At 43.7% G+C, this 144,179-nt stretch overlaps 1 protein-coding gene and 1 long non-coding RNA gene across 15 annotated transcripts; both read right to left on the reverse strand.

Annotated features, from left to right (window-relative positions):
• Nucleotides 1–8,421: 8,421 nt before the first annotated feature.
• On the reverse strand, nt 8,422–88,475 carry BCAS1 (brain enriched myelin associated protein 1). 14 transcript variants are annotated; one of them, XM_083146513.1, is made up of 20 exons: nt 88,319–88,473; nt 87,894–88,037; nt 81,657–81,719; nt 67,190–67,339; nt 65,499–65,534; nt 61,532–61,603; nt 55,805–55,846; nt 53,558–53,725; nt 52,422–52,463; nt 49,179–49,346; nt 47,600–47,641; nt 44,770–44,937; nt 43,685–43,726; nt 38,302–38,469; nt 37,378–37,419; nt 35,421–35,462; nt 31,819–31,968; nt 30,067–30,132; nt 15,295–15,582; nt 8,422–10,253 (listed from the first exon to the last, which is right to left on the reverse strand). In XM_083146513.1, the coding sequence occupies exons 1-20, from the start codon at nt 88,367–88,369 to the stop codon at nt 10,179–10,181; spliced, it is 2,019 nt and encodes a 672-aa protein (XP_083002639.1). In that variant the 5' UTR covers nt 88,370–88,473; the 3' UTR covers nt 8,422–10,178. The 14 variants fall into 14 exon arrangements, with proteins under 14 accessions (XP_083002639.1, XP_083002635.1, XP_083002643.1 ...); XM_083146509.1 differs by having other exon boundaries at nt 61,532–61,702; XM_083146517.1 differs by lacking the exon at nt 88,319–88,473 and adding an exon at nt 88,134–88,312 and having other exon boundaries at nt 61,532–61,702.
• LOC146007835 (uncharacterized) lies at nt 20,653–23,339 on the reverse strand. The gene is made up of 2 exons (XR_014444412.1): nt 21,367–23,339; nt 20,653–20,787 (listed from the first exon to the last, which is right to left on the reverse strand). It is a non-coding gene; the product is annotated as an uncharacterized LOC146007835 (long non-coding RNA).
• Nucleotides 88,476–144,179: the final 55,704 nt, after the last annotated feature.

Genomic DNA, 144,179 nt, shown 5'->3' on the forward strand with positions numbered 1-144,179 from the left:
TACTTACCTGGAACCCCCTCCGGTATTAGTGAATATTAATTATGTTTCTTTTGTAACAATAAAAAAACCACGTTCAATATGGGTACTAAAAATGTTCTGCTCAAGGGGGCGGGGTAATGCGCCCCCAAGACACATCAGCCCCGAGATTTCTGTTGCCAGCCCTGCATCTAACAGGAGGTTAGACAACCAAAGCACTGACAAAGGAGGAGTGCTTTTCGCAGCATTCTTATTAGAGATGTGCGGGCTCGGATTCCACAGATCCGAGCCCGCACGGACGTCATCAATCCGGGCCCGGATACGAGCAGCGCTCGGCGCTTCCCGCCTTACTCGAATCCGGGCGCACGGGCAAAACGTCATCGCCCGGCGTCGGATTCTCACGAGATCACGGAACCCTTAAATTCCGCAACCTCGCGCCGCCATCTTCACTCCAATCTCGGAGAAGGGTAGGGAAGGGTGTGCTGCTGCTGTGTGTGGTCTCTGCTGGGGCCCGTGCTGCTGTGTACTGTGTCTTTGCTCAGTGATCAAGACATCACCATTGCAAGGATGTCTGGTGCTGTGTTCTGTCTCTCCTTTGTGCTGGGGCCTGCCTCTGCTGAGTCTGCTCCTGTATAGTCAGTCACAGTGTGATAGTCCACTGGTGCTGCTAGTGCCACTGCCTGCCCTGCACTGCCTAGTGTCTGCTGCAGTCTGATCTCTGCTGTTGCCACTGGCTAGTGCCTACCAGTACCTATTGCAGTATATAATTCCAGTGTGCTGTTGCCCCTGGCTACCAGTACCTATCACAGTATATAATTCCAGTTTGCTGTTGCCACTGGCAGTGGCTACCAGTATTTTATTTATTGCAGTATATAATTCTAGTCTGCTGTTGCCACTGGCTACCAGTATTTATCGCAGTATATAATTCCAGTCTGCTGTTGCCGCTGGCTACCAGTATTATTTATCACAGTATATAAATCCAGTCTGCTGTTTCCACTGGCTACCAGTATTTATCGCAGTATATAATTCCAGTCTGCTGTTGCCGCTGGCTACCAGTATTATTTATCACAGTATATAAAAATCCAGTCTGCTGTTTCCACTGGCTACCAGTATTTATCGCAGTATATAATTCCAGTCTGCTGTTGCCGCTGGCTACCAGTATTATTTATCACAGTATATAAAAATCCAGTCTGCTGTTTCCACTGGCTACCAGTATTTATCGCAGTATATAATTCCAGTCTGTTGCCACTGGCTACCAGTATTTATTGCAGTATATAATTCCAATCTGCTGTTTCCACTGGCTACCAGTACTATCAGTCCAGGGGTGCCCACATGTGTGCTGTATCCATCCAAGGGTGCCCACATGTGTGCTGTATTTGTCCAGGGGTGCCCCCATGTGTCCTGTATCAGTCCTGGGGTGCCCGCATGTGTGCCGTATAATTCCAGGGGTGCCCCATGTGTCCCATATCAGACCAGGGGAGCTGCCCTTTTTTTGAATGAAAATAAAATGAAGGTGTTTTTTTTTTTTTTTACTGCAAGAGCTGTTAAATGCGCTGTAGTCCAGGGGTGAGCCAAGAGTGCTGTATAATTCATGGGGTGTTGCTAAGTAAGGTGTGCTGCTCTTTTTTATAATTAAAAGAATATACATTTTTATTTTTACTGCAGGAATTTGTCTGCCGTATAATTCCATGCCTGCCGCCATGTGTGCCGTAACAGTCCAGGGGTTCCGCCATCTGTGCCATATAATTCCATGTGTGCTGTATCAGGTCAGGAGTGCCACCATCTGTGCCGTATAATTCCTGGGGTAAGCCAAGTCTGCCGTATAATTCATGGGGTGCTGCCAAGTGTGCTGTATTAGTCCAGGGGTGATGCTAAGCATGCCATATCAGTCCAGGGGTGATGCTAGGTGTGCCGTATCAGACATGGGGGGATGCTAAGTGTGCCATATCAGTTCAGGGGTGATGCTAAATGTGCCGTATCAGTCCAGGGGTGATGCTACCTGTGCCATATCAGTCCAGGGGAAATTCTAGGTGTGCAGTATCAGCCTAGAGGGTAAGTGTGCCATATCAGTCTAGTGTTTGTGCCGCACACTTGTGTGGCTTATCATAGTTATCCAGCTACCTCGGTGCAACCTTTTGCCCTAAAAACAATATTGTAAGGTGTGAGCTGTTCAGAATAGACTGTAAATGAGTGGAAATGAATGTTATTGATGTTAATATAGCGTAGGAGCAAAAAAAATAAAAAATTCTGCGATTTTAGCAGTTTTTATGCTTTTTTAACAAAAAAATCAGAACCCAAAACCCAAGAAATCCAAACACAAAACACTTAGGAGGTGTTTTGGCAAAACCCATTAGAACCCAAAACCTTAAGGTAATCAGAACCCAAAACCCAAAACCCAAAATGTGGCCGGTGCACATCTCTAATTCTTATACCTGCAGAGTTGTGTGGAATGGCTGGCTTATTACCCAGGAAGCAGGCTGCAATGGATTGCCTGGAAAAGGCCCATGTGATACTGGCAAACTTGGCTGCGCACAAACTTGGCTGTAGAGGGAAAATTTTGTTTGTATGCAGCATGGCTGTGGCCTGCTGCAATGGAGGCGGTGCAGGGAACTGGGAAGGACATCCAGCAGGACAGGAGGAATGGGCTGAGCAGATGCCATGACAGTGGCGGTGGGATCACAGGAGGTAGTCTAAGGAGATGGCATGCAGCGCAGATGGAAGCCAGGTCTAGAACGCTGACACAATCTGTGAAGACACTTCAAAGGTAAATAAGTGTGTTATTTACCTTTGAAGTGTGCCCCCCCGCCGCACCCCCCTCCCGCAGCCTTACCTGTCTTGCTGGTCCCATCCCGGCACCCTTGCTGGCTTCATTCTTCTGCTAGTGAGACGGACCAACACAAAATGTCCGCCCCATACAGCAGACAGTTTCAGAGAACTGTCTGCTATATGGGGCGGACATTTTATTGTGGTCCGTCTCACTAGCAGAAGAATGTCGGGCGGCAGATGGGCGGACGGGAGGGGGCTAACTATAGCACCATAGCCCCCACGGCGCCCACACATGCACAGCGCCCCCTTGCGGCTGCGGGAGCTGCGGTGCTATAGTTACGCCTCTGGCTGTCCGTAGTAGTAAAAGCCACATTTCTACAAACATTTGTATATCTCCAAACAGTGGTGGACCTTTTACTGCTGCAGAGGGTGTGGCTACAATGGGGCCCAAAGGAGAGAGGGTCAGTCAATGAAAGGCCAAGGTCTTCCTAAAGGCCCCAGTTCGGTTCTGTGAACAGCAGAGGAGTACAAAGTAAAAAATGTGTGTGTGTGTGTGTGTGTGTGTGTGTGTGTGTGTGTGTATCAAACCTTCAATAGAGCGATAAAGTAGAGAAGTTGCTATACTTCATCTATCACAGTCTATAAAAAATGAGACCACAATGTAGTGTATAGCAGCCTTCTCATCCACAGCTGTGGATGAGAAAGCTGCTATACACTTCATTGTGGTCTCATTTTTTTTTATAGACTGTGATAGATGAAGTATAGCAACTTCTCTGCTTTATCACTCTCTTGAAGGTTTCATTGGGATAATTGTCCCACCATAAGAGAATTCTTTCTTTGTGTGCAATCGAATATATCGGCTGGACACATGAAGAATGATTTACAGATTTTAAATCAAATTATATTTATCATTGTCAGTGTTGGGTGGTGCTGCTGTCCTTTACTAACAGGAGGGATATATTGTAGGTGCTGCACATTAATTCAATAGCGCAATACAGGGTCTACACCTTTTGTTTTTTAATATATATATATATATATATATATATATATATATATATATATATATATATATATATATATATAGAGAGAGAGAGAGAGAGAGAGAGAGAGAGAGAGAGAGAGAGGTAGACGGCCTGGCACTCCCTCAGCTGGGATTCAGTACCTGGGTGCCTTCTGGAACAAACAGGTAGTCTCGTAGGAAGGAACAGACAGCGGCACTCCAAGGGTTTTCAACAGCGTGTATTAAAGCAAACCAACGTTTCGGGGTATCATTCACCCCTTTGTCAAGGTTTGCACTTAAACCTTGACAAAGGGGTGAATGATACCCCGAAACGTTGGTTTGCTTTAATACACGCTATTGAAAACCCTTGGAGTGCCGCTGTCTGTTCCTTCCTACGAGACTATATATATATATATATATATATATATATATATATATATATATATATATATATATATATACAGAGGCGTAACTACTACCTTCTGGGCCCCATTGCAAAATTTTGAAAGGGCCCCCCATCACAGGAGGAGAGGGTGACAGGTGTGTGTGTATGGGGGGGGATAGAGAGAGATTATATGGAAGGGGCCGAGGTGTAAAGAGGAGGTTGTAGCAGAAGAGAGGGAGAAAAAGAGGAAAGTAAATGAGAGGAGATGGAGAGAGAGAGAGAGAGACAGACAGACAGAGAGAGACATACAGACAGACAGAGACATACAGACAGACACAGACAGACAGACAGACAGAGAGAGACAGACAGAGAGAGAGACAGACAGAGAGAGAGACATACAGAGAGAGAGACATACAGAGAGAGAGAGACATACAGAGAGAGAGAGAGAGAGACAGAGAGATAGAGACAGAGAGACCTACAGAGAGAGACATACATACAGAGAGAGACATACAGTGAGAGAGAGACACACACACAGAGAGAGAGAGAGAGAGAGACATACAGACAGAGAGAGAGAGAGACATACAGAGAGAGAGATACCGACCGAGAGACATACAAACAGAGAGAGAGAGAGAGACATACAGAGAGAGACATACAGAGAGAGAGAGACATACAGAGAGAGAGAGACAGAGAGACCTACAGAGAGAGAGACAGACCGAGAGAGACAGAGAGACCTACAGAGAGAGACATACAGAGAGAGAGATACATACAGAGAGAGAGACACAGAGAGAGAAAGAGAGACAGAGAGAGAGAGAGAGACACAGACAGACATACAGAGAGAGAGACAGACAGACAGACCGAGAGAGACATACAGAGAGAGAGACAGACAGAGAGACACAGAGAGCGACATCTGACATACAGAGAGAGAGACATACAGAGAGAGAGACAGACATAGAGAGAGAGAGAGACATACAGACAAAGAAACAGACAGACAGATAGAAGAGACATACAGAGAGAGACATACATACAGAGAGAGACAGACAGAGAGAGACATACAGAGAGACAGACAGAGAGAGAGACATACAGATAGAGACATACAGAGAGAGAGACACACACACACAGACAGAGAGAGACATACAGACAGTTAACTCCCCTCCGACCCACAGTTAACCCTGTCCCCCCCTTACCAGTATAATTCATGCTGCCAGTGCTGAGTCTTCCTGCACTGACAGCTCCGTGTCTCCTGTTTCCCAGGGCCTGCGTCTCCCACACAGAGCAGGCAAGAAGCACAGACAGCGTGTTTCACGCCGGGGCTGGTCACTAGATAGTGACGTCAGTCCCCGGCAGCATCAAAGAAGGGAGAGGGGGGAAGGCTGCAACAGCCGGACCACCACATCCCCCTTCATATGTAGCGCATCGTCGCTAGCGGGGGAGGGGGCAGAGGCACCTCCAACACTGCCAAGCGAGCGGCACTAATAAGGAAAAAGGGTGCAGGGGATGCCTGCTGTGCTATGGGGCCCCCCAAGGGCCCGGGCCCCATAGCAGCTGCATCCCCTGCACCCTCCATAGTTACGCCACTGTATATATATATATATACATTTTCAGATCGCTCCAGAGATGTTCATTTTGATTAAAAGCTCTGGCTGGGCCACTCAAGGACATTGACAGTGTTATCCTGAAGCCACGCCTTTGATATCTTAACTGTGTGCTTAGGGTCTTATCCTCTTGAAAGATGAACCGTCGCCCCAGTCTAAAGGCCCCCATACACTAGCCGATTTTGGTCAGTCGGATCTGGCCGAAATCGGACCAAAATCGGCTAGTTTTGATGTCCCCTCAGATCCGATGCGCGGTCCCGTGCGCATCGGATCTGCGTCGGGTTTTCGGACCTGCTGCACGTCCGACCACCCGACTTGCCACCTAGTTGGGCGGCGCGGCGGTGGAGGGAGCAGGGGGGGCTGGGGACGCTGCGGGGGACACAGGCGGCATAGAGCCGGGCAGGGGGAGCCGGGAGCTGTCAGTACTGAAAAAAAAAAAAAAAGCCCATACAATGAATGGGCGGCCTGTGATTGGCTGAGCGCTCTCTCAGCCAGTCAGCAATTGGCTGAGAGAGCGCTCAGCCAACCACAGGCTGCCCATTCATTGTATAGGCTTTTTTTTCTAGCACTGACAGCTCCCGGCTCCCTCTGCCCGGCTCTATGCCGCCTGTGTCCCCCGCAGCGTCCCCAGCCCCCCCTGCTCCCACCAGCAGCCCTGCTCTGTAGCCCCCCCCTGCTCCCCGGGTTTTGTACATGTGATAAATCGAGACGATTTATCACATGTAAAAAATGGCACATCAAGTGCCAATCTAATCAAGCAGCCGGGGAAGCTCAGGGGGAAGTCGGGGGCGACTTGTCCTAAGGACAAGTCGCCCTAGTGTATGGGGGCCTTAATCTCAAGAGCGCTCTGGAGCAGGTTTTCATCCAGGATGTCTCTGTACATTGCTGCATTAATCTTTTCCTCAATCCCGATTAGTCTCCCAGTTCCTTCTGCTGAAAAATATCCCCACAGCATGATGCTGCCACCACCACGCTTCACTGTAGGGTTGGTATTGGCCTGGTGATGAGCGGTGCCTGGTTTCCCCCAAACTTTACGCATGGCATTCACGCTAAAGAGTTCAATCTTGGTCTCATCAGACCGGAGCATTTTATTTTCAGGTGCATTTAGGCAAACTCCATGTGGGCTGCCATGTGCTTTTTACTAAGGGGTGCTTTCCGTATGGCCACACCTCCATACAGGCCTGATTGGGGGATTGCTGCAGAAATGGCTGTCCTTCTGGAAGGTTCCCCTCTCTCCACAGAGGAATGCCGTAGCTCTGACAGAGTGACCATCGGGTTATCGGTCACCTCTCTGACTGGGGCCCTTCTCCACCGATCGCTCAGTTTAGATGGCCAGACAGCTCTAGGAAGAGTACTGGTGGTTCCGAACTTCTTCCATTTATGGATGATGTTCATTGGGACCTTCAAAGCAGCAGATATATTTCTGTACCCTTCCCCAGATTTGTGCCTCGAGACAATCCTGTCTTGGAGGCCTACAGACAATTCCTTTGACTTCATGCTTGGTTTATGCTCTGACATGCACTGCCAAGTGTGGGACCTTATATAGACCGGTGTGTGCCTTTCCAAATCATGTCCAATCAAGTGAATTTACCACAGGTGGACTTCAATTAAACTCAAAGATGATCAGTGAAAACAGGATGCACCTGAATTTGGAACCTAAATACACCACAAATGTCTGGCAGTATATTTGGAGATATGAGGTAAAAGGAATACATTTAAAGTACGTAATACATGTATGTGGTTGGTAACGATGTAATTAGTTGCATTATTCTACCGTATCTTAGGATAGAGATGGAGCATATATTAATTATGTATATAGTTCTGGTTATTGTGAAAATATCTAGGAGAAAAACATTTTGTATCCCAATTGCACACTGAGTGACAAAATAACTACATATCTGTATTATCTGATTAATATGTAGTTATTTTCTCACTCAGTGTGCAATTGGGATACAAAATGTTTTTTTCCTAGACAGAATTACCCCTCCTTTTTGGCACCTGAATGACACACCTCTGATTGAGCAGCTTACTAACAAAAGTATTGTGAAAATATGTAGCTAGTGCCTTGCAGTATTCTGTGATACTTTAGGATGGATAAGGGGGAAAAGTATTATACTGTATTGCTCAGGAGCCTATTTCAGATTGGTGAAAATGGGTGTAATTTTAAAGAATAAGCAGAGCTGTCTCACAGATTCAATGTACCTCTTTAGGTTTCTATTAAAATGGTGATGGTCGCAGATGCAGGCAACAACTAGAAGTAGTCACTGTTTTTTTATCACGGGTAAAAAATGTGTGAGGTAATTTAACATTTGATTCATATGTTTCAGCACAAATATTTTATTGATATTTTGTGGTCATACCATAAGGTGCAGACACACTATGCAATATTTTTTTAACGATATGCAGGATAGCGATATTCTCGTGCATATCGTCTAATGTGTACACTCTTATCGTTAACGATGCACGCTCCTGCGGGTCTTTAACAACTCCGCTGTCTTCTGAACACGCAGTCAATTTCAACTAGATCGTCAATGATCGCATGTTCAGCGTGGGGGGAGGAGCACCTCCGATACAATTAACAATATTGGAGGTGCCACGAATCAAATAGTGTGCACACAGCTATAGATTAAAATATTATTGCTCAATGTAATAAATGCTGCATACAGGTTTCATGGAACACACTTAAGAAACTGACAGCAATGTTAGGAATACAATAACTTTATTTAACCGCTGTACACCAATAAAACATTATTGAAATTCTGTAATAAACCGAGGTTTGAACATCATTTGGATTACATCAAGGAAAATACAGCCATTTAATAAACAAAAAGGTAAAATGTGTGGTTACGTCAAAAGCAGGCAATTATCCAATATAAGGTTGTTAGTGTTCATTATGTATGTAAACAACTGCAACTTATATTAGAATAAGTAATGAATTTACTTATAAAAATGGCGTTTGATATTTTGTACAGTAATATAGCATGTACTAATGCCAGCCTATACTGCTATTTTATAGAACTGTTTCTAGAAATCATATAAAGCTTTAAGATAAAAATGATGTTGTATATATTGCATATAAGCTTCTGCATAATTTTAACCCTCAACATTCTGTTTCATTCAACGACCATTGTAACATGCTGACACTTCCTTTAAAATGTAAGGCAACTTTTTCATTGGACAGTTTGATCAATTTAGATTAAAGCGCTTTGCTCAAAACTGAACTTATGCAGGTCAGTCAAGACTTGCTGTCCTCATCTAGGAGCAATGTCAGTAGTGCACACAGGGGGGGTTTCTGAGCACCCACAAACCCCCATGACAAAAGAGAGAAAGCCAGCTTTGCGTAAGAACCCCAGACTAGCCTCTATTTGTTCAGTTTCGCACACAGAATGACATTTTACAATTTCAGCATAATACATTTATTAAACTGTTATATGAATGTTTGCCCCTGTAATTGCATAGCAAATATACTTGTAGCTGCTTTCATTTGTCAAACAACAACTGCATTAATCATTCAATCATGTAGATGCTGATAGACAGATAGGTCAGCCAAGCACAGGATGGAAAGCACAGCACTAGCCAACCTCTTCATGCCTTATCTCCGTGCCACTGTGTGCTGCAGGAAGATGATGAATGGGTTGCAGAACGCCAACAATGCCATTTATTAACTGGGGCACAATTTTATAAACTTTAATGGAAAAAATGACAGAAAGGGGGTAAAGCAGAGGTGGAACAAACATTGGTGCAGCAGGTGCAGTGCATAGGGGCCCCTGAGGACTAAGGGGCCCACTGTTCCTGTCACTCATTGTGTTTCCATGTCACACTCTGCCTCCCCTACCTCTCTCTGTCACCCTCTGCCTCTCCCTGTCACATATTGTGAACTTGGCTTGGGGTTGAGGAGGGGGGCCCAAATTATATTTTTGCACCTGGGCTCACCACCTACAAGTTCCGCCACTGGGGTAAAGATACTAAAGCTTTTAAAAATGAAAGTGGGGCCCATAGCAACCACTCAGATTCTGTCTATTATTTCTCTATTGTATCATAGAAAATGATAAACAATCTAATTGGTTGTTATGGGCGACATCCCCACTTTTCATTTTTAGAACCTTTAGTAAATGAACTGTTTTTTTGTGATGGACAGTAGGGGAGGTCTACAAATATCGGTTGGTATCTACCATTCTGTTGCATTCATTAATCATAACATGCTTTACATCATTCTCACACCTGCTGTAAGTTCTTAATTTATATGCTGCTAAAAAGACCATTGGAAGATAAGACTTGTCCTGTAGATCTCACTAGAACAAAAAGTAATGGGAGTCTTCCACGATGTGGGCTTGGAGATTTGTGGCTCACCCCCATTGTGTTGCAGAGGAATGGATTGAAATATCTCTGTACAAATTACACCTGAAATATACATTTGTGGTATCCGCCCATAAACGCTCATGTCCTGGAGTTTCCTCATTTACTTGGCTTTCTCAGCAGGATAGACGGAGACCGGGTCAGTCTGGACTTCAGCATCACACATGCGCTTTGGCCCCTGAAATGAATGAATGAGAGGGCACAATGATATCACTAGGGAGGACAGGGACTCACTGATCATCACCAGGTCAATAACATAAATTAACACTTCATTAGAAGTCCAGCACCAAAGTCTGGGGATTAACTTTCTACCATTTTCCTGATGAAGAGTCCATAATAATATTTAGGCTCCACACTTGACCCAAGAAGCATAACCAATGGTGAGATCAGAGAAGAATACTACATGCAGGGGCTAATAGTCATGGTTGCCAGCTCAAAGAAACAGGAGGTTGGCGGACAGGCGTTAAGTGATAGGGGGTGGGGCTCACTGAAAGGCAGCTGTGCTGGGGGCATGGTCATTGCAATCACGTCATAGTGGCCATGCCACCTGTTGCAAATGCTGGTATTACAGTCACTGAACAATGCGGGGTGGGGCCATGATAACATTATTCAGCATGAATTGCGTCATCTGGTCCCCACTGACCCCTTCAGCGAGTAAGGGGAGGGTTTGTGGCATAGGGCAGTATTCAATGAGAAAAATTCTCCGTGTTTTATGGCGAGTTTGTGCTTTTCTCACGTTGGACGGAGACTTTTGCTCTCAAAAAGCGAGCAACCCTATTCAACGCGCACTTCTCGCCGTCTTTCTAAGTGATTTTCGCCGTGTCTCTCCGTGTAGCAATTCTCCATCTTTTCATGGAGAAGTGGAATATGAACTTTTACAATAAAAGGTTTTTTGTTTTAATTTTGGTGTAAAAAAATCAGGAATTTTAATCTGTGAAAGGGCATGCTATTTTTATTCATGTGCTTATAGCACATGAATATATATTTAATAAAAAAAAAATATATATATATTTTTTTTATTACACAGAGCAGCCAGCAGGGGGCCGGGAGCTGAGCCGCTCATTAGATATTCATATATTCACTGCACCCGATCATTACATATGCACGATCGGGTGCAGTGAATACCCGGCCCCCTGTTGGCTCTCCCGGGGGGCAGCCTGTGCTGCCTGGCTCCCGGGGAGCCCACCTCCCCCCCACATACGTTCTGGGGCAGGCAGGGAGACTTCCATCTCCCTTCCTGCCACCGTCCTCGGGCTCCCTGCGGCGTCATCATACGCCGGATTGGCTGATACTCGCCGCGAGGGGCGGCGAGTATCAGTCACATTGAATAGTGTATAAAGTGCCGTGACGGAGAATCTCCAAACATGGAGAATCTCAGCAAAAACACGGCGAGTGCATGGCGAGCGAAAAAAAACGCTTGCCATGCACGGAGAATAATCACATTGAATACTGCCCATACTGTGGGAATTGTGAGGAACTTGTCCATCTTTAGAGGGGGCCAGGAGGGGGACCGATTTTTGGGAGCATCCTAGCCATTCCAGGAGGGTAGGCAAGTATAGTAAAAGTGTTTATTTTATTTAATTATAGCAAATGATTCTAAGGGGGACAGATCATCCAGAATCTAACTTTAATTTTCCGTGATTTTTACTTTACAGTTAAGGCCCCCACACACTACTTCGAGGTATCGCATGCATACCTCGCATTGCGATACCCCGCTAACAACTTGCTGGGGAGCCGCCAGCAAAATCGCATACGATGCACCGTATACACACCCTTTGCATATGATGTATTATATACAATACCATTGACTGCCACAGGATACGTCATATACTTGTGGCAGCCATGGCAATCTTTGGATCTGATCCACATGGGACTACGCATCGGATCCGGAGGTGAGACGCATACGATATGGCACTTCTCACATGATTTATCGGCCCAGTGGGTCGAAATCATGTGAAAAAGAGCCATGTCATATAAGTGTATGGGGATCTTTACAACTACAGGGCTAGTAAAATGTTATTATTGTACCCTGAGCTGCTGCCAGAGGCCTGATTTCCTCTCATGATCTTTGGCCAAAAAGGGCACATTGCATGCCACAGTCAAGTGGCCAGGGAAGTATATAGTATTTAGGCAGAAATGCAATATTAATATTAGTAAATCACATGCTAGTAATGTCAGTATATAGAAGAGTTAAGGGGGAATTAGAAACTCAGGAGGTCACGGATAGGTAAGTGACAAACAACATACAGTAATAAGTGAACAGGTATAATACCTATAATACTTACAAATAAAGCTAATTACATACAGTAGTTGCTAAAGGTTTCCGATTTTGAGGACTTTCCTGTGTTGCCCTTGGAAACTTGTGTCCCTGACCAAATGTACATAACAATTTTTATTTTGTTTTATATATTGAATGGACATTTTTTGTTCCTAATTATTAATTGCTAACTTCCCCTGCTGTATTTCCAAAAACATAGGGTTGTCGGCTTATGACAGTGGTTCCCAACCTTTTTTCTCTCCCGTACCCCTTGATTGGACTTTTCATTGATAAGTACCCCCTCCTCTAAATTTGAAATATGGACAGTACTTAGCGGTATGCAGATCCTTATGCATATCCTTATATTAAGGAGGAGCGGAGGAGTAGTATACAGCCAGGAATCATGCCCTTCTGTGTCTAGACACTGGTTGTGTATTATCTCCAGGATTCCTGCTAACACCGGTAGGATTAATGCCGCTGCTTCCTCCACCTTTGTCAGTGCTGGGCAGATAACTGCTGATGTCTGAGGGCAGCATGGAAGCTCCCAGTGGATTGCTGGTCAGGCATATGACACAACATGGTGTGTCTCCATGGCAATGGGTCTTCTTCAGCCATCAAAAGACGTTTTCATCGTCCGCCATTACCAATATTATTTTCAAGTACCCCCAACTGGTCTGCAGAGTACCCCCAGGGGTACTAGTACCCCAGTTTGGGAACCACTGGCTTATGACATGAAAAATTAGCTTTTCAAGGGAACCTTCTGGCTTTTACTTCATATTGATATGCTGGGTGTGTGGCTCTTGCATATGATGTCAAGTCACACGTAGAGAGGGTGTTACCCATACAGCCTGCCAGCTAAGGCAAGCAGTGGAAAGAGGGCGCAACACAAGAGAAGCCATATTTGATGGGGGGGGGGGGGGCAACGGGTGTGTTACCCTCAGGCATTGTCTACGCTATGCTCCCAGAAAATAATTTTAAAATGTTGCTAATATTTTTGTCTTATGCTACTTTCAGCACTCCATAAATAGGCCCCTCCCACATTCTGGGTTTGGGAAGTCATACTGCACAGGAATACTCTGCAGTGGAAATGCTCTCGTCAGCTGGATGACATTTTGTTTGGCTGGATCTTGATCGGTTTCACTTGAGTAAGCATTGTTCTATTGCGATAATTCCTGTATATGAAATTGTTTCACTGTACAGTTTTGGTGAATCTGTGTTTTTGGGTCTCAGCCGAATATTTTTTTCTCATTAAAAGTTCACCAAATGTTGTTCTGAGAAAATAAGAAGGCACAACTGTGGTGCTTATGTTTTATTGTCCCATAGTGGACAGATGACAATGTGTCCAAAAATAATCACCTGTCCCAGGCCAAGTGTATTCATCCAGGTAAAAATGCCATCATGGTCATACTGACTATGTCGACATCCATGTGCTTTCTGATAGAATGTCAACATATTTTCCCTGGTAGCCCAGCAATGACTTCAGTGTTGGACTTAGGGATTAAGGGCCCAGTGCAGAAAATATAGGGGCCCTTGTTTAGTTGTGTGGCCAGTCTCCAAAGGGGTTGTGTCCAGCTGCCACAAAGGTTGGGCTACTGTAACTATTAGTAAGTGCATGAATACTTCTAGTGCATGCATGATAATGTACCAGATTCATAATGGCAATGCACTGTAGAAAATAGACCATAGTCCCAAGAGAAGTTGAGCCCACAAGCAGTGGAGCTCACCGGGGGTTTCCCCCTGTGCCCTGTGGGCCATCCAACTCTGAATTGCTTAACTTTTCCTGATGGCTACATCAGGTTCAACATGGCCTGCAGACTAACTTTAATAACTGTTGACACTGTTGTGTTGACATTATGAATGTTAATGTTGTTAACGACCACCTAATGACTAAATCCCCTTGTATAACACTGATAAATTGTATATTTATGTTTCAAGGGTGATCCTATAAAGGAACTACTGCCATAGAGTTGGTATTGTATGATGGGCCAGGGATGGGTTACCATTTTCGGTCTGCATTGTGCTCATGAATTGTCTTCATTGACAAATCCTCTCTATCAGTCCCCTCATTGTTCTTTATTCCATTTTCAAGGTTGTCTTTCTTGAAGTTGTAACCAAGAAAAAATGAGCAGCTGTGGATTTTGTTACTGTGACAAAGAATGTTGTTCTTAATCCAATGTTTGTATATTCACTTAATCTTAAAACTGCCTATTATGTGGATTTATTGGAGGTGGACATGCCAGAGGCAAACTCAGTCACTCCTTGGTGCCCAGATTTAATACTATCAGAGACTATCTCTCTGATGTCTGGCTTTGCTCATTAATTGTATTGGAAGTAACGGATCTTCATCATATCACTACAGATAGTTGTACTACTGTACTATTAGTGATATGGTAGAGATACTCTACCACCACTAATACTAATGAGCCAAGTAGATATAAGGCTGACATTATTGAACTGTGCACCAAGTAGAGTGAGATTTGGTGGGCAACCCTGCAACAAACAACCTGCCAGCCATTTTGTTTTTCAAACAGCATTTATGAATTTAAGAATTCCCTTCTTAAGAACAAAGTACATCTAATAATAGCAGTTGTCTTTAATTTAAAAAAGAAGATGGGTCTCCATTGTCCTGGATCTCTTAGTGGCTATTGCACACTGAGCGCTTTTGTTTCACCATTCAGGCGCATGTGCCAGGGTGACGATATCATTTCTGTCAATCCGCAGAAACAGTCTTATGAATCCGCAGGGCTCCCAAGATGCAGCCCACGATAGATAGTAGGATTTTGATGACAAGTTAGTTGCACTAACAGTCTCAGTTTGCATCTGATCTGATTATGATCATGTGACTGAAGTCTTAAAATTATTTTCTCCACCCCGATTTAAAGCAGAATTGCTATCCCTCCCTCTCACTTCAAGGCAAGTTAACTCTACTTGATCTTCTTTATAAAACTTGGAGTCAACTTACAATGGCTTTGAAAAAGCTTCCCAAAGACTGTCTCTTCTCAACTTTCTTCAGCTGGGCGTCTTTTGATGACTCCCCTCCATTCTGCACCAGAAGTGCATCTGGAGCCTGGAACTGTATAGAAGCAGTTGCCTCCGGACTATCTCGACTTTCTTGTTTGGTTAGCTTTTCCGCTGATACTTTCTTCTCCTTCAGGTTCTCCTTTCCTTTCTGTGGTGGAGGTTCTACCACAGCTGTGACCACTGTTTTCTCACCTTTACTGACTTCCACTCCATCTGTAATGTCCAGTGTCTACAAAGACAAAAAGATGATGCAAGTAACTTGCAGTTCAGAAAGTAAGACACCATCTGTTTCATAGGGAACATACATTGTTCTCCTTGGTGGGCAGATAATGAACCCACAGAACCATAATATAATTGTCTGTATTTCTTTACAGTGCAATCTTATACTGTAGAGTCTTACAGGAAATGACCAGTTAATTTGATCTGAATAGTAGTACGGCAGAGTTTCCATGCCCAGAATCCATGCAGTTCATGAGGTACTCACCCCATCTTGTCACTATGAACTCATATTTACCAAGCTCACAGTCTTAAATCTTAAAATGGCATGTCATGGGTGTGCTTGTGCATGCGGCTAAGATCTCTTTGGCGGTACCCCTGCCACACTGGCCATATTTACAGTTCAATCTGCTCTATCCAGGACTTACTTGAGCAGTCAATGTTGGACCGATTGTAGAGTGAACACAGCATCCGGCGGATCTGTACAGTGCTCAGATAAGTAAAGCGGGTGTTTCACATTTTGCATCGGTCATCTCACACTAGCATTTACATACTTCGGCACCTTATATACGTATAGGATTGCAGACTCCCTTCCCAACCAGAATATTACAGTACTGTATGTATGGCTATATAACTTACATGAACAAAAATGTTGTTTTTAACTCAAATAAAAATGTAAATGAATTATTTTTTTACAGTTAGTACTTTAGTTGTTAATTACAAGGACTCCAGGGAAGTTTGCCTTTGCTTTAGTGTTACTACATAATAAAGAGTTGGTTTTAAACCATCCAATGGGTGGCTGCTGTTTCACCTTATTCAGTGACATATAATGAACAAGTGGCTGTCAGACATAGCAATTACTGAACATCTATAGTGTCACTGACATTTCCTTTATATAAGATATAAGTATCCCTGAGGAAGTTTGGCCATGAATGAAATGCGTTGGTTGGTCCTGTTTGTTTAGCAAGACAGACTCTACACCAGACTTTCAGTGGGCTATTCCATAAAGACTTGGGTAAACCACAATTCCATACTAAAATGCTTTATGAGAAGTTTTTGTATTCTACGTGTTTTAATATAAATATTGAAATATTACTTTAAGATTATCTTTGGTATCTTTGGTGCTGGGCTATATTCCAGATGGTGTTACATTTTGTGATGGTAGACTGGACTCCTGTTAGGGGACTACACCACCAACAGTATTATTTCACACTAGTTAAAAGCCTGTCAAAATGACGGCTTCTGTAATGTACTTTCACTTTGAGCAGTGAAAGTCTTTGCTTTTACTTTGAGCTGTGACAGTTTTTAGCCCACAAACTACCCACCCCACCCCTTGTCCCTATCTCCTCCTATTTCCAATCTCTTCTTCACAGCTCCCTCTCTTCATATACAGCAAGTTTGAAACATATCAGTGTTCTTGCATACATTGCTTTACTTAGCCTTTTGTATACAGGGTCTGTCCGGAAAGTAATGAGACAGATTTCTTTCATGAACGGGGAACAGGTGCATGATGGCACTGTAGGGCGGGATGGATGGAGGGGTGTCTCAGCTACATATTCACGTCAGCTGCAGATGCCTGTGATCCTTTGAAGTATATGGATTGAGGTGTAAACAAAGTGTTCTTTTTTACCTCGGCGATAATTAGGCAACAAAATGGCGTTATCGCATTTTTTGACAAAATCGCCAATTTAATAGGGTGCACTAAGTCCTGTAAATCACACATTTTAAGCGATAACTCACACTTGCTGGTAAAAATTTGCATTTTTATCGCATCCAGATGTTTTCACATAGAAAAGTATACAAATCGCTTATTTAATGGCATGCACAAACGGAAATCGCATTTTTGAGGTGTCTAAAAATCTCACTTTTTTCAGACCAGGTTCTGATGGGCGAATTTGTCAAAGACATGCACAGATCATTGCGATCTGTGCATGGTTCTGGTGTAAAAAAAAAAAGTGTTAATACTAAAATTTATAAAATTTATAAAAAAACTACGTGGGGTCCTGGTTTCATAAAATCATGGGGCAAAACAAATAGGGGTCCCCAGGATTTCCTAAAACCAGCACCGGGCTCAAGGACCGGTCCTGGTTCCCAACATACGGAGGACAAAATGAGTAGGGGTCCCCCGTATTTCAAGAACCAGCACCGGGCCCAACCAGCCAGCAGGCTAATGCCACAGCCGGGGGGGAGACTTTTTATACAAGTCCCCCCGGCCAAAGGATTTATCCCTCTGACCAGTCAGCATGGGCAGGAGTCCTGGGGAAGTGGGGACCCCCCAAAGAAGGGGTCCCCCCCTCCAGAACTTATATGCCCATGCTGAAGCCCGGGGCTGTCCTCGATGCCCCTGGGCGATGGGCATCAAGCTGATAATTGTGTAACAAAATAGAAAAACTATTGTGTATTGCTGTGGAACTATGAGTCCCAGCACGCCTGCACCACATGCAGGGACTTGAAGAACCACAAGTCCCAGCATGCGGGGCAATAAAGGGCCTGCTGGGACTTGTAGTTCCACAGTAGAACAAATAGTTAAATAAATACACACACTTACAGTAAAACTTTATTACACACAGAGCCCATTCATGCAATACTCACCTATGTTGCCACGAAGCATCGGTCCCCTTGTCCAGTAATATCCATGTGGGTACCTGTGGAGAGAAAACATAATCACCGGACGGCTTCTCCGGGACCCCTGCACTGCTGAAACCAAGTTCCGGTCTTCTGTTTACTTCTTGGGCTCCGCCCCCTGACCGGGACTTAGGCCCGCCCACCAGCCAATTATGGTCTGGGATTTCCCGATGCCGGAGCATGATTGGCAGGTGGGCGGCCCTAAGTCCCGGTTGGGGGGGGCGGAGCCCCAGAAGTAAACAGAAGACTGGAGCTTGGTTTCAGCAGTGCAGGGGTCCCAGAGAAGCCCTGAAGACATCCGGTGAGTATGTTTTCTCTCCAAAGGTACCCACATGGATACCATGCCATGCATCAAGAAGCCTTTGGGGATGAACGCTTGTCCAAGCCACAAGTTTACCCCCAGTTTAAATTTTCTAGGAGGGCAGAGAAGACGTTAAGGACAAACCACGCTATGGACGACCTTCGACTAGCCGATATGAGTAAAATGTGGACAAATTGTGCAATGTTTTGAACAGTGACCATCGTTTGAGTGTTAGAATGGTAGCAAAAAGGTTGGAACTTCCAAAAACTACTGTGCAAAAGATTGTGATAACAGAATTAGTGATGCGAAAGGTGTGTGCCCGATTGGTTCCCAAGGTTTTGACTTTTGGAGCGTGTGCAAAGTGAGCACATTTTTTTGACAGAGTGAAACCAGGTAACAAAACTTGGATCTTTGAGTATGATCCGGAGACCAAAAGGCAAATTGCAGAGAAGTACACACACAAACCATCTTCACCTTGCCACAAAAAGCACAGAATGAGCAAATCACAGATCAAGGAATTTATACCTACTGGCCAAACTGTCAACGGTACATTTTACATGGGAGAGCACAAATGCTTGAGAAACAGGGTCCTCCGTCTCCACAAGGAGATTGTCACTACCTGGGTCCTCCATCATGCCAATGCGCCAAGTCACACATCGCAGAAAGTTAGCGTCTTTGGCCAAGCACAACATGACATTGCTACCTCAACTACCCTACAATCCAGATCTGTCCCCAGCTGACTTAATTTTGTTCTCTTCATAAACACGGACTGGAAGGATACAGTTTTCAGACTATAGACAAATCGGAAGCATCCGCGACAAGGGCACTTAAGGTTTCCGGTTAATGCCTTTCAGGAGGCGTACCAGACTAACTCTATGTACTGTTTCTGAAAGTTCAATGAATTGTTTTTCTTGGATTTAGGGCCTGATTCTGACCTGTTTGCTAGGCTGTGTGTAATTGCATGCACAAACCCCGACCATCAGGGGCGGGGACGAATTTGGCTAATAACATACTGGTCTGAGCCTTAGCCTCATTACTAGTTTCTGGACAGACCCTATATATAGATATAAGCTCCAAAAGTATGCATAATGCTCACTGTTAATCATATCAGTCTAGATTTTAATTGATATACTGGGCCAGATGTACTAAGCTTGAAAAGTGATAAAATGGAGGGTGAAAAATCACCAGCCAATCGGCTTGTAACTGTTATGTCACAGGCTGGGTTTGAAAAATGTCAGACAGGAGCTGATTGGTTGGTGGTTTATCACTCTCTATTTTATCGCTTAGTACATCTCACCCACTATGAGCACATTCATATCTTGTTCTATGTTTACTACATAGATATTTTTCTGGATCCCACAGGAGTAGCTGCTTATAGATTTTAACTTTTATATAGTTAATAGTGCACTGAGGGTCTTTGTGTTATGTACATTATATATTTAGAGATTTAAATTTTATTTTTTCATAAAAGAGGAACAAAGAAGGTTAACTGTGGTGGGTGTGCACACAGTGCTCTCCAGCAGCCTATTTCAATTCAAGGTGTTATTCTCAAACCACCTTACATAAACAATAGGACAGTACACAGTGAATGAATTGATACCGGCGCTTTAGAGAGGTAGTCCTTTAGAGATTTTGTTTCCAATAATAGTCCAGTACCCATCTTGTCTCCGGGTAAAGGCGGAAGCGCCACTCGGACAGATAATCTGCAGCGTTATTTAAACGTGAAATGGCAAGGCAAGAGCACGCTACTGATGAAGGATCAATGAGGATCTGAAACGCGTTTAGCGTGCCTTGCCATTCTACTGTTGTGACTGTGACCCGTGCTGGACTTTGGGAATCGTGTGGGTGGACGAGTTCAGGCTGTTTCAGTGTCCGGAGCTGATCAGCCTTTGTGACTGACCCCATCCCTCCTGCTGTGCCCCGGGACTTTTGACGTGTGCTTTTAAACTTCTACCAATTGTAAGTGCAAAACCCCCATTAAATTTGTTGTCCAAAACGTTATGCACTATATTTTGTTTCTGTTCTATTTTATATCTGGAGGATTATTACATCCGTAATCACCATATCCATTGAAGTTTCTGGGTACTGGACTATTATTGGAAACAAAATCTCTAAAGGACTACAGCTCTAAAGCGCCGGTATCAATTCATTCACTGTATAAAAGAGGAACAGCAATTATTCAAATGAAATCACACTGAATCCTCCCTTATTCACATACCACCACAATGTATCACCCCTTATTTATTCACATTAGACCACCCCTGTATTGCCCCTTATTCACATTACACCACACTATGGCCCTTATTCTGGTCGGTGCGGATATATCCGCGTGCGTTCGGGCCGCCGATGTTTTGTGTCTGCGCATGTGCAGAGGCGTCTCTGCGCATGTGCGAGCGGGGCGTACGGCCAAATCCCGCATGATATGTGAACACTCCGAACAGGGGGTGGAGAGGGGCGTGAAGGGCTATTTGGGCTCATTACCATATGCATACGCCCCGCGTTTCATGGGCGTTCCCATGCAAACGCTGGGCGTACGTATGGTAATGCGGCCGTGACGCACGTGTAGGGGGCGGACATATGACATCGCCGGATGTCAGCTGCCCGCCCAGATCCCTGCTTTTGCACGGAGAAATGTCCGTGTGGTCTGAGGTTGCGGGAGCTGGTGGACCACTCGACCACTGCGACCATCGAATGATGGGGGAGGTTCCCTGAGATGGAGGAGGCGTATTCCGTGAAAAATACATGTGCGGTCCGTTCGGCCAGCTTCTTACCGCGTACGGACGGAGTTGGCGATCCGTATGGAAGGCGGGGTTTCGCACGCACGGTCCTGGCCGCATAATCGGATCCGGCCGCACCGATCAGAATAAGGGCCTATATCACCTTGTATTCACATTCCTTAAACCATATCCCCCTTATTCACAATTCACTGCACTGTATCACTCCTTATTCAAATTACACCACACTGTATCACCAATTATTCACATAAAAATGGCATTGTATCATTCCTTATTCATTTTATGCCCAGGGATGGATTGGGAATGCATTGTATGACTCCTTATTCACATTGCCTGCCACCATATCCCTCTATTCTCATTAGGGGCCTTATTCTAGTTCATTCTTTCTGACAAAATCCTTCTTAGATGGACAAAACCATGTGCACTGCAGGTGGGGCAGATGTTACTTGTGCAGAGAGAATTAAATTTGGGTAGGGTTTTACTTCAAAGTGAGATCTATATTGCAGTGTAAAAATAAAGCAGCCAGTATTTTCCCTGCACAGAAACAAAATAACAAAATCTAATTCTCTCTGCACATTTTACATCTGCCCCCCCCTGCAGTGCACATGGTTTTGTCCATCTAAGAAGGATTGTTTTAGAAAGAGCGAACTAGAATAAGGCCCAAGGTCACACAGTATATCTTCTTAATCACATTATGCAGCACCGTATTGCTCCTTATTTACATTACTCCACACTGTATTGCTCCTTATTCCTATTATGCCACACCACATCTCTCCTAATTCACAATATACCACACTATGGCCCTTATTCTGGTTGGTGCGGTAATATCCGCGTGCGTTCGTGCCGCCGATGTTTTGTGTCTGCACATGTGCAGAGGCGTCTCTGCGCATATGCGAGCCGGACGCACGGCAACATTCCGCATGAAATGTGTACACTACGAACAGGGGGTGGAGAGGGGTGTGAAGGGCTGTTTGGGCACATTACCATATGTTTACACCCCGCGTTTCATGGGCGTTCCCATGAAAATGCTGGGCGTACGTATGGTAATGCGGCCGTGACGCACGTGTAGGGGGCGGACATATGACATTGACGGATGTCAGCTGCCCGCCCAGATCCCTGCTTTTGCACAGAGAAATGCCCGTGTGGTCTGAGGTTGCGGGAGCTGGCGGACCACTCGGCCCTGCATTCGATGTTCTGCGACCATCGAATGATGGGGGAGGTTCCCTGAGATGGAGGGGGTGTATTCATGAGAAATACACGTGCGGTCCGTTCGGACAGCTTCTTACCGCGTACGGACGGAGTTGGCGATCCGTATGGAAGGCGGGGTTTAGGACGCATGGTGCTGGCCGCATATTCGGATCCGGCCGCACCGATCAGAATAAGGGCCAATATGTCTCCTGCTATTGGAACTACATGGGATTTGAACTACACCAGATTTTGAGTACATTACAACAGTATGTAGTACAGAAGCATGCGATGTAGTACAATAATACCTGCATGCACATACTATTTTGTCTTGTGATATTGACTACATGGGAGCGTGCATTGCAGGGGTAAATAAGCACAGTGGTTTGGAACTAGACCCAATGCCATTTGAACTAAAAGATTGAATAGCATGCTACAATTTCACTGTTTGTGGGCACCATTAAGATAGCAAATCTTATTGAGAGATACAGTTCCACAGCAGCTTTTTTAGTTGCTTCATTGAACATCGGTATTTGTAAGAAAACACATTTTACCTGATTATTGGCACAGCAGAGTACGCAGGTGTATAGTAATCTGACCACACACAACATCCTGCAGTATTTTTAACATTGATAATTTACCACATCCTTGCCAGTAAAAATGTAATGTAACACATTAAAAAGAACAAAAAATAACACACCTACTTTAATAAAAAGGGATTTTTTTGTTGATCAATAACCTAAGTACTTAAAGGGTTGGGTATTACAATTGTATTAATGTGAAATCGGTACTTATGTAGTAACTAGGCTGCCGATTTTTTAATTGTATGCCTTAACTTAAGGCATACAATCAGATGCGATGCGATATCGCATCGCATCGCAACGCATACGACCATATCGCATGCGATGCGATGCGATGACCCGATTTTTCCATAGGATTCAATGTTAAAATGGACTGAGTCCATTTTAACATGGAATTCAATGGGAAAAAGGGATCCTTTTCATACCCCTACTATCCAAGTGGGCATGGAGTTGGATATAAACCTGTGGTGAGGGTAGTGAGCCACCGAGCCCGAAGCGTGGCGAGCGAACGGTATTCTGTGTCCCCTCGCAGGGCTCGCTACGCTTCGGGCTCGGTGGCTCGCTACGCTCGCCACAGGTTTATATCCAACTCCATGCCCACTTGGATAGTAGGGGTATGAAAAGGACCCCTTTTCCCATTGAATTCCATGTTAAAATGGACTCAGTCCATTTTAACATTGAATCCTATGGAAAAATCGGGTCCATCGCATCGCATCGCATGCGATATGGTCGGCTGCGATGCGATGCGATGGACCCGATTTCAAAATCGGCAACCCAGTTACTACATAAGTACCGTGAAATCTTTAGGCTATTGATACGTGACCACAGTGTGATATAATTACAAAATTAACTAAATTAGTGTCTAATATCAGTGATGCATATTATCTGTTTGGGGAAATGTTACACAACTAAATAATATTTGAATAATTGAACCTAATATAGGTGAATCGTTTTACTTATTTCCTTTAGCTCGGCGATTTTCAACCTTTTTACCTTGCGGCACACTAAATAAGATTTTAAAATTGCCAAGGCACACCATGAGATCCCCACAGGGCAAAACACATTGGCTCCCACAGGAAAAAAAAAACCTATTGGCTCCCATACAACAAACAATCACACTGGTCCCCACAGGTATCACAAATAAAATACATTGGCCCTTTACATGAAAAGAAGAGACCAGGAAATAACAGTTGAACTGGTGGTGGCTGTAAACTGGGTTAGGCATCTCTAGATCTGGGGGCACACTTGAGAACAGCTCAAGGCACACTAGTGTGCCACGGCACAGTGGTTGAAAAACACTGCTTTAGCTGATCAGAAATGAGCGTCAGTTAGTGACCCTAGTGGCAATCTTATGCAGATACAGATGGGTTTGGCCATTGATTTAGTAGAATAAAGATTTTTTCTCTTTCAGCATGCAATAACAGGTCTACTGTTACAGGAATAAGACGTTTAAGGGCTAATTCAGGATTATTTGTAGTTTTATTAAAATACCAAACTGCAATTGCAGTCCTTCGCATGCTGGGGGCAGCCAAGCACAAGGGAAGGCCGTCCATCATTCTGGTGTATTCAGAGATCTCTGTGATATTTCATTACGTGCTGTGTAAGATACCAGTTTGTATTCTCTACTGAAAGTTGTTGTTGTAGAATTTGTACGCAAACCTAATGGATTCTTAAAAATCTGATGATTGTTGGTGGGTGCAGGGGCAAGAACTGTCCTGCGCATTTGTACAACAGGTCATTTGATGTCTCTTACAGCTCCCTCTCCTTGTTATTTGGGGGGTGACAACTGGCATTGTTCTTCAAAATAGGGACGTTTCACCTGCATTTTGTATGTGTGTCTGCCTGGCCCATTGTATGTGTTGCTGGACGCAGGCTTCTTGTATTCAGCTGTCCGGATCCTATGGCCAGTCTGAGATGCGGTCTGCTATTATTGGGAGTTGCAAGACTTGTGATGGTGATTCATACTTGCCTACCTGACCCTCTCCATGAGGGAGAAAATGCTCTGTTCCTGGACTTCCCTGGTAATGTATGATTGCCATCACCTGTGGTGAGCTAGGTAATTTTATAAGAAAGGTGTTTCACCACAATCATACATTACCAGAGAAGTCCAGGAACAGAACATTTTTTCCCTGAAGGAGAGGGTCAGGTAGGCAAGTATGTGTTGATCCAATACTGCCAGATGCAGCACCCGGATCTCGAGATGCATGCAGGAAACGTCTATCTCCTAATGCACTTGCTGCTGCTTTTGCATTTTACTTGCATGGAATTTCACTGCCACTTCCATGTGGCTGCGGAATTAGATACAAATCTGAATCATGCTCTTAGCTGGAAAACTGTTTTGACGATCACATTTGAAATGGAGGTCTAGTTGAATAACATAAATTTCTCTTTATCTACATATAGTAGAGCATATGAAATCAATTGAAATTTCATGCAATTATTTTTTAATTTAGCTTAGGCTTTCCCAACCTCGGTTCTCAACCAGTTATGCTGGGTACACACTGGCAGATATATTTGCAGAACAACTGATCGACCAGTGATGTGTCTGTGAATGGCATTGTTCACAGACATATTGGGGGACATTTACCAAAATGGATTCGTAGAAAAAAGGTGTATTCGTAGGCAGAAATACACCTTTTTTTTACGAATTTGTATTTTCGGGATTTACAATCCCAAAAATACAACAATTCGTAGTCCTAAAGATGGAACATTCGTATTTGTAGTTACAAATACGAATGCCCTACACCATCGATAGGATACGACAGAAATCACCATTCAAAAGAATGGTGGTTTCTGATTTACTAAGCAGCCATACTGACAATACGGCTGCTTAGTGGTGTGAAACACCCACGCAAATACGACAGGAAAATAGAACACCATTTTCCTGTTCTATTTGCGTTTTAGCCTGCACGGATCAGTCAGATCCGTGCAGGCTACAGTGTAAAAAAATAGAAAAATAAATAAATTAAAAAAAAAAAGGCGTGGGGTCCCCCCCACAGCCGAAACCAGCACCAGGCTGAAGGAGCCGGGGCCGGTAATTAAAAATCAGGGAACCCGACAAATAGGGGTTCCCCGATTTTTAACAACCAGCCCCAGGCTCCAGGTCCGGGGCTGGTTCCCAAAATACGGGGGACAAAATGAGTAGGGGTCCCCCGTATTTTAAGAACCAGCCCCAGGCACAACCAGCCGGCAGGGTAATGTCACAGCCGGGGGACACTTATAATATAAGGTCCCGCGGCCAAAACATTCTCCCTACCGACCAGTCAGCCTGACCAGGGACCCTGGGGGAGTGGGGACCCCCCCAATGAAGGGGTCCCCCCCCTCCAGGACTTACCTGACCAGGCTGAAGCCTGGTGCTGTCCTCGATGCCCCTGGGCGGTGGGCATCGAGCTGATAAATGTTGTAAAAAAAAGATGAACCTATTGTTTTTTACTGTGGCACTACAAGTGCCAGCAAGCCTCCCCAGCAAGCTGGGACTTGGAGAACCACAAGTCCCAGCCTGCTGGGCATTAAAGGGCCCGCTGGCACTTGTAGTTCTACAGTTAAAAAAATAGTGCACAAAACACACTGACACACTTTTAAAATAAAACTTTATTACACACAAAGCCCACACATACTAATACTTACCTATCTTCTTCCCATAGGTCGCCTTGGTCCTGTGTCGGCGTCTTCTGGTCCTGTGTCGTCTTCTTCCTCCATGTCGACCATCGCTGTCGCCGTCCGGATCCGACGAAATCCATTTGGGAAGCTGTGGAAGGAAACCATACTCACCTGTCCCAGCGCGACGTAGTCCAGGTAAGGGTCTTTGCAAAAAAACAAACCGACACCCCGAAACCAGACCGGACTGACGGAGACGCACGTGTGTTTGTTTACATCGTGCGGCTCCGCCTCCCGAATGCCGCTATTGGCCGCCTTGCGGCTCCTGATTGGCCACTAGGCCGCAAGGCGGCCAATAGCGGCATTCGGGAGGCGGAGCCGCACGATGTAAACACTGTGCGTCTCCGTCAGTCCGGTCTGGTTTCGGGGTGTCGGTTTGTTTTTTTGCAAAGACCCTTACCTGGACTACGTCGCGCTGGGACAGGTGAGTATGGTTTCCTTCCACAGCTTACCAAATGGATTTCGTCGGATCCGGACGGCGACAGCGACGGTCGACATGGAGGAAGAAGACGACACAGGACCAGAAGACGCCGACACAGGACCAAGGCGACCTATGGGAAGAAGATAGGTAAGTATTAGTATGTGTGGGCTTTGTGTGTAATAAAGTTTTATTTTAAAAGTGTGTCAGTGTGTTTTGTGCACTATTTTTTTAACTGTAGAACTACAAGTGCCAGCGGGCCCTTTAATGCCCAGCAGGCTGGGACTTGTGGTTCTCCAAGTCCCAGCTTGCTGGGGAGGCTTGCTGGCACTTGTAGTGCCACAGTAAAAAACAATAGGTTCATCTTTTTTTTACAACATTTATCAGCTCGATGCCCACCGCCCAGGGGCATCGAGGACAGCACCAGGCTTCAGCCTGGTCAGGTAAGTCCTGGAGGGGGGGGACCCCTTCATTGGGGGGGTCCCCACTCCCCCAGGGCCCCTGGCCAGGCTGACTGGTCGGTAGGGAGAATGTTTTGGCCGCGGGACCTTATATTATAAGTGTCCCCCGGCTGTGACATTACCCCAGGGTTGCCGACTTTTAGATTCTCCTCTCCGGGAGAAGCCCGGAGAGGAGAGTTTCAGCAGCCGCTCAGGGGGCGGGGCTTATGAGTGACATCACTAGGCCCCGCCCCCATGCTGTTTAAGGAGCAAATTCACGGATCTCCGTGCAGGGGGCGGGGCTAAAATGACGCGATTTTGTCGTTTTAGCTCCGCCCCCTCCTCTGAGACCCGAGGATTGCGGCATTTTAATGCCACGATCCGGGGGTCAGCGGGGGTCCCCCCTGAATCCGGGAGGGTTGCCCACCCTTCCGGGGGCCGGGAGGGGGTACCCGATTTTCGGGAGACTCCCGGAAATTCCGGGAGGGTCGGCAACCCTGCATTACCCTGCCGGCTGGTTGTGCCTGGGGCTGGTTCTTAAAATACGGGGGACCCCTACTCATTTTGTCCCCCGTATTTTGGGAACCAGCCCCGGACCTGGAGCCTGGGGCTGGTTGTTAAAAATCGGGGAACCCCTATTTGTCGGGTTCCCTGATTTTTAATTACCGGCCCCAGCTCCTTCAGCCTGGTGCTGGTTTCGGCTGTGGGGGGGACCCCACGCCGTTTTTTTTTTTATTTATTTATTTTTTCTATTTTTTTTTACACCTTGCAGCCTGCACGGATCTGACTGATCCGTGCAGACTGCTAGAAATAATTCGTATTAGCGGCCGTATATACGGCCGCTAATACGAATCATTACACCATCGGAGGGTTATAAAGCAGTCGTATATGACTGCTTTGTAACTGATCCTCCGGAACACGACTTTGCATACGACTTAAACAGTCGTATGCAGTCGTAGGGAAAATACCAATACGAAAAACTAGGTTTTTCATATTGGTAAATTTCCCCCATTGTGTCAGCTTTTTGGAACAATGTAACTAAGGTATAACAGCACACTAAAAAAATCATCAGCTTAGTGCAAACTCAGGGAGCACCACTCCTAAAACATTCCAGTATACAAAAAACAAAGTGAGTGATAACCAAGAAAGGATTATTTATTGGAACCACGAGATTAATCTCGGATGGTTTCTACCAGATGATATCCACTTCTGGGTAAATTCCTGCCATCGACCACACTGACCTGAGTGTTGGTCCCTATAGTCACTCAGAGGTTTCTTTGTATAACAAATACTCCTTTGTTGACAATGAAAAGAAACCATTATGTGCCTATAGGAAAGTTATCCCAGGTCAGTACCCTACATATAAGCGTGTGTGGTGTGGTGTCTGTTGGAGATAGACGATGGAGCAAAGAAACCTTTATGGGCCTATAGGGACCATTACCCAGGTCAGTACTTCTTACCAGGGATCTTTTCTCCTCCTTCATCTGAAATTCTGTCCATGACTGATGTGATACAAAGAAACCTCTAAGTGAATATAGGGACCAACACTCAGGTCAGTATGGTCCTTTACGGGAATTCACCCAGAAGTGGATATCATCTGGTAGAAACCATCCGAGATTAATCTTGTGGTTCCAATAAATAATCCTCGCTGGGTTATCACTCACTTTGTTTTTTGTATACCATATTGTGTCAGCTGTGCAAAGCTGTCGATTGCCAATATATCGATGACCAATATATATAAAGATATATCGGCACATTGCGCTGGTTACTGACAGCTCAACTGGTCAGGCACATGTACTGTAAATGCTCCCGCCCAGTTGTGACATCAGTCACAATCGATCGGGCAGTGTGTATTGAGAACATGCTGCCTTATCCGTCCAGATATGTACATGCAGACAAATTGATGTGCAGATATATCTGCCAGTGTCTACCCAACTTATCAGTGCAGGCTTGGTGATATATAGGTTTGAGCACAGGTGACTTAAACATCTGTGCTGAAGCCTGAATATCACTAAAACATGCACTGTTAATGTGCCTTGAGGACAGGGGCGTAACTCCCAGAGGCAATGGAGGCTCCAGCCTCCGGGCTCTAGACTTGAAGGGGCACCTCTATGTAAAGCAGCACCTGTGTGGTTCACAGCGGGATCCAAGTGTGACCGCTACTCTTGCAATGGAGCTATGCGGCACACCTGTAGTTAATTGGCTCTATACCAGGAGCCCTGCTAACATCTGCAATATGGCACAAGATGTCTCCTGTCTGGTACCACTCTGCTTGCGCTGCGTCAAGCAATGCCGCTGGACTCTGAGATGATACACACAGGTGTGAGACACACAATATTTTGGAGGGCACCAAACTCCAACTCGCCTCCGGGCAACTGAGATTAATTTACGCCCCTGCTTGAAGACCAAGGTTGGGAATGTCTGATTTAGATTGTATTCTTGATGTGCACAGTAATAGTGAGTTTTATACCTTTATAACAATTTATGTTTGTGTTGCAGGAGACAGAGAAAACCCATCACCAGAGCGAATGGTTTGAGAGAATCTCCACACTTACTGGTGAGTTAGTGCTTTTCTCGTTAACCGTCTCTGACCTGGGATTACTTCCATCACCAATCACTGACTATAATAACAAACAAGTGTTTTTTCAGCTGTAACACTTCAGTGGAATAAAAATGGTTAAAACAAGTGAAAAACAAGGACATTAAAATACAAATTCGAAAGAGCAGACAGTACAGTCAGGTTTTTCACATTAAATGGTATAATAAATGTATTTATAATCTAGAAATTAATAAACATTCCTATCTTGCAAACAACATGCCTCCTCCTGCCCAGCAACATGCACCCTACTGTGCAACATCTCCCCTGCCTGCATACCAACATGCACCCTTCTGTACACCTTCATGCCCCCTCCTGTGGTACATGTCCACTGCCTGCATACTAACATGCACATGCACCCTTCTGTACACCTTCATGCCCCCTCCTGTGACACATATCCACTGCCTGCATACTAACATGCACATGCACCCTACTGTACACCTTCATGCCCCCTCCTGTGACACATGTCCACTGCCTGCATACTAACATGAACATGCACCCTTCTGTACACCTTCATGCCCCCTCCTGTGGCACATGTCCACTGCCTGCATACTAACATGAACATGCACCCTTCTGTACGCCTTAATGCCCCCTCCTGTGGTACATGTCCACTGCCTGCATACTAACATGAACATGCACCCTTCTGTACGCCTTAATGCCCCCTCCTGTGGTACATGTCCACTGCCTGCATACTAACATGAACATGCACCCTTCTGTACGCCTTAATGCCCCCTCCTGTGCAACATGTCCCCTGCCTGCATACCAACATGCCCCCTCCTGTGCAACATGTCCTCTTCCTCACATGAACACTCCTGCAAAACATAATTCCCCTCCTGCAAAGCAACATACCCCTCATAGACACTAAACCCTGATCAAGAAATACTAAGGCTAGTTTCTTTCTCATGCTGCTTTCCCACTGCCTACCCAGGTAAAGACCCGTTTTTTTTAAACGGGTCTTTACCCGGGTAAGAGCCACAAAGACCCTTTCCCACTGCAGCTTTTAAACAGTAAATTACCATTTAAAAGCAGTAAATGTCCCATTCACACTTACCCGTGTAAACCACAAAGCAACACGTTTAAACTCTCTAGTAAACCTTGCCTGTCATTAAAAACATCACATGCACCAATCATGTTCTTAACCTTTATTATTATTTCTAAATACCGTTTAAAACCCTTTCCCATTGCCAAAAAAACGGCTCTTACACGGTAAAAACACTGCTTTTTACCCGGTTAACAAATACCGGTATTTGTTACCCGGGTAAAGCTACCTGGAGCTTTCCCACTGCAGCTCTAGCCGTTTAAAAAGGCTAAGAAAACGGCATTTTACCGTGTAAAGCCTGCAGTGGGAAAGGGGCATAAGCCAGTCTAATAACAACTGTAATGGGCAAAACTGCATCCACCTGGTCCATCCACGCTATGCCATTGGTAGTTACATAGCAAAACAAAATGAAACATACTTTTCTTTATCGATTCAAAGATATTTTTTACTTGTTCTCTGCTGCCTGCATATATAGACGGTTCACTGGCATTCAGTCTAGAGCCTTATACACACAAACACAACTGGGGTTGTGTGTATAACTACAATTTGTTCAAAGAAGGCCAATACCTACATTAGAACAGTACTGGTATAGCATATTTCTATAATAATCAATAACCATCAGCAAAGAGCCACTCTGAGCAGAGAATTCGGACAACGGGAAGTGGTTCTTACCAGCTGTTTGAAAAACATCATTAATTTGGGTTTGGAATTTTTTTCATCTTCTGTTTTCTTGCCTGATGATTCCTGAGATTTGTTCCCAGTGGCCGCGCTTTTATCGCCACTATCACCTTTGCTGGACTGCGGACCGGGGTCAGCCGAAGCCTAAATGATAAGTGATATAATATGATGAATGTGAAAATGTTACTTAAGGTCTTAATCAGACTCGACCAATTTATACTTAACAAGGCTTCTCCTCTGTTCAGGAGATGGATTTCAGTCCTAAAGTATAACATTATAGTAGTGGACACATTCGCTACAGGAATGTCCTGTTTAATAACATAACTTAAATGATAAAAGTAAGTTTGATAGACACAATCCAGAATACCAAGCAGCTTTATTAATGAATCATAGCATCTACCTGCCATTTGCATACATATATTGTGATATGAAAAAAATGAATTTACCAGGAACAAGGATGAGGTACAAAGTACTCACTCAGAGCCTGATTCAAACCTGCTCGCTATGATGCATATATTCGGAGCCAGTCAGGAGAACGCATGCTCCCCCACCACCCCAATCCCCTCGCTAAACTTCGAGCTGAAGTGTACGCTTACACACTCACTTGCATGCGCCCACACAGAGGAGAAATCTTTCGATGTTTGCTCACCATCGAATGACCTTTCTTCTGTTTACAACCATAAAAGTTGAACGAGGTCTTACTTTTCTGCTGCACGTTTTCTCCAAAATGGGGTCGGGCACAGACATCATGGGTGATATTTAATAGGATGAGAGATTCAGAAAGTGAGGGATTTGGTAAGAAATCTCCAGGTTTTTTAAAGTGGCAATCATTTACACTGCTAATCCAGTTTGATTTTGAAGTTTACATGATTGCCACTTTAGAAATTTCTCACCAAATCTCTCACTTTCTGAATCTCTCATCCTATTAAATCTCACGCCATGTGAGGTCATCCTCCTGCCCCGAGCAGGCAGCATTCCCACCGTTTTTGTGGGCACACCCATGAAATGCTGGGTACCCACCCCAAAGGCGCTCGCTATAGGGATCTGCACATGTGCATTAGCACCTATGATCAAGCGCAGTCCCCCATCATTGGGAATTTGGACCGGTGCTAGCAGATGTTAATCAGCCGCTCAGTCCCAAGAGTTTCATTTTGGATGGATAGATGTAGCCAAGTTATACAACAGAGCTGCAGTTTCTGACTTCATCTATATAGGCATACAATTAATCCAATGTTCTTTAATAATTCAGAAATACATTGTTTAATCCTTTTGTACCAAGTTTAAGCATCTAAACTACTAAATCATCCCTGATTTTAATGTTAATATTCCATTTCTTCAAATCGCCAAAGATTTGGAATCGATTCTTGACTCATAATTGAGGGCTAGACTTATATTTCCAGGGAGGCAACAAAAATATTATAAGACTAACAAAAACAGGTAAACAATTGATATCAATTCATATTGGTTTTTAATTGTTTTGTATCAGCTTCAGAGTTCTAATACACTGGTAATGGTGTATTTTGATTACTGATTTACAAAGTACCAATTTAAAATTTGTACTAAGGGTTCCTCATGAGCTTACATATATCACCAATAATAACAGGTTGACATAAATGACAGACACGGGTAATAGACAATAATTCATTATTTAATAAAAAATATACAATTTAAATATAAAACAAGAGCTTATTAATTATTATTAATAAGCCGCTTACAGCCTGTGTTGCTTTACACTAAAGACGGCAACAGCAGCATGCCATCGATTCCATGCAGTGCAGGAGAGGTAAAGTACGGACCAACTATATTGAACTTTATCTCCTGTTTCAGAGAATCGAGCTGACCATTACGGCAACCGCTGTGATATGCTGCATATATGAACTGGCATTTCATTAGGTGTGCCAATCTTGTGGTGTCAAATTCCAAAAGACTTTGTAATTGCTACCAAAGGTGCATCCACAAAGTAACGAGTAAAGGCTGTGAATAATTATGTACATGTGATTGCTTCATTTTTTATTTTTACTAAATTTGCTAAAATCTCCCCCAATTTTTTTCCCTCATGGTTATTGACCATTACGGCAATAGGATTTTGAGGGAAAATTAGTAGGATTTGGGGTAGGATTTTGAGGGAAAATTTATTTATTCCCTTTTGGAATAAGGCTGTAACATAAGAAAATATGGAAAAAGTGAAGCGCTGTGAACACTTTCCGGATGCACTGTAAATCTGCTATCATTGAAGGGAAGATTCAAAAACAACAAACCATTTCCCATTAATGACTTTGCCCCATTGGATGCCAGCGGAGTGTGTCAATTCCTGAAATTTGCCTTCATATACAATCTGGGACTCTAGCTGTCGGAACATCTCAATAGTCGGAATGCCAGACGTTTTTCAATTGATCCGACACTAACTCGACAGTCGGAATTCAATTTTCGGTACTTATGTAGTATCTGGGCGCCCGATTTTGTATGCCTTAAGTTAAGGCATACAATCAGATGCGATGCGATATCGCATCGCATACGACCATATCGCATGCGATGCGATGCGATGACCCGATTTTTCCATAGGATTCAATGTTAAAATGGACTGAGTCCATTTTAACATGGAATTCAATGGGAAAAAGGGGTCCTTTTCATACCCCTACTACCGAGCCCGAAGCGTGGCGAGCGGACACAGAATACCGTCCCCTCGCGGGGCTCGCTTCGCTCGCCACGCTTCGGGCTCGGTGGCTCGCTACGCTCGCCACAGGTTTATATCCAACTCCATGCCCACTTGGATAGTAGGGGTATGAAAAGGACCCCTTTTTCCCATTGAATTCTATGTTAAAATGGACTCAGACCATTTTAACATTGAATCCTATGGAAAAATCGGGTCCATCGCATCGCATCGCATCCGATTTGGTCGCATGCGATGCGATGCGATGTGCCCTATCCGACCTGATTTCTAAATCGGGCACCCAGATACTACATAAGTACCCAATTTTCCGATTGTCGATTGTCTGAAAGTCTGTAGATTGTTGGAAACGGCCACGGATTGTTGAAAAAAAGGCTGTGAATATCGGTGAATAGCGGTGAGTCGGATCTCACCCTTCAATGCTTTCGTTAATGGCAGTATTAAATAGGTGAGTTCCGATATTTTCCCTGTCAGGAAATATTGGCACAGATTGAAGCCACTGTTTGCATTACAAATGTTAATAGGTAACAGTCTCATGTGTTTTTACAACAAAGTACACACAAATTATAATAATATATATATATATATGTGTTAATTGATGTAAAATGCTATATAGACATTGCCAGCAAATGGAGATAAAGAGGTTTTTATTTCTTTTCATAAAATTAAAATGTAAAACATATAAACAGAACAATAACAATATATGTCCCCATATAAATAGTGCAATAGCTGAGATTTTAACAAAAAGTAACAGACAATGGAAAATGTGTTAAATGTGTGTGTGCTAGAATTGTGTATATGTACTTTTAATAACATCAAAGCATCCTTTTTCTGAACAAAACCAGTGCACACACACACACACATGAAGAAGCACCTGTGTTCCTAAACTATCAGTAATTATTTGTTAGATGTTAAGAAGGTCACTTACAGTAAGTGTTAGTTGGATGGGCTGCGGTTCTTCCGGAATGGACTAATAGAAGAAAGATACCGTCAGTAACAAAAATGACACCTCTATAATTTGATAGCTATTCTAAATGTAGTGGTGCTAATCAAGTGTTACATGCAAGACAGGTGCATTGTGGGTCTGATTCATATGAGGTGGGAGGGTGCATCGCTGCTGCTTACTTGGAAGCAGCAGCTATGCACAGATATGGTAAAACAGCAGGAGGCATCTTGTGTAAGTAGATGCCTCCTAAATGCATTTGAGGTCCAGTTTTGCATCCATCAACCACCTGCGTGACTTATGGGGACACCTAAGCTGACTGCGCAGGCTCCTAGCAAGAGGACAGGTACTGTAATCTCTTTCTTCCAACTTAGATACTGGCCTACACACTCCACCCAAACAGTAATGACATGCCTCTATTTTGAGAAAAGGAGGCCATTGCTGCACTCTCCCTGATCCCAAATGGCGCTTTACATCTGCAGCTCTAGTGCGACCAATGGCACAGCACCCGTACTGCATATGCGCAAAGTACTGACCTTCTGTACATTGTGTCTCATGTCATAGATCCATTGGGATCTAAATCAGGCTCAGTTTGCAGAGCAAAAAATGTGTATCTCCATCTGTATTCAGAGTAGGCCGCATCACCCGTGTGTGGATTATTACATGGACAGTGTCTAGATAGACAGTCAATAGGTCTACCCCAAAAGGTCTACATGCAATAGGTGAACAGGGTCATAAGGTCCATATGGGTCAACAGGGTCAAAATATAGACAATAAAACCGGAACCAGCATCAACCCATTCGGTCTGTGTGTGGAAAGCGGTACACATGTCAGACTGTGATGCCGGTGCTCTAAGGTGACTTCAGGGAAGACAGAAACTTCCCATGGAGCAGAAGGGGAAATGCTCGTTTGCTATTGATTTTAAGTATAAATATAGACTGGTGCCTGATAATTTAGCTATAAGTGCAGATTTATGTGAGCTGTGAACTTGGTGAAAGAAATCTGCCCAAAATCAGAGGGATCTCTACGTACGCTCACTGATCCCACCACACACCCTAGGAAAGCGTAACCTGTGTGTGACTGCTCCGTACACAGCTAGGTGGGGCTGGGATACATGCAACTTTGCACATAGCTTAAAATTTTACAGATCATGCGCCGTAAGACAAAATGCATGATCCATCTGCAAAACACATGTCTGAGCAACCCCGACTCGTCCTCTCTGTGTGGTAGATATCTAATACTTTAAGAGAACTAATGCAAATACAAAGCTACTGTTCACTTGTAGTAGTATAGAGTCACAAGACTATAGACATACCAATAACAATCCATTGTAGACAGAACCAGGAGCTGACCACTATGTTGTTACACACAAGTGTACAGATAACATTATATTCTCCATTGACTAAAACATTCTCCAAATGCAACATGTTCTGCAGCTTGGTGGAGATGTAACAAAGAGTGATAAAGTGAGGAAGTTGGCTATAAGAGCCAATCAGCTTCCTACAGTCATTTATCTATCACATGCTATAAAAGGAGTTAGAAGCGTATTGCATGCTATGGACAACTTCTCTGCTTTCTCTCTTAGGGCCAGATGTACTGAGCCTTGAAAAGTGATAACATGGAGAGTGATAAACCACCAACCAATCAGCTCCAACTTTTCAAACACAGCCTGTGACATGGCAGTAAGCAGATTCAATTATATATAGATTAGCGCTCTGCCACTTCTTTTTTCTTGTTACATGGCAGTAAGAAGCTGATTGGCTTGTGGTTTGTCCCTCTCCATTTTATCACTTTTCAAGCTTAGTACATCTGTCCCTATGTGAGGCTTGATACATCTCCACCTCTGTTCCTAAGCAATTTAAAATTTATCTTTGTTTAGATATTTTAACTGGATTTTTGGTTTGTTAATCGTGCTGTAGAGCATAGAGTTTAGCCAACTTACATTCTCCTGGTTCTTATTAGGTTGTTGCTCTGCTTTAAAAGACTAGAGAGAAGAACAATTGTGTTAGTATGGTATGAAAGATGACTGGTACTGGGAGAAGAGAGCCTTAGAAGTGAGGGTTATTAGCTCAAGTGAGAATTAAGTAATGAGTAATTGTAGAGCTAATATGATCAAATAAATACAAATAAAGTCATATTGCATCAGTTCCACTAATATTATATGTATGAAAATCATCCACATGGGAATATGGGTACTTACAGTAAAGGAGCCCATACACTTGTCCTATTTGGGCTGATTTCGCCCGATTTGGATGGATCGGGCAGAGAAATCTACCCAAATTGGATGTGTTTGACATCACCTCCGACCCGATACTCCAACCCGGGTGCGACCCAGCTTTTGACCTTTTTTACACCCATGTCCCCACCCTGCATAATGCCGGGTGGATGACATCACTGTAGGTGGGGCCCGAGCCGGTGCTGGAGCATTTCCCAGCACTGGCTTTTCCATTGCAATGAACAGGTCCTGTGTTGCATCGACCCGGGTTTACCCGTTTACACTGCACCGCCATCCGGGTTAAACCTGTGTTAAACCTGGAAAAGTTTCTCGGTTGAAATTCCGCGTTGTCAGAGCATTTACACCACCTGCAAACCCAGGTTTTTGTGCGCTCCTGTGCAAAAACCCTTGTTATTAGGGCTGGTGTGAAAGTGGTATTGTACAAGGGAGCTGCGATGAAGGAAGTAAAATATTAGCTTGCTCTAAGATTCTGTATAAAACTCACACAAAATATCATAATCTGAGATGTAATAGTCTCTCTTTATAGGGCTACCTTGTTTATTGCATTTCCCAAAAGTGGATTGTATAGAAAATGAATAAAATAGAAGAGAATGACATAAAAAAATCATATTTCAGTGGATTTTTGCCAACCTTTTTCCAGAAAGGCACAGGCCGCGATGTAACCTCGATCACAGGCTTTCCATTATCCTGCAGTGGTAGTTCGACGTTTGATGGTGTTGTGTCCTGTATTAATACAGGTTCTGGGGCTGATTGTTCTGAGTTTAGAGACAAAGACACAACAGGCTGCTCTACCACAACCTACAACACAGATTAGTGATGGAATGAAATGTTACGTGATACAGACAGATGAACAAGGCCATTAATAAAATATCTGGGGAACATGTAAGAAATTATTTACATGTACTTCTCACAAGGGCCCTTATTCTGGTCGGTGCGGATATATCCGCGTGCGTTCGGCCCGCCGATGTTTTGTGTCTGCGCATGTGCAGAGGCGTCTCTGCGCATGTGCGAGCGGGGCGTACGGCCAAATCCCGCATGATATGTGAACACTCCGAACAGGGGGTGGAGAGGGGCGTGAAGGGCTATTTGGGCTCATTACCATATGCATACGCCCCGCGTTTCATGGGCGTTCCCATGCAAACGCTGGGCGTACGTATGGTAATGCGGCCGTGACGCACGTGTAGGGGGCGGACATATGACATCGCCGGATGTCAGCTGCCCGCCCAGATCCCGGCTTTTGCACGGAAAAATGTCCGTGTGGTCTGAGGTTGCGGGAGCTGGTGGAGCACTCAGTCCTGCATTCGATGATCTGCGACCATCGAATGATGGGGGAGGTTCCCTTAGATGGAGGAGGCGTATTCCGTGAAAAATACACGTGCGGTCCGTTCGGCCAGCTTCTTACCGCGTACGGACGGAGTTGGCGATCCGTATGGAAGGCGGGGTTTCGCACGCACGGTCCTGGCCGCATAATCGGATCCGGCCGCACCGATTAGAATAAGAGCCAAGGTATCCCACCAGCTATGCACACAGTCACAATAGCAAAACAATACTTGGTATGTTAATAATAGAAACACACAGTGATAAAATATATAATAATCACTTAGATTTTTCTAGAAAGGATTTTGGTTTATCTATATCTATTTTATTAATACAATCTTAGAAATATGATAAGATGAAGAATACAGTGTTAGGACAATGCTATATCTGGGATTCAATTACTACTGGATATGAATGCGGGTGATCAAGGGAGGTAGCCTGGGGATTTAACACTCAGGGCTATACAACTGCACTCCCTTTTAAGGGAGCATAGTTAACACTCAGTAAAGTAGATGCTAACAGAGATTAACAGGTATTAATGCTAAAATGTATGAAAAGTTCACGGATTCACGTGTTCATAGGGTCACGGCACCTGATAACCCATCAGATATCTGACCAGCAGCAGCAGGTGAAAAAAAAATAATCCTCCACTGGTTTCAGGACTAATTGGATAGCCCCGGGAGATCAATTAACCCTTGGAAATCTACTGAGGCTAATTGAATTCCGGCCCATGTGTATTAAAGGAACACTGCAATTTCCCCCCCAAAAAAACATGTAAAAATTCTTGTAAAGACTTTTCTATGAATTACTGTCAGGACCCGTGGTCGCGGCTCTCCTTTTCCTGCTGCTGGTCCCGGAGAGCTGCTCCCGGTTGTTGCTAGGTGGCTAAGGCGTCATAGCGCTTCCAGGTCCGCACTTTGGGTGGGGGACGGCGTTGCTGCGGCAGTTGCCGGGCAACCTGGACGCCTCCCTCCGCATGCTGACCCTCTTCCACAGCGGTTGCCTAGGCGACAGGTACGCCAGGCAGCCACTGCCTCCACAGATTAGGCGGGCTTCTAATGCAGCGCGCAGCTGCACTCATTAATTACTTCCAACGGGGCACTTTCTGTTATTGGTCAGGGAAGCCTTTTTAAGACACTCTATGGGGGCAGTCCAATGCCGGTTATAGAGTTTGGTGTGGAAAACAATACATTCTCTTGTTGTAAATGAGTTACTCTAAGAAAAAATTCTGTGGTTAAGGTTAAGTTGCACTGTGTATCAGTGGGGAATGCCTCAATGTTGCTCTTTTTAAGGAAATAAGGGTTATGACTGCAAATTAAATAGAAGTCTGGTATGATGTGTCCCTCTGACTTTTTACAGTGTATAATATTAATTACACCACGCGTCTTTACCATACTTTATAAATATACATAATTCTATAGCCATGATTCAGGATACATACATGATACAGTACGATTACACTGGATATGATACGAATTAAGAATTTAAGGGTAACGGTAAAACTACTGTATTACAATAGGCTAAAGTTAATTCTAATAAAATTAATCAGCTGCTATTCAAGTTGAGCTTTCAATATTTCCACACGAGGGGCAAGATGTAATGAAGTCCGAATTCAAAAGCTGTGTGGGATGCCGGGCCGAACTCAGACTTTCTTCTTAAGGGGGCAATCATTTTGCCTTGTAAATGATTGCCGCTTTAAAAAAAAGTCAGAGTTTAGCCAGCAACCCACACAAACAATGAAATCAGACTTAGGGGGTCATTCACAACCATGTGATGGGAAATGTTGGGAAGACACATCCCCTTGCATGTGCCCGAAGCAGGAGAAATTATTTGATGGTCGGCGACCATCGAATGACTTCCACTGTCTTCGCAAATGTAAGTCAGTTGAGACTGACTTATATTTGCGGCCACCGGGACGAAGAGAGAGAGAGAGGTCGACTTATGTCATGTGATGTCAGTCGCCCGCCCCCGGCAAGCATCAGCTTACCTGCAAACCCATGGGAATACCCAACATTTTTATTGGGACGCCCATGAAACGCTGGGTGTTCCCATGGCCCAGCGCAACCACCACTTCTGTCTGCCCCCATTCCTCCCTCCTGTCTGCAAATTGCTTGGCGAGTGAGCAACTCACCTCGGCTGTTCGCAGTCGGAGTTTGCACATGTGCAGAAATGTGTATGTGCATGCGCAAACCAGACCATCGAGGCAGGGACGAATTTGGTTCACTACATGTGAATCAGAATCAGCCCCTTAATTGCATCCTAACCTTGTGATTATACTGTATAGTAACTAATGTGGAATCTAAGTCACAAAATCAAACAGTTTTTGGCTTGTGCTTCGATAGTGTTATTTCTAAAGTTATGCCAAAATAACTATCTGTTTAGCTTACATGATTGAGTTTTTAAGTACAGTAACAAAAAATAGGGATAAATTAGGCCCATTGTCTTAAGAATTGTGATGAAAAATGGCATATGACAAAAAGTTACTCTGTGTAATAATAAATCTGAGAAATGGAGAATGGAACATTTGTGACAGAACAATGGGATATGTTGTTTTCAATAACTATGCTTAATTGATGGGTTTGTAGAATATGTGAGCTTCTATGCACATAATTATATGCAAAGGAACTGGGCTTGGGGACAGCGGAGGATAATTTGGAGACTGTGTGGGCAGAGATAACTGAAAATAACAAAAAATCAAACAAACTTCTAATAGGGGTATGTTAAAGACCACCTAACTTTAATGAAAGGGATGAGGCACTACTTTTACACCAAATGAACAAAAAAAAAAAAAATCAGGTCATCGACTGCCTAAATGAGACTAGTACGTCAGCTAAAAATGGGGGGGAGGGGGGATTCCTAAACTTATATACACAATTGGTAGACACACTGACCTGTAATGGGGCACTCATAATATTAATGTTATTCATTAATATTAATTTAAATAGCTTTATTGAGGATAAGGACAAAGCAGAACTGTCAAATACATGGTTCTCATCAGTCTTTACTAGCAAGTAGCAGACAGTGAAAACCACAAGCAACACATATGGGCAAAAATCACTAGAGCTTAATATTGAATTCACTATAGAAAAGATCAATAAGAGGCTCTGCATAATCAAAACAAACAAATCACCAGGTCCAGATAAGATTCACCCTAGGGTTCTAATGGAATTGAGGGAGAAATTAGCAAACCCTCTTTATTACATTTTCGCTAAATCATTTTCATCTGGTGTGGTGCCAAAGAACTGGAAAATAGCAGAAGTAGTACCAATATTCAAAAAAGGAAAAAGGGACGACCCAACAAATTTTAGACATTTGAGCTTAACACCAATAGTGGGGATATTATTTGAGGGAATTTTGAGGGATGGGATCCAAAAAAATTTAGAGATGCATAGTATAATCAGTAATAACCTACATGGGTTTGTAAAAAAAAATAAAAAATTGCTCGTGCCAAACAAACATAATAAGTTTTTACGAGGAAGTCAGTAAGAACTTAGATAATGGAAATGCTGTAGATTTGTTCTTCCTGGATTTTGCTAAGACTTTTTATACAAAATGGAGGAATTGGTAAGAAACTGTCTAAAACATAGGGAACAGAGAGTGGTTGTAAATGGTGCAATTTCAGGTTGGATACCAGTACTAAGTGGAGTATCACATGGTTCAGTGCTATAGCCTCTTTTATTTAACATATAATTATTAAAAATATAGGGGTGGGATTACTTAGCGAAGTTTCCATCTTTGTGGATGACACAAAACTGTGCAGGGTGAGTAGAACAGTCAAGGATGTTTCTGCGCTTCAGAGCGACCTAAATAAACTAAACGAATGGGTGAAAAACTGGAAAATGAGGTTCAATATTGATAAATGCAAGGCTATGCATCTTGGGAGACATAAGCAGTGTTCTAGTTATAATCTAAGTGGGGTGTTATTGGGCAAATCAGAACTGGAAAAGGATCCAAATTGACAACAAAGTGGGTTATAGTGCTCAGTGTCATGTAGCAGCAAATAAAGCTAACAAGGTACTAGCCTGTAAAAAAGGAGCATGGAGGCTAGGTACTCAAATGTAATTATACCACTCTACAAGGCATTGGTTAGACCACATCTAGATAGTAGAATTTGGAGTATAATTCTGGGCTCTGCAGTTCAAAAAGGACATCATAGAACTGGAAAAAGTCCAGAGAAGAGCAACCAAGCTAATAAAAGTGTTGGTCAATTTAAGCTATGAAGACTGGACAAATTGGAATTGTTTACACTGGAAAAGAGATGTTTAACGGGAGACATGCATAACATGTACAAATATATCAGGGGCCAAGGTAACGAATTGTCAGGCACCCTTTTTGCTTTGAGGAAGGACTCTAGGACACAGGGGTATGCGTTTAGACTAGAGAAGAAAAGATTTCGTATTAGAAGGAATTTTTTTTTTACTTTCAGGGCAATTAAATTATGGAACTCTCTTCCTGGAGAGGTGGTGTTGGCAGACACAATAATAATATGATTTCCCCCTTATTTTAAGCTTCATGAAAGACTTAACATATGAAATCGATCGATGTAAAAAATATAACTCATAAAACATAAAACAAAGCATAAAAACATAAACAAGATATTTCTAAAAAACAATAACTTGTGAGTATAAAAAAAAAATCTCTTTTTTGAAGTAAAAAATGGTATGACTATGAAAAATTCCTGACTAGATGAACTTACATTCTCTTGGGATTTTTGGAGCTGGGGTTCTCCTTTAAAAGACTGAAGAGAAAAACAGTTTTGAGTAAAATGAATCAATTGTTTTAAAACTAGAAAGTTTCAAGGCTGGAAGCAGAGAGCACCGCTGTGCTATTACAGTCCGTGTCAGAGTAATACCCCTCACCAGTGATGAGGACAGATAGAATGTTGTACACTGTACACTGTATTACCCCCACCATAGCATGCTGTACATTGTATCACCCCCACCAATTGGAGGACAGATCGCACACTGTACACTGTATTACCCCCACCATAGCATGCTGTACATTGTATTACCCCCACCAATTGGAGGACAGATCGCACACTGTACACTGTATTACCCCCACCATAGCATGCTGTACATTGTATTACCCCCACCAATTGGAAGGTCAGATCGCACACTCAAAGGCATTCACTTGGTAATACGCCTTTGACGTGGGTGCTGGGGTCGGGCAGCTGACATCACCGGATGTCAGCTACCTGCTCTCTTACCATACCAAGGTGCGGCATATGAAAGTCACCAGAGAGTGACGTAGATTTGCGAACGCCTTAGAAATCATTCCATGTTCGGTGACCATTTAGTGATTTCGTCCACGCTCGCAAGCTGCAAATGGATGTTTATGCATGCGTGCAGTCAAAATCAGAGTGTGTGCAGCAGGTGTTTGTGTGGGCAGCGTTTAGTTTACTCGCAAAGCTGCGAATTTCACAGCTTTCTGAGTCAATCAGAATGACCTCCTTAGTGTGTTGCCTATTAGAAGGCTATAGGATTATTTTTAGATTCTTCCCTGAGAAGAATCCAGTACTATTCCCCCCCCCCCCCCCCCCCCCCCCGTGGGCAGATGTTATAAACCTGGAATTCCTGTCATCAAAAAGTACAGCTGTTTTGGAAGAGCTGTCCTTTGCAATTCTAGGTGCATACTGGCGTTAACAGTTTAAGTTAACAACAAAAAACAAATAAATATTAGACAGTACTACTAAATCCTGTACTATAGATAAAATACTGTAAAGTAGAAATAATACAAGGATATTTTAAAATAGATAATATCTTAAAAGATATATCTGCCAACCTTTTTCCAGAAAGGCACAGGCCGTGTGGTAACTTCTACCAGTGGTTTTCCATTACTCTGCGGTGGTAGTTCGGCGTTTGATGGTGTTGTGTCCTGTATTAGTACAGGTTCTGGGGCGGACTGCTCTGAGTTTAGAGACAAAGACACAACAGGCTGCTCTACCACAACCTACAACACAGATTAGTGATGGAATAGATGTTATGTGGCACAGACAGGGGAGTTAGTTTCATCTATGTACAGTTGAAATGATCCCACAAACTGCTCAGTAGTCACACTGATAGTACATATAAATTGATAAAAAATAGTATAATAATAAATGAAAATTTAAAACAAAATTATCTGATTATTGGTTTATCTAAACCAATTTCATGAGTATGATGGTATAATTATAAGATTCAAAGTATTTTAGTGGTCTATTTATTAATCTGAGCAGTGGCGTAAAGTTGTACACCTTATATATGTAATATGTATGCATGTGTGTATGTATGTATGTATGTATGTATGTATGTATATTTGGCTATTTTGTCAAATTGACCTGCATGTTTGGAAGACATTCATCAGTCATCAGTCATCATTAACCACGTGCGGGAGCGCACATCGTTAACAAAATTGAGTGTACACACTAGATTGTGATACTTTGAACAATATCGCTCAGAAGACCCTTTCTAAACGATATTGTTTACAATATCGCCTACTATGTGTGGGGCTTAAGGTCCTGTTTAGGAGGGGGAGTCAGCCACAGAAGCGATATTGATGGCTTTCAATTAACTGATTCAAACTTGCAGGGGAGGAGAGAGGTGCCCACTTGCGAGCAGGAGCCCGGCGCAGATTACTCCACTGCCTCCCAGAGTTATGCCTCTGAATCTGAGATAAGAGCTTTCCCTGGTGTATTTTCCAGACGAAAGGCTTCTCTCTGCTTTTCACCACTAACCAAGGTGTAAACTACGAAGAAAACTCTGATATCTCCTGCAGTCGCTATCTTTCCATAGCTTACCACTTTCCAGATAGACAGAATCGGAATGGTGACCTGTCATTTTAATAAGCATTAATAAGCTTTGCCACTAGCTAATACCAGGGCCGTTTCTAGAGGCGGACAAGCCGTGCAGCAGCCCGGGGCGCCGCACGGTTTGTCCGCCTCTGATAAATAGCTGGGTGCCCGGCAGCTTCTCCAGCGCCGCCGCCGCCTCCCCCCTTCCTATCCCTTGCCGCCCGACTCCGAGATCATCACGATCACGGGCCCGGCGGCCGCGGCGGGACATTGCGACTGCGCACTTGCGTCCTGGCTCAAGCAACAAGCTGGCCGCTGGGACTCTGCAGTCTGCACAGGAATCCCCCACCGATGTGTGCGGCGTGACATAATGACGTCACGCCGGGATCGATAAACGAGGAGCAGCGCAGCAAGACTTGCTGCATGACATGCTGCTTATCTGGAGAGAAGAGCTGCCTGACAGCCACCCTGACCCCGGGATTAAGGTAATTAATTAAAAGTGCCCAGAGGGGAGGGAATTGAGGGGGGGGGGGGTGCGAAGTGTGCCCACTGCCCACCAATGTGTATACATTTATACATCCACTGCCCACCAATGTATATATTTATACATCCACTGCCCAACAATGTATAGATTTTAATATGCCCACTGCCCACCAATGTATATATTTTAATATGCCCACTGCCCACCAATGTATATATTTTTATATGCCCACTATTGTGTATATTTTTATATATCCACTGCCCACCAATGTGTATATTTTTATATGCCCACTGATGTACATATTTTTATATGCCCACTGCTACCAATGTATATTTAAACACCATTGCCCACCAATGCTTATTAACAATAGGTGGTAACGTATAAATTAATGGCGCAGGCCAGCAATATATATGTTACTGCCTATTATTAATAAACATTCGTGTGCAGTGGCAGTGGGCATAAAAATATATACATCAGTGGGCATATAAAAATATACATTGCTGGGCAGTGGGCATATACAAATATATACATTGCTGGGCAGTGGGCATATAAAAATATATACATTGGTGGGCATCGAACATTTGTGGGCTCATCACATTGTGCAGCGTAATGTGTAATGGTCATCACAGTGCGCAGTGTAATGTGTAATTGGCATCACAGTGTGCGGCGTAATGTGTAATTGGCATCACAGTGTGTGGCGTAATGTGTAATTGTCATCACAGTGCGCGGCGTAATGTGTAATTGTCATCACAGTGTGCGGCGTAATGTGTAATTGTCATCACAGTGTGCGGCATAATGTGTAATTGTCATCACAGTGTGCGGCGTAATGTGTAATTGTCATCACGGTGTGCGACATAATGTGTAATTGTCATCACGGTGTGAAGCGTCATGTGTAATTGGCATCACTGATAAATAGTGTATAATGATTCAAGTAGCCTGTCATTGTTTGGCCTTGATCTGTGAGGCGTACTAGATCACTGTGTGGGCCTTTATATTTTTATGTCAATGTGTGGCCTTCAGCCCGCCAACTAAAGTGCGGGAGTACAATGACAATTCCTGCGGTAACCAATGTCTGGACATGCAGGTTGCAAAGGTGAGATGTAAGGTAATTGTTTTCCTGCTAGACCACGCCCTTATATTAAACCACACCCCATTTTAAAAATAAACCACGCCCCCTATTTCGGCACGCGCGCAAACTTTTTTTTTTTTGGGGGGGCGCATTTTTATTCCTTTGCCCTGGGAGCTAAATTGTCTAGAAACGGCCCTGGCTAATGCTACAGTATCGCAGGGTGACCTTAGCTCTGTCTAAAAATTGGGACTAGATAATGCTAATTACAATATACCTGACTAGATAAACTTACATTCTCTTGTGGTTTTCGGAGCTGTTGTTCTCCTTTAAAAGACTGAAGAGAAAAACAGTATTTAGTAAATACTCTGTTTTTTTAGATCTAGAAAGAGAGGACAAGTCACCTGGTGAGTGCATCATATAGCTTACTCCGTTTGGTCACAGACAACCAATCAGCACTCATTCCAGCCTGCCACCCCCATGATTCACTCTACTACAGGTCTGTGTCATGAAGAGGTTTGAGCTGAGTAGGTGTACTCAGTAATGCACAGCTAGCATGGGCGGTGATCGCAAACCCAGGAAGATTGAGTTCAATGTACAGTACTTTGTGCCTAAATCTGCCTGAAACAAACTAAGTGGGTGTCACCACTGCAACGTTTATACTCATTGTTAGGGCGGTTATTCATAATTACTGAAGAAAAAAAGGAATTACCAATCTTGGGGAGGTAAGTAAGTAAATAACAGAAACTAGTTCGCTATAACAGACAGTCCAAATAGACCCTGTAATATACAGTAATTGATCAGATAGGATACATGCAACAGTATTTACTATGTTACTTGTGTAATATCTGGTCGATCGTATCGCGACCAAATTGCATGCGATGCGATGCGATCAACGCGATTTTTCATAGGATTCAATGTTAAAATGGTCCTGTTCATTTCCCCACTATCCAAGTGGGCATAGAATTGATGTTATATAGCGTGGCGAGCGCAGCGAGCCACCGAGCCCCTAGCGTGGCGAGGGGACGCGGAATACATTTTAAGTAATCCGCGTCCGCTCGCCGAGCTTCGGGCTCGGTGGCTCGCTCCACTCGCCACGCTATATAAAATCAACTCTATGCCCACTTGGATAGTGGGGAAATGAACAGGACCATTTTAACATTGAATCCTATGGAAAATCGCGTGCATTGCATGCGATTTGATCGACGCGATTTTACCGGTAAAATCGCGTCCATCGCATCTGATTGTATTGCTTAAGTTAAGGCATAAAATCAATCGCATTGGGTGCCCAGATATTACACAAGTACCTTTACTGTCCCTACACAGTGATAGAACTGTATAGTAATGCAGCATGGTGCATCTATTACAAGCAGGCACCTCCTGCTGCAGTAGTGATCCGACCTGCATCCTAGGGCGTAACATCGAATCTATCTCCCACCAATAGGGTGGCTTACAGCACCTGTGGTGCAAAGTAAGCTGCCCGTTGCAGATATTAGGAAATCTCCATCCTACGACGAGATCCCTGATCTCTTCCCACCCCCTAAATGGCAGCAAAACGTCTTAATTTCACAAGCAAAGTCTGTTGCCTCAATCACTGACAGCCAGCTATCTTCCTGCTTCCGACATTGCAGGACCCACTCGTGCATGCATAGAACAGGTCCTGCACATGCGCAAACTAATGAACATCAGTACTTTGCCCATGATGTCACAGGTGCAACCACACCTGAATAACCTTAAAGACCTCTAGACAAAGACAAAGTCTGTGGATCATACTGTAAAAAGCCAATAAGACATGACTGCAGAGATAGAAATAACACAAGATGGTAAAATAGAGGCTAATAAAGAATTAAATAAATAATGTAACTTATTTGAACCTTTTTCCAGAAAGGCACAGGCCGCGTGGTAACCTCTATCACGGGTTTTCCATTATCCTGCTGTGGTAGTTCGGCGTTTGATGGTGTTGTGTCCTGTATTAGTACAGGTTCTGGGGCGGACTGCTCTGAGTTTAGAGACAAAGACACAACAGGCTGCTCTACCACAACCTACAACACAGATTAGTGAGGGAATGAGATGTTATGTGCAAAGACAGATAAACAAGGAAGTTAGTAACAGTTTTTGGTATCTGGTACGGGACACACAACGTCAGGGCCATCAAGGGGGGGGGGGGGGGGCGGCATTTTTTAGGGGGCAAACCTGGGTGGTGTGACCATGCCCCCTAAAAAAGTAAAAGATATTTGGCTATCTTTTGTGATGTTTGGATTAGATGCCAGCCCCTGAATGCCGCTGATTTTATATACTGTACACCTTTGTCACAATAATATGAAGTGCTGTAGCCACAGGTGCCGGACGGCTCCCCGACAGTCGGGATTCCGACAGTCATTACTCCGACGTCGGAATCCCGACTGCTCCCTCGTGGGGGTCCACGACCCCCATAGAGGGAGAATAAAATAGGTGGCGAGCCCCCCCGCAAGGGGCTTCATTGCGCTCCCCCCGCTGTGCAGTCGGGATTCCGACATCGGAAAAATGACTGTCAGAATCCCGACTGTCGGTGTGTCATACCACACCCATAGCCACATATAGGTGAATGGAGGAAAAAACAGGAAGCCAGCACATCCCATTTGAAGAAAAGTGTTTTATATTCAAAATAGAGTGAAGTCATGTACAGCTCCATGTTGCAGTAGACAAATATAAAAAATATACCAATATCTAGCAATGCAAGACATCGCGCACAATATACAGTAGCAAAGGATCCGGGATGTCTACTGCAAGTCTCCCATGCTCAACAACCGTTTTAGTGTATCCTGCTCTTGAGGACTGTTAGGATACACTGAAAAGGCTGTTGATATATACATAAAAACATTTTTTTTTTTTTTTTTAAGAAAATGATTTGAGTTATTAGTATATCTGAACCAAATTCATCAGCTTAATGTTAGAAATATAATACCTAGCAAAATATTCTAGAGGTCCATTTAATAATCTGCGATCAGACCTTTCTTGGACATATTCACCAGAAATTGCTTTTCTTAGCTTCTTACGATTTAAGCACATGTAAGACCACAGAAAGATCATTGATAGACATATATGGGAATGGAAGCCTGAGTCACTTTAGCAAACAACAGAAAGCAAAGCTTTCCATCAGTAGCAAACACCAAGTCAGGATGACATGAGCTGTACTTGGCAGTTGGGATCAGCCAGGCTGGGGATAATTAGCTGGATTACATGACTATGTGCATGTATGGATATCCCCGTGCATATGTCTTTCACTTTAACCTTTCTCTGATATTATCAGACTGCTGGCGAATGTGAGCTAAGCCTTGCAGAAGAGCAGAGAGTTCAACATTTTGGGAACCCTGGGATGTTAAACTGCAGCAGTACTAGATACATGGCAGTTATGGTTACTGCGGTGTCTTTTTAAATAGACCACAAAGTCAATGAGAAATTCAATATGAAAATATCTTACGGGGTGTACACACAGGGCGATTCTTCTAAGCGATTTTGACTACATCGACAATATCGCTAAGTAGGTTTACCTGCATAGCTCCATGTGTACACAGCGGGCGATAGTGATGCGTGGCCCCACAGCGTTTCTGTTGCCTGACCAAATAGACAGTGCAGGTAGGAATATATTTTCTACACTGTGTATTTGGCTGGGCTACCGGGGCTGGCAGGATGTAGTTAGCGTCTTTGTAATGCATACCTTCCAACTGTCCCGCTTACCGCGGGTATGTCCCGGCATTTGGGGATGTTCCCGCATCCCGCCCGGGGTCACCCTTGTCATGCCCTCTTTCCGGGTGCACACGGGTTCCAGATCCAGCGATATGCAAAGTTGGAGGTACTGTATGCTAATGGCTTAACTGCATCTTGATACACACGGGGCTCAGTCTAAATCGTCGGTACTGAGGGGTAGATTTATCAAGCTCGGTGAAGTGATAAATTGTTTGGTATTTTTCACCGGCCAATCAGCTCCTACCTGTCATTTTTCAAACCAAGCCTGTAACTTCACAGGTAGGAGCTGATTGGCCGGTGATAAAAACCAGACACTTTATCACTTCACCGAGCTTAATAAATCTGTCCCACAGTTCTGTGTATACACTGCTTTAGATTTTGGAATAAAGAATTTTCTGTGCAACAATTGTTTTTCAGATTTTGTCTTGAAAGCCCTCATCAGCAACTTTTCTAATATGCTATCTGTGTGATAGAAAACAAAAGGTTGCCTTGTTGTTAATGAGTGAATAACAAATGATGGCTTTTGGGAAGTGCTGACTTTTACTTTATATCAAGAAATGTTTACATTTTAAATATATTTTTCAGACACAGACAAAGGGATTTTGGGAGAGCTTTCCCAGTTTTTTAAAAGTGGCAATAAATTAGATTGCAAAATCAACCTGTTTTTTTCAGTGTAAATGATTACCGCTTTAAAAAAATTACAAAACTCTCCCAAAATCTCTCACTTTATGATTCTCACACCCTATTACATTTGGACCACTATGTGACCATTTTGCAAATGGAGATACTGTGACATAACAGAGTGGGCAACTCTGTTTAAGTTAGATTTTGTGTAATTACTATAGTAGTGTGACAAGTTGGCATCTATGCACCTTTACATTGTAATGGGGAGCACAGTATGTAAGCAATTTTATATATATATATATATATATATATATATATATATACACAGCTGGTTACACACTGAGTAATATGTTATCTGATTGGTCTGATTGGAGGGCATATTAATAATTTCAGTGCATACCGGGCAGTGTGTATGCCCAATATGCGTGTGCCTGTGTTTGCAAGTGATGTGCTGCACATCAAACCTGACGATATCGCTAGCAACACCATCATGTATAAAGGACAGAACAGCGATCATTCAGTCCTTCATTAACATAATTGAATGTGTACCCAGGTTCCAATATATGTCACCTTAACACTAATAAATTCTATAGTTTTAAACTATTGTCCCTTGTATATAGTCCACTGAGGAAAAATACAAAAAAAAAATACAAATAAAATAAACCTTGAAAAAAATCTACAGATATTTCTTTAAAAAAATAAAATATATATTTTTTGTAGTATAAAAAACATATGCCTATAACATAATCCTGACTAGAATGACTTACATTTTCTTGGGGTTTTCTGAGCTGTTGTTCTCCTTTAAAAGACTGAACAGAAAAACAGTTTTATGTAAAATGAATGAGTTAATTTAGAAGTAGAAAGTATGAAAGCCAGAATTAGAGAGGACCTCTGTGCTGTTATAGCCCGTAATGTGGAGGTTCCCAATCTGTAATTGGGAATGATGACTATTCCAGCCTAAACTATTAAAGCAAGTGCCAACCATGGGGAGCTGTGAGCATGGTCAGTTTAGCAATCCTCTACCCACAATATAAGATGCCAACATTGACTGATATTACTCTTGTTATTGCAGTCTGACCTCACTCATTTGCTGTATGTCGCCTCTGTTTAGTTATTTTACCATGTGCTTCTTCTGCTTTACACTAACTGCTTTAGATGTCTGTCCATACCGCTCATTCTTCCCATTTCTGTTATCCAAAAGTCCATTTCACCCTACTGTACCTTTCATTTGACTTTCCCCACTGCATGTTGCACCACTATGTATTGCTTATCCTGCTCTCCGTAGCCTATGTCATGCACCATTGGTGACTGTCTCATTTGGTCCTCTCATGGTTAAGATGTGCCACCAACGGCACAGAATAAACAGACTTTTTTTCAAGGTGCTGAAAACATGGAGAATAGCTCCACCTCTGACTCCTGTGAAGCCCTGCCCCCCAGGCTGTGTTTGCCCCAAGGCCAATCATTGAAAGAACAGGGATGACCATCGATGGTTAAGCCAGAGATGGTTTTCCATGACATAGTTGGGGACAATCGATGGCCACTCACTGTTTTGCCATCAATGGCAACCATAGATAGTGAGCACACGATCCCTAGCGCTCGCCAGAACTGGCAGCCACCATAGCCAGGAATAGCGCTGTCCTTGCTGTGAAGGTAGGGCAATGACACCTTCAGCTATCAAAATCGATAGCTGCAGGTGTCAAAACGGTCAGCAATGTTGACCATTTATACAGAGAGGATTCCAGCAACACTTAAAGTCACCAGTACTAATTACCGCCTAGATTAGAATATGTTCGTGGATCGTGTTGTAAAGAAGCACAGAAAACAAGAATTGTTGACATAGAAATAATGAAAGATGAGAAAACTAGACAAGGATTTAATAATATCTGATCTGATATTTGCCAACCTTTTTCCAGAAAGGCACAGGACGCGTGGTAACCTCAATCACAGGATTTCCATTACCCTGCAGTGGTAGATCGGAGGCTGCTGGTGGTGTGTCCTGTGTTAGTACAGGTTCTGGGGCTGACTGTTCTGAGTTTAGAGACATAGACACAGCAGGCTGCTCTACCACAACCTACAACACAGATTAGATGTTATCTGACACACACAGAAAATGTTAATTTCCCAGTTTCCTGCTATAAATATGAAACTACATTTTTCCTTTTGTTTTAAGGTTATCTGAAGCCCGGGTGACTGGATTAGTATCTCCATCATTTCAATTGAAACATCTGTACCAAGGGCAGATCAAGAGAGAGCGAAGTAACGTGTTCAGCATCACTACGGGCCTGTTGCTCTCCTGCCGACAGATTCCTCAGTAGACTCTGGCACTGTACTTGCATCTATGAGAAAATGGTGCAGGATTGCTTTCCTGGTCATTTCTGTTGGGCACATGTGCAGATCTCTAGAGACATGGCAGTTTATTTACTAAGATGGGAGTTAAACTGAAGATGGGATGCTGATATGGGTAACCAATCAGATTCTATTATCTTCTAGAAGGTGCTAAATAATTAGGAATTACAGACTGATTGGTTGCCCATAGCAACATCCCATCTTCAATAGAACTCCCATCTTAGTAAATAAACCCCGTGGTGTCAAAAAGGTAGGTATTGGGAATGGGTGCAGTATGTGAGGTGCGGACCCACTTGTCTACCGTATCAACTATAGATAAGATGTGGACTGATAGGCGTGAGTGTGAGGACCAAGTTTGAGAAACACTTGGTTAGATGCGAGTAAAAGCAATGTGCAGCATCAAGTATATCCCTTTTTTTATAACAAAAATCTAATTTATTCATCAATCAAGGCCTCACAAGTATCCTTCAGAGCCTGGACTTAACTAGAGTCGTGTATCACAACCTCGGTCATCAAAGCACATTAATAGGGAGAATTACTTTTGGGATTCGAATGGGCATTTTTCTCCAATTTTCATCCAGAAATTTACTAAACTGAAAAATCAGACGATTTTACTCATTTATGAATGAAAATCATGGTAGAAAATGAAGTACTAATCAATAGACCACTGGCAGGATTTCCACAGGCACCAGGACAACTCAGACATTTTCCATCATTCGTATGAACAAAGTCGGTAAACTCGGCAGCCAAATACAATTGAATTCACCTTTAGAAAATATGAATCCTGAGAACTTGGCAGCTTAGTAAAAAAGCTGCATCCTCAGACCAAAAAAAATGAGTTGCTGATCATCCACAAAAGGTCGATCTTAGTAAATTTCCCTGTAACTGTCCAGGATATAGTGATATCTATTGCATGAGCACAGATGATACTCCTAAAGTCACCTGTGCTCAAGTATGGATATCCTTAAAACCTATACTGCTAGTTTGCCTTAAGGAGCATGGTTGGGGAACCCCAGAACTACAGGCTTTAAACAGCTACTGTGTATATTGTCCAGGCTGCTGTCAATAAAGGCTTTATAAGGCTTTTTGGATGTGGGTTACAAGCCAGCAATGGTCTAGATATTACCCACTTAATCTGGAAGGTGAGTACATTTTAATTACATAATAGTATTTGAAGCAAGTAAGAATATGCATAAAATGAAGAATGCTTGATGCTGGAGCTGGATGGCATGCTTACATTTTTTTAATCATTATTTGAATAAATTCCTCAAGCTATCATTTGCTAGACATAGACAGTTGTGCATCAGTGATGACAAGGGCCAACAGTAATTTATTTTCAGTTCTTCCCTTAATTTCTGACATATACCTTACATAGTTAATCTCAAATTGTCCTATGGCACATTTCTTCAAATTGTCTGCACAGTTGGTTGCAAGAAGGCACCTAGGCACACAGACAATTTTGTTCAACCTGTCATCACACAATACAATATGGACGGAGTGCTTAATTTCCTCATGAAAGAGGGCACTATTACCATGAGAATCCAAACAACATTGATTCATTGAATGATTGGAGCAACCCCCAAAACCAAAGCAAATGTAGATTTGTCACCAAATCAAGGCAAATCAATTTTTGTGACCTTTTCAGTCTTCGAGACCCAAGATGGTAAATGTGATTATTCACACAGGACATGGATAAGCATCACTTTCCAAAGTGCAATTAAATGTATATAGATTAAAGGGGGAGTTTAAAATAGATCCTATTCATTTTGGAAGTTTCATTGGAAACTTTACAACTTAAACTTACATTCTCCTGGATTTGAATGGGTTGTGGATCTACCTTAAAAGACTGAAGAAAAAATGATACATTAGATGTGTTTGGGTGATTCTTAGGTATCATGCCTTTAGATAAATAGAGAATGAAAGAGGATCTTCCGGTGCTCTAAGTTGACCGTTCGATACATTTCAAAGCATATTTCAGTACAAATACTGTAGTCTATTCTTTAAGTAGTGAAATCAGTGGAGAAGTTGCCCATGGCAACCAATCAGCTTTGGAGCAACATTAATCAAGTGCATTCTAGAACATTATACTTAGCAGCTAACAGGTTGCTTTGGGCAACTTCTACATTATTCTAACTGCTACATGAATAGGCCCCAATATACCATATTTACATTTTATAAGAGTAGCTGGAACTTATCCACATTTCAAAAACAACAGGTATCACTGAAGGGTGAAGATTTGTATACTTTTTTTCTACAATACAAGAAGCTATTTGCTATACATGATTTGGAGAAGGGTAATCAACAAAATTCTGACACTTGCAAAACTAGTGCTGGCCACACATCTCACCAACATTCCTCCAACTATCCAACTAGTTGGTGGGATGGAATAAAAACCTGGTACTGGATAGGAGCATATGTAATTTGTAATTAAGTCATTTGTTTCCCAAATCTGAAAATGGACAACAACTGTCACTCAGACAATAAGTATGTAAATGTAAATATAGGACTGACCCACAAGGGGCAGAACTGGGGGGCGATCACCAGGAGTGGAAATTTCCTGCAGCTGCTCAATAAACAGTATAGTTGGTACCGTGAAATAACAATAAAGAAAAAGAGACTAGAGCAGCGCACAAGTTTTGAAAAAACAATGTATAAAAAATAGTTTACGATTGGATGATCTTGAACATTATTTAATAAAACATATCACTCTATCTGGTAGACTGTTTGTGATTTGTTCCTTATTTTACCGACCACATGGAAGATTTGGTGAAGGACACTCAGACCCTACTGAGGGTGGTAACTATCTGCACTTGCATTGCATAGATCCAACAGGCGTATTATAGGAACGGACTCTCCAGCATGATTCAAATTCATTGGGTTGCCCATTATTCTTCTTAAAATTGTTTGTATTGTGTTTTACCATTTTATTATGTTTTATTACATAATGTTCAAGATCATCCAATTGTAAACTTGTTTTTTCAAAATTTGTGCGCTGCTCTAGTCTCTTTTTCTTCATTGTCATTCAGACAATATACTGTAGTTGGACCTCTTTTAAACAATTTCACTAAATGTTTTTGTCCATTCTCCTGAGTTTGGAATTTGCCCCATACACTACCAGATTTTCAGTCCAACCACACAATTAGTAGGATGGTTGGAGGAAAGTTGGTCTGATGTGTGGCCAACATTATGACTAGATAGTCAACTATTCTACTGATTATTTTGGTATTGTGAAAAAAGAAAATGTAAAGGAAATCTCCCAGGACTGACTACATGCACATCAAACCATATATTTTCTCCAACAAAAAATAAAAAAGAGAGGTAAAAAAATAAAATAAAAATCATTGCTTTGATTTTGGAAGGCGATGCAGAATTATTTCTGAGTGAACTATGTACTGGTACAGACAGATCACAAAACATGCTTAAAGCGGTATATATAAACATTATAGGAGGATATTGACCTTACTCAAATATGTTATTCATTTTGTAATGCTACACATCAATGAGATACATAAAAACCTCTTTCTTTGATTACATTGTGCCTAGCACAGTGCAGTTATTGCCATACAGTATGTTTATGGTATGTTTCTGCAAGGCATGAACCATGTTGGGTGGTGCTGGCTGTTTTTATCGCTGTTATATTTTTAGTTCTGGCCACACACCCAATGATGTCAAACACAGTCCTTGAAACTAATCAAAATCCTGTTTTGTGATTCTCATTAATCAATAAGAGTGACAGGCGAGCACTGCAAGGAAAGCAAGGGATTATGGGGAGGAAAACAAACAAACCATTAGATTTACTAGGATCATCATACCTTGCCCTGAGTGACAAACATCCTAGTTTTGGCCCTATCATAGCATGGAGGTAAAGCTCTATAACCAGAATATTTTTTTGTATTTATCCCTTAACCCTTTGAGTGCCAAGTGAATTTATCAAAATAGGTGTAGAAATTGGCAAGCAAACCTTTCTATTCATCATAATGACCTGTAATGTTTACCTTATATAGGAAATATAATCTTATTTTGCACATTTTTTATTTGAATTGATATAACAAATGTAAGCGACGCTGCCATTTTTTTTGCAGATAGTTTTAGATGTTGGCAGTCAAAGGGTTAATATTGAAATGAGACACAATGGATTATGCTGATGTTTACAGTGGTTACTGTCATTTTTACATTATTGGTGGTGTGAGGTAATTCTATCAAATCCCCTTCTGCAATGCATTACAATGTTTGGAATTCATTAGAATCTCTGGTTTAAGATTCAACTGTATGGAACAATGACATGTAGATGACATATTTGGCCAACTAGTCAAATGATAAACTGTAGGTAGGGACCTCCTTGGAGTTGTGGTTTCAGACCAACAGCTTATGGTAAGAGTTGCTATAAAGAAATTTACCTAAGGTATGTGCAAATTGGAGGTCATTCTGATTGACTCACACCGCTGCAAAATTCACAGCTTTGCAAGTCAAGTAAATGCCATCCACACAAACGAACGCCTGCCCGCCGCATGGACGCACGTTTCACCTGCATGCATGCGTATGGATGTTTTCCATTCGCAGCTTGCATGCAGATATGAAATCATTCAATGGTCGCTGACCATCTAATGATTTCTAAGGTGCTCGCAAGTCTAAGAAACTCTCTGGTGTCTTAGATTTGCAGCTACCATCTGCAGGAAGAGGGCGGGCAGCTGACATCCGGTGATGTCAGCTGCCTGTCCCCAGCACCCACGTCACGGGCGAATTGCCATGTAAATGGTCAGCATTCTCATGGGAACACCCATGAAATGCTGGGTGTTCCCATGGGCACAACCCATGTCCGCTGCCCCCCCCTCACTGATCCATACGAACGGGCCGGCGACTATACAAGTCCCACAGATGGGCTGCACATGACCAGAATGACCTCTATACTGTAATCACTAGTAGTAATAATCATTATTAGAATAAAAACAATCAGGGCATCTGAGAGGACCCTGGTGGTGCTGCTGCTCCGTATGGGCCCTTTTATCCTATATGCACAGACTTTGCAAAATGCACGCAGCCTCTGGGGCAAAACCAGACACACCCTTACCCAGGCTGAAGATGCATCTAGAAGGGGTGTTATTGCATGGACCAATAAAAAGCTCATAACCAGTCTACAATAAACCCCTGAGTCTTATCCTCCCCAACCTAATCACCATAGGTGCTCAACAGGGTTAACACATTAACTTTTTCAAAATATATACTAATGAACAATAGCTATATACAGTATCACACAACCATTTTTTATCATTACATTTTTGTTTTACAAAACATTTGTCATATTTGTAATGGACAATGAGTAATGTTCAACATTTGTAAGTAAAACAAAAAACAAGCAACTGGGCAAAACCATGTTGCACTGTAGGTGGGGCACATGTAACATTTGAAGAGAGAGTTAGATTTGGTGCTATTTTACCTGAAATCTTAGGGTGCCCACACACGGTGCTATTTTATCTTGCAATGCGATGCATGCTCACATGCACATCACATTGCAAGGTACAAAAAATATGTGCAGCACATACTTTTTGGCCTAGACAGCATCGCATCTAGTTCAAAACGCACGCTGCTTTAGAATATCTTGACCTCAGACTGGGGCAAAGGTTGATCTTTCAGCAGGACAACTACCCTAAGCACACAGCCAAGATATCAAAGGAGTGGCTTCAGGACAACTCTGTGAATGTCCTTGAGTGGCCCAGCCAGAGCCCAGACTCGAATCCAATTAAACATCTCTGGAGAGATCTGAAAATGGCTGTGCATGGAAACCTGATGGAGCTTGAGAGTTGCTGCAAAGTGGAATGGGTGAAACTGCCCAAAGATATGTGTGCCGAGCTTGTGGCATCATATTCAAAAATACTTTTTAGGGTATTGTGCATAGAATTATGAGGGACATATTGTGGAATAAGGCTGCAACATAAAATGTGGAAAAAGTGACGTGCTGTGAATACTTTCTGCATGCACTGAGTATATATATATATTATATATATATTTTTTTTCAGACACAAAGTCATTTGCTTTTTTTTTTTTTACAAACTGTTCCAACTTGTTAAAGTAAAAAAAAAAAAAATCAGGAATATACAATTTTATCCATTATGCTTGAAACTTTCCAGATTAGACAGATATAATTTAGTTCTTGATATCAGCCACCATCCACTGCCAACATTTATTTAAAAATAAAATAATTAGCTGAAAATTCTTAGGAAATTCTTAGGAAATTCCATATTTATGAATGTGGGCCTAAATGATACATTTAGAATTAACAAATGTTGGGAGATATGATTGCAAGAAATCCTATTAAAGAAATGCTCAATGAGATGTCACTAAAACCAGTGGCGTAACTCTAGCACCGCAGCCCCCGCCACCGCGGGGGGGCGCTGTGCATGTGGGGGCACCGGGGGCTGCGGTGCTATAGATACACCCCCCCCCCCAATCCCCCGCAGACTTACCTATCCCGCTGGTCCCGGCGGCTCCGTTCTTCTGCTGAGGACCACCACAAAATGGCCGCCCCCATATAGCACACAGTTCTCTGAATCTGAGTCTGCTGTATGAGGGCGGCCATTTTGTGGTGGTCCTCAGCAGAAGAAGAATGGAGCCGCCGGGACCAGTGCGATAGGTAAGGCTGCAGGGGATTGGGGGGGGGGGGGTTGTTGCATGGGCGGCAGGGCGGCTGGGGATTGGGGGTGCTTGGCGGGCGGCGGCGGGGGGGCGCCCAAAACTTAGGTACGCCACTGACTAAAACTCCTTTCACACTGAAGTACTGGCACCAACCCGGGTCTGGCCCAAGATACTGAACACTATAACCCGTGTAAAGCTCTTCATACTGCACATTGGACTCGGGATATTCCTGTGGTTACCCCTTTCACACTGAACCCATGTCTGCCTTTCAAAATGTGTAAGTCCGAAGTACACTTTTTTTTCCCCACACAAATATGATGTCATGAAAAGTGGGTGGTGACTGCCATTTGCGAGTGTCCCTGATCAGCCAACCAGCTCCTTTTAGCATGACTCAGGTCAATTAACCTGTATTGTACTTGTACCTATCGCACAGGGGTTAAAGGTTCAGTGTGAATGGGGTATTAGTAGTGACAGGATGTGGCATGTGGCAGTAGGCGTGATAACATCTGTTACATCAATGTGCAATATTACATTCAAGGATGATGAGGGCCATATTCCAAAGCCAATTGCATGCAAATATGACAGTCACTGAGTTGCATGCTACTTGACTGCAAAACCACTTGCAGGTGAACATATACTAAGTTTACCGAGGGCACAGTGATGCAGCGGAAAGCTGTGCAGAGTAATAAATACTGTAATAGATACTGTGCGTGTAATAAGTCTGTTTTCAGACAGATTTTCAGTGCAATCTGACAATGCTGACAGTGACGGATATTAAATTAATCATACAGACAGAGGCAGATAGAAGGTAATAATAATAATAATAATATGTGCTATGGAACAGGACACCTGCCATAGAATGTCATGTTAACCAGATACCGTAAATCGAAACAAATGTTACCTTTCTCCAAAATGGCTTGGGTCTTGTTGCGGGTTCTTTAGCTGCTTTCCTAGCATCCTCTGAGGCTGTGATCTGTGATGGGACATCAGGGGATTTAGGGTCCTGAATTAGTACCTGCTCTGGGTCCAAGCTCTCTGAGTTTACAGACACAACAGACTGCAATACCACAACCTACAACACAGATTAGTTATTAGTGAAGGAGTTAGATGTTAGGTGGTAATCAGTCACGTTTACTGCTATGGTATTATTCTACAGTTACATAGAAATTAGAAAATGTATTATACAGTATAATATATATATATATATATATATATATATATATATATATATATATATATATATATATATATATAGTATTATAATATATATAGCAAGCCTAAAAATCAGGAAGATTAGTAGGGGCAGTGATGCTATACAAGTAACTCAGTTCTAAGTCCTCTGTATTCACATGCCTATTAGTAGCCCAAATCCTTATACCAATAGTATGAAGATAAAATAAGTGAAGTATAATAGGAATTTAATCTCCAACTCCTCAGCATAAGGGAATGGTCACCTGCTGGGCCCCAATGCATGTCAGATCTCAGTCTTTGTGTTAAGATGAAATAAAAGGTGACCTATGGAGAATTATTTAATGCTCAGTGCAACCACTAATCACAATGAGTGCACATGCCAGAGATAAGATTAATAATGTCCTATAACGAGTATGCATATCATAGATGATGAAGGTGTATGATATACATCCACGCCTAGTATTCATGGATGGGAGTCTTCTTTGCCAACCACTGCTCCAGTCTCAATTAAATGTAGGGAAAACTCAAGACTGGAGTAGTGGAAAGTGACCGTGGATCCCACACAGATTAGCCATTTGTAACAATATATGGTACTTGTGTATTATCACGGCGCCCATCGCATCGCATCACATTGCACTAATTAAGGTATGCGATGGCATGCGAATCGGGTCCCATTTGAGCCTTTCCCCGGGCGTGAGTATACAATTTTAATATCGCGTCGATAATATTATAATGGCATGCGATGCGTCGCGATCATGCCCGATTTGGGCTTATTCCCATGTTAAATGCCCCCCCAGACCCGATTTTTAATTGTATACCCACCCTGATGGGTAATGACTATGTTAAATGCCCCCCATTGTTAACGGCAACCCAATATTAACGCCACCCCGAAGCGTGGTGAGCGCAGTGAGCCCGCGAGGGGCGGCGGTACGCATCCTCCGACCTTTTCATACCCCCACTATCTACGTCGGCGTGGAGTTAATTTTATACAGTGTGGCGAGCGCAGCGAGCCACCGAGCCCGAAGCGTGGCGAGCACTCGTGGAATATATGTGAAGTCATCCGCGTCCCCTCGCGGGGCTCGCTGGGCACGCCACGATTCGGGCTCGGGGGCTCGCTGCGCTCGCCACACTATATAAAATTAACTCAACGCCGACGTAGATAGTGGGGGTATGAAAAGGTCGGAGGACGCGTACCGCCACCCCTCGCGGGCTCACTGCGCTCACCATGCTCAGGTTGGCGTTGATAGTGGGGTGGCGTTAACAATGGGGGGGCATTTAACATAGTCATTACCCATCAGGGTGGGTATACAATTAAAAATCGGGTCTGGGGGGGTACAATTAAAAATCGGGTCCAATCGCGTTGCATCGCATCGCATGCGATGACATCGCATGCGATGCGACACAATTTTTTGGTTGTACAATGCCCTACAATTGAAAAGGTGGGCGCCGTGATAATACACAAGTACCCAATATATTGCATTGTAAAATCTAAATTTTCTTATAAAACTTTTGAAACATTATTATGTTTTGATTATTCATATTTGTATATTTTCAAGGTTTAATAAACTTCCTTCCGTCTGTGCCAACGAAAGAGACTGAGGAACACGTCTAATGTCTGCGACTCGGATAAGAAATTATCAGGCTGTATTTACACTATGTATGTACACTGGTTTAATTAACAGACACACTATCTGTTAGCTGTTTAACCATTCTACGCATCTGTTTTTATCTCTAGACACTATTTCAGATCTGAGTTATGAGAAATCAATCCTATTACACTACACATATCTTACAATCTAAACTTAATTTGTTTCAATGATCGGTAGTGAACTAATTAATTAAAATGGTTTCCAGTGAAAATGATCCTCACTGATTACTACTGCTCAAGGGAACACAGTTTTTTTTAAACAGAAAGCCACACTGACATAACAACCCCTGTATGATATGGATTATGCTCCGTACAATTTGTGATTCCTAGTACAAGCCCTACATGATAACCCATAAACAGCAGTAGCCATTATTACTGTAGGTCACTGCAGTGGTAAATTCTAGGATCAAACTCAACATTCATTAATAGCTGTTAAAATATGCAATTGATGGTAGGGCAAGGCCATCCCTGAGGCAACTTTGGCAGCTACTTGTAGCACATCATGATACCCAGTGCCACAAATGCTCCTCCTTACCAGCAGAGGCGCCCAGTTGGGGAGCTTCTAAGTCAGGGATGGCTAAATCAGCAATTGTGATTGGCTGGTTGACTGCGGAAACTTTACCAGTGGACATCCAGCAGCAGCTAATAAGAATCTTATTGCCACAGTCTGGCCAAAATAAAACCCTGGGTCAAGACTGGTGGGCATGGTAGCAACTGCAGCTGCCTGTCGGCCCCGTAGCCGGTTTGAGTGGCCCACCCACCCGGCTTTGCCAGGAGTCAAGTACAGGGGAATTCTCGCGAGAGGTCGGTAGTTCTCACGAGATTCCTCTTGATCAACAGCAGCCGGACTGAGGGGCAGCTGCAGCAGGACAATTTGTAAGATAAATTTTTACATATGGCCCCTGAATGATTATTTCCCCATACAAACGGCCCTTGGCACAAAAAAGGTTCCCCACCCTGCTCTATAGCATTAAAAAAAACCACACAAAATACACTCAAACATAAAAAACACACACAAGACTTAAAAACAACAGCCTATAATAAAGACAAACATCAAATAGATAATATACAGTATACAGTAGATCACAAAATAAGACAACTTTAAAAAAAACTCACCACAATCAGTAATAACTTTCTATCTTTCTCCTACTACTTTGATAAAACTTTCTCCTCTTCCCCTATATTACTCACAAACTCAAAAAGTTAAAGAGGACATAGCCCTCTGTCTGTTTCTATGATGTGAACTGAATGGAGTTTTCAAAAACAAATAGAAAAGCACCTTTAATGAATATGAATAAAAACATTTTTAATCCACAATGGCTCTGCCAGATACTGCCACCACATAGAACTACACGGAGCGGTATTTTACTTCAAATCTGACGGGCATCAATGGCGGATTATGGTTAGAAATGTAAAAAATGCTATAAATTACACTTGAAAACTACTATCTATCTGTGGTGGGTTCTAAAGATCTCTAATTAGTGTATTTAGGCCCTTATTCTAGTTGATTCGGAGAGATGCTTATTTCGGACAGGAACCGAGTGTTCTTTTCCCCGCCTACCATACGGATCGCTCACACCGTCCGAATGCGGTAAGATGCTGAGTGAACGGGCTGCAAGTGCATGTTTCATGTGAACACCTCCCCCATTTGTGGGAACCTCCCCCATCCTCCGATGGTCGCCAACCATCGAATGATGGACCGAGGGGTCAGGCAACACCGAGTGCTCCAGACCACGTGGACATTTTTCCATATGAAAGCAGGGATATGGGCAGGCAGCTGACATCCGGCTATGTCAGCTGTCCGCCCCCCACACGTGCGTCACGGCCGCATTACCATACGTACGCCCAGCAGTTTCATGGGAACGCCCATGAAACGTGGGGCGTACGCATATGGTAATGAGCTCAAACAGCCCTTCACGCCCCTCTCCACCCCCTGCTTGGATGGTTCCGTACGATCATTTTCTGCACGGACCTCAGTAAAGGGACATAAGAGATGCTTTATGTAGTACAGACCCTAATTCATACTTACGTTGCTACCACTCGGCTGTTGCTCATCCTTTTTTGTCTGTAACATAAAAATAAATAAATAAATTATTGCAGTCATAATGCTACAAGGTATGGTAAAATAACAGTCATTTACACAGTTTAGTAAGTTTTAAACAACATAATGGAATGGAAATAAACACGATTGTTAGAACTTTGGGTTAAACCTATGGAACAGTAGTTATTTATTTTTACTATTTAAGTCCAGAAATACCTTCTCAAACGGACTATTATTAAATTGTTGCTGCCAGTTCCAGACATACAGTGCACCTACAATGGTAAAGAGTTAAGTGTAACATAGGAGTCTCTCTTTCTGATGTAAGCGTTTACATACAATGGGAAACATTAAAGGACCACACAATTATTCAGCAAATCACTCCTTAAGGAACTAGTGACATCACTAAACCATGCTGTTAAATGTAAAGATATTTGTGAAATTTTAAATTTACCAAAAATGCCAAGAGAAACCTGGGACTCAAAATTGACACCACATATATTGTATTAATTAAAGTCTGATTTGTGTTACTAACTGTCTAAAATTACCCACATTATGTTTATATCATTACTTCAGAACCAATTGCAAACAAAAATATAATTTTAAATATCAAATGAATATTGAATATGCAATGATGTTAATAATAATAATAATGTATTTTAAAACATCATAGACTTTTAACTTCTGGTTCTGATTTGGGACCAAAACAGAAAACAGTAAGTAACGATATGGAACAAGCCATGTTGCGATGCATTTACATTTTCGTTGTTTTTTTTGTTTTTTTTGCATGCAGGGTAAATACTGACTGATTTTGCATGCAGCATACATATTGGCTTCTTTTGCAGGTAGCATACACATGCTGGACAGCTTAATTTTTACAGTCCAGTTTGGATTTCAGTTTAGGCACTTCCCTTACACATCTAACCTTCTCAGCACGTTACAGTTAATCCCACCTGTAGTCAAGGTGCTCTTTATTTGTGTTTTGCACCCAACTCAAAATCAGACCCTAAGTAACGAACCTTCTAATATGTTTAAATGTAATTATGTTTTCAATAGCCATTAAAACAATAAATGTAATGGTGCACAATTTACCACAAACATAAGATATATGAAATCTCGCTTTCAAATTATACATCAATTAAGCAATAATTGAAGTGTAGTTATGGTATTAATACACCTTGGTCTAAATGATGGATTGTCAGTTTATCAATAGCAGTCACAGGAACACCTTTCATCACACATGTAATTACGTCTTCTACAGTTGTTTTCCCATTGCCTTTTTTGTAATTGCACAATAAGTTAATTATAAATGTTGACAAGTAGACTCACGACACCATGAAATGGTGTCCTGAGGAAAAATTATTTTATTGACCATTGAAGTCTTTTAGAAGCAATTAGATACAAATTCCATTGAACGGTGAATAATCGGGAAAAGTTGGGTATAAATAAAGATTATACAAAACAAGGTAATTATTAGTTTGTGGTTATTACAAATCTGATGGTGTGATACTTGTTAGTATAATGAATACTAATAAGATCAATTAAAACACAAATAGGAGATGGAGAGATGACCTTACACGGATTAGTGGGTCAGCATAGAAACACTGTGCCACAGATAGTGTGGTATGTTACAACTTGCTCTCTGTTGCAGAAGTGTTTCCAGTCTTGCCAGAAATACCAACCTTCTGCCTAAACAATCTGCTAAGTGTCCCAGATTTGGGGCTCTCAGACTTTCTCAGTCCCTTATCTGCTGTCTCTGCAGTTTGTTGCACTGCGCTCTTGGTTTTCTCCTTTTTGGAAGATGATTTCCTGAGACCTCCATTTTCTTTTTTCTTTTAGTCAGAATTGGAGAAGATACAATGGTTACATATTATTCCCTCAGACACCTATTTTTCAGATTTTAAAACAGAGTAAAATTATAGTAATGGCTCATTGTTCAAAAATCCTGGTTCGTATGTGGATTAAGTCTACCTCTTGTGGCATGCCGTATTACCACCCCCTCATAGAATATACAGACATCCTCACTGTGGGCTGATGCAGGGCTAGATGTACTAAGCACTGAAGAGTTATAAAATGAAGAGTGATAAACCGCCAATCAGCTCTTACCTGTCATCTTTTAAACACAGCATGTGACATGGAAGTTGGAGCTGATTGGCTGGTGGTTTATCACTCCCATTTTATCACTTTTTAAGCTAAGTACATCTGTCCCGCAGAGAGAAATACACCCATTTGTGTACAGTGAATTATGTAATAATGCCCTGTGCTGTCTGGAAAGGTGGGGGCACTCGGCGGGGAGCTTCATTGGAATGGGATGCGCGAGTGGGAAGAAGGGCAGGGAGACAGTGGGGTGAGCTCCTTTGAAAGGGGACTTCCAGCAGGGGCTGGTGGTTGTCGATCCGACCACCAGACCCCCGGTAGATGGCCGGCGCTCCATCTGTATACATATTATCTGTTGGTGATCACGGTTACGTGCAGATACATAAGTGATCAGGACTCGCCAGCACTGACAAAGTGGTCATGCTGAATGAATAAAGATCACACTCACATTTTCCATACTGCCACTGTTTATACACATACTGTATACAAAGGGTTGGAATAAGAGCCTCATGGGCCTGGAGCTGGAAATGTCCAAGGGCCTATTATGAAAAGTGGAGGGGGTGACACCAATTCCATGTAGCTTGTAGAACCCATACACTATAAGCCCCAGTGTCTCCAAACAATTGAATAAGTTTGTGTGGAAAATAAAACAATACATTGTAATACTTATAATTTATGGCCAACCATGTGGCCAGCTAGTGATCATCATGCTGTCATGCTGATGGACCTATTTTTATGTGGAGGCCTTGAGCTGCACCTCCATCCACCCCATTGTTTATCTGGCCTTGTGTATACACAGTAAGTGGTGCAGTTCTGGTGATCCATGTCAGTAGTAATATAGGAAATTGAATGTCACAGTAAGCTGGCTGCAGTATATTACATGGTTATTACTCCACTCCACCAAGCTCCTTTCTTTCCTTTGTTCTGCTGCCAGCTCAGCTGATCTGTGAGGGCGTGCGGATGAAAACACTGTGGCAGTGTTCATGAGTGAGATGCACTGAGCATGTATCAGTGCTGGCAGGAGAACAGGGGACAGGAGAACGTGGATTTGCCCTCACAGCATAAAAGTGACATTGTGTACATAGCTACATTGTAATATGACAAAGAAATATTATTCTGCAGTTGGCCACTGTGTCTGGAACTTAGGATGACAGCTGTATGGAATGTAAGATAGGCCAATAGTATGTCCCAGGTTGATACATTCTAGAGATGAGAAAGAGGAAGACAACATTCTGCATTATCTTCTCATTTAGCCATTCTGAGGATTTGTAGCGTATGCATATTTCTAGGACAGTTACAATAGGTATGCCCCCGGGACATGTATCTTTTAAACGCTGGCAGTCAATATTGAGAACATTGACAAAGTACTATTAATCCCCATGGATGTCTTGTATAGGGCCCCTACAGTTACACTAGCCGAGGCAGGTAGGCTGGTGAATAAACGTTCATTTGTGACTGAACACATTAGGACTAGAAATCAACATCAGTGTATCGTTTCTGTGTGTTACATAACACATGCTAACATATAACACAAGTTCATGATACAACAATTGACATACGAGGCTGGATTAATAAGTACCCGTGTTTAAGGATAGGTGGCGTTGCTGAGGAAAGTTGGTATTACTATCGTGTACTGCCATCTTCTAAACAGCGCCATACCAAATTAAAATTGATTCATAAGTTATTTTTTTTTCCACCAGGACAATGCACCAGCTCCCTCATCCAGAATTGTTGTAGCCAAATTGCATGAATTGCGCTATAAATTGTTATTTTTTTTCCTGCGAGACACGTTTTCAGGTTAAGGAACCAGAGGCGTAGGGAGGGCGGAGCCACCGGAGCTCCTGCTCCGGGCGCCGATTGGTGGACTGGCGCCGCTGGCCCGCCACCCCTCCGCAAATGATCCCTGCAATTATAGCATCTTCTTCCAATACTTATGACTGAAGCTGCTGCTGCTGCTCGGGCAGGCTCAGTCATCTGTGATGACTAGCAAGCCCCCGCCCCCCCCCCCCCCCCCCATCACACCCTGTATGTACCCACCACCCTGATAATAAATGCCTGTCACCCGCAGTGCATTACTGGGAGGGGGAGGCTGCTGATCAATGACCTCCAGCAGAAGGCTGCTTCCGTTCTCTGTAGTCTGCGCAGAGACTGGAACACGAGCAGCAGTGTCAGAGACTGAGGAGGGAGACAGAGGAGGGGGACTGACTGCCTGGCAGGGAGATTTGTCACACAGAGGACGAGACTGCATCACAGCCAATGCGCCTCCTTCCTCCGCCAGGGCAGTCCGTCTGATACTGCCGACTGCAAGTTGATCTCTATGCACTTGAAGTGCTTCGTGCCCTGAAAGGGTTAAGGTACTGCCTCCCTCCCTCCTCTCTCCTTATCTGTACACCTCTCCAGCCCTAGTTTTATGCTTTATTGGGCTCTGCATTTAGAGGTCGGGGGTTATGTGCCCAGGAGAGCTGCTGCTGTATACGGCAAGTTATTTATGAATACCTCTGTGCCTGTAGCCATCTCCCAGACAACTGCACATACGTAGCTCCTGCACAAGCCTGGCACAGAGGGAGTGGGGTCTGAAAGTTTAGATAACATATGCTAAACTGCAGCCAGAATTTAGCAGAGTTAAGAACATTTACTAGCAGCCAGCAGCACTTAGGTATGATGTCCTCTCCAGGGCCATCTTAACAGCATTATGGGCCCCCGGGCAAAGAGGTGCAGTGGGGCCCCTACCTAAACAACTAGCGCCCCGGTGCCGGGGGGGGGGGGGGGGGGTGGGTGGGTGGGTGGGTGGGTACCTGTCGTTCACTGGCAGCACGCTGATTGGCTGAGATCAGCGTGCGCCGTGCTGCCAGAGTTTTCACACTAGAAGCGCTTCCGCATAGCCCGGCGGATAGCGCTCGTGATTTTTTAATGGACTGCAGGGACCCCCGCTGCCTCCGCCGCCAGATTTAAATAGGCAGCGACGTATTACAGGTACCCGGGCGGCACAAAATGCCGCCCTCCAGTGGCCGGCGCCCTAGGCAAATGCCTAGATTTGCCTAGTGGTGGCGCCGGCCCTGCTTATATAGCACAGCATATTCACTTGCGCTTTACAATAGGAGACAGTGATACAACAAACTGGGTATTTACAGTCAGACAAAGGTATGAGGGCCCTGCTCACAAGCTTACAATCTATCAATTGATTTATTATTATGCAGCAAGCATATCACAGCACCTTACAAAGGGCCTGATTCAGTTGTGGATGCAGACATTTGCACAGTTTATTTCTGTGCAGTGATTTATTAGTAACAGCGGACGCAGATACTGAGTGACAGGTACAGTAGTTTCTATTTGAGGGAGGGGATGGGGGCTGGTTTGTCAAACGCAGATGTGTTTCAAACATTAATTTGCAGTTGCACTGGCTCCAGCATCTTTGTTCTGATGGTTATTCTAAGCAACAATAGGGTTGCTCATATGTTTGATGTTGGCAATGTTGCATCTTTTATACTTAAGTGGTGGATTTGAGAGTGCAACTGCACCCAGCCCAACAAGATAAACTTAATAGAGGGAATATTTATCATTTCAGAAGCTTATTAGTGTATTCTATGCTTTGGTAACCAGTTTATTTAAAAAAAAATATCGAAACATCGGTTGATATCGGTTAACATCGGGTTCACAGTACCAATGTTTAAAAACATCATTTGACCGATGTTTTCGTTCGATGTCCCATCCCTAGCAGAAGCCACACTCTCACTTACTCACATGAGGAAGGGTCAGGGTGCCGGGAGCCGCGTCGCGTGGTGCTGCAGTGGTGGAGCCTAGAGGTGACCGTGCACAGCGTGAGCGCACATGAGGTGCCACAGGGCTGAGGGCAGGGCAGGGCACTGGGCAGGGGCCAGGGCAGTAGAACGAAGAAGCAGCCTGCAGCAGCCCGTCTTCTGACACCACCTTGGTCACGTTGCCGACAGGACTGCGCCCGCCCTGCACAGGATTAGTGGGAGAGTGGGAGGGGTCGCGGTCACGCGGCGGCCGCGCTATCCAATTGCGGGGAGGCGGCCACTGCGTAACAAACAGCATCTCCTCCCATACTCCAAGTCCCAGTAATGCTGTGCGGTGCGGTAGCTGTTGGGTATCGGCGGCACCCGGGCACCGCACACCACACATACTGTGACACTGTCTTGTTGTTGCGGCCGGACTCCGGAGGGGGGGGGGGTGTTGGAAGGCTTTGGGCCCTTAACGCTGTGGGGCCCTAGGGCAACTGCCCATAAAGGCCATGCGTTAAGACGGCCCTGGTCCTCTCTCTTCCCCTTGCAACACTATACCCTCAGTCTCTCTGCAAGTAACTTGCTACACTCCCTCCTCCCTGGCTGCAGCAGCGTCACTCCATCTCAAGCGCTGGCTACTCCGTCCCAAGCGCTGGCTGTAGCCTGGGGAGGAGGCTGACTGCTGCTGGCTGCCGCCCTGCTGTGCCTCCTGCCCTCCTCAGTTTGTCACACATCACATCAAGGTGGATTTTAGTTTTTAAGTAAAGTCTTATGGAGCACTTTTTTTCTTAATTTGGGTGATGAAGCTGGCACCTCCGGAGGAGAAGGGGAGAATGTGTGTTCCTGCCCTATGTTCCCTCCTTCTAAGGGGAGTTGTTATGTTACTGCCCTCTACATCACCCCCTTCCCCCCGGTGTAGACTGTCTAGAAGAGGGTGTGGTATGATTCACAGACAGTCAGGATCCCGACAGTCATTATCCCGACGTCGGGATCCCAACTGCCTGGTCTCAGACAGCATGGCCAGCGCAACAAAGCCCCTTGCGGGCTCGCTGCGCTCCCCACCTATTCTATTCTCCCTCTATGTGGGTCGTGGACCCCCACGAGGGAAAATAGCCGACGGCCGTCGGGAACCCGGCCGTCAGTGTTTTAACAGTCGGGATCCCGATGTCGGGTTAATGACTGTCGGGATCCCGACTGTCGGGACCCCGTCCGGCAGCCCTAGAAGATCCCTGCAGCTGTATACATGGCAGTAGTACAGCTGTTGGAGCCGGCTGCATCAGGATTTTGCTCTCCCCTTGGCAATGAGCAATTTCATTCCCCCCTGGCAATGAGCAATTTCAGTCCCCCTTGGCATCGAGCATGAAGCCCCCCATGACATCAAGCATGGAGACCCTTGGCATTGAGCACGTAGCTAAATGGCACTTATGTGTCAAATGTGTAATGGGCATTACGGTTTGTTATATAATATGTAATGGGCATCAGGTGTGGCCTTATGTGTAATTGGCATTACGGCGTGTGGCTTTATGTGTAATGGGCATTACAAAGTTCCCAAAAATATGCAATGGCAATTACGGTGTGTGGTATAATGATAGGCCGTGCCCCCTTTTCACCACGCAAGAGCCCCGCCTACTATAAATTGGGGCGGCGCAAAACATGCCCTTGCTCCGGGCACCATAGCACCTAGCTACACCACTGTAAGGAACAGAAAGAAGTCGCAGGGAGCCAAGTCGGGCGAGTACAGCAGATGCGGCAACAATTCGTAGCACAATTCATGCAATTTGGGCGCAACAATTCCGGATGAGGGAGCTGGTGCATCGTCATGGTGGGAAAAAAACTAACCTATGAATCAATCTGACATTTGGTATGGTGTTGTTTGAAAGATGGCAGTACATGATAGTAATACCAACTTTCCTCAGCAACACCACCTGTCTTCAAACACAGGTACAATTTGTTCCACCCTTGTACAATGGCACAAAACAGAAGGTGTATATGGCCCTGCCAAAACACTCTTCTCTTACTTATGTAAAAGGTATGCGTTACACTTCATACATAGGGTTTTTAGACCTGATCGCTGTAAAAGGCTTGCAGAAATATTGTATCCCTGCAATTAGCAGCAAATCCATTCACGATCGCTCACCATTGAATGATTTTTTCTAGTTTGTGCGTAGCCCAGGACCTACTCGTCCAGTAGTTACAAACTGGCTGATCGGGGCAGGAGCTGAAAACACACCCTCCCTGAAAACACTTGGACATGCCTGCATTTTTCCTGACACTCCCAGTAAAGTGCCGGGTGACAGCTACAAATGCCGGCTTAGGGGGTATTCAATCTGGGGTCACGGCTGTCAAGCTTGCTCGACAACCGTGACCCTGTCCCCTTCTCGGTCAGCTCGTCCGAGAATTTGCAGGTGGGATTCAATGTCCCGCCTGCAGCAGGGCGAGAAGGGGGCATGGGCGCGGGCTGCGGCCGGGGAAAGGCGAGCTGCAGCCGAAAGCTTGTCACTTCCCGGCCTTTCTCGGCAGAACGAGCCCGGCTGCTTGTGAAGTCGGGCTCACTCTGCCGAGCTCCCCTGTTCAATGCTGTCGAGGAAGACAGCATTGAATAGGGCTGGTGGCCATCTACCCCATCAGGAGATGGTCGCCGGTGATTGAATACCCCCCTTAGTGTCAATCAACTTGCATATCGGCCAGCGATTTAAAAAAATGCTTGATTTTATCACAGCACACTACCAACTGTGAGTAAAGGGTTAGCAGCTGCAGAGATTGGTAAGGATAAATGTTCACAGTTCTGGGAACCAGGTACAGGTAGGTGGCATTTACAAGTACAGCACCTGTTTCTGCTCCAGGCACAGAACTATTTCCTTACGCTTGGCAGTAGATGATTACAGGACCGTTCTATTTCCTGGCACTTACCACTACATATGGGGTACATTTAGTAAAGGTTGGTAAAAGGTGATGTTGCCCATAGCAACCAATCACATTATGTCTATAATTTCTCTATTGCATCCTCTATTCTCTATTGCATCCTAGAAAATGATTGACAGAATCTGATTGGTTTCTATAAGCATCAATACCTCTTTTCATTGTTAGAACCTTTACTAAATTCACCCTTTAGTGCCTGGTGCTGGGATCTAGTTAATATAGAATACTTCAATATTCAAGTGGAGTACCATTGAATTGTTGATATGTCCTATTGGTGCAGAACACCTGGCACCAAAGTTGTACATTACACATATACAGAGACTAATAAGGTGCAGGGGCATGGTGTAAGTGTTACAAGTGGCCATTTTGGCAAAAACATAAGCAAGAATTAGTGCTTGAGTGCACTCCTCTCTGACAATTACCCCTTTTGTCGACTGCATCCCTTTTGAAGATATGGGGCCCCATTCTAGTTGACCCGCAAAGCTTTGCAGATCATCTAAACGCCGCCCGCACAATCGCCCGCACAATCGCCCATCCCCCCCTCGGACACAGATTTCCCTGCACGCATGCAAATGGATGTTTAGCATAAACATCCATTCGCAGCCTTGTGTGCAGGGGCAAAATCATTCGATGGTCACCAACCATCAAATCATTTCCGCCGAGGTCATCTGCAAATTTCCATGGGAATGCCCAGCATCTTTATGGGAACGCCCAAGAAACACTGGGCGTTCCCATGAGTGCGACCATGGTCCACTCCCCCCCCCTCTCACACTGCTGTGTGCGAGCGGCCGGTGAAGAATCAAAATGTTTATGCGCATGCCCGGGCGCTAAATATCGCTCCCATGTGCGTCTTAACAGAGAAGGAGGCTAGAGTTCAGTGTCCATTTTGGCCCTCTTCTCTCTAGTGTGCAGCACAGTGGAACTCTGAACACTAGGGTCACTAGGAGACCCTAACACTGAGCCAGAGTATAGGTCTCTGTAGAAATGTTGCAGCGGCCATATTTCCACCGATTTTCCTACTGCGCATCTGCAAAACAGAGAAAATGGCAGCCACACAAGTTGCGCAGTGTTGCTGCCACTGACTGAGAATTAAGTAAAATAAGTAAGTGCAGGATGTGTGTTGTTTGCCCCCTTGACCCAAAGGGCCATATGCACAGAACACCTTGCACCCATTATAAATACTGTACGTCATTGGCTGAATAGACTATATATTAACAACAATCAGTAAACAAGGCATGTTCATTGAAGCAGACTCCTACACATGCTGACCACAATTAAATGTACATACTTTAAATGAGCTATTCTGGGTTATGCTTGAATGCAGTCAAACCGTTGACATGGGGGTTTTCACAGTTTTTTTAACCCAAATGTCGACACAGTCGACATGGACACAGGATTAAATGCATCGCATACCCTTGCATGGCTTTATGCTCTCGCAATGCTGCGCTTGGTACACTACTCTCCCATTCTCCCACCACGCCCTAGTGGATGGTAGGGCATGATATACCGCCCGTCGGCACATGTCAGCTGAAAAACCCCATGTCGACCTTTTGACTGTCGACCTGGACCATGTTCACCTAATGCTTGTGTTGACCTAATGACCTGTCGACCTTGACCCATGTCGACCTAGACCCCTGTCGACCTTGCAGTATGTCGGCCCAGTGGTGTCGACCATCTTTAAGTCGACCATCCGACCGTATCCCATCCCAATAATGTGCTCTGTGTGGCAGGAGGTGACATGGAGTTGGTACGCCAGTAACTAAAAAAAGTGAAAGTGAGTGGAAGCTATAGGGAAACACATAAGAAGGTGGGGTGGGGGTATCCAATTACCCCAGATTAAAACATCAGGAGCAAAAAACTTCCGGGGAGACATGCAAAACAAAATCCCAGATAAGACGTGGCACACGCCAAGCCTATTTCAGCGATCAGCAATCGTGGGTAATAGGATACCACCCTTAGCCTAACCTGACCTCAAAACTAGTGTCAAGTAAAGTGATTAAAAAGCTTAGCCGTATGTTTTATATTTATGCATCAGTGGGATAGCTGCAATAGTGAGAGCCTACATAATTATTCTGCAGGTTACTATATTAGATAATTAACATTCACATGTCTCTCACCAAATGATTCTTCCTGCCTGGAACGTTCCCCAGCATAAAATCCTACAGCATTGTCTGCAGACTAATGCACTTGCTGGGTTCGGCTTGCTTGCTTGCTTAGGCTCATGGGAAAATAAACAATATTTCTTCAGCAGGATATGCAAATGCAGATGCGGCTATATTAAAGGTTATGGCTGAATTGGGAGTCTGTGCCAGTACAACTCCCCTTTGTTGCCAGTTGTGAATACCAGGTTCAGTACCTGGACCTAAGCACATTATACTGTATTCACAGTTAAATGATCTGTATTACAAAAACAAACTGCTAAAACTCTTTAATAAGCCAAAGTGAGGAACAGTTATTGTTTACTCTGAGCGCCACTAGAGAGGACACAACTGTTGTGTATCTAACTATCTATACACATTGCCTCCTATAAAGTGAGGAACTGTCTGCACACAACGGCCATTTTATGGGGTAGATCAACTTTAGAAACAAAATGTAAAACTATGTAGTGAAAAACACTTCAAGAGATTCCATGATACATTCATGCATACTACTAGCTACTCGTCTTTATTAAGCCTTGGGAGCATATTCATTTGGCGCGCTAGAGGTTATTGGAAGAGATTGTGGGCCTTATTCAATCCTGGAAGACATTTTTGCCAGGTGAAAAAAATCTGCAGTTTTTACCCATTTTTGGGGTGAATTCGATTTGCCCTATTCAATCCCAGTGCTGATTTATTTGACTGGATGAAAAATCCAGCATTGGCGAAAACCACATGTATTTGCGAAATTGACGCAAATTTACGTGATTTTTTTCGAATTTGCGTTTTTTTTTCGCCTGTTTTTGTGGGCATTTTTCCCATGCCAGTTCCTCCCCTGAAAAAAGTTAAATGGCATAGTTGAAAATGTATTCAAAAACAGGCAAAAATGCTCGTAATTGAATACTGCAAGGTGAATCTTTGCCATTTTTTCACCTGGTGAAAGCCAAGACTGAATACGCCCCTTACACACCTATCACACCCAATTTCTGTGCTATCCCTTTGATACTCATACTGTCCATTTAAAAAAAAAAAAAAGGTACAATCATTTATTTCAGTGGTGTCAAACTCATGGCCCTCCAGCTATTGTGGAACTACAAGTCGCAGCATACCCTGCCACAGTTTTATCAATCCATTATATAAAATCTGTGGCTTGATGGGATGTGTAGTTCCACAAAAGCTGGAGGGCCATGAGTTTGACACCACTGATTTACTTAAAAAAAAATCAACTGGATTTTTTGGGGGGGGAAATTAGCCTGTATAGAAAAAAAAAGGCAAATTATTTTGGATAACATTATTTATTACTATCTACTAACGTCCTAAAGAAAATTAATTGGACTTCTTCACTGCTTTTAACTGGATGATTTGCTGGTTTAAACATGATAGAATGATGTATTTAAGCTATTAAATCCTCTTCTTAAAAAATACCTGTAAGGTAATTTTTTTTAAGTCAGTTTAAGACAATTTAAAATATTTTTAACAAAACACCTGTAACTCCCACCTGCAAAGTTTAAGACACCTATCCAATCCATATACACATCCATATGCCTGTCCCACATCTTTTTACCCATAATTCTGCTCTTTGTAGAGTATCACCCCAAAAATGACATAATTATAATAATAATAATTATTGGCCCAATAAAGCTAATTGAAAATGAACAAGGGATCATTAGTGTTCAAGGGAGTTCTGAACAAAGTCACATTCATTCCTGGGGACATCACTTTTGCACATATGCGAATCACCAGATAATGGCCATGACAGCCATTTTCCTAGAGTTATTTACAGCTTTGCAGCAAGCACTGGGTCGTCGGAGCCTGAATATAATTAAATAGGTGCATGGTGTGTGGTGTGGGAGGATCCCTAGACCCAGGGGCCCATGTGCATGGCATTGACACTTGTAGTAGTTCATATAATTTTTAAGTCTAACAAAACCGCCTCCTAGTACAGTAGACAACTAGGGACAATTCTGATAAATGGATAAAGCAAGACCAATAATTTAATGGTAGATTTGGGTATACATCTGTCACTAGTCCAGTATATAAACTGAACCTAAAAATATCTGCATTGGGTATTGCATTAAATAACATTCCTGATTATTATAGAGCAACTGTCATGAACCTGACTTGGTTCACATTTATTTTCTATTTCCCTATGTCTCCAGGCTTGTTTGTGTCCATGCTGCTGCAGCAGCTTTGCATTTCAGGCTAATTTAACACCTTTAAAGATTCCTGATTCCAGCACAGGTCATATGATCCAAGTATATCCAGGAAGTGGAGCTGACCCAATTTCTGCTGCGACCAGTAGCCAATCACCAGCTACCTTTGGGGTTATAGGTCAGGCCTCTGACACTTCCTCCTTGCCTTGAACAACTAGTCTTATCCCTGAGTGACTCCCCAGAAGTTAGCATTCTAGGCTCCCTGTTCCCTGTTCCAGAGTTATCTGTATAGTGTACCTGTGATCTGTGGTTCTTGCCAAACAGCTCCCTGGTTTACCTTTCATTTGCCAGACTATCTTCATTACCATCTACAGCGTCCACTAGAAGTAGCCTGTGCCTTCCAGTTATCACTAGCAGAGATCTCTACAGGCTCCCAAGCCATCCACCTCGTCATCGACTCCTTTGTCATCACAGGCGTCGACTCCCAAGTCAATGCAATCCACGACTGCCAGGCTGATACCATCCATGGTTCCCAGGCCAATACTGTCCATGGCTCCCAGGCCAATACCGTCCACGGCTCCTAGGCTGACACAGTCACTGACTCCCAGGTCAACACCGTCACCGACTCCCAGGTCAACACCGTCACCGACTCCCAGGTCCACTGCATCACAGTCTCCCAGGTCCACTGCATCACCGTCTCCCAAGTCCACTGCATCACCGTCTCCCAGGTCCACTCCTTCACTGACTCCCAGGTCCACACCTTCACTGACAACCAGGTTGATGGCTCTCAGTCCGACACAGTCTGCAGCTCTCAGGCCGACACAGTCAACAGCTTTAGAGCTTCTATAACCATCGGCTTCCAGGGCGGTTCGGATCCTTAGCTCCCAGACAGTCCCAGTCCATTACAGCACACCATCAGTTTCCAGTCCTATACTGCACTACACCGGTTCCCGAACCATCACTGATCTCTCAGTACACATTCCTCAGTAGTGGCACAGTGGGTGAGGTACTCTGACAGAGGGCAGCAACCTGCACACTGGTGCAGCGAAATCCATACTCCCTTGCGGGGATCCCTGGTGAAAACCATTGGTGGGTTAGACTCCGCACCTCTGATCAGAGTCACGTCAACCCCTCACCTAGCTGTGTTCTGTGTCATCGGAACTGCCAATAACTCAAGTCCCCAGTGTTTCAGTGCCCAGACTGAATCTACCACCAGCTCCCAGGCTGCCCCCCCCCCAGTTTCCAGAGCGACAGTGATACCCAAGACTGTCTATAACCAGTATTACCCACCCGCTATACTCATTCCCAGTGACTAAAGACTCTCAGTCACACAGTTGGGATCAGGGAACCAGGACAGAGGGTCACGACCTGCTCGCCGGGTGCAGCAAAGACCAAAGCCTCCAGCGCCCTCCACTGGAACACTACGGTCACAGCCGAGAACACGCGCGACCACGGATCCTGACAGCTACTTTGCTAGGAATAAGAAATACTGTCGATTCTTGAATTCAGCCCTCATAACCCCAAACTGTTCATATTTTCCACCTGTGGATCTTTTAAAATGTGTCAGTGAGTAATTATAACACCTGTGCAACTGCTGAGTGACCTGAAAACATGAGATTTGAGAACCATTGGTTTAAGACAGAGGATGTCAATTTGTTTCATAATTGCATAGAATGCAGATGATATTGTGAATAAGCTACACACATATATGGTGAGATTTAATGGGATGAGTGATTCCGAAAATGAGAGATTTGGTGAGAAATCTCCAGGTTTTTTTAAAGCAGCAATCATTTACACTGCAAAATCAAACTGGATTTGCAGTGTAAATGATTGCCGCTTTAAAAAACCTGTAGATTTCTTACCACATCTCTCACTTTCTGAATCTCTCATCCTATTAAATCTCACCCATACTCTATATCATGGCTTATTATTATAAACAAAAATTCACTGTAATTAAAGCATTAACCCCTTGAGTGATGGGTTTTCCTGATTCAAGACTAACCTACCAGGGCAGGTTTGTCCTACCCCAGAAATACTCACCACAGACGGTGCAGCCACTGCCTTCTGCAGCTGCTCCAGCTCCCCTGGGACTGCTGCTTCTGGCTTTGGCTTTTTGCGACAGCTTGGGGAAGTTCGGAGATGCTCGCAAGGTGTGTCTAGGTAGCGCTTGGATGCTTGGGAACTCGGGCATTCGTGTGTTCGGTTGCCTGAACATATGAACGCCCAAGAACTTCTGAGCTGCCTAGAACTTCCCCGAGGGGCAACAGGGAGTATATGATCACCAGGATGAGCGACAGGTGAGGGGAAGTGAGCGACAAGGAAGAGGGGAGCACTGGTGCTGCCAAATGGTGGTGAACCCCAGGAGGTACCACTGATGCACACCTGCCCGTGATTTTTTCTGGAGAGCCCGCTCATGCAGCCTTCTGTTTACTGTGTATTAAAAGCTATATGTAATCCTTAAATCAAACTACAACATTCTTTACAAGTGGTTGCACAGCTAATCCACGTTCTTAGGACCAAATTCAGACCTGATCGCAGGACAAATTTGTTCTCAAAATGGGCAAAACCATGTGCACTGCAGGTGGGACAGATGTCAGATGTCGCATGTGCAGAGAGAATTCGATTTGGGTGAGTTATTTTGATTCTGTGCAGGGTAAATACTGGCTGCTTTATTTTTATACTGCAATTTAGATTTCAGTTTGAACACACCCCTCCCAAATCTAACTCTGCACATTTAATATCTGTCCCACCTGTAGTGCACATGGCTTAGCCCATTTTGAGAACCAATTTGTCCTGCAATCAGGTCTGAATTAGGCCCTTAGTCTTGTAATGAACTACAGCAATACAGTAACACACACACACACACACACACACACACACACACACACACACACACACACACACACACACACACATGCATGCAGAAAACAATACAGTTTTAATATGAACATAAGCATATTCAGAGCCCACAAACCATATGTGACGAAGGTCAACTGAGTGACATTGTAGATAAACAGTAAATTAAGCCCTTTGTTTTTGTTCTATGAAACCACACTCATAGGCCAACTAAGAGTACAGTACATGAACAGTACTAGCTCCTACCTTGTCACCAGCCTCGCCTCTCAGCTCCTCTTCAGATTTTGAAATGGATTTGTTAGGAGTCACCTTAAAAATTCATCAGAAACAAAATATTGATTAAACTTCAGTGCTGAATTATTCTCCCAATGTCACAAGAATAAAACAATAATATTTAAAATTATGCTCTGACTTTAACCTTAATAAACATTAAAGAAAGTTTTTTTCCCTTCAGAAACATTATATGTATTATAAACATTGAAATAGTTCATATATTGCATTTTTTTTTACTGTATTTTATACAAAAGGATATCAACTACTGTATATATACAGTGGTGACCAGGGGCGGACTGGGACCAAAAATCGGCCCTGGCATTTTGAGCACACAGGCCCACCATTAGTAGGCGGAACCCTTGCGCGGCGAAGCCGCGCAGTGAAAAGGGGGTGTGGCCTCATGGAAATGAGGCGTGGCATCACAAAAAGGAGGCATTACACATTATGGAACAAACCGTTATGCCCATTACACATTATGGAACACACTATTATGCCATTACACATTGCTGCACACTATATTGCCCATTACATATTATGACACACACCTTAATGCCCATTACACATTATGCCACAGCTTGACAAATTTTTGTTAAATAGGGACAATGACAGTACGCGCCAAAACTTTACACCGCAATGCCTTTTACATGTCACACAGCCATAGTATACCACATGCCCTAATGGCCATTACACATTATACCACACACTGTAATGCCTCAAATCCTAATAAAAGGACACCATATAAAGTATACTTAAACTAGGACCTGAAACTTTAAATGGAGAAATAGAATGCTTACTCTGAGAGCACAGCATCAGGCACTCTTGTTTTTGTCACCTTCCTCTGTTTCCAGGGCAGCGGGAGCAGTACTGAGTGTGTACTGTGCAAAGGCTGCTGTCTCTGCACCAACAGGCCAGCCAGACACAGACAGTGATCACAACAAACTGACAGCTCTTCCTCCCTCCATGGTCTGTTATGGTCTGCTCCCTCACAGAGCAGTCCACTGTGTCCAGCAGCAGCCCTACTGCGGTAGAGTGACTGACATTGACAGCCGGGAAGCAGGCAGAGGATCCTTCCCACAGTACAGCTGAGGCCCCGGTGCTGCATAACAGCAATGACCTGCGGGCACTTGGCACTCTGCCCAGCCTGCCACTGTATGGAGGTGATGGACGGCGGAGGGAAGGAGCTCCTCGTGCGGCTGGGCAGAGGAGGAACAATGTATTAGCTGCCGTGCAGAGGGGCGGAAGGAGGCGCCGGGCAGTATCCAGGCAGCATCCGGCCAGCGTAGGGCAGGGGGCGGCGGCGCGTCATCAGTAGGTGCCTGTGCACCCCCGTGCGCACGCCTATGATGCCGTCAATATGCTAATGATGCGTGCGGGGGGGACGCCATGCAGCGCAGCGCACAGTGAAGCCCAGGAGGCTTCAGCAGCGCTATGGCTACTGCAGTGCAGCTAAAATCAGCCCACAAGGCCATCGGCCCTTCTGGCATTTGCCAGAAGTGCCAGATGGCCAGTCCGGCCCTGGTGGTGACTAATGTAGACTTCAAAATTCAAACAGGGGTGCAACACCAACTGCCAGGTTCCCCAGGCATTGTAAAGTAAATATTTATTATATTGCCACTGACCACCTGTACTTAAAATGTACAGTATTCAAGAAACATCAGAGAATGCCATACAAGACATTGTCAATACTAATGCCCACATTATAATACAGAAAGGACCCTGTTGACAAAATATGCATTTCCTAAAGATTGTTGTAACTGCCATATAGTACAGAAAGAATTTTGGTGATCCCCATGAAATGAAGACATCATGCCAATAACTGAAATTCAAACACAAACAGGAAGTGGGGAATCAATGACATTAGTGGCCACCAGTGGACTCAGTTATGCCACTGGACAGTTTTTCAGCAAGGAATAAGCACAAGTTGACCCTGTGAAAGTTTTACTTATCCACATTGGTCCCTGTTTCACAAATATTTGGTAAACAGAATTCCTTTGACTATTTACTATATCATTTCTAGATAAGGAGAAGATAAGTAGACAAAGTATTTAGTAAAAAATCAGTTAAGTTCCTGAGCTTATAGATTAGAGTAGAGTGAGGGCAGGCTCCAATTAACCCCATTCAGGTTTAAGTACTTACACCTATAGAGGCTCAATACCTAGGGAATGAGGCAGCAGCACTGTTGAGAGATACCATGATTACTGGCTGTAAGTATTGTGTATATTCTTATGTTTTGTAGTAGTGACATATGGTAAAGAAAGGGAACCATTCTGGTTTTACATAGAAGGCTAAATGGGCTAGGATTTATCTGAATGTTTCCTGTTTTCTGTTTTCTGTACTGCAACATAAAACTAACTATGGCAAGATTGCACAAAAGCTCTGGACTGGCATGCTATTTCCTGGCTACTGTGTGGTTGGAAGTTTGGAAGTTCCCACTTACCATAGTTCTCTACATGTACTTGGACAACATTGGTTCAATGGCTTGATGTCAAATGGTTTTAATTAACTTTATACTAGCATTGCTTTAATTTTCTGTAACAGAATTATATGTTAGCCCGTTTCACTGATTATAACAATGTAAGATCATGTGTTGGGTATATGGTACTTTTTTTTGCGAATGAATCTTCCAGTTTCATGCCATTTATTTAACCAAATAAGCAGAAAAATGGGTACTTGTTTCCTAGCACGGCCACAACGATCATAATCGCGGTCATCGGGGGTAAAATCGGGGCCATCGCATGCGCAAAAAAATGCGATGGGCCAGACACGATGCCCGCGATTTCCCCATAGAGAACAATGTTAAATGCCTCAATTTACCCGCGATGACCACGATTTCCCATAGGAAACAATGTGAAATGGCTCAATTTACCCAAATTATCATAGGAACAATGGTAAATGGGCCAAAAACACCCCTGAACATTGAAATGTCCCCCCAAAAGTAGTTTACGCCACCACGTGATCAACGTGAACCCGAAGCGTGGCGAGCGCAGCGAGCCCGCAAGGGGCGTCGGTACGCGTCCTCCGACCTTTTCATACCCCTACTATCCACTAGGGCGTGGAGTGAGAATAGAATAGTGTGGCGAGCGCAGCGAGCCACCGAGCCCGAAGCGTGGCGAGCGCACGCGGATACCTGTGAATCCCGCGAAGGGACGCGTTTACCTGTGAAGGTATCCGCATCCCCTCGCGGGGCTCGCTGCGCTCGCCACGCTTCGGGCTCGGTGGCTCGCTGCGCTCGCCACACTATTCTATTCTCACTCCATGCCCTAGTGAATAGTGGGGGTATGAAAAGGTCGGAGGACGCGTACCGCCGCCCCTCGCGGACTCGCTGCGCTCGCCACGCTTCGGGTTCACGTTCATCGCGGGGTAGTGTGAACTACTTTTGGGGGGACATTTCACTGGTCAGGGGGGTTTTTTGGGCTTTCTGGCCCATTTACCATTGTTCCCTATGATGATTTGGGTAAATTGACCCATTTAACACTGTTTCCTATGGGAAATCGGGGTCATCGCGGGTAAATTGAGGCATTTAACATTGTTCCCTATGGGGAAATCGCGGCCATCGCGGGTGGACCATTTAAGCATTTTTAGGCGCACACGACGCGACCGACCCGATTTTTCACTGTTTTCAATGCATTTCAATGGAAAAATCGGGGGCATCGCGTCGGTCGCGTCGCAGGCCACTAAAAATTACCCCCGATGGCCAAGATTTGTGGCCGTGCTGGGAAACAAGTACCGAAAAATGTATATATTAAATCAAAGTATATATTTATTCGTTTTAGGGACAGAGCAGTGATATAACCTCTTGTGATCCTGTATATATCATATGTGGGATATGTAAAAAACTTGACATTGACCTTTGTTGTTTGGTGTATTTTGGTATGTTAGTTTTGTGACTGAAAAACTGGTTTTGTTTAACTGCCGCTAATCTGCACCTCAATGCGGCTTACACACCTTAATGCTGGGCTGCCTCATCTATGCCATGGCTGGTTCCTGCTGAGAAGAGGCAGCTACAGCCTATGGCGAAGCCGCTACAGCCTATGGCGAAGCCACCACTGATGTGGAGGGGTAGTCACATAGATGTGGCCAATACAGACAAAGAACTGCATATATTTACGATATGCAATGTGGACACACTTGAGGCGGACATGCCTTCAACTCTGAATCAGGCCCAATATCTGCTCCCTGTAGTCAAGTTTGATTAGAATATTTTGTGTTTCAAAACATATAGCAGCCCGGACATCCTTAAAGGCCCATAGACACTGGGTGATTTTGAGCTGAAAGCCACTTAAAACACTAAGTTTGAGCGGCTTTCAGCTCAAAGCCGCCCAGTGTGTATGGCCCGGTGATGAACGGTGATCGGTGATGCATGCTCCCCCATCGTCTATTGGAAAGCCACTCATCTGCTGATATTACCAGCAGATGAGCGGCTTTGAGGATGGCTTTGCATAGCACTGTGACCAGATGGTTTCTCTCCATCAATGGAGCAGCAAAACGATGTTTAGCGGGGTTTTTTTTTCAAAGTGCCGGGGGACACAGAGCATAGCTCCGCCCCCAACACCCACGAAGCCCCACCCCCGTGTTTTGATTGGCCCACAGGCCAATCAATCAAACACAATAGATGACCATCTATATGTAAAAATATTGCTGTCATACATTGCATAGTTTAGCACTATCGATGGCCAGTTGCAGAATTGCCATCGATGGCAATGGCAACGATGGCCATCCCTAGATTCTAGTCATGGTTAGGTCTAGATGTCACAGGGGGAGGAAAAAGTTCAGAACATGGGAGCCCAAATGGAAACTTGCTTCAGGATGGTGACTCTCTCTGCTCCACTCACCACCAGGTTACTAAAGGCAATAGGTGGTGTCATGGACAATGACAGAGGTCCACCCCCTGGCCGTGATAGGTCCTTTCTCTAACTTGGATCTAGCAACTACCATTGTATCTGACCAAGTAAAAAGAAATAACAAACATAGAATCAACAGTGCCCCTTATGGTCAAATGCAGTACTACTCTTGCTAAGCTTTATATTGCAATGCTGCTTGAACAAAAAATCTCTGACGTACTGTAGGGTACTAGTAGTTTAGTGAGGAATTTTCAGTATTCATTGTTTTTTGTTTTTTACATTAATGTGACTGATTAACAATGAAACAACATATTTCTGCTTAGCATTTACATGTTTTTATAGGTTTTGCATGGGTATACTGATGTTAACTTTACACTTATTATATAACAAGATAATCTCTGTTGTTTTAAATAGAAACCATAGGTTGTCTAAGCAAATGTTGTGCCCCCCAAAACACGTGTTAACCCTAAACACTTGTAAGACTGTAATTTCATCATAATTAATTGTTTAATAAACAATGTGCTTGGTTCAACTCTGAACATATAATTAAAAAGATAATCATTGCCAGTGTGCAACATGCATAATAATATATCTAAAACAATAACCTATGTATACAAAAAATGCCACATAAAATAAAATATCATTCCATTAACATAATAAACCAAATTGTATTTCCATTTACACCCAGTCGGAGAAACAAGAGAGGGTGATTTCTCCAGTCTGCCAACACCAAAAATATTTATTGCCCGGTTTTCTTTCCCTGGGCATAAAACTTGCATGCATACAGAAACACCGGTGTACCAGTTCAGTAATAAACAATATCCTGTAGTACAATATGTAAATAAAACATGCCAAAAAAATATTTATGTCATCTCAATGCTCTACAAAGCTGTCATTCCATTTAGTAAAGTATGCTAATTCATATCAAGATTTAAAACAAGAATATTTTTTTTTTATAACTTTACTGGTTTTAAAAATGCGTAAATTGTGGGTTCCAGATGACTTTTATTGTATCCGTTAGGATTGATGCAAAGTCTCAGAAAGTGCTAAGTATAGTCTTTATTGGGTGCAATAAGAGGTGACTATATTCACATATTGCATCACTTTCAATTAAGATATTTAGTGGTCTTGCAAAGCTGCACCAGTAGTTCCTCTGGTGTGTTTTCTCGTTGGAGTTCGATTGCAAGCCTTCAAGACCAGTTACGTCTCTTTGTTGGGAATTATGCAAATAGTACTTGGAAAGTTTGTTCAACTAAATGTAGGGAAATCTACAGCATGCACTGCAGACTTCCAGAGAAAGGAATGGGAATTATACACATACTGTATATCTCTGCATCATTAAGATAAATAATAACAGGTGGGAACTTACCAGTGTTTTAAAGAAACTCATGACTGGGTGAATCTCTGGAGCAGGGGTCTGTGTATCTGCTGAGATGGTCTCCGGGGTGGCTGACACACTTGCAGACTCCGAGCTTTGCTCCTGTACAGCCGCTTGCTTGTTATCATCTATGTTCTGCAAGGATAGAGAGAGAGAGATCCTGTTTATTTAACTCACTGAAGTCCAAGTGCACCATTCCTTATTTGCCTCATTCCTCTCTCTCTCACAAACCTAATTCCAGTCATTCTTCATCCCACATAACTGGAACAATTGGCCATTGACAGAACATTGTTATCACCCCTTTCTTTCCCCTCTGTAATATATTCACAGTTTGCAAGTGGTTAGAGTAACATTTTGTCCTCCTCAACAGAGCTCAGCACAGATATTAAGCATTGCATGCTGCCTCCAAAACAAACCTCCTTTCTTTTTGCGTCGTTCACCAGTTGTGAAAAGGGACACGTGTCCATGTTATTGGGTCAGTCTTTGTCAATGCCTGATTATCCGCCTACACAGCGAGCTTCTTCTTCCAAACTTTGCACACTCATCACTAACAAGTGCCTAAAATATTCTGGTGCAAAGTACGCACAGATGCCAGTTACAAAGACTGCTGTACATATTACACTGTCCCTACCCATCTGTAAACTGACAGGTTAACCCTTATGGAAACTGGATGCTGTTGAAGAAAGAAATTAATTTTTATGCTAAACGTTATTACTTTGTCACATAAACACAAATATTGGTTGTTATAGAAGCAGATAACGGGGATAAGAGAGAATGGAATGCGAGGTTCTTTGGAACCATATGCAAGTGTTCTTTGGAACCATATGCAAGTGTACCCTGGGGTGTGAGAAGGCTCATTGGGTGGCACCGTCATTGCCATTGCTGCCCAAGGTCTTGCCTGTGGCTATTAGAGCAAATGGAACAGCACTCCACAGCCAGTATCTCTGCTGCAGTGTTGCCCAATGCATCCTTTGGATACCTCAGATATGCAGCACACTTTCTTGGCAATCAAGCAAATATAAGTGTGTTTTTCTGCAGGATAACCAGGGTTGCATTAATGTGGGTGGCTCAAAAAGAAACGTAATTGTAGAGTGCAAGTGTGCTTTATACATAATACATACCTGTTAATAAATAATCTTTTTTTATAGATTGAAGAAGGTGGATCTCGCCAGGACTGAGCCCCCCACAGTGTCAGTTAAGGCAGATGCAGTGTCTGTGGCAGCTATTTCCTAATGGAAGTCCTACCTGTCAGTCACCTGCAGTACCGGCAGTCCCATTGGGAGGCGTTTTCTCCCTCTGGGACTGCCATTTCAGGCTGCAATAAGTAGAGAGCTGGCTTCCTGGCTGATCATCAGCAGTGGTGCCAAGAGAGGGAGGGATACTTTTTACCCAGGCCCGGGTCAGGTGGAGGGGCCCAGGTTCTGCTTCCCCCTTTCCCCCATTGCAGAGAGCAGAGCAATTGAGAGAGTCGGAGATGACAGGTTGCCGCCACAGCACAGCCTCTCTTCCCAGCCCAACACACGCTGCTCAGAGCTGAGCTGGGAGACAGAGGCAGTGTCAGCCTGTTCTTTCTCTCCCTGTGTGGGTGTGCGTTCACACCCGCACCCCCTCCAGCGCCTGTCCACACCCATTCCCGTAGCCCAGTCCATACCGCTAGCCGTGCCCACAACATGGCCTGGCCAACCAGTCGCGCCCTTGATCATTAGCCCTAGCTGTCTTCTATAGACTGCTAGTACTGCGCATGTGCTGGGCCTGACATCTGGCAACTACATTGTGCAGGTGCCCGGACTCAGCCGACAGTGAGGATGTGGTAGCAGGGACTAGCATTCCAGCCAGCGGCAGCCCCCCTTCTCCATCCAAGAAGAAGCAACCACTTGAAACATCTGTTCAGAATCTAAACTTTTTCATGGTACCAATTCTAGTCTTCTACAATGAATGGTAGCAGTATTATCACTGACAGAAATCCTTTTGGAGATGTAAAAAGTAACCATATCTATATAACACATGTATTCTATCTATCTATCTATCTATCTATCTATCTATCTACAGCAGGGGTGTCAAACTCAAATTCATCGGGGGCCGCATCAGCAGCTTGGTCACCCTCAAAGGGCCGGTTGTATCTGTAGGTCCTCCTGTATAATTATAATGCCATGACACCACAGGCTGCTCCCCCTGTATAATATAAAATGAATGCCATGACACCACAGGCTGCTCCCACTGTATAATAATAATGCCATGACACCACAGACTGCTCCCCCTGTATAATATAATAAAAGTAATGCCATGACACATAAATGATTATACAGGAGGAGCAGCCCGTGGTGTCATGGCATTATTATTATTATACACGGGGACACCTCAGGAAACAGCAGATATATATATTTTTTTTATTGTGAGTGTGATCCTCATCCTCACTTGCTGTTTCTCCGTCTGTCCTGCAGCTGCTGCGGCTTCCAGCTTTTCTTCACTGCTTGCTGCGGCCATACTGTCCCCGACTCCCGGTCCAGCTTCCCTGCCTGCTCCTACTTCTCTACAGACGCATGGGTGGGCGGCGTCATCGTCATGACGTCCCCACCCAGTGTCTGTCACTGCCGGCATCAGAGGGAACAGGCGGCCGGGCCCTCCTCCACGTAGCCGTGGAGGCCGGCTGCCATGTTTCTGTAGCCGCATACATATGTGCCTACAGGAACATGGCCGCCGACAGTGGAGGAACAGGTAAGGCAGCCGCGGTGGGGTGGGTGAGAGGAGGTGGCCTAGGCAGGAGCTGGGACACACTGCCCTGCGTGCTATCTCCTCGCGCGGGCCACATGACGAGGTCTGGCGGGCCGGATTTGGCCCGCGGGCCTTGTGTTTGACACCCGTGATCTACAGTATCTATGTATGTATGTATGTATGTATGTATGTATATATATATATATATATATATATATGAGAGATCTCTCTCTATAAATTTATATATATATCTGTATATCTATATACACACATGTACATGTTTTTCTTCAAGGAGACATGTATTTCCTTCTACTCTTCACATTTGCGGCAGCGTTTACACATTTAATAGCCTGCCAGCTGTTAGGCTTACTTTGAACAGCCATAAAATGTCATTATGCATAGAAACTGTTCAAACAATCTAGCTTCCATAATCTAGCCTTATTCCGAGCCTTTATTTCCCTGCAGACTGTATACCGATGGATTAGTAGTTTGTATGTTCTCAAAATACGTCTATCACACCCTTTCCTGTGCACAGAATATCATGACCCTTCCTTTAAGATGACTGAGGGAAATTAGTAGGCTATGAAAGTTGGTAATTTAACATTTTCTTCAGAATTTAGGTGTGCAGGGTCTATTCATGTGTAACTATGACAAAAACACACCTCAATAAACCCTCATAAAACTACCATGAATAATCTGAAGACTTGTGGGCCAGATCAAGCATTGAAAATAGTGGATGATTAGACCAATGGAAAAGTTGCCCATAGCAACCATTCAGCTTCTACCAATAATTTTATAGAATGTTCTTGATAAATTCTACCTCAAAGTTGCTATGAGCAACTTATCTATTTCTCTCTTTTCACTGCTTGATACATCTCCTTAGAAGTTACTGACTGACCGTTATACTGTATATGCCAGAGCCTAAGTGGACCCTGTGGCATGATTGTCAAAAATAAAAAGTGACCAGTTTCCCATTGGTAAAAAAAAGTGGGCCTATGTGGATGAACATGTGACCTATTGTGTCCCAACATTTTTTTTTACTGTGTTGGTAACTAAGCTCCAACCTCCATTTTCTTTCTATCATGTAAGGGTTGCCATGTCATCTGATGTTGTGCAGACCCAGTCAAAGGCCAGTAAGCAACTTTTGGTGGACATGTATCAAACTACTGAGAGGAAGATCAAGTGATTTTGCCCATAGTAACCAATCAGCTTCAAATAGTCATTTTATAGGTTGTGCTAGATAAATCCATGGTAACATAGTTGGCCGGGTTGTAAAAAGACAATAGTCCATCAAGTTCAACCTACAGTATATTAGATCTCCTGTGGTGCACCGCTATGTTTATACACGACCCGGATAAACTTACCTATCAGTGTAAAACCAGAATTCTTGATGGCCTTCCTATTTAGGGTACACTATTACACCTTATAACTAATCGCTATAACCTGGATACTTTTTGTGCTAAAAATATGTCCAACTCTTTTTTAAATGTATCATTTAAATCTGCCATCACAACCTTCCCTGGCAGAGTATTCCATATCTTAATTTCCCTTTCTGTAAAAAAAACAAAAAAACCTTCCTACGCTGGGTGCGAAACTTCCTCCCTTCTAACCTTAGGGGCAGGGCTATTTTTCAGCAGGCTCCAGCAGGAACTGAGGCCCTTATTCTAGTTCACTCTTTCTGACAAAATATTTCTTAGATGGACAAAACCATGTGCACTGCAGGTGAGGCAGGTGTAAAACCCAAGCCAAATCTAATTATCTCTGCACAAGTAACACCTGCCTCACCTGCAGTGCACATGGTTTTGTCCATCTAAGAAATATTTTGTCAGAAAGAGTGAACTAGAATAATGGCCTCAGTTCGTGCTGGAGCCTACTGAAAAATAGCCCTGCTTAGGGGGTTACCGTGTATCCTATGTACAGACCTCTGGAAAACCGTTCACCTAATAGTTCTCTGTATTGACCCTTAAAATTAATTCTATTTTCTCTTAGATGCTTTTTTTCTAACATAAACATACCTAACCTGGCTAGTCTTTCCTCACAACCCAATGACTCTAAAACCTTAATAATTTTTGTGGCTCTTCTCTGAGCCTTTTCAAATTCCAAGATGTCTTTTTTATGAAGTGGTGCCCAGAACTGTATACTGTATTCCAGATGAGGCTGTACTAATGATTTAAGTAATGGAAATATTATGCTGTTTTCCCTTGCCTCTATGCCTCTTTTTATGCATGCTAATACCTTTTTTTGCCTTTGCTGCTGCTCCTTGAAATTGAGCACTGTAGCTACGTCTGCTGTTAATGAGTACCCTCAATCCTTTCTTTCATTAAAAATGCCCCTATTTTTACCCCATTTTATTTAGAGATTGCATGCTTGTTTCTAGTACCAAAATGCATAACCTTACATGTACCGATCTATATTAAACATCTTCCATTTTGCTACCCAACCCTCAAGTTTGTTTATTGTAATTTCCCCACTATTAATGTCAGACTTACAGGTCTGTAATTTTCTGGATCTATTTTAATTCCCTTTTTAAATAACGGCACTACATTTGCTGTTCGCCAGTCCCTTGGTACCGTCCCGAATGAAATTGAATCTACTAAGATTGAGAATAATAGCATAGCTATTTTTGTGCTCAGTTCCATTAGAACCCTTGGGTGTCAGTCACTGGCTATTTATCTTAATGTTGCATGGTCGCTTACAATACGTACTTCTTCCTAGTTCAAACAAGTATTCAGTAAGACATTATAATTTCTATTGTTTTGTGATAATACTCTGTTTGGGACAAGTAACAGTCTTTTTAGTATACCCAGAAACATAACTGTCATTGTAACTTATAACATGACTTTTAGGAGCTGACTGGTTGTTACTTTGAGGTTGATGCAGCAAAAAGAGTGGAGAGATGGACCACTGTGATGGACAACGTCTTCACTAATTTCACTGCTTGAAACATATGCCCCTTTATTTCTGTCCAAGCTATAATATATGCACCTTGGTCCTGAAGGATCCCTAACAGTCCAGATTTAGGGCCTGATTCTGGTTCACTTGCAAAAGCAAATTCATGTGCACTGCTGGGGGGCTGATGTAACATGTGCAGAGAGAGTTAGATTTGGGTGGGGTTTGTACTTCAAACTGATATCAATACTGCAGTGTAAAAATAAAGACGCCAGTATTTACCCTGCACAGAAACAAAATAAAACCCAAATCTAACTCTCTGCATATGTTACATCGGGTGCCGGATGATGCTTCCACAGTGGGGATCCCGACAGTCAGTATCCCGACGTTGGGTTCCCGACTGCTGGTGCTCCGACAAGGGGAATCCCGTCTCATAGGGGCTATTCTACCTTGTGGGGGTCCACGACCCCCATAGAGGGAGAATAGAACCTGTGTCGAGCATAGTGGTACACGGGGCCCGCAGCGTGGCGAGTGCAGCGAGCCTGCAAGGGGCTTCTTTGTGGTCACCCCGCTGTCGGAGCACCGGCAGTCGGGATACTGACTGTTGAGATCCCCACTGTCAGTGCCCCATACCACACCCTTACATCTGCTCCACCTGCAGTGCACATTGTTTGGTCCATTAGAGAGAGAATTTGCTTTTGCAAGTGAACCAGGAACAAGCCCTTAAAGTATTCCATTCTTAAGTACAGGTGACCTTATTATTGCCTCAGTCAGTTTGATTTAACCATCTGTGCTCAAGCATGGATAGCCTTAAAACCTGTACTGTTAGGGGCATTGTGGACTGCCTATGTGAGAGGCTGTCAGAGCTCTTAGCTCTCAACCTGTGGACCAACTTCTAATAAAACCTTGTCCAAATGAAACTTCTTGCCTGTCTGTGTGTACTTTATCATAGTATTTTATAGACACTTTAATATCTATCAGATCAGTTTAGGATTTCTGCAGCATTGTTCTCTCTTCTAGAAATATTGTACAATGGTCACAGTCACTGCTGCTTTATGTGACATTTCTGCATTTATTTTTTACACAGAATACTTCATTACGGACAACTACAATAGACAAAACATGTCATCCAATGAAAGACACATATGTGGCATTTCTGCATGTTAATGAAGAGTGACTGCTGTAGAGTAGGACTGATTGTAAAGTCAGGCTATTAATGCTGCTCTTCTATCACTGGGACCATTGTTACTGGTACTTGAAATGTTGTTTCAATGGCTTCTCCTCAGTGAGAGGTGGATTTTGTTACATGACAGCATAGTTCTGTTTGGGTGTATGGACACTTTGAGGGCACATTGTGGAATTCATGGAGGTTACAGAAACAAGCTGTATGCACAGTGTAACAACATTCTCTTTAATTAGTGACACATTTATTCCAAGGAATGTCCAGCTTAGCAATATTTTATTACAGTTTATCCTCTCCAAATCATCAGTGGGGGGTGAAATGGCAATGAGTGTTTGCTTCTCTGACCTAACCTGTCAGGGAAGTGTAGATGGTGTGTCCATGCCCACCTCAGTGTCTGCCACCGTGCCCAACTTAAGCAGAGGGTACACAATTGGGTGTGGCCAAGTTTCCGTACCAGGCCATGTTTTCCCTAGTATCATGTGATTTACTGTCAGCCGGAAAACCCCACAGCTATACAAGTTGTGACATGTGACCAGGCGTAGCAGCACACTGTATGGGTGCTTTGAGTAGCCACATTTCTAAGTCAAGGCAGCACCATATTTCCAGCCCATAGATCTAAGTTTTCAGCATACTGTGAATGATTTGTCCAGCTCTACAATACCACAACAAAGAGGTATAGTGTACAGATGTGTACTGCAACATCTTATAGGAGTGAGATTAGTGACTTAAGGGCCCATTTACCATGAGGTGCTAAGGCTTCTCCGTACTAATCAAGTTCTAAATGTTCTCTGCCACTCAAGCATTTTACACAAACTAGGGTTCAGGGTTGGACTTTCCCACAAGGGTACAAAGGAAAACCCAGTGAGCCCCACAGCCTGGGCACTTGACTTTAACATTATGCATATGTTACATTTTACTACACAGGACTATAGTGCATTTTCTACAGTGAATCACTGTTTTTCCATACTTGCCTACTCTCCCATATCAGCTGGAGGCTCTTGAAAATCTGGTGACCCCCTGCCCCCGTGGGAAGGTAAGTCCCCCCTATCTGTGCACAACCCGACCTGACCACCCATTTTGTGAGTAAGGTGGGCGGTCCGTGTGGCAGATGTTGCTGAATTGCGACATCCTAGCCCAACCGCTGATTGTATAATGGTGGTAACCTCTGCATTATGTAGTGGGAATGTGTGGCTATGATGACATGTCATAGCCACCATGACCATGTATTGCTCCTTTGCCTCTTTGCCACTAGCTGTATTAAATATATATTTATCAAAGGGCCTAGACCATGCACTAATTATTATTATTATTATTATTATTATTATTATTCTAATAGTTAGTCATGCCTTTACACATGGACACCCACCTCTGCAATTCCCCTGTTGGCCCTTCATGAGCAAGTCTGACACTGGTTGCATCTTCATTCATGTTCTTCATGCTTGTACTGAAACATTCCTCTTCTTGGGATTTCATGACTCAGTGAGTTATCTATACAGGGAGTGTGATGAACATGGGCCCCTACTGTAATATGTCAAGGCGAACCCATGTCACAAACCTTGCATTTACTTATCTGACTGCCATCTGTGTCATTATTCCAGTAATTATGTTGGGGAAATATATCTGAAAAAAATCACCAGAAATATGGCACCAGCACCATATATTCAAATGGGATTGATACGAAATCCAGATGGTCGGAATCCCGGCGTTCAAAATCCCAACGCTGGAATCCTGACAAGGGGGGGACGTGGTTCGCCCCCCCTTGCAGACTTGCTGTGCTTGCCACGCAGCGGGCCCAGTGCCTCGCTACGCTCGGCACACTAATTTATTCTCCCTCTATGGGTGTCGTGGACACCCACAGAGGGAGAAAGTGTTGGGATTTCAGCAGTTGGGATTCCGGCATCGGGAGTTTGAACGCCGGGATTCCGACCGCCGGGATTATAACTGCATCCCATTCAAATATAGTGCTCAAAATATTGTACATGGGAAGTAGTTGTTGGGTTGAGAAACCACAGAAATCTGCACAAGGCCCTACTTAAAACTTAGCATTGTTGTGAGGCATGCATGGTTTGGGAAATGTTTTTCCTCATGCGTGTTTGTTTACATTCACATCATCACCTGACCAGTTGGTACGTGCTCAGCTCAGGAGACTTTCTGTAATTCTCTGTACTCTCCTACTTTATGTGAGATCTGAGGCTGACATCTTTGGGAACTCAGAGAGAGACAAAAGACAGAAGGAATTAAGTTGCTATAACTTACTGCTTACTGCTCTATAACAGTCTGATTTATCAAAGGAGGAGAGGCAAAATTAGTTGCCAAAATGGGGGCATTGATAGTAATGTTAAAGAGTTTGGCAAACAGAAAAGTTCATAAAATAGATAACCCTTTTTGTATTGCTATCAAACGCACACATATTATGCTTGGGCTTCCCTTAGCTCACTTACCAGCTTATATTAGAAATCAAGCTTGTACTCATATCCTTCAAGTGAATGCAGAAAGGGTGGGGCAGCAATGGCACATACTCCACTAGCCCATCCTGGGAATGGCCAAGATGCTCCCAAAAATTAAGTGGCACTCAATGCCGCCTGGGAAAATGGTCAAGTATTCCACTTCTCATGCCAGTCCCCGAATCCCCCCCCCCCTCACCTTGGACTGCCTTGCCTTCACTATACTTTTCAGCACTGTATAGCAGGGGGTGGAGCCACAATGATGCAATTGCAAAGCCTGCCCCTGACAGCGCATCTTCCAGTGGGCAATCCCCACCTATGTGCCTAACATGTTGCCCCCCTCCTGGAATATGGTTCAGCAAACCAGGTAAGTATGAATTGTAGTTGTGTTTTGTGGCTTGCCATAGTGTTTTGTTCAGCATACTGTAACTGTTTTGAAATACCCTCTCTAGTAGAGCGGCATCTTTGTGTAAATAAAAAGTGCAAGTGATCTGAAATTCTCACTGCCTGTGCAACAAATGAATCACTGGGTCTAGCTGGCTGAATAGCTGCACACGCCCCCGATTTCATTGTCTGCAACAGATGCCACCTTTTTTCTCCTATTCTACGTTCCACATTCTCAGTAAACCGCTGATGACTGAGTCACATGGAATTCACAGCTCAGTCAACTCGTATAAAGCAACTGGGGTTTAAAAAATCTGAATGCAACAAAGGGGCTGGGTTGACTGCAAATGTAAATATAAGTGGTGGGAACCGTCACTGAGGCTATTCTGATGTCTGGGTTATTTTTTATCATCACTTGCATTTCTTGGTTACAAGACATTTCAGCTTACAGACACCAGAGATGACAAGTTAAAGGTTTATACTGCGCTGGCAGTCAGTTATTTTCCCCCATCATTTGCCCTACATCCACTACCCACTACCATTAAGGCAACAGCTTAATTGCTTAGTCTATGTGGCTGATCCTGTTATGTTTTCACTAGGTAAATCAACATTTCCTAAATATCAACTAAAACTTTCTTTGTACGACTTGGCTGTGGCTCATGTTTGCTCACGTTATATTTACCATTGTGCAGGATATGTGACTGACTTGTACTACTGGAAAATCCACAGAGCCTTTAATGGTATCAGTGTGTTAAATTAAATCCAGCGTCAACAGCTTGCTGTGTGCAGTGTTTCCCATTGTAATTATTTATAAATAAATGAATATAAACCATTCAGAATGCACTAAATTTAAAGTATCTTAAAAGTGAACAAAACATAAATAATCTAATAAAATCTATAGTATGATAAGAATTACTGTAGCATGTTGGTAGTGTTCATTAACACCCTGCACCCAGGGGCAGATTAAGCCATTGGGGGGCCCAGGTCACTTTAGACAAGGAGGGCCCTCTCCCTCTTGTTATTACTGGCCGCAAACTGCACGGGAGAATATTACACTGTCATACACAGAGTGAAGGCAGTATAAACTAAAACACCATAGAGTCCCTAAAATAACAGATAAAAGCATGTAGGCAATATTAGCAGCAAAGTCTATACATATGTATAATGTCACTGACTAGTTCAAATAAACTTGGAGGCATGTTCAAATGTAAGGACATGTTATAAAGCAAAGGTAGGAACATTGTGCTAAGAGAGTACATGTAAACTCCAAAGTTGCTGGGAGAGTATATGTAAACTCCATGGGTAAGCGTGCTAGTCAGGGCATCTGGATTATCAGAGAGACCCATAATATATGTGGTCCACAACTGGAGGTGGTGAGAAAGAATAGGAAAAAATAATATAGGAGAGTACATACAAACCTGCTGTTAGATGTCTTGCAGGATCTAGAATGTGGTGGTAAGGGATGTGGTTTTGTGGAATTCGCACTGGGTTGTAAACACTCCGGGTGAGGAAGGTCAAGTGGGACCTTGACTCCTTGTAGTGGGATTCGGCTTAAGTAGCCTGGAACCAACTAATGTCTATGTCTATAATCTGGTCTGGTTGAGACACTTTATGGTTGGTGGTGCTCCCGTGAGTCCGAATGAAAGCTAGTTAAAAGTTAAGTTTTAATAATTCTTCATATTTCAAGAGTGCCCCAAATTCTCTCCCAATTTCGTAGGATCTAGAATGTACAACAGGGCAGGCTGATAAGCTGTGAGCTCTAATGGAGCAGTGCCCATAAGGGACTCAGGTTAAAGGATCTATGGTCAACATGCAACTAAAGGGGTGGGAATATATATATATATATATAAATATACATATATAGGAGAAAATGTAGAAAAATGCGCTTCATGGTGCATTAAACGGGTAGCATTTAATAATAGAGAAAAGGTATAAAAGAGTCAGAGACTCGTACCATAAAACATAGCACTGTGGACTGGGTACCACACGATTTTACACATATAAAACCAAGGCAACACTGCTCATGCTCATCCAGGAACGGATATCCAGACGCCCTGTGACAAAGTCTTATGACGAAACGCGTCAGGGCGTGGCCTACGACGTGCCCCTCCAGCTGATCCTGCTCCTGCCTCCGGCGGTCTGTGACGTCCCCGATAGCCGTACAGCAAGCCAGCGGTGCAGCTTTCTGTAGGTCGTTTCTGAATATCCGTTCCTGGATGAGCGTGAGCAGTGTTGCCTTGGTTTTATATGTGTAAAATCGTGTAGTACCCAGTCCACAGTGCTATGTTTTATGGCTATGTTTTATGACTCTTTTATACCTTGGAGAACTTTTCTCTATTATTAAATGCTACCCATTTAATGCACCATGAAGTGCATTTTTCTACATTTTCTCCTAGATCCTTCACCTTTGTGGGTTCCAGAGGTTTGTTATTGAGAAAAAGTGCTGCATTCCCACCCGGTGTTTGGTGCCTGGATCCCTAATCAAAGGGCCCCGTGGCGACTCAGGACTATATTTTAGCGCATGGTCTTATATCCCTTGTCCATATATATATATATATATATATATAGCAACTCCAGATGCGAGCACCCACGGACTTGAAAATAACGGCAACCACAGACAAGGTATCTGCAAGCTTTCGGGCCTTTATTAGCCCTTCGTCAGGCAACACAATATAAAACATACAAGACAGTGCTCACCTTAAATACATGTGTAGCTTACACCTGGCGTCTCGTCGCCCGGCCCCCGGCGCGTGTGTCAGGAGGAAGTTCCGGGTGCTACCTCACTGAACCTTCCCTCCACACAGCAACCCGGCGGTAACCATGGAGACAGAGACGCTCACAGTTCTGTGAACCAGTCTCACCTCCATTACAATGCACGGAGGAGTTCGTGTCGACAGATCTGTGTTGATTACATACAAAAAACAAATATATACAAAATATATACAAAGTGTCGCATAATTGTAGTAATAATATCTACACACAAGAGCATACATAAAGTGCAATCAGATTTACTTTAAAGTCATAAAGGTATAGCGAGCTAAACCTCGGGATTTTATAATTGGGTAATTATAGCATATTCAGTCTATAATGCCACTGTTAATTAGAAAAGATATTCATATTTAATTGGTCATTTAGCCCTTTTGGTTTAACGGTCTCAAGTAAAAAAATCCACTTGGACTCCAGACGCAGGAGGCTTTTATGTCTATCACCACGTCTTTTGTCCTCAGGGACATGATCAATAATTACATGTTTGAAACTCGCCAGATTATGTTTCAATTCGAAGAAATGTCTGGCGAGGGGCTGGTCAGAAGTTTTACCACCCAATGCTGCCCTAATTGTAGTGCGGTGCATTGCCATCCGCTCCTTAAAGGGGCGGATGGTTTTGCCTATGTAACATAAGCCACACGGGCATTTCACCATATACACAACATAGGCTGTACTACAGGTCACAGCGTGTCTAATCATGTAACGTTTCCCTGAGTGGGGATGGTAAAAGTATTTGGTTGCTATCATGTGCTGACAGGTCGTGCAGCCAACACATTTATAGCAACCTGGTTCGCGTCTGCGAATCCTCTTGTCAGTCTGTAGATGTTCACTGATGTCACTATGTACTAACCAATCTCTAATACTTTTACCTTTCTTATAACAGGGCATAATTTTAGAATGTTTAAGTTGTTTAAGCTCAGTATCATTCTGCACGACTGGCCACAATTTCTTACTCCAATAATTGATATCACTACTGGCTGTTGTAAAGCCTTGTACCCAGTGTATCCGCTCACTACCGCCTTGGGCAGCAGTATGACTGGGGTTGTTAAGGGCTTGTTCCCTAGTTACACCCTCAACCTTTTTACGGGCTCCCTCTAAAATGTTATCAGGGTACCCACGATCTTTAAATTTATTTGTCATTATTTCAAAGGTTGTGTCTACTGCTGCAGTCTCGCTGGTGATCCGCTTTGCTCTCAGGTACTGCGAGTATGGGAGACTACGTATGGTGGCAGGAGGATGGTAGCTGTCTGCCCTCAGTATCATATTTCTATCAGTTTTTTTGGAAAACAAAGACGTAGAAATCTTGCCTTCAGATACAGTAATCATGACATCAAGAAATGCTATCTGTTCAAGGCTCATCTGATAAGTAAATTTAATTGAACAATCCCTCTGATTGATGTCAAAAACCATTTTTTCAAAGTCTTCAGGACGCCCCCTCCAGAAGAGGAGCACGTCATCAATATAACGTTTGTAAAAAATTACACTGTCTCTAACTTCACGCGAAAAGAAAAAATCCTTTTCTAAATCAACCATGTACGTATTGGCGTAAGCGGGGGCCACGGGAGATCCCATGGCACACCCGCTTACCTGCAAGTAGTACCGGTTGTTGAACAAAAAATAGTTCTTGGTTAGTACCACTTTAAGAAGAGACAGAAAAAAATCCAAATTCGGACCTTCATAGAGAGGATTGTTCAATAGCAGTTTTTCAACAGCCAACAAACCCCCATCATGGGGGATGTTGGTGTAGAGGCTGGTGATGTCCAGGGTGCATAACCATGTGCCCTCCGGAACATCACCAATCTCCCTCAATTTGAGCAGCAAATCTGTAGTGTCCTTTAGATAGGTATCCCCACTCTGCACACACGGCTGGAGGAACGCATCCAAATATTGGGCAATGTTGTTAAATAATCCACCCCGGGCAGATATAATAGGACGCCCCGGGGGGTTCTCCAGGCGTTTATGAATTTTTGGCAGTGTGTACAGAATGGGGACCCTAGGTTGAGACACTTTAAGGAAATTACCAACTTGTTCTGAAATAAACATTGTAAACATTGCACCATCAATAATTTTAAATACTTCAGCTTTATATTGATCAGTTGGGTCATTCCTCAATTCACAGTAAACATTTTTATCAGCCAACTGCTGATAGATCTCATTACAATACTGATTGACATTCTGTACGACAACCCCACCCCCCTTGTCCGCGGACCTAATGACCACATCTCTGTAGCCATTAAGGTCCTTGAGAGCCTGCCACTCATCTTTTGTAAGATTATTTTTACGCTTAACTGAATGAGATTGTGACTCCATCACTTGAGCGTCCAGTGCTTTGATGTAGCCCTGTATAGACACATTGTGTGTGACAGGGTCAAAACTAGATTTATTACAAAAACGTTTAGAAATGGTTGAACCAGTGTCCAAATCTCTGGCAGGTAAAGACTCAGTTCTTTTGGAGAAAAAGTCTTTCAATTTCAATTGACGATTAAGATGGTGTAAATCAATTTTCCAATTGAGACTGTTGAAAGGGTTGGTTGGCACGAAACTCAAACCCTTATTCAACACCCTCAACTCTGGCTCTGTAAGAATCCTGTCAGAAAGATTGAACACTTGGTTTATTTGCTGCGAGTTTTGCTTTTCTTTGATTTGGCGGTATCGTTTGCCCCCTCGCCTTGTACGCTGCGGGCACGACCTCTGCCACGTCTTGTTGTTACTCCTAAAGGGAGTTTAACACCAGCTTGATTATAACGGGCTGTGTCGTCGCCTGATGATGAGGGTGCATCGCTGGAATAATTATTAGGATAATGACGGCCCCTCCGTTGGTTATAGGGCCTATAATTGGTTCTGGAATCAGGCTTACCAGATAGCCACCTGTACACTTGATGTTCAGAGTAATCTCTGTTAACAGTGTCCAATTTCCTTTTCTTAAAGGCTACCAATTCAGTTTTATAATCAGTCACCTGAGTTTGAATTTTATCCAGCCAATCTTGACTTTTATCTTGTGTCAGGATGCTTTTATTTTTGCCCTCATATTCTTTAATTTTCTCACGTACCAGTTTTAATTCTCGTCCTGCTTCTTCAACAACAATGGTCATTAGGTCGAGGGAACACTTATTTAACACCGCAATCCATTTACGGCAAAATTCACCGTTATGTCTGCCAATAGTCGGTGCATTATTGACCCGGAATCCCCGGGGAATTTTCCTCTCTCTCACATAGTCAGACAAAGTAATGCCATGCAGCAAATAGTCCACCTCTTTTTTCTTTAAACGCAATAGTTGAAAATATACATCATCTGGAGTAACATCTCCAAGTGAGTCCACAAATTTCTCAGTGAATAATATAGCGTCTGTATCACTCTCAGACAGACTTAAAGTCTCACAATGCGGCACCTGTGTCCAATCAAAGCCACCAGCTTCATCCATATCTGCACAGGATATATGCTGTAATGCGAACACAATAAACCAAAGCACAAATTCCAGCAGGAAAAATGTTCAATGGTATAACAGTTCCTTCAGTACAAACATGTACACTGTATTCAATTCTGTGGAGGTGCTATCCGTCTAAGCATAGCCGTGAACAGCTGTCCACATATCAGCTATGCCAATATAGCAAAGTCCAATAGACCGGCACCCTCCTCAACACAGCAACTACCTGTCAGCACATGATAGCAACCAAATACTTTTAGCATCCCCACTCAGGGAAACGTTACATGATTAGACACGCTGTGACCTGTAGTACAGCCTATGTTGTGTATATGGTGAAATGCCCGTGTGGCTTATGTTACATAGGCAAAACCATCCGCCCCTTTAAGGAGCGGATGGCAATGCACCGCACTACAATTAGGGCAGCATTGGGTGGTAAAACTTCTGACCAGCCCCTCGCCAGACATTTCTTCGAATTGAAACATAATCTGGCGAGTTTCAAACATGTAATTATTGATCATGTCCCTGAGGACAAAAGACGTGGTGATAGACATAAAAGCCTCCTGCGTCTGGAGTCCAAGTGGATTTTTTTACTTGAGACCGTTAAACCAAAAGGGCTAAATGACCAATTAAATATGAATATCTTTTCTAATTAACAGTGTCATTATAGACTGAATATGCTATAATTACCCAATTATAAAATCCCGAGGTTTAGCTCGCTATACCTTTATGACTTTAAAGTAAATCTGATTGCACTTTATGTATGCTCTTGTGTGTAGATATTATTACTACAATTATGCGACACTTTGTATATATTTTGTATATATTTGTTTTTTGTATGTAATCAACACAGATCTGTCGACACGAACTCCTCCGTGCATTGTAATGGAGGTGAGACTGGTTCACAGAACTGTGAGCGTCTCTGTCTCCATGGTTACCGCCGGGTTGCTGTGTGGAGGGAAGGTTCAGTGAGGTAGCACCCGGAACTTCCTCCTGACACACGCGCCGGGGGCCGGGCGACGAGACGCCAGGTGTAAGCTACACATGTATTTAAGGTGAGCACTGTCTTGTATGTTTTATATTGTGTTGCCTGACGAAGGGCTAATAAAGGCCCGAAAGCTTGCAGATACCTTGTCTGTGGTTGCCGTTATTTTCAAGTCCGTGGGTGCTCGCATCTGGAGTTGCTGTAAGTTGAAATTGCTGGAAGCACCGCGGCAGTTGCTGTGTTGAGGAGGGTGCCGGTCTATTGGACTTTGCTATATATATATATATACACATATACACACACATCAAATGTAAAGCCTGTGTTTGTTCCTCTGTACCTTACTCTGTAGGAGACCTCACAGGCTCAGCAGTGCCTCTGATAAAAACCCTCCCATGACGAGACTGCTGCTGCTCTCCTCTACGGGCGTGAGAAGCATGTGATCAGGTCCAACAATAAGAGCTCAGCACAAGTCGGTATTCCTTGGCTCCCGATTCTTAGCACCATTAATCATGGTTACATCGGCAGATAGGTGAAGCTGCAGCACTATCTCACTCCAATGCACACAACCTATAGCTAAAAAAATAGACATGTTGACCACAGAGGGGGCCCTAGATGGGGGGGGGGGCACTGACCCCCACCCTTCTTAATCCGGCTCTGCTTTTACCCCTTCAAAACTCGTGCAGTTCCTCTTTTCTGCTATGATGCATCTAGCACAGTTATATCTGTATTTCAGCAGAGAGATACAGACCAACCTGTCCTAGAAGCAGCACAGCAAAGAGTTGCACCTCAGGCAGAAAGAGGAACTGTGTGGGTTTTGAAGGATTCAATGTGCTAGAATGAACACTGCTGGTGGCAATGCAATGCAACCCTTCAGTCTGTTAATAGCATGCAGGTAGAAGACAACCTGCAGACTGCAACCATAAATAGCAGCACCAGAATCCACCTTTTAAAGGATTATTCCACTGTTTAAAAAAGGATTTAAAATAACGTTGTGACTGTCTTTCCCTGAAAGACAGGTCTCTACATCTGTGCTGAGGATGAAACTCAGCATCCAGAAATGTCATGCCATTGCTATAGTAATAATATTTCAAACTCCAAGTGCAAATAATTGAATGTATTTATGACAGGTGTCTGGCATGGCAGGATTGCTAAATTGTACCTAAAATTAGGCTACATCACCTCTTGTTCCTCTTTATGGATGTCCAGTTTCCTAAGAAGTATCCATGATGCAAAGTAAGTGTCATTAAGGACTGGGACACCAGTCTGGTAAGGGGGCTGTTCAAGGTACAGTATAGTATGTTTAGAAATATCAAAACAATGTTGCAGTACCAATAATGACTAACAGACAATGCCGAGACCTGTAAGTTATATGATTATTATTATTATTATTATTATTATTATTATTATTATTGAGCACCTGACAAAGTTCATGAACAAATGAGCAAAACAAGAAAACAGTACAAGCCAATCTATGACAAGTACAGGGTATATAAACACTGCAGCATCAGCAGGCATTACACTGAAATAAGCATCAGGGTGGCCGAACCAAGAGTTAAGTGTCATCATAGGGAGTATGGAGAAGAAGAAAGTCTAAGGAAGAGAAGTAAAAGCACATGAGTGGAGAGGGAGCGCTTACGTTCCAAAGACAGATAAGGGTGACACAGACACGGTAGACAGTGAGTGCGGAACACAAAGTTAGGATGAGAGAGAAATTACTGGGTTTGGGAAAGACGTGGGTCTTTAGGGCCCATTTGAAGTTTAGAGCACACTTGTATGCGTGGGCACATTGGGGCAGATGTATCAATCTCCCCGGACTTTTAAATATTTTTTCTGTCTACTCTCCCGCAGCGTCCCCGCTCTCTTGGGAACCCTGCGGGGTCACTACAGAGCACTGCAATTAATTAAATATATCCACCTGCCTATATTGCGTGCCGGAGAGCTTTATTAAAGCAGCAGGGACCCAACGAAAAAAAAAAAAATTAGAAGGGGGGGGGGGGATTGGAGCAGGGCAGGCGGCGGTGCCAGCATGCTGATAGGAGAGGCAGGTGTCAGCATGCCTGCGGGATCGGAGGGGGGGGAAGGAGTTAAAAAAAAAAAAATAACACCTAACGCCAGCCTGAGGCAAAGAGAAAAATCTGGTTTAACGTCGGGGAAGGCAATAATACATTGCCTGCGACGTTAAAGCTTATAACTCAAAGCAGGAGGACAGCGCCTGAACGTTAAGTTCAGGGCTGCCTCAGGGGGACGTTAGACGCCCCCTTCATACATTGCCAAAACACGTAAAAAAGTCAATTTACTAGCGTTAAGTGCTACTTAAGCACTTAACGCTGCTTCGTACATCTGCCCCAATCTGTTATAGTAAAATGTGCAATACTTACCTAGTAAGAGCTGTTGAAATAATAATCTAACAAGAAAACTGTATGCATAAAGCATTACTCATTGTTCTGCTATTATATTATTTATCCAGGGTCATTTACAAGTAAATTATATTGTATAGATGTATCTGTATTTATAGTAACCCATAAGCTACGACACTGGCTAGTCGGAAGACAATATTGAAGGAAGTAAAGGCATGAACTATATTAACATACTGTCCAGTTGTAACAACACTATGGATAAAGAATATGTCCATTGGGCCCTGATACTATATAGATCACTGCAAACACATTATCTGGGCCAGATATACTAAGCCTTGAAAAGTGATAAATTGAGAGTGATGAACCACCAACCACTCAGCTGCTCACTGCCATGTTACAGCCTGTGTTTGAAAAATGACAGGTAGGAGCTGATAGGTAGGTTGGTGGTTTATCACTCTACATTTTATAACTTTTCAAGGCTTAGTACATCTTAGTACATCTTAGTACATCTTGTCCTCTATTCAATGTTGAGCGCTATTTCCAACAGTGGAAATAGCGCCTGCCACCAATTCAATGCTGCTGTTTCCGACAGCATTGAAGGCGGATTTTGACAAAACAGATCCGACTTTTAAACAAGTTGGATTTGTTTGGTCGGAAACAGCCATGGATTGTGGAGTTCACGGCCGTTTCTCGACAATCTACGTCCGTTTTCACCGACACTCCCACTTTCCGTCACTCGTCAGACGGAACATTGAATTACATCTGTCGATTCTCTGCCAAGTAGAGCGAAAATGGGCCAGGATTCCGACAGTCAGAATACAAGATTGACTACCCCCCCAAAGCTTCTGATGAGGTTGTACGTGGATTTTTACAATTAGGGGTCAAAAAATAATATGGAAAGATTACTCACCTGTGGCTGTGGATTAATGCTCTGTGGGACGCTCTGTAACCCTGCATTCTGGTCCATAGTAATGGTTACATCCTGGGTTTCTGGAACGTCAACCTGAAGTGGTACCTCAATTTCTTCCTTCTTGTCTATCTTAAATATCCTGTGGAAAATGCTGACTTCTTTAGGCTTTGGGGGAGCACTTTCCACCTCAAATGTTTTTGTTGGAGATAAAGACACTTCATCTGCTATCAGTGATGAAGAAGACGCTGGATTTTGAACTCCACTGATGTTTTCCTGTGTCCCTGTGGCTTGCTGGGAATTGGCTGTATCTGTCTGGTCTTGGATCAAAGTGACAGAGCCAACATCTGGGCTATTGGACTGGAAAGCAGTTTGCCCCGGCGAAGGGCGTAAAATAGCCAGGCTAAATTTAGACTTAACTGCTGGAGGGGGTGGGTTTGTTTGTATGTTGGGGACAGCTCCATTTGAAAATGGACTTATGACTATTGTTTTCTGGGAAGAAGTGATCACCTTTTCCTGCTGAATAGGTTCTTTGGTAGAAACTGTAAAAAAGCAAATATATTTCTTATGAAATAATGTTACCATATGTTACCATATGATATGTACATTACCTGTAATCACAAAAATGAATCAAGTACAGGTACTTAGTGTCACGACCCTAGTCGGCGATTCCCCAGATACGACAATCTGTGAATACCGGCCACGCGACACTTCTTCTGGATACTCCAAGCGTGTGCGTATTTCACCACAATTCCGCTTGCCACCAATCAAAGTAAGCTTTTTGGACTTAGGCCCTTATTCTGATCTAGGCGGTACGGCCCGCGTGCGGCCGTACCGCCGATGTTTTTACTCTGCACATGCGCAGAGGTCACTCTGCGCATGTGCAGGGGAAATCGCCGCACACAAATTTTATACGCCACAAAGGGGGCGTATAGGGGCGTGAGGGGCTTAATAGCCTCATTTCCCTATGCATACGCCCCGCGTTTCATGGGCGTTCCCATGCAAACGCGGGGCGTATGCATGGTAATGAGGCTATGACGCCAGTGATGGGGGCGGAAAGCTGACATCGCCGGATGTCAGCTCTCCACCCCCATACAAGCTTTCACACGGACGATTGTCCGTGTGGTCTAAGCTTGCGTGAGCGGGGGGAGCGTGCGGCCCTGCCTTCGATGGTCGTCGACCATCGAATGCAGGGGGCAGCTCCCACCATGGTGGAGGCGTACGTCCCACCATTTTCATGCGGATCGGCAGCCGTCCTCGTACGGACGGCCGTGCCGATCCGTCTTGTAGGCGGGGATTGGTTTGTGCGGCCGGAGCAACGTATGCGGCTCCGGCCGCACAGATCAGAATAAGGGCCTTAGTCCGCGACAGCTTTGATTCTGCCGACACACCAAATTATGAGTTACAGGGTAGCGCTCTGGCAAATTCGTCAGAGGCTTGGGCTGGAAAACAGCAGATACCAGAACTAATTATGACTTTTTAATTAAGTGAAAACACTACAAGGCTTACAGTATATTACAGAAAACATAAGTTACAAGATATATGATTAATAGGTAAGTCAAACGTAAAAACAATTTCAAAATAAAACAAAATGGGAATAAAGAAACAAACCACTTCAAGGACACACAGCATGAAGTGGGGTTTGGAGTGGAAACCTCTCCGGATACTGGATCATTTCAGAGACAGGTATCGGACCCATCCCATTCCCAAGAAAATGAACAACATGTCTTGTGAGACACACACTTTTAAGATTTGCAAAACACACACAATCACAGCCCCCACCTCAGGAATCTCCCTGTCCAGGGGTTTCCTTAGGATATACCCAGGGGCTGGCTAATTGACTTCCCTTTTGAAGATGAGCAATTTAGCCATTCAATCACCCCCCTGGGGCCTCCTAATTCTTATCTCAAATAAGGTGTCATTCTAGAGGTCTAAGGGAATTGCTTTTCTGACATCTCTTCTGGTCTGGGAAGACATTTGCCAGAGACCCTGGACTTCAGTACAAGTTTTATAGATGCAAGGGGGAAGGAGATAACCTCTGCTTTCCTGTTGAGGTTTCAAACAAATGGGCGAGGGTTGTTGGAATAACCCTTTTACCCACAATTTCTTCAAAAAAATACAGGATTAGTAGATAGCACACCATATCAGAAACAGTATTGTAAACAGAGCATGGATTCCAAAGGAAAGAGATCCCATCTGCCTTCCTGCTTCACCCCCCAGTCCTCCCAACCATCCAGGGCAAAGGCAGGTCACTTTCTCCATTACATTTACAATTAGGGCAGAATGGCGTGGTACAATTACGCTCCTTCTGGCGTAAAAATGGTGGTCGCTCATGACAAGATGGCATCCAATCATGACACTTAGGCCCTTATTCTGATTGACGCGGACTTTACCGCATTCTTACGGATCGCGTCTTTTCGCCGTCTGCGCATGCGTGGAGAACGCAACGCGCATGTGCCACGCCTAGACTCCGTACCAGTTCGGCAAAATCCCGTCCAAAACTGTTGGCCGCAATCAGTCGGGAAATATGGGCGTATTATGGGCGTCATGCGGAATGGCACATGGGCGTAGTTTCAAAGTGGGCAAAACGGGGCGGAAACATGGGCGGACACGGGGGAGTACACTTATGTTGGGGGGCGTACATTCGGAAACCACTCCGAATGCACGCGATCAAAAAGGGCAGAAATGTGCGGTGTCCACAAGTGTACTATTGCTTTGCGTACACCACTCGTTCATGCGGTAGGCGAACGTACGCCTAATGACTACAACCATTAACACCTGAACCCAATAGAATCTACTCCTTTACTCATTACTCACTAATAGGACGCTTGTCAGTGCTTTAATTGAAACCATTGCTGCTTCAAGGAACCCGTACTAAACACCCACATATGCTGTACTTGTCAGACACTTTCAAACTGCTAACAATGGACATGACAGAATATTAATACTAGCAATACACATGTGTATTTGACATGTACTCATGAAACCACACATTTTGGGTAAAGTAAACACATTTATTTATATTCATGTCACAGTCAATGGCAGTGTGATGCAATGACCATAAAATAATACATACAAACAATAAACAACATGGCAGGAATGCCGCAAAATAAATAATAATACAAAACAAATATAATTGCACACAGATGGACTCCAGCACCTCCTATGTGCCACTGCACATGCAGCCAGTGGGAAATGATGAGGCTGCTGGCCCTTCTACAGCAGGGCAAGCTGCACCTGACCATTCAACAGCAGGGCACCCTACACCTGGCCCTTCTGCAGCAGGCCAACCTGCAGCTGGCTCATATGCACCATCAGCAGAATCATTTGGAACACAACCGGGGACTTCACAAGATAGTACCATGGCCATCACTTCAAGTACAGCTGACAGTAATGCCAGGCAAAAGAGGGCAACAGGGGAACCACAAAGGACATATGAAGCAAGGCCTCAGCTGGTTCCCCTCAGCACGTGATTGGACACAAGAAGCTGACACACACAGCACAATGGAAGATTTGGGAACACATAACGGCAGAGATTAATGCAGCCACAAGTTCATTTCCGACCACGTTTGGCCTTGGTAGGCTCCTTGGCCTGTGCAGCAGCTCTTCGGGGACGGCCAGATGCTGGGGCAGGTGGAGCAGATGATGTGGAGGGGTTGGCTGGTCTACCCCTCCTGCCAGCAGGGAGTGTTGCCGCTGGTAATGCACCAGAAACGGATGCCATTAGGACCCTGTTGCTGGTAACCAGCTCCACCATAAGCTCATTATGGTGGAGGAGGAGATCATTTTGGCGGGTGGCTTGCTCGGCCAGCACCTGAGCACTTGCAGCCATGGCCTGCATGCTCGCAGCCATGGACTGCTGGGTGCTGACCAAGCTCGCCAGGATCTCCTCGGTCCTACGCACCCGTTCTGATGCCAAGTCTCCCTGCTGGTTGATGTCCCCAAGCACCTCGGCCAAGGCGGCCAAATCGGCTTGGCCCGATGCCTGCTGCTGCACAGGCCTACCTCTGGGGCCAGGTGGCACGGACTCCTCCACCTCCTGAACAGAGTCGTCACCAAGCGGTGGGGTGTCTGTGGGCAAAGATAAACACAATTAGGAGACATTCTACGATAATTACTTGCACAAGTTTATGGCATGACCAATATTTACCTTCCAGAAAAGACGCAAACACTTCAGCTGGGGCCTCGCTATCCATAGTGCTCACCCCCCGGATCTCCTCAACTGATATGCAGCTCTCGGCCATCACCTCCAGGGGGGTGAGCTCTAGCCCTGATGGCATGGGGCCGGCCCCAGATGTCTGGCTGTGGTCCCACCGCTTGGTCAGCTTCCTCTTCAGGTTGGTTTTGAAGTCCTGCCACCTGCAATGTAAGTTGACATATTAATACATGTCACTCCCAATGTTAGCTGTTGCAGCCATTGCTCTGTGCTACATATTACAACATGTGATTATTGTCCCATATATAATATTACATGCAACTATGATATCAACCGTTACAATACACATTCACAATCACCCTACTCTAACTCACAATGAAATTACATGGCAATAATGTATGTGTATCGTAACAACCTCACGGGCCATTTGCTAAATGCATCTAAGCATCAATTCAATCATTACTTGGCTATTACTGGCCACATGTATCACAAAACAACTTGCCTCTTCTTCACATGGTCCGTCTCACGAACTTGTGGCGCTACTTCATTAATCTCTGCCGTTATCTGTTCCCAAATCTTCCATCTGCGTGTGTGTGTCAGCCTCTCGGATGGACACTCTATCCAATCACGTGCTCGGGGAACCAGGATGGCCAGCTCCTGTGCTTCATATGCCTTATTTTTTTTGGGTGGTTCCGCTGTTGCACTGGCTCGCCCCTTGCCACGTCCCTGGCCACGCCCCCTGGCACCAGTCGCTGCACTTGAAGTGCTGGCCATGGTACTACCTTGTGAAGTCCCCTGTTGTGTTCCAAACAATTCTGCTGATGGTGGATATGAGCCAGATGCAGGTTGGCCTGCTGCAGAAGGGCCAGGTGTAGGTTGCCCTGCTGTAGAATGGTCAGGTGCAGGTTCCCCTGCTGGAGAAGGGCCAGCAGCCTCCTCATTACCCACTGCCCGCATGTGCAGTGGCACATAGGTGGTGCTGGAGTCCATCTGGTCAAATAGTTGCTGCAGCACTGGGTCCACCTCTGGTTGGGATCCAGACATGTTAGCAACAACATTGTCACCTTCTAATACACCTTTATATACTGTTTGTGTAATCTGTTTGGCGGACATCAGCGGCAGCTGCGTTCCGTGCGTGAGCGTACGTCGCTGGTTTTTCGCGCCGCATACGGTGGCGGAAATTCCATTGTGTAAAACCTGGCGAAAGTTCGACATGAAATACTGGTCACCAATGCTAACATTGCATAGAATCTTCTGATACACCTGTGACTATTGCTCAATACACATGCTATTTGCTAGCATGACATGACATTTCATTCATGACTACTGTGGTATTGTGGCGTTTTAGTGCAAGCTAAAAGTAGCCCATTCCCTTAGAGAATCCAGGCCACAAGTCATGCAATACTCATCTCTACTGTTATAGACCACACATGTGAGAGCCCTATAAATAATGTCTTCCTGCTAGAATCATTTGTCTTCAGATCTGGACTTGTCAGGGTCTAAGGTAAGCTCTTCCATGCTCCTTGTAGATATGATATCCATTAACAATGTAAGTGTATGAATGTATGCACTATTGCCTCACTGACTACAGATTGTTGGGCCAGCAAAGTGGTGTATTATTATTGCAACATGTCACATGTTCACTATTTCACTCACAGGGCTTAAACCTGTGTGGGTTCATCTATTGCAGGACAACATGTCCCAGCAATAGATGAAATGTGTCATAGTACATGATGTCGGCAAAAAATGCTGACACCTTTATCTGTGTGTTTTGGACGGTGTGTATTGAGTTCATATTATTGTGTCATCATTAGAGAGTCAAATGGATCTGCGGGATTTCATGGGGCGCCCATCTATTGTACGTATTGAAGGCTACAAATCTATTTGTAGTGGGATATGGCCATTATGTGCATAGGTGCATCAGTATTTATGTTCATTTCTTTATAGGTTGCTGAAGCTATTATGCGCTACATGGAGAGGAGGCTAAGGGCACTTGCGGCTCTCCCCACTCGTCGGCCAAGGAGGCCAGGACGTGCTAGAATCTATCGCACACGGGTGACTCTGTTTGCTATGCCCGATGATGAGGTACTTACTAGGTACCGGTTACCGCCACATGTCATTCTGGATCTGCTCACCTTAATTCAGAGCGATCTGGAACCTCTACACGGGATCACGACAGCAATTCCGCCTCACACACAGCTGCTGGCGGTGTTGCATTTCTGCGCCTCAGGATCATTCCAACAAGTAGTGGCAGTACTTGCTGGAATATCTCAGCCGGCCTTCTGCCGAATCCTGAGGCGTGTGACGTCGGCCATGTTCAGGCGCAAGGGGCACTTCATGGCCATGACATTTGCCACCGAGACCCTGCGCAGAAGCCAGCAGGCCTTCCATCAAATTGCTGGCTTCCCTAATGTGATAGGGGCTGTGGATGGCACCCATGTACCATTTGTGCCTCCATCTCGAAGTGAGAAGATATATAGGAACCGCAAATTGTTCCACTCACTGAACGTGATGGTGGTATGTGGCCCATCCATGGAGATTCTCGCCTTCAACTCGAAGTTTCCCGGAAGTGCCCATGACTCTCATGTCATCCGACAAACCGGGATATGGCATAGACTCCAAGAGCTGGAAGGCCGTGATGCGTGGGTTCTGGGTGACTCCGGTTACCCATGTACGCCCTGGCTACTTACGCCGTACAGCTACCCAGCACCGGGCCCACAGGAGGCATTCAATCGGGCGCATGTTGCCACCAGGCAAGTGGTGGAGCGCTCAATTGGCCTTTTAAAAGGTCGATTTAGAGTGCTCCACCGCACTGGTGGTGACTTACAATATGCGCCTGAAATGGTGTCGAGGATCGTGGGCCTGTGTATATTTTTCCACAACATTGCTGTGCGGCGTGAGATACCCTTTGATGAGTGGGAGGTACCATCTGAGCCGCAAGATCCGCCCATGCGCCCATCCCGCGCCCCTGAATGCCGGAGGGGATACCAGCTGCGGGACTCTGTGGCGCAAAGATACTTCAGGTACATGTTATTGAGTTGACAGAACACACCAATTATTGTACAAATCACCCCTTCAAATAAGTACAGTGTGTTAGTTGTCAGTGTTACAACACGAAAATTAGCCAGCCTGCCCTCCTTATGGCAAAGAAATAGGAGATATTTATCATATGTGCTTAGTTTGGGGGGAAGATAAATATTGGTGCTAATTATTATACCTTGTTAAAGGGATCTTATGTGTTTGTTATATCTTCATTATTGTAGTTGATACTATCCCTGATGACTGGTGAGTACATTGATTTATTCTGTAATGTGTTTTGGATTTTTTCATGTGTTGATGTCTGATTTGTTTGCAGATATATATATATATATATATATATATATATATATATATATATCTATATATCTATATATATGATATTAGAATTTATTCACATGTTTCAACATTTCAAGGGGCAGGCAGGCAGGCAGGCAGGCAGGCAGGCAGGCAGGGCTGTTGTATAATGCTGGTCTCAGGATACCTGCAAGTGTGTGTATGTGTCTTTTACACATAAATGTACGCATACACATAGATGCATAGAGTAAATAATGCTAAGTACAGCTATGCGTTGCTAAGCTATAGCACGCGTTGCTTGGCGGAGCGAGGCGTCATTGGATTTGCTAAGTGCATACACACTGTGTTTTATATATATCAGATTTGTTCATTGCCATACATCAACACTACTGTTTTGAAGGCAAGCGAATTTTTCACCATTTGTGTTGGCGCAGAGACGCTGTTCATGTAAAGATGAACAATAAAGTTATTAACACAAATAACTGTGATCAACCAATGCCACCAGCTGATTGGTTGATAGATGCCATTGTCAACATGGCGGAGACACGAAGGGCAGAACCCTTCACACATGCGGAGCTGAGGGTTCTTGTCTCCGTCATGGAGACAAGGCTGGGCCGTGCAGGGCCCTTCATAACCAACAGGCATAAGCGGAGGGCCTATGCAGCGGCAGGGCGCCGAATTTACGCCCGCACTCGGGTGCGGAGGTCCCTCGGGCAGCTGGAGAGGCGGTGGTCGGACCTCCGCAGGCGCCAGCCCCAGCTGCTTGAGCAACTCAGGGGCGAAATTGCTGAATGTGAGTATTTTAGCTATGAAATTTCGCACTTACAACATAGCATATATAAACAATAAAATGTGTCTCATGATAAGTGGGTGTCCATGGGTTTAAAAGTCCATAGACTGTTATGTGTGCTTCTTCCTGGTTAACATGCAGTCATGTGGCTTTTATATGTAATGCCATAGCATTGAGGATTATGATGCATACAATGTGCCAGATCTAATATGTGTTACACATTGCTAAATGCCTGGGTTGTAATGTGTGAACAAATTACTACCAATCACATACTACTTTAAATGTCACAATTTTGAATCCATTAACAGTAAGGAGCTACTTTCCTGCATCGTTTGCCATCATTATCACCCTTCCATGTATGTCTTGTTATGGATTAATACATGTGCCCCAATGACCCCACATTGACCATGATGTTTTTTTCTAACACACAGCACGAGCCCAAGCACAACAGGCCCGTGAAGAGGCGGAGGCTGCCCTGGCACAGGAGGAGGCCCAAGACCCGGAGGAGGAGGTGGCGGCAATGGTGGAGGAGGAGGAAGTGGAGGAGGAGGAGATGGTGGTGGAGGAGGAGGAGGTGGTGGAGGAGGATGTGGAAGCGGAGTTGGTTGCGGAGGAGGAGGTGTTGGTGGCGGAGGAGGAGGTGGAGGAGGAGGTGGTGGTGGAGGAGGAGGAGGAGGAGGAGGAGGAGGAGGAGGTGTTGGAGGAGGAGGAGGTGTTGGAGGAGGAGGAGGTGTTGGAGGAGGAGGTTGTTGGTGCAGAGGAGCTGGCGGAGGAGGGTTCGGAGGAGGCCACAGTTGCCCCGGAGGACTCGGATGATGAAGGGGAGGAGGCGTGCCAGGCCCCGGAAGATCAGCAGATCGGTATGTTAACATAATGCATCATTCATGAAGTAGTTGTACTGGTATTTTTTATGTAGCACTGGTGATAAAAAAATTTTTTCCCATACTATTCATATAGACCCCAAAGTGGGTAGCTACAGATACAGGTACGGGTTAGATGGGGTGTCCAAGGCATCCCTTTCATCCAGGACACCTCTGAATTACACCGGTTTGTGGGATGGCGTGGAGCTCCATTTTGACTGCCACATAACCGTTGTAGTTAAACAGGATCCTGGCGTAAAGGGATGAGTGGATCATTTGTGGATTAAATTCACCTGCTGCAAGCGTTGATTATGACCCATCAAATAGTGGAATCTATATTGTTGGTGAATGTTATTTATAAACTCTAGGATGTATGCTATAAATGGAGTATGTCCCGGCCTACCTTGGAATGGAGTCAGAAGTTGCCAGTGTCCCAGGAGCCTCCTCTACCTAAACACCCCCTGTAGTTCTGATTTTTATTTTTCCCTCACAGAATTGTAGGTTGCTTTAGACAGAATTATGATTTTGAGGATGTGTACTGTGCATTCCTGACATTTGCATTACTCCCATGCCACGAACCATCACTGAACTTAGACTGAGCAGATTGTGACAAGTTCTTATTGACGGAGGCCATGACCTGCTTGTCATTGGTTAGTCATGGGTGGGTTGTGACTGAGAAGAAACAATATGACTGTTATGTCTTCTGCAGAGTAAAGGGTATAGGCCGAAAAAGACAGTATGTAGTAAATAAGTTAGCATGTATGTATATATGTATGTGTCATATCTATTTATCTATGTGTGTCTCTATCTCTCTACATCATGGGTCCTCAAACTGCGGCCCTCCAGATGTTGTGAAACTACAAATCCCGGCATGCCTTGCCACAGTTTTAACACTTCCTTATAGCAAAACTGTGGCAAGGCATGCTGGGATTTGTAGTTTCACAACATCTGGAGGGCCGCAGTTTGAGGACCCATGCTCTACATAGATATATATATATATACACACATGTCACCAAGCATTTGTGCAATTTATGTCGCAGTATGTGAAATGTATGCAAGAATAACATGACTAATTGTTGCCCCTTTGACATGCCCACAGATGACACCACACCGGCAGATGAGGGGGTGCGTGGGGCCCTCCTGCGACTGGAGCACCATCTGTGGCTGGCTCAAGCAGACCTGCAGGACCTGAAAGATCAGCTTCTTTAAATTATAATTTTCTATTTTTTTTTAGTTATGTTAATTGTGTGGTTTAATAAATTCTTTATGCAAGTTCACAGTTGTTGGTTTTATTTGCACTTTAAATAGTATATGTGTAGATTGTTTATAATCTTTTACACAGGGTGTAATACAAACCATTGCACTTCAATTGCTGTAAGGGTTAATGTGTGCAATGCATGTGTTAGGCATGCTTGTAAGGATATATTGGAATCTAATTGATTCCAATTCCAAATAAGCAGTTTTTTATGAGGATAGGTAATTGAATAAGTGGGTCATGTGATGTATAGCAGAAGATACTTCATAGTGGGTTGTTTGGCGTAAATACTCCGCTTACGTGCGGTAGCACCGCTTGGCTCCCGTTCGGATGCGGTATTCCCGAGCATACTCTGTAATACTCTGTAATACCGTGCCGAATCTGAGTGTTTCTCCCGCACACGCATGGTTTGTATGTCGTCCGTAAACACGCCCTGTTCTTAAAGAGTGAGTCCGTCCGAATGCGGAGGACACGTGGGCGTTTCTACGGACGATGGCCGCACGCGGCAAAACACCGTGGCGTGCGGACCGCACCGTAAGAATGCGGGAATATCCGCACCGATCAGAATAAGGGCCTAAGTATGGTCCAAAACAGATTAAAGAAAAAAAAATATGCCACAGAAAGTATATAGATACTTAGGGCCAGATTTATCAAGTTTTAAAAAGTGATAAAATGGAGGGGAATAAACAACCAGCGAATCAGCTCTAACTACCATGTTGCAGGCTGAGTTTGAAAAATAACAGATAGGAGCTGATTGGCTGGTTGTTTGTCACTCTCCATATAGGGTCTAGTGATCTGGCAGTGTGCATATTCTGCATACACACTGCCAGATCAGTTGTGACTGATGGCACAGTGCACCAATATATCTTTAGCTATATCGGCCATTGGCTGCGCTACACAGCTAAAGCAATATGTCTGTGAACAACATAGTTCACAGACATACACACACTGGTCCATAGACCATTGATTTATCGGCCACTGTCTACCCAGCTAAAATTAGATACTGGAAGGAAACTGGACTAAACTGGAAGGAGGATCCTGTCCTCTCTTATATTGATCCATTGCCACGTCAGAAATCTATAGAATATAAACTGTTGGTAAATTCAGTAACAACTTGCAAGCCTCTGTTTCTATACTTCTTTTGAAATTTTTCTCTGCTTACAGGATAGTATGAGAAAATTTCCTGAAAAGTATCAGAATTAGGATCCGATTGGAACTTTATATTTAGGGGGAAATTTACTAATATGAATTCCCTAGAAATTCGTATTAGTATTTTTCCTACGACTGCATACGACTGTTTCAGCCGTATGCAAAGTCGTGTTCCGGAGGGGGATTTACAAAGCAGTCATATACGACTGCTTTGTACCCCTCCGATGTCGTAGTAATTCGTATTAGCGGCACATATCTACGGTCGCTAATACGAATTTTTCAGGCAATAAATAAATAAATAAATAAAAAACGTTGTGGGGTCCCCCCCACAGCTGTAACCAGCACCAGGCTGAAGGAGCCGGGGCGGTAATAAAAAATCAGGGAACCCGACAAATAGGGGTTTCCCGATTTAAGCAAATACGACAGGGAAATCAAGGTGTATTTTCCTGCCGTATTTTCGTGTCTGTTTCACGCCAATTAGCAGCCGTATTATCAATACGGCTGCTTAGTAAATCAGGAACCACCATTCTTTTGAATGGTGATTCCTGTCGTATCCTATCGATACGACAGGAATGTATTGAAGGTGTTATTATCTTTAGGAACACGAATTGCTGTATTTTCGGGATAGTAAATCCCGAAAATACAAATGTGTAAAAAATAGGTGTATTTCTGCCTACGAATACACCTATTTTTTATGAATTCATATTAGTAAATTTCCCCCTTAATTACAAACCACTCTTGGGGATAATATCTCCAGGATCAGATGCACCTGTTTGGGTTCCTCGGGTAGAGATCTAGGACTTTTTTGGGGTTCTCAGAACTGGTTGAGATATTGGTCAAATAATTATATTATATTCAAATAGCGATTTTGGCAGTACTGTGGGCCCACTAAATCAGGTCCACTATGCCAAATTCACTTGAAAATTACAAAATATTAAACATATACTATTTTAATTGTTTCATTTGTAACCATTTGCTCACAAAGTAGACAATCACTGATTATTATTATTACTAAAAATATTTATTGCAAACCAAATACAGAGCTACAGTTGTCTTGTTTACACTGGCCAATATGATAACGAGAATGTTCAAAATGTATATATCCTGTGTTCTGTTTGGAAGTCATGGGATGAACAGATGCTGCTCTTGGCTGCCAGTCATGTGAGGGCTGGCACTGGTCTGCTCCAGGACCTGGACAGCTGCCAAGCACACACCTGTGTGATGTTAACCCTTCCAGTCTGCCACAGAAATGCTTGGCGATTAGTGACTGGTAACATCACATCCGTTCCTTACAGACAAATTATGACTTAGAAAAGCTACGTTGGTACATAATTGCTATGTTCATTTATAATAATAGATGCAGCATTTTATTTTATTAAAGGGAATATGAGCATAAAAGGCATTCCGAGTTTGATACTGACCATGCAAGAATATATAGGGTGAAATGTAATATGTAATATATATATTTGCAACACATCCAAGGAAATCTGTGCCGTTACGGGACCCACAATTCCTAGTGGCAGCCCTGAGTATACATGACACATTCTAAATCAGTCTCCTGCACCTCAGCCTAATCTCCAAACCACACACACCACAATAGTGTGATAATTTATCTACATATATTATGTGAGTCACCCTCAGTGGATACAGAAGGTGGAATCAGACAAAACACCCATTTACCAAATAATCATGTGTGTACTCAGGTATGTGCCATAATTGTGATTAAATAAATTGGTTGTTTGAACTTTGTTTCATATAAAGGTGTGCCTGACACCACAATATTCCTGTGTCATAGAGAGTTATAGGAACTTTGTCTCTGTGCAGTTGTGGGACCCTGCTCCTTCCACTATATAACTCCTAGTCTGTGGCTTCCCGTGTAGCTCCTTTCTTTACATCATACAGTTGCCCCTGCCACATACAGCCCTGCCCTCAATAATATATTCACTTGAGTAGACAGATCACTGCCTGTTTCACCTCAGGACCTCTAAAAAAATGTAAACATTAAGAAAAATAAAATGAGAATCCCCAAGAATTATGTTAGGCCTACATTGTACCTCTATATGGTGGAAGGGAGATTGTGCAAGGTTTGTGGCTGGCATTTGCCCATATTCTTACTGTGACTGTCTCCGCTAATGTAATTTTCTTCGTTATATAGGGGACTATTCATTATCACTTAAGGTGACCATGAAACTGACACTGATTTCCACTACTTCTTCCCTATGGATGAATTGCTTGGGAAGAAGTCCTAGGTTGAGAAGCGGGGGATGGATCAGATAGTATCCCTCCACCAATTTCAGATCCTTCCAGCTGACACCTTTTATTTTTATTAGCATGAATAGACTCCTTAATGACTAAGAAAAGGAACCAAACAAACATACAAATTCTAGTTCTTTTCTAAAGTTTGTAAAAATCTTAGGTGACAGTTTTTATATAGTTTTTGATCTAGAATAGTGGTACATTATTACAAATCAATGAATACCCTTTTCCAATCTGAATGGGTGCTTCTGTGAGGTGATTCTATTCACTGACCACTACTTTTATTTCCAGAGCACTCTAACAATCAGCCATGTGACACATCATTGTTCACTGCACACTGTATGATAATATATATAATACACACTGCAATTATGTTTCACCTAGATTTATATCTTGTAAAATATTATTTTGTTCTGCATAATTTTGAAAATACAAAATACTTGTATAGAAAGATATATAGTTTAAACCATTTCTAGGTAGTTGTTTTAGAAGTGGCCACCACCACTGTAATTCCCTGTGACATATTAATATTGGCATGAATTTAACATTACTTTGTCAGCTTAGGTCTAGTCTACTGCACACACCCAGAATATATACAGGCAGGAATGTTGACATATCAAAAGAATGAGACAGCCTCACCCCTGATGTAATAAACAGCTGAAGGCTGTGAATGTATTCTGACATTTGTTATTATATGAAGGCAGTAGGTTAACATGTAGCAAGTGATTCACACAGCTTCCAGGTACAGTTACAATGACACGGGTTTGCACACAGCGCTATGCAAAGCTGTCCACAAAGCCACTCATCTGCTGGTATTACCAGCAGATGAGCAGCTTTCCCGGCGATGATGCAGAAGTGCGCATCACCGCTCATCGCCGGGCCATACACACTGCGTGACTTTGAGCTGAAAGCCGCTCAAAACACCAAGTTTGAGCGACTTTCAGCTCAAAATTGCCCAGTTTGTATGGGCCTTAAGAATATTGCTTCTGACAGGGACATGCAGTGAGGTAAATGACTGGGGAGGCACTGGCTAGTACCAGAGCCAGATTTATACACAATAATACCCCCTTTCCATTAGCCTAAATATCCCTGTTTTTTGCTTAGGAGTGCGCTTCCAGTTGAAATAACCCAGGTCATGAGACCGCGCATTTCTTCCCAGATAGCGTCCAGGGTTGAACACGGGTTCAACCTGGGTCACTGTGTAGTGTAAACGGGTAAACTGGTAATCCCAAAAACGGTACGTTCACTACAGTGCAAAAGCCAGTGCTGGGAGATGCTCTCATCTCCGCCGCCCCAACCCCCCCTAACCCTGCCCATCTTCCTGAAGCGGAGATGAGCAGGAAGATGCTGGTCATCCGCCGTGATACTGGGACGCACACGCGTCCCAGTCCCCGTCCGCCGGTGCTTACCAGAGGAGAGGATCTGGGGGGCGCCGGGATTGAAAGAGGCCGGCTCCATCTGTACTGCTGGACATTTAGTGAGTCGGAATCAGAGGATGTGGGGACAAGGCAGGCAGGTTTAAGCCCCACACGCACTAGAAGATAAAGTGAAAGATATCTTACAGAAAGCCTGTTCTGAAAGACATATTTTACTTTATCTTCTAGTGTGTACGCTTGATATCGTTAATGCGCGCCCCCGCTCGTCGTTGATGACCCCCCCTCATCCGGCAGGAGGTCCACGTTAAAGATGGCCATGCTGTAGTGGCAGCACAGCCATTGCTCCCACGCCATCTCTCAACTCAGAGCCGGAATTGGCAAGTGTGTATGCACTTGCGGATGCAGGCACCTCTCGCTGACGATATTGATATTGGTGGTGTCGCCTAGTGTGTATTGGGCTTTACTCCAGCGTTTTGACTATAAAACTTTTTAGAATAATACAAAGAGGATCATTCTTTGTATTTTTCATAGAAACTCTGTTGTATACTGTAGTATGCCAGGAAAGGCTCTGTCTCCCCTACCTCACTTCACTGCACATCACTGGCATCAGGGCCGGATTAAGGTGTGGGGGGGGCATAGGTGGTCAGTACCCCTGGGCCCCCCTCTATCTAGGGGTCCCCTGTGGTTGGCATGTATTTTTAAAAAAACATTTTTTTTTATCTAAAGGTTTTGTGCATGGGAGTGGGGTAGTGCTGCAGCTTCACCTATCTGCCAATGTGACAATGATTAATGGTGCTGAGCATCGGGAGCCAAGGCACACTGACTGTGTGCAGTGCATTACTGGGAGTTGACTAAGTCCCATGAGACTTTGTACAAGAGGAGGTCAGAGGCTAAGAGGCTTGTGCTGAGCTTTGCTTGGTGGAGCACATCATATGCTTCTCAGGCCCATGGAGGACAGCAGCAGCTGCGGCCTCGTCATGGGAAGGTTTTTAATCAGAGGCAGCGCTGAGACTGTCAGGGCTCCTTCATAATAATGTATAGTAATGTACAGAAGGACTATATATATATATATATATATATATATATATATATATATATATATATGACAGAGTAATAGTGGCACTCCTGGGGACTTTATCAATAATCAGACACAAACGCAGATTACTCCAACGTTTCGGATGTTACTCCTTGACAACGGAGTAAAATCCGAAACGTTGGAGTAATCTGCATTTGTGTCTGATTATTGATAAAGTCTCCAGGAGTGCCACTATTGCTCTGTCTATCTATCCCTTCTAGCCCTATATATATATATATATATATATATATATATATATATATATATATATCGGAGGATCCCTCCCTTGTTGGAGGGGGGGAAGTGAACACTCTCCTTATAACAATTGAAAAAAGTCACTGGAGTTGTAGAATCAAATAGGTAATTTATTCCAATGTGTTAAATTCCATCAATGCCCGGACGTTTCGGTCCACAAACGGACCTTCTTCAAGGAGCTTTTAGATGGATCATCAGCGCATACACTATCCTATACCTCAGCCCTGGAGGATCTGGAAACAGCCACCTCCAACAAGGGAGGGATCCTCCGATATGTTTGGGACACATGGTGATCCATGTTAACCCCTTGTGAACACCCCGGAATTTACTATAGTTATTAGTGAGAGTGCAGTCTTCTTCGACTCTATATATATATATATTTACCGTCAGGAAACAAGCGGCACTCAGGAGACTTCAAATGCGATGAAGCAAACACTTTCTTTTCGACGGCTAACACCCGAAACATGTTGGATATTTAAATAAAGAAAGTGTTTGCTTCACCGCATTTGAAGTCTCCTGAGTGCCGCTTGTTTCCCAATGGTATGTTTGGTCCTGCACGGACCTAAGAAGGCACCTGAGCATTTAACCAACGATTGGAAGTGGAGTGCCAGGCATCCCTGCTGTTTATATATATATATATATATATATATATATATATTATATATATTATATATTATATATATATATATATTATATTTATATTAATCCACTCCCCTGCAGTTACCCATTGACCAGTTTATACTGCCTTTACTCTGTGATTTGACAGTGTAATATTCTCCAGTGCAGTTTGCATCCAGTAATGACAGGTGGGAGGGGGCCCACTGTCTAAAGTGACCCGGGGCCCCCGATTTGCTTTGCTATATACCTCTTGAACCCAAATAAAATAAATGTTAAAATAATAATAATAATAATAATAATAATAATAATAATAATAATAATAATAATAATAATAATAATAATATAAATAATGACTTGTTTCCCATTGTACTTTATGTGTACTGGAAACTGCCACTTACCATGATTTGTACCTGATGTAACTTCTATTGGTGAGCTCTGTAATGTGATTGGTCCATTCTTAACCTCTGCTGCAAACTACAATGAAAAGATAGACTTGTCAGTATGAATTAATTGTGCCCATGTCACAAACACAAAGCTGATTTAGCCATTCTGTATTCTGGAACAAGATGTATTAAAACACATACTGGTTCCTACTCAACAAGTATGCTGCATTTTCATGAACCTTAGTTTAGCCAACCTAGTGGCTTACTGTACAGGAAAAAGAAAACAGGTGTACTTTGTCTATCCATTGAAAGTCATACAAGTAATTATGGCATTCAGTTTAAATAGAAAAAGCTAGGGATTGTTTGGTCACAAATATACTAATAAAATAGAGCATTATAATGCAAACCACATATACCACTTTGTTAGGTATGAAATCCCAGCAGTTGGGATCCTGACAGAATGTCAACAGCGGCATTGCGATGGTCAGAATCCCCATGAATCATAGTATTTTGACCCTACTCCTAACACTGGGCCTTATTTTGGTTCATTCTTTCTGACAAAATCCTTCTAAGATGGACAAAACCATGTGCACTGCAGGTGGGGCAGATGTAACATGTGCAGAGAGAATTAGATTTGGGTGAGTAATTTTGTTTCTGTGCAGGGAAAATACTGACTGCCTTATTTTTACACTGCAATATAGATCTCACTTTGAAGTAAAACCCCACCCAAATCTAATTCTCTCTGCACAAGTAACACCTGCCCCACCTGCAGTGCAAATGGTTTTGCCCATCTAAGAAGGATTTTGTCAGAAAGAATGAACCAAAATAAGGCCCACTGACCCTAAACCACTCATCCTGCATCCTAACACTAACCTCCTCCCTCCCACAGCCTAAACTTATCATCCCCCTACTGCACAATTCTAAACCTGAGGACAATACTTACCTTTGGAATCCATCAGGATTCTGAGTGGCAAAATCTTATTACAATATCAATTTGGCTAGCAAATAGGCAGTTTTTAATTGTTGGTATTATATAATATATCTACAGCAACTCATATTTTACTGACACTGTATGCCACTAAGAAGATGACAGAACATGCAACTGTCATCCTGTTAGTGGGAAAATATGGCCTCTAGCCACTTGAGTTTTAGGAGAGTATAGTATTGTCCGAGAGAGAGAGAGAGAGAGAGAGAGAGAGAGAGAGAGAGAGAGAGAGAGAGAGAGAGAGAGAGAGAGAGAGAGAGAGAGAGAGAGAGAGAGAGAGAGAGAGAGAGAGAGAGAGAGAGAGAGAGAGAGAGAGAGAGAGAGAGAGAGAGAGAGAGAGAGAGAGAGAGAGAGAGAGAGAGAGAGAGAGATTCATCTGTATGTTGTTTTCTATGTACCTTCTGTTGTTAATCGCTAGGGACTTGCATTGAAAAACATCTTCTGCTTATTGCAACAATTATGCTATAAATGTTTCAATCAACCTTTCAAGCTACTTAGTGTTAGATCCTGTAGAAAAACTTCCACTATGTTTTGTATTTATATTCAGTTGTCTACTGGATTGCATACATGTATGTGCCTTAGGAGTTAGTCGGAATAGCTTACTGGCCTACAGTATTATGAAAAATTCATTCTTCAGTTACATCACAGCTATTTCTTTTACTTTGATAGGTTTTTATTATTTTGGCTATTGCTTTATACCTTTAATGTGTAAGTATTTGCCGTTGAAGTGTAATTCATAATTTAATTTAATTGGATTTTTCCCTAGGTATCCCCCCAGACACGGCTGCGTAATCACCAGTCCCTGTGCCCAAGGGCGTAGCTACCATAGGTACATTTATCACAGTAAGTTGCTAAATAGGGGCCCTAAAAATAAAACATAAACATGAAAAACTCATGTCAACTTTTTCATGTGTCAACCATTGCCATGCCAACCTTTTGCTTGTGTCGACTTTTTGACCATATGTATGTCTGCCATGTGGTGACAACCTATTGACAATCTAGACATTGAGGGTGAGATTTAATAGGATGAGAGATTCAGAAAGTGAGAGATTTGGTAAGTAATCTCCACTTTTTTTTAAAGCGGCAATCATTTACACTGCTAAACCCTGCTAAACCAGTTTGATTTTGAAGTGTAAATGATTGCTGCTTTAAAAAAACCTGGAGATTTCTCATCAAATCTCTCACTTTCTGATTCTCTCGTCCTATTAAATCTCACCCTATCTGTCAGCCAACTATACCCTAATTTGGCATATCATTTGATTAGTAATTGCAGATGTATATATTTTACATATGTTTCATACTACAAATGGCTAAGGTGTGTCTTAAGGACAGGGTTGCCTACCCTCCCGGAATGGCCGGGAGGGTCCCGGAAATCGGGTCCCCCTCCCGGCCCCCCAGAAAGGGGGGCAACCCTCCCGCATTGCCCTTCATCACCGGCAGACACCCCCACCCGGCGGGGGTCCCCAGCTTAAATTACGCGATCGCAGCTTTTTAGCCCCGCCCCCTGCCGTGCAATGCCCGAAATACAGGCATAGCACGGCAGGGGGCTGGGCTAAAATGATGAGATCACTATGGACACGCCCCTAATATGGCAGCCAGCCCTGTGGCTCCGCCCCCTTTCCCCTCCCGGAGATGGCCCCGCGCCCTGCTTTACTGCGCTGGCTGCCCTCTCCCGGAGAGGGCAGCCAAAAAGTCGGCAACTATGCTTAAGGAATGTCCCTACACTTTTCTCATCATTATTTATGGAAATATCATCTTTTTCTTTTTTTCTCACCTATTTAGGATGGTATTCAATGTCAGAAATAATGGCACGCACCTATTCAATCACAGCTATTTTGACCATCTCTCCCCCACGCAGAGTCGACTTTTCAAAATTGTTGAAAGCGGCCACTAGATTGCCGAATCTGCAACTCTTGTTGTCAAAATACACTTGAATAGGACCGTTTTTCCAACAGTCAGAGATTGAATAGCTTTGGGTGGATTGGCTAATATGTCTGACTGTTGGAAATGTTCCGGCAGTCAGGAAAAGAGATTATCTCCATAAAGTTATCTGTGTACAGCAACATAATTCTATCTAAGAAGCATATACCTAGCAATGGGCACCCAGTGAGCTACAGTAAAAACTACGATACAGATTGATAGCAAGCACTTGGTTTACATAAACACACCCCTTAAACTATTAAAAGTGCCACCAAGATAACATCCTTATGTGCTTTTAGACAATGCCTGCGGATTACAAATGTATTTATGAAACAGTAATATCCGGGTGCTGGCAGCCCTTGGGCTGGTAATGAAGAACAAAGTTACAGCTCCCTTTGTGGCCGTACATACTGTAGTGTGACTCATCTCACAATAGATCATAATTATCCCTTCCCAGCATGCTCTGCACATTCCATCAGAAAATCTTACTGGAATCCAGATAAACAAGTTTACACGCGTGTTACTATAATGTACACTAATCAAACAAAGCAGAAGCAAACTGCACTTCATTGTAATATGCTTCAATATTTGTTTAAAATGTTCAGCTATAGATTAATAATACACTAGATTGAAGAAGAATTCATTTTTAAATGGATTTTATTTTTTATTTGTATACCTAAAAGTAAAAAAAGTATTTTCAAGCCAATGCAACACTTAAGGTGCCTACACACTAGACAAATGATATCGTTAATATCGTTAATATTTTTTATGTATATCCACTAGTGTGTATGCACTATATTGCTAACAACGTCGTTATTGTGCCCCCGCCTCCATCATTTGTACATTTTAGCTGAATCCTGACTATGGGGCTAATTCAGCATCGATATATAATGTGAACTGCGGGGAGAAAGCTGCCGCCCAGACAGAAAGAGAATATGCCCCTTGCTTACTTGTGAGAGCAGAGGCGGAACTACCAGTGGTGCACCGGGGCCCCTGAGGACTAAGGAGCCCGCTGTTGCCACCCACTGCTGTGCAACATACTGTACTGTGAATTTGGGTTGGAGTGGAGGAAGGGGTCCCAAATTATAATTTTGCAACTGGGCCAACCGCTGACAAGTTCCACCACTGTGCGAGTGAATTGCAAATGGATCACTAATCGCAATCCATTCACAAATACATATGCAATTTCCAAACCATCGAACAGTCGTTGTTGTCTGTGCAATTGTGAGTAGGTCTGAGGCATCCATTAATCTATGTCTGAGACAGGACAGAAGTAGTTATCGCTGATGTCACAGAACCTACTAAAAAAAAACCTGGGCATTCTTGCATTTTTCAGATACACCAAAAAAACGTCAGGTTTCAACACCCAAATGCTGGCTTCCTGTCAGTCAAAGTCTGGCCACTCTGTGTATATGATCCATATGCATTTTCTGTTGCTTTTTCCCCTTGTACATGTGGGAAAAAACATATGGTACGCTTGCACAGCCATTTAATATTCACAAGTTCTCTATTTAGAAAGTCATGCTGAATTAGCCCCCATATTGGCAATGACATCATGTTTGGAGATGTGTCATGGTGACATCACTGAATGATATTGTTAACAATATCGTTCAATGTAACCCAGCTCCTGCTCCCCCATTTCCTGCTCCCCCATCTCTCTGCGGCCCGGAGGTCCTTGTGCGCAGGCTTCATCAACTCAAGGTACCAGCAGCCAATTAAAATGCAGCACTGGCTGGTGAGCCAATCAGAGCTCGCATACCGGTAGCCGCTCTGATTGGCTGCCGGTACGCGAGCCAATAGCCGGTGCAGCATTTTAACTGGCCATCAGCATCCTGAGTTGAATAAGCCTGCGCTCCAGGACCTGATTTGGGGGGTTGCGGTGGGCAAAATGAGCTGCCCAGGCCCTTCCAAAGGCAACAGCAACAGCATAAGATACTTCCTCCAGCTGCCTGAAGAGCCTGCTGTAGTGATTGGGAAAGTATGGAGATAATGTAGTGAAGGAATCCATATATTAACAATGGATCATTGAAATTTCCCAAATTCCCCAATGCCTGAGTCGGGAAGGTTCAACTAAGTTCCAAACCAGTAAATCAGGGGTTTATAACATGAAGACTATCCCTAATTTTCCAAAACATTGTGCATCATCAATGGGCCCCAGTGGTTTGGATCAGTGGTTCTGTCACATCAGGGAATCATGGAAATGGCTGGTACAGTAGGTGTATTGATGACTTGACATGTTGGCTGAATTATGATTTTTCTTTATATTATAGACTATTTGTGTAAATAGTAATAATAAAAAAGAACCTAGCCATATCCTCGTCGGTTGTATGGAGTTAGTTTAAACCCACAAATATATTGCTGTGACTGGTGACAAGTACTAGGAACTCTTATACTGTGGGTGTGCAGACTAATGCATGCTATAATAAATGGTTTCTATATTTATTTCCATTTTAATTTCCTTTTTTATTTGTATCATTTAAAAGATAAGGGTAGTGTTATTTATCCAGGGCTCTGACGTCTCAAAGGAAACTCAGGTGATGACATCACCAAGCTTCCTGTGTGGAAAACATTGCTTCCTTAATACAGTGACTATATGAACTTCTGTGCAGAGCTGTACAAACCTCAGTCCCTATCTATTATATACAGACCAGCAGTTTTCAGACTAAGGGCGGGATGTACTAAGCTAAAAATGCAGTAAAACCCCCGTTTTCAGGTTTATCTAATGTACAAATATCAACCGCCGCATCATCGCAGGTTATCGCCACCTTTGGGTGGCGATACCCTATAGAAGCCTATGGGCTTCTGTTGTCGCCAACCTCAAACCTGCTGTCTCCGCCGCCCCCCCTCTCCCAGTGGCTTACCTTCCTGCAGGTCCTCTTGGACCCGGATGGTAAACCCCTCCTTCCCCTAGCAAAGCAGCCGGACATCCTTCTGGCTGCAGTGGGAGGAGGACGCGCTGGGGATAGCCTGCTTAGCTGTCACAGTATGAGGGGAGGAGGAGGCACCCAGGGAGGTGGCAGAGACCCACATTACAGGTATAGTGGGGGGCCTCCGTCACAGCATTGCCATGCTAGCCGCATATGTTAATACATATGCGCTAACATCGCTGCGGCCGGGCGGCGATGTATATTAATACATCCCACCCATAGAACATAATTGTAATGTCTGGTGTGCAAAACACCAAACAGTCCAAAGTACATTTATTTCCAGTGGTAAAAATGGCTTCATAATGTTTATATAAAATCATCTTGTCATTTAAACATTTCTATTGTACCACAGCATTTTCTGGGTTGTGTCCATCTTGATCGTCTTCAACATCGGAGCTGCTCACATTTCCCATGACAAGCGCTCTGCAGAAATGATAAATGCAATTAAAAAAAGTAGAAAATAAAACAAATTGATTTAGTTAACATTTGTGTGAGAAGTTTAAGTATACATACCCTTTTGAGAAGTATTTTGCCATGTTATTTATAGAGGACATTTAGGGCCTATTTCTGGTTCACTGGCAAAAGCAAATTCTCTCTGCAATGGACAAAACCATGTGCACTGCCGGTGGGGTAGATGTAACATGTGCAGAGAGAGTTTGGTTTAGGTGGGGTTTGTACTTCAAACCGATATCTATATGGCAGTGTAAAAATAAAGCAGCCAGTATTTAGCCTGCACAGAAACAAAATACCTTACCCAAATCTATCCCATTCTGCACCTGTTACATCTGCCCCACCTGCAGTGCACATGGTTTTGTCCATTAGAGATATAGAGAATTTGCTTTTGCAAGTGAACCAGAATCAGGCCCTTAGCACATTATAAGCGTAAGTGACTAACGTGCTATGGGCAGGGGCGTAACTATAGCACCGCAGCCCCAGCGGTCGCGGGGGGGGGGGCGCTGTGCATGTGGGGGCGCCGGGGGCCTGCGGTGCTATAGTAATGCCCCCGCCCCCCATCCCCCGCAGGCTTACCTGTCTGTGCGACGCGTCCCGGCTCCCCTCTTGGTTACAATCAATTCTATTGGGACAGACCACGATAAAATGGCCGCCCCATAAAGCAAACAGTTCTCTGAAACTGTCTGCGGTATGGGGGCGGCCATTTTATCGTGGTCTGTCTGCATAGAATTACTTGAAGCCAGGAAGGGAGCCGGGAGTAGTTGGGAGGTATGCATCAGTGCGTTGGACAGGACAGAAAGTGCGGGGACCCTGCATGTGCCCAGCCCGATATACGAGTCCAATAATGCAGCTACTGGCCCAGAGTGTAAGGGTGAATGTGCTGCTACACCAGACCACTCTGCTGACACGCCGACACACCGCCCGGGACGCGCAGACAGGTAAGGTTTGGAAAGACTGGCGGGGAGGGGGGGGCGCCCCCCATTAACGGCGGGGGGGCGCCCCAAAACAAGCTACGCCACTGGCTATGGGGTATATGTATCAAAGCTGGGAAAGCAATAAAGTGGAGAGTGATAAAGAAATAAGCCATCAGCTCCTCAGTCACTTTTCAAGCACAGCCTGTAACATGACGTTTAAGCTTGGTACACACTGGCCAATGTATCAGCTCTTCATGTGAATGCCCATTATATATTGTAAGCCTCTAGGTGTGAGTGTACCCCTGATATGTCTGTGAAAGATGTTGTTCAGCCAATGGCTGATATATTTGCAGATATAGTTGGCCATCGGGCTGTGTGTGTGACTGCCTATACACTTGCTGTGAGGGGCCAACGTCACAGCTAGGTGGGCATTTGTGTTTAAATGCCCACTCACCAGCATGATAAGGACATACACATTAAGAGGCCTATCGGAAAGTGTGTAAACTTATCTTGATCGGCCAATTATTGATCCCAGGATTCATAACATCTGTAATGTTAGGAGCTAATTGGCTAGTAATTTATCTATGTCCAAGCTTTTATTAATTTTCCCTTGTATATCTTACGCTCATGAGATATAATAATAATAATAATAATAACAACAACGACGACGACAATTTTCTGGACAGACTTTTTTCATGTTTCAGAACAGTTTTTTTTCTATGCACAATTGTAAACACGGGTCAATGAATTATCAGTCGGTCGAGTAAGATTTGGTCTACAACTGAGTTAAATGTGTTATGGATTAGTATTCATTTGGGAATGTTGTCAGGTTTGTAAATCGTTTTGACAAATAAAATTGTGACTTCTAAATGGATCAGTGACAACTTTCTAATATTAAGAGCCCGGTATCACGTTTCTCTAAGTCATAAATTAAAAGAAAAATGCAAAAGATCAAATATTATATTAAATTCTGCTGGAGTTTTTTTTTTTTTTGCCGTTTTCAGCTGATTAGGAATAGCAATATGGATACAATGTAAGACCGGCTGTAACTACTTGAAATACAAACAAAGAGAAAAAAAATTGCACAGAGCCATAGATTAAAATGTATGCTTTTTTTTAAAGCATGCCTTCAACAAGAACAAAGTTTAGAGTAACACATTTGTTTGGTTAACACTGATATATTGTGGCATTTGGCTTAATATATGATAGAGAAATATGCAAATAAGAGCGAAAGTATAGAACTGGTGGAAAACAAAGGCGAGTAGTAGTAAATTAGGAAGCATTGGTGTACTACTACTAATACTACTACTACTACTACTATTATTATTATTAATAATAATAATTCATAGCCTGATGTAAGATCAGCACTCAATTAATAAATCCTCTGAGCTATAAACAAGATTATAATCATCTGATTGGCTATACTAGGAACATTCTGGTGATCTGAATGCATAACAAGTGGATATCAAATGAATATTGAAAACAAGAAGATCAAATCATACTAAAACCATATCAGACAATGAAATCCTCTGAACTACAGATCTCCTATACTCAGATATCTATTCACCATGAGAGGTATTCAGATGATATCTGATGGTTTAATGCAGTGTGTTGTCTATGTATCAATGGCTTCATTTCATTGTATGGATATGCAAAGATGTTTCTTTTAAGTATTCTGACCAAATGGTATATAATACAGGTTGAGTATCCCGTATCCAAAATGCTCGGGACCAGGAGAAATTTGGATAACGGATTATTCCGTATTTCGGAATATTTTAATATTTCAATGATGTATTTTGAAGTATCTTGCATTTATGCTGTATAAACACATAATATACACACAAATATATTTTATTACCACATAAAATACACACAAACATATTTTAATTGTTCAAAAAACAAGGTTTCAAAACGTGAAACAAAATGTGTGTACTATCTCAGCACTGAATTTGAATGCCAAGCAATCATTGTCTTGCACATATATAGTGCCAGTTACATATCATGTCCCCAGTGATGCTGTTACATATGTCCCCAGTGAGTTTTTAGCAAAAAAAATAATTTTTTTCACTTTCTGGAATGTCCGTATTTCGGAATAATTCGGATAACGGATATTCGCATACGGGATACTCGACCTGTAATAATAATAATAAGTATAATAATAATAGTGTTATTGATATAGCACTTTTCTCCCAATAGGACTCAAAGGGGGACATTTACTAAGACGTGTATTCTACTTCACGTGTGATGTTGTTATGGGCAACCAATCAGATCCTGTCTACTAGTATCTACTAAATAAATAAGAAGTAAATTATTTTTGGTTGCCCATAGCAACATCACATGTGACGTAGAATAAACATCTTAGTAAATTTCCCCCAAAGTGCTTTACATTTGCCTTCATGAAAAACAAAGCTTAACTGGCTATTACTGAAATGCTTGAGAGAACAGGAAAGTCTTGAGTCTATATTTTAAGAGTGGGTGCCTCTCGAACTGTAGGTCTGATTCTAGTCTGATTACATGCGGCTGAATTCGGTGCATGTGCAGACCCCCTTCACTGGGTAGACAATGTCTAGGTCAACAGCCACTAGGTCGACCACTAATGGTCGACAGTGATTAGGTCAACACCATGAAATGTTCGACATACCCAAGGTCAACGATGACAAAAGGTTGACACAAGCTTATGGTCAACATGACTAGTTAGATGCCTAAAGATAGTCCACAGCATCTAGATAGACAATAACAATAGTTAGGTGCAAGCATTAGATTGACGAAGACGTGATCAACAGTTATTAGGTCAACATGAGTTTGTCACTTTTATAAACTAACTCTATGCCGCTTGGATAGTAAAGTATGAATCAAGTCGATCTATGGCAAAAAAAAAAAAAAAAACATGAATATTTGTGTCTGTCGATCACGTTTCCATCGATCTAACGCTTGCATTTAACGTCTAACTTCAATCTAAACGCTGTTGATCCGTTGCCTTGATATGCCTTCGATTTATATATTATATACCTATGTAAAGATACCACCATGTGAACCTGACTAGAATGCTTTGTCAGGTACATCTAGTTAGCAAACAATAACTTGTAGTCCATCAATGTCTTCTTTCTGCATTGTCAAGCAAATTCTAAACATTTCCCCAAATAATTATTTTGTAGCCTATACCTGTTTTACAGATCTTGTGTATCACAAGGAAGAAATCAAAGAGAAAAATTATTTGATACAAGCTGCATTTATACTGAGAAACATGCAGTATTGTTCCAAATTAAGTACAGAAAATGGAGTGTTTGATACTTTTGATGAAAACCCAAGGGACGACCACATCCAAACAGCGATGGTAACCAGCTATGCGTTCCCGATCAGCTGATGCTGTGAAACTTCTGGTGGACATCAGTGCCATAAAGTAAGATGCCACCGGGAGTTTCAAGCAACAGCTGGCTAGAGACAGCGACGGAGTTGATCCCCAAACCGTGGCTGCAGCAGTATGTGAGTAATTGTTAATTCACCAGAGGAGAGGGGTAGTTGGTCGTGGGGGTCCCTTACATAGGGGGGTTGTAGACTAGATGGCAGTGGTACATATGAGGTCACACACTCAGTTGGTGATTCCAGTTCACATGCTGCATGTGGTTTTAACGCTACTCATACAGCCCCCCTACCCCGCCTCTCTCGACGATATCCCTGCATGGCTGCGAATGGATGTTTTGCATAAACATCCATTTGCAGCCTTGGGTGCAGTGACCATCGAATGATTTGGAACGTACATGCAAAACTAGGACACTCTCAGGTGTCTTAGCTTTGCAACACGCAAAACACTTGGCGTTCCCCTGCTCCAGGCTGATCCTCCCCAAAGGCGTTCGCACAGGGGGTCTGCCTATGCCCAAATATATGTATGCACCTGCGCAGACCACCCCCCCCGCCATCAGAACAGGGCCGTCCGATCACTGTTGAATCACCACCATGGTATAATAGGGACACACAAGTATGCAGAGTCCTGGGTTCCAATTGAAGAATGGTACAGTAATAGGTTTCTGCCTGTGAGTCACACTTATCGGTAAAGTGGAATCTGATTGACTCAAACCAACAATGGAAAGGTTTAAATATTTAAAAAATGTGTCACACAAGTCTCAAGGCATTTCTCTGATCAGAAGGAGTATAGTGGACCAGCCATTATATCCTAAGGCATTAAGACATGTTCAGGGCTAAAACATTCCATGTCATTTATCTATCTAATCTATTGTGGTGGTGTACAGGGCTAAAATGATAACAATTGTGTCAGTGCTTATAAATATAAGGACCAAATGATGTGTACACATGGGACAATTTACCCTTCAGTTTTGACTATATAGTTAAAATAAAATCGTTATCGCATAGACCGAATCGCATAGATCGAATGGAGATAGAACGTGTTTTTAAGCTTTCTATCCCGATTCGTTACCCATGCGCGCTCCCGTTCAGCTGAAATCGAAAAGCCAAATAGACAGTGCAGCAACGAGTGTACATACAGTAGCATGAATTGCGGCCCTTATTCTGATTGAGTTGGACGGATGCGTGTTCAGTCGGACAGCAGATGTATTGTGTTTACGCATGTGCAGAGGTGTTTCTGCGCATGTGGAACGCAGAGCGCATCCGAATAAGGGATGAATTCCGTACAGAAAGCGTTCGGTTGGAACAATCCAAGCAGGGGGTGGAGAGGGGCGTGAAGGGCTGTTTGGGCTCATTACCATATGCGTACGCCCCGCGTTTCATGGGCATTCCTATGAAAACGCTGGGCAAACGTATGGTAATCCGGCCATGATGCATGTGTTGGGGGCGGACAGCTGACATAGCCAGATGCCAGATGCCCATATCCCTTCTTTTGCACGGAGAAATGTCCTTGTGGTCTGGAGCACTCGGAGCTGTCTCTCCGTTCGGTCCATTATTCGATGGTCGGCAACCATCGGAGGATGGGGGAGGTTCCCACAGATGGGGGAGTTGTTCACATGAAACATCCACTCGCGGTCCGTTCGCTCTGCGTCTTACCGCATTCGGATGGTGTAAGCGATCCGTACGGTAGGCGGGCCTAAGAACACTCGGTGGCCATCCGAAAATACACATCCGTCAACTAGAATAAGGGCCTGTATGTAAATAGCACATGAGTTAGCAAAAATTGCATAGCAAATTGCATAGCAATCGAATCTTATTCTGTGTACACTAATTCATGTGCTATTTACATACAATTCATGTTATCTGCATTAGATTTCCACTATATAGTCATTGCTGCACTGTCTATCTGGGTTTTGATTTGTGCTGTCCTGGGAGTGCGCATCGGGATCGCAAGGTAAAAAACCAGTGTGATCTGCATGCGACTTTGACTATATAGTCAAAATCTCATGTTGGATTGTACCATGTGTACACACCATTAGTTGAATAGCAAAGAAATCTCACCGTACGTACACACCACAACTGTTCCATCTGAGCACCTTTCAGCCAGCTCAGGGAATCGCCAGGCTGGCAGAGAGGTGCTCCATCTGACGGGGACGCGCAAACATCTCACACGCATGCACGTCCCTGTCAGCAGGTCGCAGCATGGCGGCGGGGAGCGTTTTCCCTGCCCGTCTCCACTTCAATTTACAATATGAATATGGTCAAATGACTATAGTCCCTATTTACTACAATCCTCATTTCAGTGTGTATTTTCACCTAAATTCATATAGCAAATTTTAAAAATATCACAGAAATGTATCAACTTCAAGCACAGACAGAGCTTGGGATAAAGGTTTGTCCCTGCGAATCCCCCACACACTTTTCAATGTATTTTTTGGGAAAAATACAGAAAGAAGATGTAGTACATGCATGTGGGCCCATGACTAGTCTGCCAAATCAGAGCAGAAGATAGGGATCCCAGCTTAAAGTCATCTCCAGATAGCATTGTTATCACCGGACTCTCTCCTGATATTTCTTCACAATCCCTCATAGTACATTTCAAGCAGATCAAATAAAACATTACAAAAATGGACAATTTAAGCTACTTAAAGTATGAGAATTAAAGGGTTTGGAGTCACATTTCATAAAAACTGCCCCAAAAGTCCTTTTACACATTCATTAAAACTAGAATAATGAGAAAAATGGGTGAGGATGCGTTTTCACATTATTTTAGTAAAAAAAAACAGATTTGGCTTATTTTTAATTGGAATAACACTTTTATCTCATCTCTCTCTCTCTATATATATACTCACAATGCTGGGCAGAGTTACTGACTCAAGGTAAATATCAAGTACGCCTTGTGTCAATTACATCTTGCAAGGAAAGAACATCTTGAGAGCCTGATATAACCTGACAACCAACAGCAGAACTGCCCTGGTCTACAAGATTAATTCACAAACACCAATAAATATGACTTTTGGATAATGAAAAAAAGTAAGGAAGCATGATCATCTTAGCATGCCAGTCAAAACAGTATTTTAATTGTCAGTCATTATTTATCTAGGTAACTAATTAAATTCTTAGGGCCAGATGTGTCAAGCTTCAAAAATTGATAAAATGGAGAATGATAAACAACCAGCCAATCAGCTCCTACCTGTCATTTTTCAAACACAGCTTGCAGCATGACAGTTAGGAGCTGATTGGCTAGCTGTTTATTACTCCTCATTTTATCACTTTTTGAAGCTTGCTACATCTGGCCCTTAAGATCTAAACACACTGGGCAATTATGGCCAGCGTGTATGGACAGCGATGACCACTGTCTTGCTGGGGGGGGGGGGGGGGATGCTCAGTTCATACACACAGCACTATGCAAAGTCGTCCTCAAAGCCACTCATCTGCTGGTAATACCGGTAATGATGCCGGAGCACGCATCACTGCTCACCGCTCATCGCCGGGTCATACACACTGGACGGCTTTGAGCTGAAAGCCGCTCAGACAGTGTGTATGGGCCTTTAGAGTCCTTTTTACAGCAGTTACAATAATCTTAAATTATGTGCATCTACAGATGAAGTCGCCATCAGCCAGCCTGCCCGATCGCCAGATTCCATTTGCTGGCGCAGACTGTCTGATTGGGATGCGTGAGCGTCTCATTCGATTGTGTGCCCCAGTCAGCAGATCGGCGGGGATTGGCGGCTTCCCTGTCCATCTCCGCTTCAGGGAGAAGGGCAGGGAGCGGGGGGCAGGCTGGGGGCAGAGCTCTATGACTATATTAATTCAACAAGGTTAAGATCAAGATTAGACTTTTTTTTTTACTGCTGTAGGAATGATAGTAAGGCATGCTGTAACTTTAAGTTCGATTACAGTTGAAGGGGGAAAATTACTAAGTGTATTCTACTTCACATGTGATGTTGCTATGGGCAACCAATCAGATCCTTTCTATTATCTTTTAGAGGTTGCTAAATAAATAAGACATTGAGGGGGAGATTCTCTAAGCTAAAAATGCTGTAAAAACCCAGTTATCTGGGTTTTTACAGCATTTTGGGATGCTGTAAGCATCCCCCGCCGGGTTACCGAGGCGGGGGGCATCGCCAGAAAAATCTGGCGATGCCCCATAGAAGCCAATGGGCTTTTATCGCAACCCTCCGCCGCCCCGCACCGACCCCCCGCCGCCCCGCATCGCCCCCTCCCCCCTCACCTGTGTCCGGGCAGCACAGCGCAGTGCTGCCCGGACCTGTGACCTCCTCCCTGCACTGATCCTCTTCCGGGTGCAGGGAGGAGGAGAGCCCGGCGCAGCAGCAGCAGCGCCGGGTGTGGGAGGGAGGGGGGAGCCGCCGGGACCTGCTGGGACCCGGCGACTCTCACCGCAAAGGACAGCTCTTAACGCAAGAGTTGTCCTTTGCCTTAATTATCGCATATGTTACAGCATATGCGATAATTAAATATGCGATGTGCGGCGAAGGGGGGCGGAGATTCTTAGATAATCTCCCCCAGATTCTGATTGGTTGCCCATAGCAACATCACATGTGAAGTAGAATACACATCTTAGTAAATTTCCCCCGAAGAGTCATGTGTTGCTTACCTCATATAGAAGGCTCTATATGATTTAAGATATGTTTGTTAATTATTCAGTCTGTCCAAACTGTATTATGACTGAGCCCCTGATGTTGAAACAATATTGCTCTATTTTTTTCTGCTAGAAAGATATCATAGTTGAAATAATGAAGAGTGTTTCAACAGAAACATAGGCAAGGGGCTATGTCTACTCTAACACAGCACACAATGGTGAAACTATGCATCAATCCATATATATATATATATATATATATATATATATATAAAAAAATTAAATTTATTAACAGTTTCTTATATAGCGCACACATATTCCACAGCGCTTTACAGATAATATTTGAACATTCACATCAGGCCCTGACCCAGTGGAGCTTACAATCTATATTCCCTACATGTACATGCAGACATTCTAGGGTTAATTTGTTGGGCACCAATTATCCTACCTGTATATTTTTGGATTGTGGGAGGAAACCGGAGTACCTGGAGGAAACCCACGCAAGTACAGGGAGAATATACAAACTCCTTAGAGCCACGGTGGGAATCGAACCCATGACCTCAGTGCTGTGAGGCAGTAATGCTAACCATTACACTATCCGTACTGCCCCAATATATATTTCATTCATTACAAATTGTAAGGGTTAACCTCCCACTGTTTTTAAAAGTTATTTCATTCTAATCTTGGGTAAGCCTTTAAGTCATAAGAGCCACTACTTCCATTCATTATCAAGGTATTTACCCGTAGTATTATAGTGCTAAACAGGTGAACTGAGACATCGCCAGGAGAGAGAATATTAATGCGTGTGACAGGGCAACACCACAGAAGACTTGTACTCTTACCTGTGGAGGATTTAAGGTGATATTCTCTGCAGCTCCTATCTTTGTTGTTGTACAGGTGCAGCTTCAGTATGTATAGATGTACAGGTGTGTGCAGGTGTTACATTAATGCTAGGTTCTTACAGATTCCTCTCTACACGCTGAAAGATTACAGGTTGGGTGTTTCTATCACACAGCCAGGGGTGGGGCAGCCATTGCCTGCCCTCTGCCTATACTTTATCAGAGTGGAAAAAGTTTGTTTTCACAGGTTTGCTAAGCTTGCCCTCACACACTAGTAAACACGATACATGTATGCATTAGTAACTACATTCTGAAATCTGAATGCAATAAAGCATTTTAAAATGAGAAGGTATGCTATTTGTTTTCACCTTTTACAAAATAGCTAAATACTGTACTAGCAAAGAATTATGTCAAATCCTTTATGACAGTTCTGGGATAGTGGTTGACAATATCTAGGTGTCGAGGGGTGGAGGTGGTGGTGGTGCTGGTGGTGGTGTGTGTGTGTGTTGGGAGGGGGGGGGGGTGGAGTGGGGGCAGCTTATTTTACCAAGTTTGCTGTGTGTGGATCTGAAGTCCTCAATCAGTGCACTGGACCAGAGAATAGCTGCCAAGAAGAAGGAATAGGAGCCTTTCCATTAGGTGGGAGAATGTGGGCGTTTAGAAAGTGTAGTACTAGTTTTATTATACTATGTTATATTATGGTACGTTTAACATTTTCATGAACACTTATTTATATTATTTGAATGTCTTATTCAACATATACTAGAGACCATGTATAGTGTTACATATTAATTCCATACAGTATCCAGTAAATAAAAAGACTAATGTTTTCAGGTCCTTCTACTGCTCCCCTAGACTCGCACACTTGTGCGGTGATAGGTTGTCTCGCAAAGCACATTTGGTTTGCTAATGGACAAAATCATGTGCACTGCAGGTGGGGCAGAGAGTTAGATTTTGGTGAGTTATTTTGTTTCTGTGCAGGGTAAATATTGACTTTATTTTTACACTGCAATATAGATCGCAGGTTGAAGTACACAGCCCATCCATATCTATCTCTCTGCACATGTTACATCTGCCCCACCTGCAGTGCAGCATGGTTTTGTCCATTGGCAAACCTGGGGGTCATTCTAATTTGCTCTGGGGACTGATATTTTAGCCTCTGCGCATGCGCATATTCACATATGCACATGTGCAGGGCTGCGGGCGCCTTTAGCTAAAATCACAGGGATGAGAGGCTCTGATCTCCAAGATCCAAACTCACCCGAACTTCATGATCCAAACCGGGATTCGAGCACCCCAGACTCGGATCCCAGAATGAGGCAGAAGGAGGCATACTTTATAAGCCCACACTGATCTGCGCCATCTTCACTCTAGCATTGAAGAGGGTGGAGAGGGTTTAGGATGGACGTGTCTGTGTCGGTCTGAGGGAGGGTGGAATGGGGTGGGTGCTGCTGCTGTCTCTGTCCAGGAAGGGTTATCTCCTGTGTGCTCTGCCATGGTGGTGTCCTGTGCTACTGTATAAGTCCATTGGTGTTGTACTGTGCTGTCATTAAAGTCCAGGGGCAGTGTTCTGTGCTGCCATATCAGTCCAGCAATGCTGCCCTGTGCTGCCATATAAGTCCAGCAGTGCTGCCCTGTGCTGCCATAAAAGTCTGCTGTATAAGTTCAGCAATACTGCCCTGTGCAGCGCCCGGGGCGGGAGTCATTTGGGGGGGGGGGGGGGGACACACACACACCAAATGACTGCCTTGGGGACAGGCAGCGGAGGTCCAGGGACTGGAGTAGGTTAACTCCGGCTCTTAGTGCTGCCGGGCGGTGGGCGGTGTTTCCCGCCCACCGCCCGGCAGCGCTAGGAGCCGGAGTTAACCCACTAGTCCCCGGGACCCCGCTGCCCGTCCCCGGGACCCCACTGCCCGTCCCCGGGATCCCGCTGCCCGTCCCCGGGACCCAGCTGCCCAGCCCCGGACCCGCTGCCAGGACCTCACACTAGCGCCCCCCCCCCCCTCCAGCACCCGGGGCGCGTGACCCCCAGCCCCCCAAAGTTACAGCCCTGCCCCGTGCTGCCGTATAAGTATGCAGTCCAGCATGGTGGTGTACTGTGCTTCCATATAAGTCCAGCGGTGCTGCCCTGTGCCATCTTATAAGTCTGCCATATACCTGTAAGTAAGGTGGCAGTGTCCTGTGCTGCCATATAAGTCGAGCTGTGCTGCCGTATATGTCTGCCGTATAAGTCCAGTGGTGCTGCCCTGTTCTGCAAAATAAGTCTGTCATATAAGTCCACGGTTGGTGTCCTGTGTTGCCGTATATGTCTGCTGCATATGTTCAGCAGTGCTGCACTGTGCTGCCGTATGAGTCCAGCGGTGGTGTCCTATTTTGCCATATACAGTAAGTCCTGCGGTGTTGAACTGTGCTGCCGCATAAGTCTGCCGTATAAGTCCAGTGGTGGTGTCCTGTGCGAACAGATAAGTTCAGCAGTGCTGCCCTGCTCTGCTGTATAAGTCTGCCATATAAGTCCATTGGTGATGTCCTGTGCTGCCATATTCAAGTCTGGAGACCACTTCCTAATACTACTGGTCAGTGGTGGTTTTTACCTATGGGCTGCAGGGCTGCAGCCCCTCCAGGTAAAATCCGCCACTGTAGTGAATCCAGATGCAGTCTGTGAAACTGCACTGGCTTCACTGTGACTGGCAGTGACTTTCTATTGGAAGTCCGACCTGCCAG

This window comes from Crinia signifera, chromosome 6, assembly GCF_055691185.1.
Source record: "Crinia signifera chromosome 6, ASM5569118v1, whole genome shotgun sequence".
Lineage (NCBI taxonomy): Eukaryota > Metazoa > Chordata > Amphibia > Anura > Myobatrachidae > Crinia > Crinia signifera.

Coding starts and splice junctions, on each gene's coding strand:
- BCAS1 (XM_083146509.1), bottom strand. CDS start 88,369: ATGGACACGTGTCCCTTTTCACAACTGGTGAACGACGCAAAAAGAAAG. Junction 52,464..53,557: donor CTGTGCCTTTCTGGAAAAAG/GTTGGCAAATAT, acceptor TTTTCTGTTCAG/TCTTTTAAAGGAGAACAACA. Junction 44,938..47,599: donor TCCGAAAACCACAAGAGAAT/GTAAGTTTATCT, acceptor TCTGTGTTGTAG/GTTGTGGTAGAGCAGCCTGT.